We start from the raw sequence: 135,598 nt of genomic DNA on the forward strand, positions 1-135,598 counted from the left end.
TCCCCTTTTAAAGGCATCCAGGCCTGATGCCATCACCACATCTTGTGCCAAGGAGTTCCACAGACTAACAGCACACTGGGCAAATAAATATTTTCTTTTGTCTGTTCTCACTCTCCCAACACTCAATTTGAGTCTTCTAATTATCTTCTTGCCTGCTTCTTCCTGCATGTTGGTCAAATGATGCATCTGAACATCCATGCAAGCACACGATAGATCTAGGATCTGAGCAGTCCTGTGTTCCGTCCTGATTCCTCTAGAAGTATGACAGGTCTCATCATCTAGCACAGCTGGGAGTGAGGGAGGTTGTTGTAGTCCAAGCCATCTGGAAAGTGCCATGTTGGGGGGTCAGGATTAGAGGCACTGCTTCCAAGTCACTAAATATAGCCTGTGTGCATGCTTGAGCCACTCCGCATCATATCTGTTACCAAGTAATCAGTGGTTCAATTCTAGATCAGTAGGAGCAAAGAGCAACTCTTCCTTGGAAGGACAGCCATCAGCCTATAACTAGGTGCAAAAACAAGGTCAGGCAGTTAGGACTGTTACACATTCCTTTTGTCAGAAAGTGGTCTCGATGGCAACTATGGTCCTCATGAGAGGGTACCTCATGTAACTGCGCTGTTACAAAAGTTGTTCTTCCTACAGACTAGATAGGTGTCTAGTTCCTACTGATAATGGTGAGTGTAATCTGTATGAATCGTTCAGGTAGGGATGCAATTCTGTGGATATGAGTGTGGATTTAAGCTTGTGAATTAGGTAATTAGATTCTTGATTTAGCTCTCTTGTGCTACAGTGGGACCTTTGAGTTTCTCAGAGTCACGTTTTGTTACTGAATCCATGCAAAGGCAAATATACAATGTACGCATCCTGTGTCATCACCACCTGCAAAACTGTAAACAGGGACCACTGAAGTGTGTTTCTTCCCAGGGCGAGATGTTTTGATTGCCAGGTCTCTGTATTTTGTTAGTTTTTCCAATTCTTTATTTTCAACTCTGGCATCCTCTGGAATTGCAATGTCAACGTTCTAGATATTTCTTCATTCTATCACTACTATGTCCGTTGTGTTATGTTCAAGGTATCAGTTTAGATCCGGAAATCCCACAAGATCTTGACTTCCTCATTTTCTGACACCTTCTCTACCTGATGTTCCCATGGGTTTAGGGACCAGTGTGCTAACTTTGCCACTCTATCATGTCTGACTTAGTCATCTGTTTGTGCAATCTTTGGACATTCGCAGATAAGGTGGGACAGAGTTTCATCTTTTTCTTGGCAGAGTCGACATTTGCTTTTTGCACTGATTCCTTGGATCTTAGCTTTCATCACATTGTTCTTGTACAGCAAAAATCAAGCTTTCGGTCTCTTTCTTAAAGGCCCCCAATGGTTAGGGAAAGGGAGGCTCAGCCTTTCAGGCGTCCAGTGCCACTGGCATCGCCACCTTTGGAGGCATCCCGGGGGTCCCCGCCGCCGCTGATCACCACCTACAGGCTTTCCCGGGGGAAAGACCAGGCCTACCAGGAGAAACCCTTCCCTGGTAGGCATGGTCTACCAGGCTTTCCCCCTGGGAAAGCCTGATTGGTGGCAGCAGGGGACCCCTGAGAGGTCTCCCATGGCGGCGGGGAAGCCCCAGGAGGCCTCTGAAGGTGGCGATTGGCGGTGGCCCCCTGGGAGGCTTCAGACTGGTAAGGTGCTGCTTTTTTTAATAAAAAAAGTTGTTCTGGGTGGGTTTTGAAGGGTAGGTTTGGGCTGGGGGGGTATGTTTCTGTGCTTTGTTGTTTGGTGATTTATTTATTTTTTTGCAGTCCCAGCATGGGACTTGCTCCAATGTTTATTTTTGGATTTGTTGGTTTTTTTTGCAGTCCCATTTGCAGTGTTTTATTTTTATTTTATTTTATTGGTATTTTTTTCTTCTGCCAGAATGGATGAATCAGTTTTCAATGCATTCCTATGGGAAATGGTGCCTTGACTTACGAATGTTTTGACTTATGGCCACTGTTCCAATACGGATTAAGTTCGTAAGTCAAGGCACCACTGTAGTGCTGACATGGAAATGATGGGACTGCTGCTCTCCAGCACTGGAAAAGTAGCAGGCAGGCTGCAGGTTGAACAAGGACTGGATGGGGCTAAGGTTTTGGAAGCCAGAGCTGTGTGTGCCACATGGCCTGCCTGTCCCCTCCAAAATGAGCCTGTCATTCTCCCTCTATGAGCCTGCCCGGGCATTAAGATCATCAGGGGAGGCCTTTCTCTCAGTTCCACCACCCTCACAGGTGCGTTTGGTGGGAACATGGGAGAGGGCCTTCTCTATCGCTGCTCCTAGACTCTGGAACTCCCTCCCACAGGAGGCCAGGCTGGCCCCATCATTGTTGTCCTTCCGCAAGCAGGCAAAGACCTTTCTGCTCAGGCAGACTTTACCTTAATAACTGGTGGTCTGAGAGAGGTTTTTAAATGGATTGTTCTGCTCTATTGTTTTTACATTATTTTAATATTGATCTTAGTTACCATTTTTATATAATACTTCTTTAATTCTTTTAAAATATTTGTATACTTACTGTTTGTAGTCTTTAAATACTGTTTTAAATATGTAAGTCACCTTGGGTCCTTTTGGGGAGAAAGGTGGGATAAAAATATTTTAAATACATAATAATAAATAATAAATTAGCATTGCCACTGTCCTGTTTTCAGGGTATGGGGGACAGGGCAGAGGGGGAGGAACATCTTGCCCTTCGCTTTAGGCAGCAAAATATATTGGGCCAGCTTCGCTGAAATGGCTGATTCTGTAATTATTTGCCAGGTAAGGCAGTTGCCTAAGCCAGGGCGAAATGCATCCCTTTCCATTGCTTGAGGGTAACTCCCAACCTTTCTTACCACTGGGACACACTCCTCTCCATGTATTATTCATCTTAAATCTGGAAGTTTGTTTTTTTTAAATATAACGTACCATTTTAAAAGCTGTCCAAGAGGCTCACTCCATCCTGCCAAAGGCTTCAGAAAAACAAAAAGAGAAAAAGAACTCCCCAGGGAAAAACTAAGAAGGGACCCTGGTGTTACTGGACTCCTTGCAAATTCACTTTTGGTATCAAAACCCAGTTCTGTTGTCTCAGAGGGACTCATTTCCCTCTTAAACATGTATGGCAGGGATTTGCTTCAAAATAAACAGAGGACTGTGGGGCCACTTAATGGCACACTTTTTACAACACTGTTTTGGGCAGAGATATAGTAGAGGTCTTGTGAAAAACAAAGCTGATTCTGCAAGCCCGCAGTCTGCCTTTCCTTGCTTCAGCATTTCCATTCTGGGGCCAAATTTTTATCAGTGACATTTCCACAAGTGGAGATCAGTGTCACTTAAAGCTTGCCAACTTCCCTCCTGGCTGTGCTTTTAATAGGTGACAGTCAGGAAAAGGTTTCACAAGACCAGTTATGCAGAGCATTTTCTGGTGCTCCAAAAGGCTGACAATTAGTCCTATGGGTATTACTTAGAACAAATCCCATAACACTCAGTATGAATTACTGAAGGATGCACAGGAGATATGCACAAGAATGCACTCTGAAAACAAAAAATTCAGGAAATTGGAGCATCTTACAATAGAACCTTTCAGGCATAGATGGCACATGATCTGAGCAGTGGGTTACTTTGCTCCTTTTCAGACCTATACCTTTGTGTTCTTCTCCCACTGTTCTTGCTGTGAGGAGGTACTGGATAAACTGGAAGCAACCAGAGGAAGTGGAGCATGGGCAGAATGTTGTAAGCAGAACAACCATGAACTTGTTAGCTGAACATAACATGCAAAGAGGGTGAAAGAGAAGGAAGAAAGCAACAGAAACCTGCATCCTAATATCCATTCTCTGGTTGGATCCTGAAGAACTCAGGCTGAAGATAAATTTAATTTACATTTTTAAACAAATACAAGATTAAACATCCTTTTTACAGTTAGGTGGCTTACATTCTGCTGAAATCAATGGGACTTAAGCAGGGAAAGAATGCTACAATTTGTGCACAGTTTTATTTCAGGGGGAGGCAGGTATTTTAAACGCTACAATAAATGTGTAGTTAAATGGACACACATTTGACATCAGAAATAGTAATCTACAAACCCTGAGGCAGGGAGAATTCTATTCCCAGGACATTCCATTACTGACTTTAAGATAATGGAACTTCAAAGAACAGCTTTTTGTCTCTGGTGGTTTGAATAGAGACAAAGGCTTTTAATCACACTACAGTACTTCTATTAATTACCTCATTAATGCAGCTACTGCAGTAGCACCCACTACTGTTTTGTTAACAATCACTGTTAAAATTCTCTGAACTTTCCAGGCAGGTATCTGTTGCTTAGGTCTTCACTGATTACAATTCCTGCACTAAATCTGACAGCTTGAGTTAACACTTCAGGCATCTCATAAAGTGGACTAAGTCCAAAAAAGCCCATGTCATAATAAATGTGTTATGTCTTTTACATGCCACAAGAGTCTATTTTTATGCTGCAACAGATCAACACAGGCTACCCCTCTCAAAAGTAATTAACCAAAAACAAATAAACTAATGGAAATAAATAAACATTTAAAAAGTCAGACCTATACAGTACATTAACTGTGCTAAACTGAATGTTAGTGCCAACAACACTAGGATGGAAACAAAATGGGACTTGTTAATTATACAGTGGGGTCTCTACTTAAGAACTTAATCCGTATTGGAAGGTGCTTCTCAAGTTGAAAAGTTCTTATGTTGAATCTGCATTTCCCATAGGAATGCATTGAAAACCATTTAATCCGTACCTGCTCTTTTCCGTCCATAGAAACTACAGTGGAACCTCTACTTAAGAACTTAATCGGTTTTGGAATGGTGTTCTTAAATTGAAACGTTCTTAAGTTGAAGCAAAATTTCCCATAGGAATGGACTGAAAACCAATTAATCCGTTCTGGCTGTTTTTTTGTTATGTAGAGGTGCGTTCGTACATTGAAGCATTAGTTCCCATAGGAACTAATGCAAAGCTGGTTAATATGTACTCTACCACTAGGGGGAGAATTTTTTTTAACCTAAGATGACCTAAGGTAAAAAAAAAGAGCAGGAAAGGTTTTTTTTTTCCTGTTCTTATCTTGGATTTCTGTTCTCAAGTAGAAGCAAAATTTAGCAAATGGAGCTGTTCTTAAGTTGGATTGTTCTTAAGTAGGGACGTTCTTAAGTAGAGACCCCACTGTAAGTACAAAAGCTCAAGTTTAGACATTAAGAATAAGTTTAGTCCACTTTCTCTTACAATTTAAACTCTGAATGGACAATCTCAGCAGAGCCAAGCACTCCCCCCACCCCAATTTGCCAGCAGCCTGTGGAGTGGGTTCCCAAGGGTCAGAGCCAAATATGTTAATTTGAATTTTCCCCAATGTTTTTTAAAAAAATTTAAGGTGTGTGGGGGCCCCTAGGGTGATGGAGTTCTGCAAAAACAGCTGGGGGTCACATCTCTCTGCGGGTTGTCTGTTGCCCGCCTTTATTTAAATCTATACTGTATATGATTTTGCTGTAATGTGCAGTCAAGTCAGAACTTATTGGTAGCAATCCCATAGTGCTGAGGGTGGGCCCCCCCACAGTCGGGGATTTGGGTAACTCCCTCTCTTTTGGGGGGGTGACTCTCCCTGCTAGGGATGGGGTACGCAGCTTGGGGATCCATCTGGACCCGGTGCTCTCCATGGAGTCACAGGTGGCATCGGTGGTCCGCACCGCCTTTTTTCACCTTAGGCGGATAGCCCAGCTGCGGCCCTACCTGGAAGTGGGGGCGCTCACCACCTTAGTACATGCGCTCGTAATCTCAAGATTAGACCACTGTAATGCGCTCTACGTGGGGCTTCCTTTGAGGCTGCTGCGGAAATTACAGGTGGTGCAGAATGCGGCGGCCAGATTACTTAGTGGAGTGAAAAAATTCCAACATATTTCGCCCACTCTGGCCGCATTGCATTGGCTGCCCATCAGGTTCCGCATCGACTTCAAAGTGCTAATGCTTACGTATAAAGCCCTAAACGGTTTAGAGCCTCGATACTTGGCGGAACGCCTACTCCCACCAAGTTCTACCCGGGTCACACGGGCGAGCCAGGAGGTGAGGCTGAGGAGCCTAACCCCGAGGGAGGCCCGGAAAGAGAAAACAAGAAATAGGGCCTTCTCGGCGGTCGCTCCTCGCCTGTGGAATAACTTACCTCCTGACATTCGCGGAGCTCCCTCGCTGGGCACTTTCAAGAATCTATTAAAGACCTGGATGTTTCGGCAGGCCTTCTCATAAAACTATTTTTTGATTTTCTTATCTCTTTATTGTCTTTTTTCTCTTTTACCTGTTTTTGTATTGGTTGTTTATTTTTATTGTATTTTAACGTTGTTGTAAGCCGCCTAGAGTAGTCCTCGCGACTAGATAGGCGGGATATAAAATAAATAAATAAATAAATAAATAAATAAATAGTGTTCCCAAGGTAAGTGAAACATTTAAAGAGTGGTTTTACCAGTTCCACTTGCCCAGTGAGTTTCCGTGGAAGAGTCAAGGAATCGAACCATAGTCTCCTATTACTTTACATCCACTACACCAAACTGAGGTACCCATTCAGTTACTCTGATGTTAAACCCACTCAATTCATCGGGATCTAATTCACAAAAGCATGCATCCGGCTTGCAGTCTCCAAGATGTCCTCTTCCCTCACTTACAACTTTGTTTACAGACACAACCAGGTTCAGCCCAAAGCCTGTGAAAGTCGTAAACACATACTGTAGGTGTGTAACTGCTGCGAGTAAGATGCTTGAAATGCGATACTGGCTGAGAGAGTACAGTACAATACCTTGTCCAAAACCAGCAAGCCTGTCTGCTTATGTTCTAATCTCAGGAGGGAAGCAGCATAAACAAGCATGATGATGGCGAGGGGGGGGGCAGGAAGGCACAACAGGAGGGAAGGGCTATAACTAGGGTCTGACAACTGGAGCTTTGAAACCAGGCACCAACATTTAGAAGACAGAGGTGGTGGCCGATTTTTTGCGTCAGGTGCCCAAATGGCCAGTTAGGTAGGCGGCGCCAGGGGTGAAGAGGGTATTCAATTCATTCATGCATGCATGCGTGCATGCCTGCACAACACACATGCAGACATTCACACTTGCAAGAGAGGCACAGGAGGAAGTAAACTGAGGCGGGAAAGCGCCTCATCCTCCCTCACGGACCAACCTCCACGGGCTTGGAAGTCAAGACACGGGATTTACGTACGGCTTGTGCCGCTGCCAACCTCCCCATGCTTAAAACCTCCAACCCAAACACTCCCGCGGCTGCCGGCAGATTGCGCCGACCGCACACTGCCACCTGCCTTCACGTGACCGCACCTGGGGCGTGGCACGGCGCTGTCAATCAGGAACCACTTTTGTATTTCTTGTTTTTTTCCTCCTCACCTCCAGCCAATGAGACGGCGGTGTTGCGCCAGGCGGGCCGAGCTCGGAGTCTCACCGACGCTGGGCTGCGTCCAATCAGGCCGCCCCCCCCCGATTATCCGTATCGGAGCTCCTCCCTCTCGTGAGGGAGTAGCGCTGGGGCCCGGGGGGGGGGCTGACTCCGCCTGAGTAGCCGAGCGCAGCCCGAGCCGACGTGCGCCGAGTTGTGGTGCGGCTGAAGAGGAGCTGCGGGGCGGTCGCGCCCCCTCCCACCGATGCGGAAAGAGCGCCGTTGGCCAGTGGCTGAGGTAATAAGGGTGGCTGAAGGGAAGCGGGCGCTGGAAATTGGGCAGGAGTCGTCCTGAGTCTCCTCAGGAAGACGGTTGGGGCTGTTCGTTTGGCGGCCACGGCAGCCCCCGCTGCTGCTCGGTGGCTGACTGACCCTCCGTGACCGTTGGGGGGACGCTTTTCTGGAGGCGGAGTGTGGGGGGGCAGGTGGCCTCGGGCTAGTCCGCCTCTTAGAAGTCAAAACGCCGCTTTCCCCGGGTGGTGGGGTTTTTCCTTACTCTCGAGTAAAGCGCGCCCAGCATTGCACCCTGAGCTGGAACCCCAGCCCTGCACTCCTTCCGCACCCGTGCCTGGACTAGACCTGCTTCTTCGAGTATTTGGTTGTGAGAATGAGTTACGAGAAGGTTTGCTGCCTTCCTCCCTTGGGGTTGAAGGCTCTATAGACTCTTCTGAATTAGTTGAAGGAAAAAGGTGGCGGGGGGGGGAGAAAGGACTTTGGGTGTGGAACTGCTCTCTCCTTGCACCCTGTTTTTCTCCCTTTCTGCTGAAGGTAGGGGTGACCCACCTTATCTCCGCGATCCTGCAATGATTATATAAAGAAAGAGACTCTGAAATGAAGAAAGCTGTATCAGACATGCGAGTTTTTTCATTTTCCCCCTTTCTTTCTCCCTCCATCCCTCTGCCACTTGGAATTTTGTGAAGAGTCAAGGTGGTGTAGATTTACTGTACTTGGATTTAGTTGTAAGAGATACTTCTACCTCTGTGTACCATGAACCCACTGAAGACTTCCTGTAAAAAGGGAGATGTCGGAATTCAGATCTGTTTGAATGGCATGTTATCTGATTCTAGAAGTAGAGAGAGAGAGAGAGAGAGACTGCAGTTGCCTTGAAAAATGGGCAATAGAAGAAGCGCCAAGATGATAGCATGTGGTTGTGGCCTGTTTGCACAGTGAAACCCTTTGCCCCAGTGCCACCAACTCTTCAGAGCAGATTTTGTGGGCTTTTGGATGAGCTGGACCAGATCCAGAACATTTTTTGTTGCCGTTTTTCAGATCTAGGTTTTAATTAAGGAATGCTTAGGTACTACATTCTGAAAGTTATGTGTTTTTCATCTACTGCATGTTTTTTCCCAGTTTGACTTTACATTAAAAATGCTTCCTTAAATGATATCAAGCCTTATCCTATGATGTAAACATTGATCTTTGGTAATAGCATGCTACAACTTATCCTGTGCAAGTTGAAGTAAATCTGTTTGTAGGTTTGTAGCCTCATTTTGTTGTACATTCCTGGCAGAAATGTAAAGGATGCTTTAGGTAGATACCTGAAAAATGTTGCCGTAGGATGTATTCACTTAAAGGTATCTTAATCTGTGTTTAGTCTCTAACTGTTGAGTTGCATTCACTTAAATTTGCGCACTAGAAAATTCTGGTGGAATAAAGGTTTTACTTGCAGGTCATGTATCCAGGAATCACAGCATACACCCTATCAAAAGAGGCAGAGTCTCTGCAGGTGAAAAAGGCAAAGTCCCCTGCTTCTCCTGGATTGTACTTAGATAATTTTTTTGAATCCCAAATATGCTGTGGCCTAATTGTCTAAAATCTATTGAACAGTTAAAAAGACATCTTGTTTGATCAATGGAGTGCTAACATAAGATCATAGTGGTAACATAAGATCATAGTCATTTAATAAATTCTGTTCATGGAAAAGGATGAGTAATTCTCCCTTTTCTCTGCAGCTCTGGTGTCTGCTTAAGCATCTTTTCTTTTTTCTTCTTCTGGGAATTGTAGACCAAAGTCAAAATACAACTAAATTTACCTTAACTTACATGGAGCTTACACCATTACCACCATAACAATATCTTTGTTAGAAGGCAAGGCTATATTTCATTTAATGCATTCTCATTTTGTCATCAGTGAACATTTAATGTAAAATCCAATTGGAAATAGCACGTCACAGTGAAAAGACATAGGTAACTTTGAGTATATGGTGCATGAGTACTTACTTCTCTTTTGAAAATCTAGATCAAAACAGGAGGAAAAATTGCTTAGAGTATGGCAACTTCAGAAGCCATTTCTTCAATTAGGTTATATTAGCAGTAGTTAGAGTGTGTTTTAACTATGCGAAGCCTGCCTCTATGACTCGTAGAGCTCTGTGGATTGGGTTGGAGTCAGGGACCTGGAGTTTGAATACTGAGTGTTTCTCCTGGCCCAGCCAAGATACCTAGAGTGTGTGAGTGAAGGGTGTCACCCGTGCAGCCTTGGGGAATCTGTACCAACCCAGAATACCACCAGAATGAAAAATTGGCAAACCACTTTTGAGTATTTCATGTATCTACAAAACTTTGAGGAAATTACCATAAGTCAGCATCAGCTTAATGGCACACAATTATTATGATTGCTCCTGTGATTAAGCTGTTGTGTGACCTTAGCATGTTACATAGTTAAGCTCATGGGACCAATGGCTTGACTACTGGAAGCTATTTTCAGAGATTGTTTAAAATATGCTTGCTGTTAACTACTACATGGAACTATATTCCATTTCATTAAGATTTGTGCTAGCAGGTTATGGCAAAATACTCATCTGCCCAGTCACATACAAAGAACATGAGTTGTATAATTTATGGGGAAAGATGTAGCTGCTGTGACAGTTTCATACTAATTTCATTGTGATTTGTCTGCATAAATTATTTCATTCTAACTATGACCAGGTTATTCTTGAAAGAAAAATATTTTCTCTCCCTATATATGTTCATAGTACTGCAGCTTATTCAGCCTTAAGAGGTGTAATATGGTGTTACAAGGATTTTTTTAAAAAAAGGCTACGTTCATTTCATGATGCTGACTGTAAACACAGTAACTTCATTACATTTTCTCCCTTTTGAATAGAAGTTTTAGATAATGTGAATGTATGAAGTGACATTAAAGTTTTAATATTTATTTCTCTACCCAACATGTAAAGGTGAATTATATTGTTTCATATCATTATAGAAATATGAGTTGCTGTTATCTGCTCTCTGGTTGCTTCTTAACAGTGACCCTAATACAGTACTCTTTGTGAGGTATGTGAGGTTTTCAAGGAGTAGTTTACCATTGCCACCCCTTTAGTGACTTTTCACAGCTGCGTAGGTATTTGAAACCAGATCTCTGGAGTCCTGTTCTAGCACTCCGACCATTACATTACACTAACTCTGTGTATATTACCTATGTGTTATATGCTGTCACGTTGGAACTCAATAGTGAATGTAATAGAACTTTCAAGGTAAGTGAGTTGTTTAAGGAGCAGTTTTCAGTTTCACATACCCTGGGAATTTCCTTGGCTCAGCAGCAATTCTAACCTAGCTTTCCGGAATCCTAGTCCCTCCCTCTGTCCACAGCACCACACTAGATAAACCATACAACCTATACATATACAGTGGTGCCTCGCTTAGCGATCGCTCCATTGAGCAACGAAATCGCTTAGCGATGGAGTTTTTGCGATCGCAAAAGTGGTCGCTTTGCGATGGTCCCTAGGTGTTTTTTTTGCTTTGCGATGATCACGGGGAAGCAATCATGGCAAAGTGACCCTTTTTAACAGCTGATCGGCGGTTTCAAAATGGCCGTCGGGAAAACAAAATGGCTGCGCGCTGTGTTTCCTCGCTTAAGAAGCAGTGAAAATGGCCGCCCCTATGGAGGATCTTCGCTTAAAGGTTAGTTTTTAGCCCATAGGAACGCATTAATGGCATTTTAATGTGTTTCTATGGGCTTTTTAATATCGCTTAGCGATGAAATTGCTTAGCAACGTTTTTTCCGGAACGGATTAACGTCGCTAAGCGAGGCACCACTGTATAAAATTAACTTCTCAAGGTATTGTACACAAAGAAGTTAGATTAAATAAAAACCATAATGTGTTTAAAATTTAAATTGAAATAAATATAAGGACTAGAAATATTATAGTTCTGTGCTAAACCTTTGGTGTGAAAAATATTTCCCCTTCATTTGTTTCCAGATCAGGGGAGACAGTGGTATAAATGAAAGACCAGGGAATTCCATGGTTCAGGGTCCACTTATGAGAAAGATAATTATGCTTCTTGATGTCACTAGCACTCTGACTAGTGATTTTCCATCTGACAATTTAGTCACTTTCCTCAGTGGGTTGGGGAAGGAGGAAGCACAGGGTGGTGCTATCAGCTGGCACCTTGGGAATTGACTAAGTTTGAGATGGGGAATCAGATGGTTCCCAAAGTAGGCTGAACATGTTTCTCCCTGTGACATTCACCCTTGTGGCCCCTGCTTGTCTCCCCAAACACAGAGCTCACGAAGGTAAACCAAAACCTCTCTTCACATGCTGCAACAAGTTGATCTCTTTATCATCTTATTTTACTGAGCAAAGACGAAGGTCCATTCAGTACTGACTTATTAATAAAACAGGTGTATTGATTATAGATGGTTTCTAGGATAATTCATAAGCATATTCTTTCAGTTTCACCCAGCATCAATATTAATTTTCTATATTAAACATCACAGGTTGCTAATCCCTCCTCAGACCCCAAACTGTCCTTCTCTCAGATTCCCAACACAGACTTCTCCGACTTCTCCTCTCAGGTTCTGCCTTTTAACATCTCTTGAGGCCCCGCCTCTCAACCATATTAGCATATACGGTAACTTGTGAATATTACATATCTTGTTACCTAACCTAGGGTGAACACTACACTCTCTTTTTACCATCCCAGTGCTAAGAAGGCAAATGGGAAACAAAGATATCCAGAGAAATCCTGGTCTCACTTCTGAGGAAATGGAGTGATCAGGAAACCTCTGTGAGCTGCTGTTGGAACTCTGGTGGACCTAAGCAGATCCACCACATCTCTGGGGCTGGGGTTCTCCCTGCTTTAGTGGCTTGATTGTTGGCAGCTATTTGCTGTGGGGCTTGGCAAGTATCTGTACCTGGAAGGGTGCAAATTGTTGTTCTTCCTGTATAGGTAGCAGGAAGCATACTAAATCTGAATGTAGATCTTGAATGTAGCCAACAGAAGAAAAATAGGCTACAAATAAATTGCTAGGTATTATTTTTACACAGGTTTTGACAAAGACCTCACTAAAGATTACAGAACAAACTTAGCAGTCTTGAAGATGAGAAGACTCCTTAAGAATAGAAAATTGATTAAGTACAGTAACAGAAAGCAGATGAAGCGTACATTTTCAAAATGGAGATATGTATGCTGTGGCATCTCCCAGGTATCAATATTGGGGCTGATTTCAATTTATTTCACATTGTTTATAAATCACCTGGAGCTCTGGTGTATAGCCAAACAACCAAAATTTTTGATAGCCGAAAATTATTTAGCGCTTTGAGAACAAATGGATTGGGAAGAGTTCTGAAAAGAAACTGTGAGTTAAGACTTAACAATAGCAAATTAGATTCAAGCAGCCAAATATCTTGTTGAGCATTATTACAAAAGGGTGAACTGCCAGTATTATATTTTCTGGTGCGACCATATCTGCAATATTTCGAATTGTTCTGGTGACTGCCTTAAAAAGGGTATTGTAAAGCTGGAAATATGCAAGTGGGGCAACCAAAATGATCAAGGGATCGGAACAGCTTTCTTATGAGGAAATATTATAATTGATGAAATATGCATGCTGTCATAAAAGTAGATAGGGAGTAGCTTTTCTCCTTTCACAATAATACTAGAATATGGGACCATCTCCTGAAATGGAATGACGGGAGGGCTCAACTATATAAAAGAAAATGCTTCTTCCCACAGTGTGTAATTAAACTGTAGCATTCATGAAGCACTATAACTGTACTTTGTAAAAATAATACATGAGTACTTAGGAAAAAAAATGATCTCTTTATATTATCTGATAAGATGTATTATCGAGTTCAGACTAACTGATTACAAGTTCAGAACAGGTTATTGTCATACAGTTTTAAAATCCTGATCCATACCAGGTACACCATATTTTGCTTTGTGTAAAACATGTTTGTACAGTGAGATAACCATAAGGTTAATTTCCTGTTTGTCAGCATAACTATCTTGCATGTAACAGAGAAATGCTGAGTTGTAGCAATTTGTCTTCTAATTACTTGCAGTGTAATTACTTTCTCACTAAACTTTAAGCTATTGGACAGCAGTCTACAGTGCATTTCATTTGAAAGAACTAGTGCTGAATCTGAGTGCTTTTCAATTCAGACGTTAAACTTTACCATATCTAGTGAGAACCGTAAGTTTGAATCCTGACTGAAGTCATGTAATAATTTCCATAGTAGTAGCCCTATTAAAAAACATTGTGGTATCTAAAGTATGTAACACATTTGTAATTATTATTTATTGTAATTTAGTAATAATTAATAATTACTATTTTTCAGAGGGGTCTCCAAACTTTTGACCATGAGGGCCGCACTGGACATTCTCAACATTTTTGAGGGTCAAAGGAACAGTAACATGCAGCCGCACACATGCACCCACCCACGCACACACACATGCCCCACACATGCATGAATGCCCCCCCACACGTCCCCATGCACGCCCCCCACCAAAGGATGCCCAAGTTGAAAATAAAGAATTGTAAAAACTAACAAAGTACAGAGACCTGGCAATTGAAATATTTCACCTCTGGAAGAAACACACTTCAGTGATTCCCATAGTCATTGGGGCTTTGGGAACAATATCAAGAAATTTCACACAGTATTATAAACAGTTGCAGATCTCAGAAATCACACCAGCAGTGATACAAAAAAGGCAATATTAGGAACAGCATATGTACTGTACCAATATTTAACAGATACTTAGGTTTTTGGTTAAAACTTGTATCAGTTATATAAGGCGTCTCAAACTCAATTTACCCGGGCCCGCTGGAGGCAGAGGCTGGGTGAGGCTGGGCCGCCTCAGATTTTCCGCCAAGCGAAGCAAGAGCCCAAGGAAGCTGCCCAGGAGTTTCCTTAGCCCAGCTGGGGCTCCGAGGAGGAGGAGGGGCGTGTGAGCCCTCGTCGCCGGCCAGCTCCTTCTTCACTACTACCACCAGACGAAGGACGAAGAAGCAGAGAAGGGATGGAGCACTGGCGACCGCCTAGCCAGGGGAAGGAAGGCACAATATAAAATTAAAAAAAAAACCTTATAGAATTTGCCTTGCCGAAGGAGAAAAGCCCCCACTGGTACCCGTGAAATTAAACAGAACGGGGCAGGCCCCTCCACAGGTGCGCATGCATGCACGCACACAAACACACACACAGAGGTCTGGCAACCTTCCTCTGAGGGCCCCCCTCAAAAAAAGGCACACTCAGCAGCAGCAGCTACCCCCACCAAGACAGAGGAGCAGAGGCGAGCCCAGGCAGCCTCCAGAGCCGAGGCGGCTGAAGCAGGATGAAGAGGAGGAGGAGGAAGCACCTCTGGGTGCTGAGGCAGCCGCTGGCTGGCTCTGCTCTTGGGCATCACTCAGTGGTGGCTCAGACACTCAGGGAAAACGGCCGGCAGCGCGCCTTGCTCATTGGCTCTCCCCCACGACAGTGCCTCTTGCACTCTCCATCCGGAACTGCTTCCTGTCAGGCAGCAGAGAGGTGGGCTGGCAGGCAGGCTGCAGTTCTGGATGGACTGTGCAAGAGGCCCTGTCTTGGGAGAGAGCCGGCAAGCGAGGCAAGACTTTTTTTGACTTTTGGCAGCAGGGGACGCGTGGGCACTTCAGGGGGGCAGGCAAGGCGGGGGCTGCAAACTGTCATCTGGCAGGCCGCAAATGGCCCCCGGGCCGCATGTTTGACACTCCTGAGTTATATACAGTGGTTCCTCGCTTAGTGATTGCCTCATTTAACGATGTATTCGCTTAGCGATGAGGTTTTTGGAGCGATTTTGCTCTCCGTTTAGGGATGTTCCCTATGGGGAAATTTGGCATAGCATTAATTTTTTGTGAACTTTTTTCTTCCCCATTGGAAAGCTTTGAAGTGTCGGTTTGACAGCTGTCAAACCTGCAGTTCAGTGCTTTCCAGTGGGGGGGGGGGAATTCACCAAAAATTAACGAAGACTCAGAACAAAGCCAAATTAAGTTTGCAAAGGTTTTAGAAGGTGCATTAATGATCCCAAGCATTTAAAACCATTTCTGAACCTTTTAAGACACACTTAAAATTGCAAAAACAGACATCGCAAAACCATTGGAATGCATTGAATAGGCTTCAATGCATTCCAGTGGGGGAAACATTGTATCGCTTAGCGATGTTTCCTATGGGGATTTTCGCTTAAGGACGGTAATCCATTCCAATTGGAATGGATTAACCGGTTTTCAATGCATTCCTATGGGAAATGGTGTTTCGCTTAGCGATGTTTTCCCATAGCGATGTTTTTTTTGGGAACCAATTAACATTGTTAAGCAAGGCACCACTGTAATACCAGTCAATGTTTTCATAATTTTGGCTGTGCCTGGTGTTTTTGAATAATAATAATAATAATCTTCCATGGGCACAGGCCTTTGAGGTAGAGGGGCTTGTACAGTTTAGTGAGGTTGAGAGCTACGCTGAAGGGTCTTCCAAGCCAGGCAGGTCTCAGCTGAAAAAACAGTCCACCAACCATCAATTATGATGAGAGGAAATAAAGGTAAATCCATACTGGATTGGTCGTCGCTTAGGTCAAAAAGGACCGCATCAGATGCTATAGCCTTATGGCATCTGGTGACAAATGGGTTACAAGGTTCAGCAGACCCTGTTGAGGAACCAGGACAGGCTGCTACAAAGCTACTGGAACAATGTAAACTTGGACTCTTGCCGAAAACTGAGAAATTATAAAATTTTATTAGGCAAATCGAACAGCCCATGGTTTTCAAAAAAGAATGATGGAAATTTGGAAAAGGAAACACCCAAACAGTGACATACCTGAACAACGATTAATGGACCAGACAAGATTCATCATCTGGAATAAAGTGTTTTTCAGAACTGAAATTGCAAGAAATAGAAAACGTGGAACAACCCAGAAATTATGAGTTGACAGAACGGCAAATATCACTGACAGAAAAAATAGTAACCCATATTAGCCAGAATACAAAGGCTCCGCAATTTGCGCCAGTTACAAAGTAAACCAGTACGATCTACTGAGTGATGCAAATATAGTCATCAGAACAATCTCAACCAACACGCTAAAGGAAACAAACCAGTAACCAAGCCTACATTATAAAAAATATAGGAATATTTTTATAATGAGTTGAATATTGTGAATAGAATATGACAGAAGAATAAAGCTGGGCATGAATACAAATACATGTATTATCCCTATTTTATTATTTATTTATTTATTTTATATCCCGCCTATCTAGTCGGTTAAGACCACTCTAGGCGGCTTACAACATAAAAATACACAATGAAAAAAAATATAATAACAATATATAATAACAATATATAATAACAATGGAACTTGGTTACAAGCTGCAAACAGCCTAGAGAACTCGTGACACTCCAAAATGGAAAATTCAGCTGGAAAGAAAAATAAACAAATTAAGTGCAGACATTAGCAACTGGAAAGATTCTGAACTTAAAAATGAAAAAGTAAAAGCCAGACTATGCAAAATATATGACCTAGAAAGGAAAATAATTGTTGAAACTATGGAAAAATTAGAACAGCATGTGACAGCTACAGCAAAGGAAATTAAAATATATGATCAATGCTTGAAACAATATAGAGAAAAGACCTCATTTTGAAATAACCAATGATTATTCTATACATCACTAGGAGAAAATGCAAAGCAAAAGTAATTTTTGTTGTTTATTCATTGTGTCCGACTCTTCGTGACCCCATGGACCAGAGCATGCCAGGCCCTCCTGACTTCCACTGCCTCCCGGAGGCACTGTTAGAGGCAGTGGACAAAGATGATATGTCACTGCATTTTGTAGGCTGTATTTTTCAGTGCTGGGAGCCAGGCTTTATTGAGTTTTAAACTTTCTTCTTTTTTGTTTTTTGTTAAAGCTCTCCTGGTATTTGTGGATTTCAATGGCTTCCCTAACATAATGATCGCTGGTGTTGTCCAGTACGTCTGTGCAAAAGGTCAACAAACTCTATCCCTGTGTGCAGTTTTTTACTGCGCACAAAATACGAGCTTTTGTGTGCAGTCTTTTTGCTGCACACAAAAGCTCAACTAACAACACCCATCAATCACAGTGACAGATCATCTCCCCCCCTTATCACAACAATACACCCACAACATAAAACACGCTGATCACCATAATCACCCAATCCCCTGAAAAAGACAAAAGTTGATCCCACAGCTATAAATGCACAACTGTCCAAACAAACTGCACCAGAGCACAGACAGAGTTCTGACTCCTGTCCTCTGAAGATGCCGGCCGCAGAGACTGGCGAAACATTAAGAACACAGCCAAACAGCCTGGGAAACCCAGAACAACCAAAGTCATAAACACATGGGCAGTTCCAGTAATTAGACACCCAGCTGGAAAAATAGATTTGAATCAAAACGAATTAAAAGACTTGGATCGGAAAACACAGAAACTAATGAACATGCATCACACACTACATCCAAAAAGTGATGGGAGAAAATTATATTTACCATGAAAAATTGGAGCCCTAGTAGGTTGTAGAAGAGGATAAAGAAGCCTAAATGATTATATCAGTACAAGTAGAGAAAAATTATTTAAAATTGATAAAATTTTGAAAACAACAAAGGCTCAATATAAGAAACAACAACTTGCAAATAAATTAAACAGCTGGAAAAATGAATCATTACATGGACAAAACCAAAGAAATATTGATGGAAAGCATGATCATAATTCAAAATGGACATGGCTAAAACTGGGGACGTTTAAGAAAGAAACCAAAAGCTTGATTTTTGCTGCACAAGAATAAGCACTCTAAACCAACATGATGAAAGCTAAGATCCAAGAAATCAGTGCTAATAGCAAATGTTGACTCTGCCAAGAAAAAGATGAAACTGTGTCCCACCTTATCTGCGAATGTCCAGAGATTGCACAAACAGATAACCAAATTAGACATGATTGGCAAAGTTAGTGCACTGGTCATTATGCATAAAATATAACGTGCCAGCCTCCCAAAACCCATGGGAACATCAGGTAGAGAAGGTGTCAGTAAATGAGGAAGTCAAGATCTTGTGGGATTTCCGGATCCAAACTGATAGACTCCTTGAACATAACACAACAGACATAGTAGTGATAGAATGAAGAAACATCTAGATCATTGACATTGCAATTCCGGGGGCTGCCAGAATTAAAAATAAAGAATTGGAAAAACTGTACAGAGAGCTGGTAATAGAAACATCTCAGCTCTGGATGAAGTACACTTCAGTGGTCCCTGTAGTCATCGGAGCTTTGGGAACAATATCAAGAAATTTCACACAGTACTATAAGCAGTTGCAGATCTGAGAAATCACAGCATCAGAGGTACAAAAATGGCAGTATTGGGAACAGCATACATACTGTGTTGATACTAAAGAGATGCTTAGGTTTTTGGTTAAAACTGATGATGATGAGAATGATAATGATGATGATGATAAAGTCATTTATAGTTATATTCCATCGCGTTGTGCACTCACATTTAGTTTTAGTAAACAAATTGCAAAACCCCAGTTATAACTTACGCCTATGGTGAATTGATTTTGGGGAATGATACCTGCACTGACATTCTGTACTGGGTCTCAAGTATTAAACCAAAATACAAATAGAAGAACTATTATTCTGATAATTTTTTTCTAGACTTGGCTATTTACAAAAGAATAGGTACAGTCTTTTTCTTTTTTGCAGCGCATTTTATGTTAAGTCAGCCATTACGGTTTGAGAGTTTGCAGAAAAGGTGTCCATGTCCCCTAGGGTTTTTTTTTTGTGTGTTTTGTGGTTGGTTTTTTTTTTTTTTTTTTTTTTTTTTTTTTTTGCAGACAGTTGTTATGTTAGTTGTCCTAGGAAGAAATCTACAAAATGTCAGACGCTTAGATTCAGGGACTAAAGAGTTCTGATGAATGAAAGTGGGAGCGGATCTGGCATGAATGTCCTAGAAAATGCATTTTTTGTGTGTTTTCTTTTCTTTTTGGGTGTTGTTGTTGTTGTTGTTGTTGTTGTTTGCAAGCACCCGGAATTTTATTTCTACAGACCCCAGCAAAGCACTTTAAACCTTCCTGCTCTGGAGAGAAAGAAATCATTTAGATACCATACTGCAACAAACATGTGAATACAGCATATATCAACATCCCTCCGCCAGCATATTGGGATTGGAAACCCTTACAACAGGGGTTTTAAACTCAATTTACCTGGGGGCCGCTAGAGGTAGAGTCTGGGTGAGGCTGGGCCGCATCAGATTTTCTGCCAAGCGGAGCAAGAGCCCAAGGAAGCCGCCCAGGAGTTTCTTTAGCTGACAGACAGGTGGGCTGGCTGGCAGGCCGCAGTTCTGGATGGAGGGTGCAAGAGGTGCTCTCTTGGGAGAGAGCCGGTGAGCGAGGCATGACTTTTTTTACTCTTGACAGCAGAGGATGTGTGGGTGCTTTGGGGGGGCAGGTAAGGCGAGGGCCACAAACTATCACCTGGGGGGCCGCAAATGGCCCCCGGGCCGCATGTTTGAGACCCCTGCTTTACAAACTCCACTGGTTACATTTAGAGCTTAGAGTTGTCACTTCCTCTCTGCCTACCTGTTGTCTTTATGTTGAGAGTAGGGGGAGAAATGGGTCATTTCTGGACATTCTATTGGCTGAGCTCTTCCCTTTCTGACTGGACTCTCAGTAGTACTTTGATTCTGATTCAGTCCACTTCAGAGGAATCCTACTTTGGGTTAGACATTTTCTGAATCTGTCTGCATCAGCTTTGTTCAGTTTTGCACTGAGAACTCATCCGAATTCAAACCATATCCTAATGTTTAGTTACTGTATTTTATTTAGAAATATTGCAATTTTAGTTTTCAAGTTAACTATATTATGTTGTATTTAACACTGATTTTGAAACATTATGTTGTGCAACTTGCTATATTATAATAATCTTCCCAGCAATCACACATTCTCATCTGTCTGCATAAGGCTTAGACTGTGTACTCCTGATATTATGAGTTGGATTGTAGGTTATTTGGCCACACATGCTGTCTGAACATCTGCTTCAGTTTCTGAAGATTATTATGCCCCAAGATTGGCATGGATAATTGAGGAATTTTCAAACTGGCTCTTGCAGGAAGTGTTCAACTCACATGTTTGCTATTCCATTTTAATGCTAGTGTGCATGTGTTTCTGTAGGAAGAGCTTGACCCTGATAATTGAGAAAGATTGTTCACATTGAGAAATTTCGGTTGCAGAAATAGGTTTGCATCGTCTTGAATAAGGTAGTGGCTAAAACATTACTAACGTGTTTCCTCATAGAGATATGTCATTTCTCATTCCTGTGAGACATCAGTCAGTTGTGAGACATCATTTTACCTACATATACCTGACATGGGTGGCAGTGAAAGGGCTATGTAGGTAAAACACACATGCAGATGGGGGCAGAGCTACTTCATACTTTTTCTAGGAAAATATCCACTTCAGTCTTATTCCTTTATTAAGTTTAGTATTTGGAAAATGGCGAATTGGTCTAAAGCAAAGAGATGAGTCATAAAGAAAAAGGAGTGATTAAAATCAGTTTTTGTGCTGATATATGCCTTCATGTCAGGGTGGATAAAATCAATTAATATTTAAAATCAAATTGATTTAAATCACAATTTAAGTAAAAATGATTTTTTGATTTAAATTGTCAAAATCTGATTTTTAAACATTTAAATCAATTTGAATATTATCAATTTGACTTAAATCCACCCTGCTTCATTTTTTTTAATCTCTAGAGCAAATCTTAGGGATGTGGTGGTGCTGCAGGTTAAACTAGAGAAGCCTCTGTCCTGCAAGGTCGAAAGACTAACAGTCGTAAGATCAAATCCACACGGCGGAGTGAGCTCCCGTCGCTTGTCCCAGCTCTTGCCAACCTAGCAGTTCGAAAGCATGTAAAAATACGACTAAATAGGTACCACCTCAGTGGGAAGGTAACTGCGTTCTGTGTCTAGTCGTGCTGGTGACTTGACCACAGAAAATGTCTTCAGACAAACGCTGGCTCTGTGGCTTGGAAACGGGGATGAGCACTGCCCCCTAGAGTCGGACACAACTGGACTAAATGTCAAGGGGAACCTTTACCTAGAGCAAATGTATTTAAACAATTATACAACTTTTATTATTTGTTAAAAATATCACTGAGAGAAAAGGCTGTAAGCTTAAAGCAAAGTAGTATTAGAAATATATCCCCCCCCAATATATTTCAGTTAATAAATCAACCCTGCCATCCTCCTTCAAAACATGGGTATATTGTTATGTTTGTGCTTTTGCCCAAAATATATGCTATAGCATAATCCCAATAACCACTCCACTTCATATATATTACATCACTATTTATGTGAAAAAGCTGAAGTAAAACACAGGTGTTGGTAGTATCAGCATATACAGAAAAGAGATTTACAGCATGACAGTTAAATAATCTTTGCCAGTCCAGGGCCAGATCCCTCTGGAGGTTACAATTGCTTGTTCTATTTATTCAGTCCTCACTATTATTTTAGGACAGTGTGTGGAGTGCACAGTTATAGAGCAACATACGTTCTATTCTCGGTTATATTAACAGTGTACAGTAATTGCAAGTCATTCTCTTCCCTTGCAGCACAAACAGGCACACCCCTGTGAGACAACAGGAAAAACCAGCTTCTAAATAGGACTTTAAAATATTGCTTACTCTTTCTTGCTGTAAAAATAAAAATAATATGGTTATTCAAAAATTTTGAAAATAATTTTTTTAAAGTATAGTTATAAGTTTCAAGCTGCATCCCTTAAGACAACCAGCTCTAGAGAGCTGAGAAAATCCTCTAGAACAGTGTTGGTGAACCTTTTTGATCCCGAGTGCCCAGACTACAACACAAAACCAGCGTACTTATTTCAAAGTCCCAAGACTGCAATAAAACCTGAATTAGATGAGATTAGGCATCCTTCAGTCTCAAGAGACTATGGTAACGTGCTCTGAATAGAGCACTCAGAACAGCGTCATGTGGCTGAGAAGGCCAATTCAAGAGTGACAATCCCTTCCACACTGAAGACAAATCCAATCTGTCCCCTGTCCAGCTCCCTAATTTTGCTGGTTTTGGGACTACCTCTTTGCCTCAGTCTGCTGAACGTGTCTTCAAAAATGGGAGAGGCCATGATGCACCACCTGCCTCCAGGCTGAACGCTGAGATGTCAAGGTTTCCCATTTGTTGAGGTCCATTCCTAAGGCCTTCAGACCCCGCTTGCAGATATCCTTGTATGGTCTCCCTCTGGGGCGCTTTCCCTGCACTAATTCTCCGTACAAGAGATCTTTTGTAATCTGACCATCAGCCATTCTCAAAACCTGAATACTGAGGCACTATCACTATCTCTGAGGCAAAAATGATGAAACTGAGGTTGTCCTACTTGGGCATATCTTAAAAAGACAGGATTCTCTGGAAAAGACATTAATGCTGGGAAAGGTGGAAGGCAAAAGGAAAAGAGAACAGTCAAACACAAGATGGACAGACTCCATAAAGAAAGCTACAGGTTTGAGTTTACAAGAGCTGAGCAGGGCACTTGAGGACAGGTCATTTTGGAGATAGTTTATTCATAGGGTCACCATTAGAGATGGGGATATTTGTATATGAATGTCCCCCACAGGCGGAAATAATGAGGGTCCGGCCCCATGGGGCTGGACTGTCCACTCACCACTCCGCCGGAGACGCGTGCTTGACAGAGCCTCCCTATTTGCGCCGTTGTCGGCAATAGATTAGCCACTCCTGACAGGAGGTGGGATGACAAGCCTCTGCCAGATCACAGAGTGGCTAATCCATTGCAGACTATGGTGCGACAGGAAGGCTCCATTGAGCGTGTGTTCGCAGTGGAATGGTGAGTGGACAGTCAGACCCTCATTTCCACCTGTGGGGGGTATTTGTATATGAATATGAATACTCACATCTCTAGTCACCATATGTCAGAGGCAACCTGGGGTCGAAGAGGGTGGGCTTCAGAATTGCACCCCACCACCCCACCTCTCCTTCCTTTATTTCTCTGTAATAGGGTACCCCCTTCTGTTCAGACAGAGGGATTGATTCCAGAGGAGGGGGAAGCACTGGTGACCCCTCCCTATTCTCTCTGCCTCTTACCCCTTCCAAAGGAGAAGGATGGTTATGAGTGCTTGGTCTCCGGAGAGGTTAGAACTCTCCTCAGAACTGGAGATGCAATGTCTCAAGCTATTCTGGAGCAGCTCCATCTCATGTCCACCATGGAGGAACACGGGAAGGGGGATCGTAGAGCGAAGAAATGGCTCCCCAAATCAGAGCGAGGCTAGAAGTTGTTAGATATCCCTGTTGCTGCTTTCTTCCTCCCAGGCTCTGCCCACCCAGCTCAGTCCTTCTTGGAGGCTCCCTCCCCTTAGTTTCTTACACACAAACAGAATTACGGATGCTGCTGCTTCACTCTCCGGATTCCACAGAGGGAAGTAAGTAGTCATGGCTGGAAATAAGCCAAGAGAAAAAGGGGCTTGGCTGAAATGGAAAGACACACACAATGGAATGCAGAGGGCCTAGTGGTGGGGGAGAAACTGAGGTGGCATTGTTGCTGTTACGAGACTAGGTTAGCCACTAACCTCATGGCTCATGTACCCACAGAGAGGGCTCTGCGTACCAGCTGTGGCACGTGTGCCATAGGTTCACCATCACAGTTTTAGAGCCTACTTTGCATCACTTACAAGGGCTGCAGAGGATTGGAGTGGAGAAGGAACCTTCATGATAGCATGACACTATACTGTATTTTTCTCTCCATAAGACACACTTCCCCCCCAAAGTGAGGGGGGAAGTGTGTGTTATGGAGTGAATACTGTAAAAATAGTGCAATTTGTGGACATTAATAGACCCCCCCCCGAGCCCATGCCGCTGTCATACACAGCTGGGTTCTGTACTCCCCCCCACTGCCAGTCTTTAGTTGGCCGCCTTGTCTTTGTGACTGCTTCCGCGACTGCTGGGCCACCGCTGCCTGACTTCCCCCTGCCCCTCCATGTGCACACCCATTCACCCCCAATGGCGCCTCAAATGAAAGCTTTTCTGCGCGGGCGACAAGGCAGATATTTGCTGTGTCAATCCTATCCCCCCTCCCCCCCACCTGGTGGGAGAGCTGCCAGGCACGAGCTGCCTGAGTCATGTGGCGCAAACCCACTCACTCACTCACCTCCACAAAGAGCAGCATCTTTCTCCAGCCTCCTCCTCCCTCCCCCACCAGTCTTTTTTTTCCCTCTCGACCCCAACCCAAGCCTGACAGGAGGCTCCAGGAGTCTTCTTTAGCTTCCGACCGCTGGCAACAAAAGCACAACTCTGCAGGGAAAGAGGTGAGCTCCACCTCCGGCTTCCCCCTCTCTTGCCTGCTGCCGATATTGCTTCATTCAGCACCAGGGCCAAGCCCCCATTGCCACTACACCGCCTGTCTCTTCCCCTTCTGGGGAAGCGCCTAGGAGCACTTCTGGACCGCGAGCAGTCAACTGACGAGTCCCATAGAGATAATGAGTTGGCTGGGGTGGTGAGGCAGCTGGCGGCTCCTTACCCCTGATGCCTTAGCAGTTGTGGGCGTGCACATGAAGACAGAGCATACCATTCTCTGAGAGGGGCCGATTTTTACTTCCGGTGCTCTTCATGGGAACTGTTCCTTGTACTCTAATTGTTCAGAATAATTTTTTCCTGTTTTCCTCCTCTAAAAATTAGGTGCATCTTATGGTCGGGTGCATCTTATGGAGCGAAAAATACGGTATTTATGTTCTATTGTCAACACATACTGCTGTCTGATGGGCTGCATTGGCTTGATCAAGTTAATATGGTAAAGGACACCTACATGTTGGATATATTTCTTCCAGTGAAATGGAGATACAGAGTTTACAGATAAGGTGACAGAACTCCTGTCCTGACATAAAACCATAGACTACATTTAGCACTTTTTGTTTAATATATAGGGCAGTAGTACACAGCACACACCATAGCACAGCTACCCTAAGTTAAAATATTGGAAATAGACAGTCTTCATTTCTAGCTTTAAAACATGTTTAAATCTTTTTGATTCATTATGTGGAAAGTTAGTGAAAATTAATAGTTTTATTGGATTTTAAAGGTTACAAATCAGATGTTGAAGCCCTCTGTAAGAATATTTTAAAGAAAATGGCTGCCTCAGCTTGAGAAGTTGGTGCAGGCATTTCCTGTTGCACACCAGTCATGGGACTTGCTGTGTCTTATGTCAATTTATTAACTTGAGGCAATTCACCACTGAAAGTTATACCACTGCTGTTATCTGGATGGAAAGACATCATAGGATTATGGCAAATTCCTTTATGGGTAAAAAGAAAAAAGAAAAACACACAGTGTGGCATAAAGATTCAAGGCCTTATTTTAAGAATGGAACATTATAGTAGATGCAATATTTTGTTTAGATGCAAAGTACTGTATTTTTTGCTCCATAAGACACACCCCCCCCCAAATAGTGGGGGAGAAAGTATGTGCATCTTATGGAGTAAATACAGTAAAAAAAGGGTTCAACCACCACCACCTAGAAGCCTCCCACTGCCATGCTGGGAGGCCTCTGAACTGGCACCAGAGACTGCTTGTTGTTTAGACCTCACCATTCTGCACTGCTGGCTTTCCAGGATCTGCTTCCTGCAGCCTACCTGGAAAACCAGCAAGGCTAATAGCAGTAGGCAATGAAAATAGGCAAGGACCAAAGGGAAAAAAGAGTGATTCTAGAAAAACCAGGAGAAACCACAAACACAGCTCCCCACTTAGGCAGTTGATTTTCCCACATTTGGGGAAATCATAGGGGTCAGCACATCCAAAGTGCAATAGATGAGCCTTACCCTGGGAAAACCACTTTTAATGGTATCTCCCCTGCCAGGTATGAGTTGGAATGGCCCTGAAATTCTTCCCCTTTCTGTGCCCTATCCCCCAAAGGCATGGTGACCTCCCGGCTGCACCTCCTGATCAGAACAGGGCTGCACAGCCCCAGTCCTGAAAGGGTCCAAGAGACCTACTCAGTGTTTTGGGGTGCCCCACAGGACCCCCATCAGGGGCTGGAATGTTCCTCCCACAATCCTCCAGTGCACAGATATTAGCATACCTAATATACGGGGAAGGCAGGGGAAGCGGGGAAATTTAAACTTTCAGTTAGTGAAGAGGCTGCTTGTCTGCTTCCTTCCTAGTCCAAGCAGTTAGATTGCTGGGAGAGAGACCTGGGACTGCCTGGTATTGCCATTTTAAAATATAAAATGTAGTTTGAAAGCTGCTTGTTTTGGGTTAAACCATGCTTGGGTGAAAAGGTGCTCCGTTTGAGTTGCAACCTGCTTGTGTAGAAACGTGCATGCTTGCCTTAAAAATCTGCTTGTTTTTCTTTAAAAGCTGCTTGTTTTGGGTTAAACCCTGTTTGGGTGAAAAGGTGCTCCTTTGAGTTGAAACCTGCTTGCCTGGGAAGCGTTTCAGACCGGCGCCGATCAGCTGTTAGGTGGGGAGAGGGGAGGGGCAGGAGCAGAGAAGAGCACAAAATGGCTGCCTGCTGGCTTTTAGTTGTTTGGGGCTCTTTTTTACTGTTCTGGGGTCTACCAAGGCACTGTGAAGAGCAAGGCTCAGTCTACAGTATGTGCTACTGCTGGTGAATGGGTTAAGCTTTGTGTTGCTGTTCTTTTACATAACCTTAAGTAAATAAGGAAAACCAGCTGTTAAATAGTTTAATTCCACTATTCATCCTTCACACAACTAGAAGGGACCTTTCAATGCAGTGCCAAATCGGACAAACCATTTCTAACTTAATATAGTCTTGAGCTGTAGATGGGCAGAGTTGCACAACAATCTCATCTGTCATTGAGACATTTTTATAAGCATGGGGAGGAGGTGGATGAAAGGAAATGTAAAATATAGATAACATGGTATAGGTCTTATCACTGGCTGATAATGGTCTATATGTACTTGAATTAAATTTATGGTACACAAATTTATGGTATATAAACTAGAGTACACAAAGCTTTAAGTCTCTCCATTTATTAATGACAGTGGTAATGGTTCTTAATGCCACTGTTGACTGCTGTTCACTTTACATGGTTCAAATGTTATTCTGTTACAGTTTATTAAATATTTTATTACACTATTTGGTTCAGAATATATTTTCCCTGTTTTCCTCCTCTAAAAATTATGTGCGTCTTAAGGTCCGGTGCATCTTATGGAGCAAAAAATACGGTATTATATATGCACCAGTGGGAAGGTTGTTTTAAATTATTGATTTAGATCAGCTTTTTGCTAATTTAAAGAAATAGCTTTATTTAAATCATTTTGAATTGAGTCAGTCCACCTTGAGAAGTGATGAGCAATCCAAAGGATGTTGCTAAACCATGATGGGCCTTTTACCTTTGGGATTGAGAATATGGTGAATACAAATGTTTAAAAAGCATCTTAAGCTCAGAGAAATGTGTTAAAGGAATTATGTTTATAATTCTTGCAAATTAGGTATATAATTTGTGCAAAGCAATTTTCTGTTTAGCTTAAGTTGTAAAATTTGATAGTAAGCTACAGGAGACAGTTCCAGGGAACAGAATATTGATATATACCTGAAGCTTTCTTCTTTCTTAACAGAATTTAGACATGAACTATGTAGGACTTTTCAAGTCTCATCCAGGTCTTAACACATTAACATTCGTACACAATAAATATGATTTATTTATTAAATTAAAAGTTTTGACAGAACAGTCTTGCAGAAGTCTGACAGGGCTTTATTCTGTTCGTGGGTGATGGGCATTTTATGATTATTCTTGTCTAGCTGAAATTTACAATGTAGTGTAAAGAATGATTGAGCTCATTGATATTTCTCCCTTTGTTGATAGCTGCCAAATGGCAGTGGTTAGAAGGACCATGAGAACTGATCTGTTGTGTACAACATGTATATGAATTACAAGTTCAGAGCAATTTATACAGCTTTTATTTTAGTTCCATCTAACTGGAAATCATTTATCTGCTCCCCCCTTAAATATTTGTTTTATAAAGAAACAGTTCCAACAGGTGAACAATACTATGGCATACCTCTACAGCTTTACCTGGAAATATGAAATACAGAGGCCTAAAAACAGTAGTCTTATGCTCATAATCTCTGTTACTTTGTGTGATATCATATCCTTGTTTAGACAAATATTCTGAAGATTAATTTACATGTTTTCTAAATTAGATCTAGTAATTTAGCTTAGCAGTTTTAAGCTAATATGAAGTTATAGTCTCTGTTGGTTCTAATGCCTTTACAAGCTATAGACTTGAAATTCAAGGCACAGTGGGGTCTTGACTTACGAACTTAATCCGTAGTGGAAGGCAGTTCTCAGGTCGAAAAGTTCTTAAGTCGAATCTGCATTTCCCATAGGAATACATTGAAAACCATTTAATCCGTATCTGCTCTTTTCGTCCATAGAAACTAATGGGAAGCTGCTATTCTGCCTTCTGCCACTAGAGGGGGATGTTTTTTCTTTTTTCCTTTTAACCTAAGATGACTTAGCTTTTAAAAAAGAAAAAAAAGAGTTCGTAACTTGAATCTAAGTTCGTAAGTCGAGTCCATATATTCCTATGAGAGCGGTTCGTAAGTTGAAACGTTCGTATGTCGAGCCGTTCGTAAGTTGAGACCCCACTGTACTGATCTCTAAAAAGTTTTTGAGGAGTTGCTGCTTTCATTTTGTACTTGAGTTTTGAGATAAATGCATAATTTACAAGACAGTAGTAGGTGCTCTGCTTGTTCCTATGATTGTCTTAATTTTAATCTCTGTGGCAGAAAGCAGTTAAGTAATAGCACTGTGGTCCCAATTTGGAGAAGGGCAGTCTGTTAGCAACTAGTAATTTGGATCTTGATAACTGAACAGAAAGGGACTCATAGAAAGAGAGCCCCTTTATTTCTCCATGAGAATTTACCCACTATGAAAAGCTATCCTTATACAAATTTGTTGTGTGACCATATGTAGAGCATTTTGTACTGTTTTGATCAACATACCTGAAGAAGGTATATCGTATAGTTGAAAAAAGATGTCTAAAATGTACAAGGGACAGCTGTACCTCTAAGCAGTGTTGAAGTGACTGCAACTAAGCTTAGAAATAGTGAAGTAAAGGATTATAAGAATGTATAAATTTATACATTGTGTGAATAAAAGAAATAAGGAGAATACTAATGGAATATGGAAGAAATTGAGAATGCAGAAAAAGCTGAGTTTTTGAAAAATCTTATTGCCAAATGTTCCCTGGATTCTAGAGAACTGAATAAAATAATAATATACACTACAGAACATAACATGGGAAATAAGTAAGGAAATGAGGTCAGAAAAAGTCCCTTTTGTGAGCCATTGAATAATGAGACCAATTAGCAGCTTAAGACTTTAAAACACATGCATATGCACAAACAACTGGATATGCTTAAATTTTTTTGCCTCCAGACAATCCAGACTTGTGAAGAAAAGTTGAATCCTGTGACCTGTAAATTATGCAGATGTAAGGATGAATAATTGATTTCCCATCATTATGCATCTTGAACAACTAGCATAATTACAGTTTTTGCTTACTATACTGTTGGAGTGATTGTGGAACCCAAAGTCACATTCCTCTGAAAATTGTATTCAAATACTGTTTTTTTTTTAAAGTTTTTTTTAGAAACACATATTTGCAACTGTAAGGTCTAGAAGTGCCTGCATATGTAAAAGGTTTTTCAGGAGCTTTAGTATACCTCAAATCACAGTATATAATCCGACATATCTGAACCCTTACCTTATGTGCTTGGGCCTTATCAGTTTAGTTAGCTCCTATCCACAACTGGGAAATATCTTTTTTAGGACCATCCAAAGGCTGAAGAGGTTTGGAATTAGCTAATAGATTAGATTTATTTATTTATTTATTTATATTTATTAAATTTATACCCCGCCCATCTAGACACATGTCTACTCTGGGTGGCTAACAATAAATATAGAATAAAAGCAGTATAATAAAATAAAAAGCAACAATAATAATATAGTTCAAGATTGGGAAAAATAAATAATAATCAAGTGATGACAGGAGGGAAAGCCTGCCTAAAGAGCCAAGTCTTAGATGATGAAACAGGCATTTTTCTACAGAGATATTAGCTTTTCTCTTTTATCAATAAACATCAATCAGTTCTACCCTGTTGCAATTAACAGTAAAGATTAAAGGTCTCATCATTGTCTAATTCTCTCATACTATCAATTCTGTAGCAAATAACTTTGTTAAACCTGTCCTACACCTGTTCAGTGCTATTCTTATATAAAACATATAAAGTACATTCGAGTATTTTCTTTCAGTTCTGAATAAGACTTTGTGCTTTTGATGAAGTGGGCAATATTCCACAAAAGCTCATAGCACAATAACTTCGTTGATCTTTAGGGGACCATAGGAATCTTTGTTGTTTTTACATAAAATGGTTCCAGAGAGTAAAATGTGTACTTTTCCCTCTGAATGATCCTATCTGATCAGATCAAACAGAGACAAACTAGCAGCACCATACATTTTGATTAGAACACTTTGATTGGAACACTCCACAAAGTCTGAGCTATATCTGTATGTTCCACAACTTGTTTTACTTTTCCCACAGTATTTCATAGTTCTATCCCTTCCCATATTCCTGCAGTCATTTGATATCTTGAAAGGACTTACAACAGTTAGCCTCTTACTTTGCAATAGATTGGGAAGAACGTGAACCTGGCAAATATTGCTGTACATGGTGAGGTGTCCAGTCTTTTCCTATCATTAAACTGGACTTGCTGCTTCTTTGAGTTTCCCAGTCTGATGCAACTTGAGAAATTGATTCCTTTGTTTTCCTTCAGTGCACAGAAGATGAGGAATAAATATGCAAGTCGTACATATTCACTGAATGCGTTCATTCAAATTTATTAAATAGGGTGAAATTTGCAGGCATAGGGAGAAAACCTAACAAATTCAAAATTATACATTTTTTGTTTTGTTTTCTGCCAGTCTTTTTGGGTTGGCTTGATTTAGTTTGTTTGTCATGGGAACAGCAGACCTTTTAATTTCAGTGTGTCTAAAACAGGGATTAGCTTCTCTTTACAGTTTGCTTTTTAAAAACCGTTTTTTCTTTGTGGTCTCTGTGAATACACACTAATGGGTTAATCTGCGCCTACGCAGAGCAGCCTCAGAATTTTCTAGAGCTCAGGCACATGGTGCCGGGACCTCCCTCACACTCCCTATAACTACATTTACTCATTGTTGTGCAGCATGAACATATCTATGTTCATGTGTATTTTATAGAGAAATGCTGCTTGTACATGTCATAGAATGTGGGCACCCTCTTCTGGCCAAAATGGATACTGAAACATGATGGAGAGTTAGAAGTATTTGCAAGCTGCTGTAGTAAAAGTATTCCTAAAATATAATGAGATGTTACTGTCATATTATTTTATTCCATTTAGTTAATGCTTCTAGCAGAAGGTTCATATTTTTCATATTTTCTTGAAATGTACTAATCTGTGGATGTGAGCAAAAGGCATAATAAAAATAACTGAGAAAGGTGCACTGAAAATAACCTCTTAAGCAATGTATGAATATTTGTTCAATAAGTTCTTCATTTTATTGCATTTCTGTGCACTCTTCTTTGTCCCTCCCCCCTCTGTATAAGCTTGATGCTAGTAATATGACTAAAGGCTAAGTAATAAAGATACTAAAATGATTACAGAATAAATTAAGTAATAAAATAGTTGAAATCAATAAGCATTAAACATTAATGCTTCAAAAGGCCAGTTGGCCTTAATTCTTTTTCTAAAAGTAGCAAGAGTGGGAACTGATTGCAGCCTATGACCAGAGCACATTCTGCATTCTGGGAGCAAAAAAAGAGAGAACATTTTCTATGTTAAACAGAGCTCCACTGGTGGTTTTCTCAAGAAGACCTCTCCTTAACTTTCAGTCGGATAACAAACGAGACAGATAATTGCTTAGATAGCCCCGTCCCAAGTTGTTTACTAAGATTAATGTCAACACCTTAAATTGTGTCTAGGAAGCAGTTGGCAACCAGCACTTGTTGCGTGTAAATGCCACTCAAATACTACTTAGAACATGGGAAGATCTTGGAAGATGATCTATGGAAATCTGGGTTCAATTTACTTTTTGCTCGATAAAAAGACTGCTTGTTTTGACAATGTATTTATAGACAGCTTCAGGTTCTCCAAACATGTTTGTAGGCTCATTATAACCAAGATTAGCAGCAATAGTCACATGTAACATTAAACACAGGGGAGGGAGGAGTTCATGAGATTATTAAAATGTCTTTGTCATTACATCCACACTGGTTCTTATAACTAATTCCATTAACTAATAAATACTTCTGCTAGTTGTGATGGGTAGAAATATTGTCATGTCAATGAGCTGATTCCTTCTTCAGTCACAAGTTTAAAATCCCATTTTCTACACTGATATAGATCCACCACAATATTCTGTTCTGTTTGTCCACAAATGTGGAGTGACTTACTTACTGCCTATGGTAATATTCGTAATTAAGACCACTTGTCATGTTAAGGAAGTGTATGTTCTGTTCTTATACACTAAATTCTTAGTATCGGTTAAGCAAAATCGCAAATCTGTTAGATGGTGCCTGAATATAAAACCTTTCTTGAACCGAGAATAGTGAAAATAACAAGAAAAATATTAAATTAAGTGGAAGAAAAATAATGTAAAATTGTAGGAATTTCTGGATTGCTCAGTAATTTAGATATCTGGCTCTAGAGCCAGAGGTTGGGAGTTCGATTCCCCACTGTGCCTTCTTGACATGGGCTGAACTGCATGATCTATAAGGTCCCTTCCAGCTCTGCAGTCCTAAAGCTGTTATCATTATCATCATCATTATCATATCCTTGAGGTAATCTGGCTACTGTTTATCACTAGCGCTAGTAATTGCAATTGCAACTTGCATTATTTGAGCACGAATCCCAAAATAAAAGTATCTATTGAGAATTTATAAGCTGGAGTTTAAGGAAGTGTAATTCATTTGTGGAGGTGGGTGGGTAACTTAAATAGTTTCCCTCCCTTTTTGTTTTCATCATAATAACACTTTATGTTATAAAATCTGTGCTGGGTGAGCATTACAGGATATGCAGGGGCTCCAAGTTAATATTTGGATTTCCTGGCTTCTTGTTGTTTCAACAGAATGAACAATGCTGTATTGAAGCCGTTCAGTGTTCAGTGAAATGATTGTTCTGCATTAGATTTTTCTATTTTAATAGAAGATTATATTACACAATTTTATGCTTTCAAATAGAAAATTAGCAAAATCAAACATAAATGGAATTCTTTGCCTTGTGTGAGTATTTAAACTTTGAGAACTGAACTGGATCATTAGCTCTGCAATCATGCTTAATACCTTTGGCTCTGAATTTGGAGACTTAAGAAAATATTCAGTTTTTGCATGAACAGGATGCTATTCATGACTACTCTTGTTGAATTAATTCATGCAAATAGCTTCAGCTTCAAATGAGCATTCATGCTAAATCTCCACTTCTTTTATAATTTGGCTGTAGTGTAGGTTTAAAACATTTAATTCTTCTCTATGAAGTATAAACGTACTTTTTTATACATGTAGAATAACTAAAATACTTTTATGACTTTTGCATTTACTGTAATTTCATCATAAAAAACTTTTTAGTAAAGTGGAATTGAGTTTACCAAAATAAATTACAGTACTTATCCAGAATTTCATAGGGGAAACATTGTATTCCAAAATCAGATTTAGTTGAGATGTTAGCAATATACATAAAGTGCATTGTGAAATGCATATCAAGCTAAGCTGCCCTTTGAAATAAATTGGCATTTTGGTGAAACAGATTTGAAGATGGCATTTGGGAACTTTGTTTTAAATTTGCTTTAGTTTTCAACAGTTCAGCAAACTGTTAACAGTTTTGACAGATGTTTGCTTTAGGCTTTTAATTTTAATTTGGAATGTTATGCTAACACAATGGAAGAAAGATCATTAGTGTCTGTTGCAAGAGCTTTATTAAATACTTTGTTGTTGGCAACTTAAAGTTTTATATCGTACTTGGATGATGAATCCAGGGAGGTGAAATCTCTGATATTCTTTATCAGTCTCCTTTGAAATGGAAACTATATCTCTCATTGTAGTTTTGCAAGATTCTGTCCCAAGAAATGACTTCAAAGCTTCATTTTTCACAAGCAGTTTCAGCACGGGTTCACACAATATTGAAATGGGGATGAGTATGAACAAGAAGGTGGGACACGTAGGTGTTTCCTATGCTAAAATCTCATCACTTCAAATGATGCATGAAATTGTGTTACATTTGAGAATACCATTTGTCCCCCACATTTCTCCGTATGATGAACCCCACTGGGTTCAAGGAGTCCTGCTCTAATTACAGAGCTACACTACCCTTTTGGTCCTAAAATGGGAGAGCCCAGGAGAATTAAATGTGGCGATGGCTTAGGGAACCTGACTGGTCCTGATACCTCCCAACTCTCTAGTCTGACCCAGCTAAGCAGTTTTTTCAGGGAGTTCCAAAACATCTAAAAGATTAAATGTTTAAAACTCTTACGCAAACGCTGTAAAGTAGAACTGCCACCACATCCACAAAAACACAGAACCTTAGTAGCTAGTTAAAGCAAGACCTGGGTTTAAGTACCACAGACCTTAGCTAAAAATCCAAACAACTTGAATGGATACATTTTTATATTTAACTAAAGTTTCAAGAGATTTCAGAAAACATCAAAAGTATTTGGAGCAAACAGTAAGCATGTAAGACAGGAGCAAACATAATATGAAAATAAGAAATCTGTCTAGACCACCTAGTACTTATACATTAGCATAGTTGCAGCATGCACAGAATGCATCCCTTCCAGCATGGCATAACAGGACAGCAACTGAGCATAGTGTCTGCTAAGAGATAACTAAGCCAGCTACAGTAACTTCTGAATTTCTTTTTATACCTAATATATCAACTTCTGGACCTTTTGAGACGGTCTGCCAATCAGGCTTTAAGTTCCCTTGAGGGTACATGAAAACAAGAGCATTTCTGCCCCCTCTTCTCACATGACTGATGTCATTTTCCAATTAGCATAGTACTGTACCAGGGAACAAGCTGACCTGGCCTTCTAGTCTTTGCCCAAAAGATAAACTATAGGTGATTCCCATCCTTTTGCTGGCCAAATCTGCCCTCACCTTTCTCATAGCCAGCCATTCCCAGGCACCGAGAAGAGTCTGAATTTTCAAGAAAGGTCCACAACCCATTTCCCCCAAATTTCTCAGTTTAGAACAAAAGAAAAAATTAGTTCCTATTTACAAACAAGTCTGTGTTAACTTGCCGATTCCATTCAAATTGATATATTTTGAGGAAGTTAATTCCAAAACATGCAGTAGCCTAGTACAGTGGTTCTGAACCTTGGGACCCTGATGTTCTTGGACTCCCATAAGCCTTCATCACTAGCTCTGCTGGAGAAGATATCTGGAAGTTGTAGTCCAAGAACATCAGGAGAAACAAGATTGGGAGCCATTGGCCTAGCAGAATTATAAAATAAAATATGGTGTTTTATTTTGAGGCTACACAGTTAACTTGTGTGTTTGTGTGTGTTTCCTAGTTAACTGTGCAGCCTTATAATAAAACTCCCTACTTTATATATGCACATCCTGGGACCAACAGTATTATGAATCAGTTAATCATAGACGAGCCATTAGTTAAAATGCTTTAGGTATGAAAGACAGATAAGGTTTACCAGCTGAAGGCAAAATGAGCACAGCAGCTCATACCTCTCTATGATAAAATAGAAAAAGATTTAGCCAAGATGTCTTAATTTTTTTTCTTCTTCTTTATCAGAAACTGGGTTTTATTCCAGCCATTTTGATTTTGGATGCGGTAGCTCTGAACAATAATGTTGTATTACATCCAAGGAGGTCTCCAAAGCTGTTCAGCCAAGAAGTTATTATCCTTCCTGCAGTTCTTTTTGCTGTTTATTTTGTCTTGAGTGATTCGGTATAATAAATCTTGTTGTTTCTGTATCTCATTATGTGATGAAAGTATGCTAGCTTTCTGCATTGTATATGTTTTATAAGTTTTGGGTCTTTATTCATTCAAGTCCTTCTGTTGCCTAGGCCAGCCTTGGATTGTTTTAATACTCCCACTTCTGTGTCTGTTTTTCCACTCCTTTGCACACCCCATTTTGAAAAATCGTATTTTAGTATTCACCCTCTCAATCTGAGAATTTTTTTGTATTTTACAATAAATTCACATTTCAAATACTGTATCTCATAGTTGCCTGTATTGAAGTCCATAATTCCATACTATAAAGTGCAATCCAGAATGTGTAGCAATGTATTTAGCCAATTTTAAGGGCCGTTTAAAATATATTCTTCATCATAAGGAAGCTGTTCAAGGCCATATCTGTTGTGACCTCTGTCACATAGCTATGATCCCACTCTTCATTCGACCCAATTCCTATGTACTTTGCCAATTTGTCAGTATGTTCCAACATATTCATTTTGGCTCTTTAACTGCATTTCTTAGTTTACTTACATTTTACTGATTGCCATGAAGTTTATTTTCGTAGACATTTGTAGACTCTGTTCGTTATTTCATCGATTTTAAGGCTTTGCAAACCATTTGCAACCATATAGTTCAGGAGACTAAATCACAGTCTTGGGTAATCCAGTAGTTCTTAGACTGCAACTCCCAGAAACCCCAGAAACCCCAGCCAGCACAGCTGGTGTTGAAGGCTTCTTGGAACTGCAGTTCAAGAACTACCCAGGGTTGGAAACCAATGATCTAATTCATAGTATTGTTATCAACTGAATCTTTGGAATTGATACCTTTTCCATTGACAATGATACTATTTGTTGAATCAGAGGTGACTCTTTAAACATGTTCTCACAGTACATATTGCAGTGCCATGGTGAATGTATGCAACCTTATTTTTCTTTATTTATCTATGTTCTTAGTCATTTGATCATCAGCTTTCTCCTTAGTTGCTTCCCCCCCTTTTATTCTTGTTTTGGCAACACATGTTGCTAATCATACCAACAACTCTATCAGTCTGCCTGTTGGACATGGTCAAAAGCTGTCTTGAGGCAGCAGTACTTAGGCTCTTGAATTTGAAGCCTGGAAAAGCAACAATTTAAACTTTTAAAAGAAATAAATACATGCTGCCCAGAGAGGCTATAGACATTTTAGCAGGAGACTAAATCCTTCCTTTTTCATCACCATGGTACCAATATTTACAAACATGTAGTTTCGCAGTTAAAAGTGTTAGGTATTACATATATGATTGGGAAAGAGGCTATAACAGAACAGCTAACTAGAAAGCTTTGTTTTTAAAAATTCCTCCTTTAATATGCTGCTTAACCTTTTTAAAAAGATGGTGTTACTGGTAAGTACATTATATTACTTCATGTAATACGCTATATAAAGCCAGCCTTGTTAAACTTTACTATTAAAGAATTGCATTTTTGACTGCATTTTCTTTGATAGCTAGCACTGACATGATTAAATGGGATTCATTCAATTAACAGATTAATGGTGCACAATGGGCAGATGTTTATCATATATGGTAGTTTTATTGCTAATTTTCTCCAAAATATTGGCAACATATTCTGGCTATTCCTTCATAGATTGTTAGATTATGTTTGTGCTTACTTTCTTTGTAATTTCTTAATGTTACTAATGTTGGTGTTTCATACATTGAAAAAATGCTATGAGCATATTAATTACTGTCCAACAACCTTATGGGGTTACTTAAATGTTTGAATATAATAGAAATGAACAGATTGGTAAAAAGTAAAAACAGAAGATTTGGAACTTTGCATGTAATGAATAGTACTAACAAATTGCATAGCTTTATTGTTGGAATAGTAGTTATAGCCACAGTTTTGGCAGAATGTTGTTTTCCTTAATTTTATTTTTAAAAGTGTATTGTGTTAGTAATAATAATAACAACGCAACAAAAATGTGGAAGATGAAAACCAGGAACTTGCAAGAGTTCTCTGAGAACGCTCAAGTAGTTAAGATTTGCTGAAGTGAAAAGTGAAGCAATAGAACCTTCACAAAGATCTGTAGTTTTCATCTTGGTGTGAAACTGTATTTTTGAATATCTCCCAGTAGTTGACTTTTCTCTTATCCTACTGCTTAGTATATTGGATTTTTTTTCAGATGGGAAACATACGTAAATGAACTCTTTCCTCTGCTACATAGCAGTAATCTTGCTTTTCCTCGCCTGTGCCTTCCTCAAAAATAAAAAGGCAATGGTAGGAAGCAAATAAAGCTCTTTATGAATTAAGTGGCTAGCTGAAAGATTTAATTTGTGACTGTGGAGAAGTCCCCATTAATGTCATAGTGATGTTAAAATCTGTGTTGATTCTGGCACATTAATAGTATGTGGTTGTAGTTGTTTCTGCTCTTTTAAAAGAAACTGCATGGTTGATCTGAAAAAATATTTTAATAATGAAATTTTAGTATATTGAAAAGACTTTTCACTTCAAGTAATTCCAGTAGCTAGTACACCACAATGGTTAAGGATATCAGCTTTAGACTGCAAAGTCCCTTATTAAAATTTCAACTCATACAGGTTTCTCTCCATGTGTACGTGCATGTGTGTTTGCTTATTAACAATTATACCTCTTTCCTCTAAAATAATGCCTGAGGCAGCTTATAAACTTTCAAAAGTATAAAAACAGATAAAATTACCTTTAAGAAAAAAGAAAGAAAATCTTATAAACCAGGCCTACTATAAAAAATTAAAATTAAACAAATAACATTAAAATGAATTTAAACCAGCAAAAGATGCAATTTAAAAACAACATAACAGAGCAAGTTAGATATCATTCACCAACTTTAAAATATGTATTTTATTCCTTTCTTATAATCAGTCAAAGTGGAGCCAGATCATAACTCAGAAGAGATTATATTCCATGGTCTAGGAGCCACACAGGAGAAGGTGTACTTGTCAGATTGGCTTCTAAACCTTTTGGAATTTTTAAGAGGGCCTCTCCTGATGATCTTAATGTTCAAATAGGTGCATAACGAGATAAATGCCCCCTTAGATAGCCAAGCCAGTAATGTAAAGATGGTGGTGGTGATGGTGATGATGATGATGATGATAATGATAATCTTAAGACTGCAGAGCTGGAAGGGACCCTATGGATCATTGAGTCCAGCTCAGGGAGGCTCAGGGAGGAATCAAATTTGCAACCTCTGGTTCCTCAGCCAGATAGCTAAACCTCTGAGCTATCCAGCAATCCTGGCCTGTTAGTAGAATCAGGGTATGAACTTGTGAGAAGGCATGGGAGATACTTTGATAATGCCCAGCATTTATATAGCAATTTGTTAAGTATTTGTATTATACAAAGACCTGATGTTTTATATATTACTAGGAAAAACGGCAGTAGGTAGTTCCAGGAAAGTTCCCTTTAAAGTGTATTGTCTGCCTCTTTCAGATATAATGTATGTTGTCTAAAGAGAGATGTAGGATGGTATAGGTTATGCAACACAGGGTATATCATTTTGAATCAAAAGTAACCTTGAGCCAGTTATTATCTTTCAGCCGGACCTCCCAGACAGTTGTTGTCAGGATAAAATAAAGAGAGGAGTAGTAATGTATACTGCTTCCCCCCCCCCCAGTGGGATACAACTGTAGTGTATTTGGGAAAGTGGAGTACAAGTGTAGTATGTAAATAAAGGTGTCCAGAGGAGAAGAAGTTGCACCACTCCACATAACCACTAGATGTCACAAGTATTACAGGAGCCTGAGAGGTTACTAAGGGCCTGGTGGAAATTCAAGGTATCATCAGACTTAACATATTTCAGTGTTTCCACATGGTAGATGCCAGAAGAACCTGATACAGTGTGATATAGAAGCAAGGTACAACTGGAATAATGAAATTTCAAAAAATAAGCCTTTTTAAAGGGCTAGTTCTAACAGTCCTATTGGGCATTGTAAATGCCTCAGGTGCACTTGATACTCCTTTTACGTTCCTGGCTTTTGGTTGTGTTTTTATGGAAAGATGGATTGAACTTCAATTTAAGAATATTCGGTAATCCCTCTCAGGACATACTGTAACAGCTGGTATTTCTGTGTTGCAGCAAATCGATTCCATGCAGCAGTCAGTAGGACTTATAGCTAGATTCTAACACAAAATTACAAACCATTTTGAAACAAATTTAGCCAAAGCAAACATCACTGAAAAAATATAACCTAATTTACAAGTTTTGGGAAGAATTATCTTGTATCATTCCAACAAAATGTTAAGGCATTTAGTGGTGAAGATTTCGCCAGGTCCGTTATTTTTTTACTAATATACATAGAAATTCTAGAGGGAATAATTTCATACCATATTGCTCTTTAAAATTAGAAGTTCTGAAAGTTAACTTTGAGGAGTTTAACCACAATAAAGCAGAACAAGCAATAGCATCTACACTTGTGAATACTAAGTATTTTCAAGATTAATAGAACTTTGGTGTTTTAGCTTAAATACATGCAATTACTAATTTTGCAACCCATAGATTCATACCTATGGATAATATACTTTTGTTATAAAATTGCTGTCCTGTGGCACACACACACACACAAACTGACAATGCCATGAGAAATAAAAAAAAGTGGTTGGTTGGGATGACTAATTTGGTTCTGCAATAACTGTGACTATCTGTCCAAGTTCTAGAATTTATTTCTTGGCTTTGATATGGGCATGTTACACCAAGACAGCCGATGTTTTGTAAAACTTGTACAATGTGTCCTTGGCCTGAAAAGTCTTTTTAAAACATGTGATCTGTTAACTTGCATGTAGATACTTTGCCTTCCTTTGTTTCAAAGAATAATTGTGTATAATAGCCACATAATAATGTATTATAGCCACAGTCCACTGCAGAGTAAGGCACATATAGGTCAAGCTACCAGACTGCCTGAAGCCATATGCCTATTGCTTCTTGAACAATCTGATATTCAGACTTTCACAGAAGTTCTCAATGGAACATTTTAACTTCTGATTTCTTTCATATAACCATGTCATTTATATAGTCTCGTCTACCAATTTTAGAAACTTGGAAAAGACAGTTCAGGTGCAGAAATGAACTATTTTGGAAGGTTGATAATCTTGTGCTGGAATATATTTGAAAACAAGCTTCAGGCCATAATGGCTGAAATTAGAGATGAGGGTATTCATATTTGTATACAAATATCTCCACAAAGGTGTCATTAATAAGAGTCCAGCCCCATGGGGCCGGACAGTCCACTCACTGATCTGCCATGAACCGTGTGATTCTACCAATGGCTACGCAGCACGCAATCTGCTCACCACTCCTGGCAGGAGGTGGGAGGACAAGCCTCGCTGGAAGGTCAAAGAGTGGTGAGTGAATTGCGCGCTGCGGAGCCATTGGTAGAATCACGCTGTCCACATTGGATCGGTGAGTGGACCGTCTGGGCCCATGGGGCTGAACCCTTGTTAATGCCACCTGTGCAGGGATATTCATATAAGAATACGAATACAGTGGTGCCTCGCATTGCGATGTTAATTCGTTTTGCAAAAATCGCTGTTGAACAAAAACGTCTTAATGCGAAATAAAAAAAGCCCATAGAAATGCATTAAAACCTGATTAATGCATTTCTATGGGCTTAAAACTCACAGTTCAGTGAAGATCCTCCATAGCGTGGCCATTTTCGGTGACTGTAGAGCGAGGAATCCGTCCCAGAAAACAGCAGGCGGCCATTTTGAAACTGCTGATCAGCTGTTTTAAAATCATCGCTTTGCGATGCTTGGTTCCCAAAGCGGGGAACCGATCATCGCGAAGCGAAATTCCCCCATAGGGAACATCGCAAAGCGATCGCTTTTGCAGTCGCAAAAAATGTGGCGCAAATTGATTTCATCGCTAAACGGAGCGCTCGCTAAGCAAGGCACCACTGTACTCCCATCTCTAGCTGAAATCTTGTTGCTTTCATAGCAAGTCATGCTAGAGTATGCCATTAGAACAGTGGGAGTTTATTGAATCATTTTCTCTGCTAAAGTAAGTCATAAGTAGAGTAGCCCTATTTGAATAATTGGGACATATGGGGAAATTTACTCACCAAATCCCCACTTATTTAGTGGACCTACTCTATTGTGACTTACTGCATTAAGCAACAGGATTTCAGCCAATGTGTATGAATTACTATCTGATAGCATGAAAATGTGTGGAAATATGTCCTCTTATCAGGATTATTGGAGATGACACATCATGGTAGTGTCTAGATAAGGAACTTTATATATTTGTCAGAACTTCAAATAATTATTATAACATAAAAATATATTAGAATTAGAGATAGGGTTATTCGTATGTGTATAATGAGCGTCCAACCCCCTGGGGCCAGACTGTCCACTCACCTTCCGCTGTTTCTGCGAGCTCTGCACTCCTTTCCTATCACTCCAGAGCTTGCAGTCTGCAAGCCATTCTTTGACCTTGCAGCGAGGCTCGTCCTCCTGCCAGGAGTGGCTTGCAGACCACAATCTCCAGAGTGATAGGAAGGGAGCACGGAGCTTGCAGCAACAGCAGAAGGTGAGTGGACGGGTCTGGCCCCAGGGGGCTGGACCCTCAGTATGTCCACCTGTGCGAGGGTATTCGTATATGAATACCGCCATCTCTAATTAGAATATAACAAAGGGGGAAAAACGACTGTCACACTAATTTTATTACGTTTCTCAGAGTTAAATGAAGGCTCATTCTTTTAATGTGTGTTGGAAACTCTTGCTTTTGGTTAATATTTGATGTTAACTGTTTATAGGAGGCTGACAGCATGAGCTGTTTAGCCTGCAGTTTAGAGCTCTGCAGGGATGGACTGGTGCTTTCTTAAACATGTCAGATGACATATTTGCTGGAATCCACCAGCCCAGGGGTCCCCAAACTTTTTCACCCCGTGGACCAGCTGGGGAAGGCAGGGCGCCCCGCTGTGCTCATGCGCATGCATGAACAAGCACACAATCTCTCACACACAAATGAGCATGCACTCGTGCGCATGTGCAAACAGTGGCACTTGTGGACATGCGTGTGCTCATGCGCATGTGCAAGCGGTAGCACGGTGCTTGTCTGGGTGCACTGGTGCACATGTGCAAATGGCAGTGCGGCGCTTGCATGGACATGCTGGAATGTGCGCGCATGTGCAAATCAGCTGTGCGGGGCTGAGTGCGTGCGGGTGGTGGGAGGTCTGACTCCATGGCCCGGTCTGGCTCAGGCCACGGACTGGCACCGGGCTGCGGGCCGGGGATTGGGGACCTCTGTACCAGCCCACTCTCTGAGGATTCCTACCTGAGCCTGGCCCCTATCAAGAGGCTTCTGCTTTTATAGTGGGGGCAGGATTGCTCTGGTTTGGATCAGTTCCAATTGATGTGATTGCTGGAACTAATCCAAAACAAGCCTTCCCTTTTCAGTTTGCCAATATCATGAAGTGGCTTAATAAGTGAGCCACTTTAGGATATTGGCAAATTAATCAGTTCCCCTGCTGCCTTTAATTTTATTTGCTTATTATTCATATATTTGAAGGAGCATTATGCTCCACAGTGTATTGAAAATGTCACACTGGCTGAACCCTGTTGTTTTATTATCCAGGTGGAAGGCAAATGGTGTAACATTCTTGCTTCCAGCTGACAGTTAAATGCCAGAGTCTTATTGGTACAAATTATGCAGCAGAATTCTGGTGACATCATCAGCTATAGTCATAGCCATTTCAGGAAATTAGACATTTCCCATCCCGTGTGCCTGGCTCCAGGGATCCTTAGAAATCCCCTTCAATCTAGGAAGTCTTTGGAAGTCACAGAACAGGATAGGGGATGATTAAAGCCTGAAAATGGTTACTGTTGGCTCCTGATGTCTTCCTAGGTCAAATGGGATCCCTAGTGCTGGTAATTTGGTTGGAAACCTTTTAATTTCCCAAAACAGCTGTGGCATGACTATGACTGGTGATGTTGCTAAAGCACAACCGAGGCTGATGATGTTACCACAGCAGAATTGAGGTGAACAAGAGTTGCTGCTGCAGTTCTCAGGGTGCATGCACCCACTAGCTTAGCACATGTACTCAAGAATCCCAGTGAGGACTCTTAAAATTACTGCTAGAAGTGAGTGACTATGACACTGCTTGCCTTCTGCCTACATAAGAAGGCAACAAGATGTCAGACCTACGAACCTGTGCGGCTGTGAGTGAATGCTCAGTTTGTAAAAAAATAAACCTGCAAACTTCTGTAATAGAGATGGGCACTTACTGTGGTTCGGCCATCTGCACGGCTTAGAGGATCTGGCCCAGAGTGTTGTATGGGCACTCTGAATTCTGTGCCCCACCTCCTCCCACAGGCATCCACTCAGAGAAGGTGGGTGGGGGAGGGAAGCCTATGGTGCTGTTTTCTCTTAGGTTGCTTCTTGATGGACATTAATGTGCCAGTGGTAGTGTGTAGCAGTTCCATCTTTTCCTTCATAATATATTTTCTGCAGTAAAAAGAGGAAAAGTTGGGAAAAGGGCAACGGAGACAAATCCAAGGCAGTATCATTTGGGCACTCTGGAGAATTCTATAAATAAGTCAATTCTATAATAAAAATCTCATTTAAAAGCACCCTTATGTGCATGCATGAACAAGCACATGCTCAGGCATTCTGTGTGAATTCCAGTCTTATTTTCCTTCAGTCCTCCTCTGTCATAAATGGTAAGCAGCTTTTGAAACTGTATGGAGTTTCAAAAGCAATACAGTTCTGGATTTGGATGTTGCCTACCTAATCAAAATTTAGCTACTTTAAGCAGGATAGAATGTCAGACTACAACCTGAGACCTGGGTTCAAATCCCTGGTTAGTCATGGAAACTTATTGGGGGATGGCAATGGTAAACCATTCTTTAAACATCTCATATACCTCATATATATTCAGTATATAGAAGCAGCAAATAATTGAGGAATTGTAGGTTTTAAAATGTTTTATGATAAGTTACAGTAACTTACAATTTTAATATTTTTTAATTTGTATGAACATCTCATATACCTTGCAAACATCTTGAACATCTCATATACCTTGGAAACCATGTTAGTATAATAACAGCAAATAATAACAGCATATAATAAGAGCAAATAATTGAGGAATGGTATGTTTTAAAATGATTTATGATAAGTTACAGTAACTTTCAATTTTAATGATTTTTTAAAATTTGTATTTTTTTTCTTTCCAGGGTAGCTTTGAAATTTGCTAAATCTTTGCAGAGAACGTGGCTGCAAGTAGTTGAACTGAAACTCTACCATCTTCTGACTGAAGTGCTGTTCTAGTGTGTATCCTTGTTGTAGTCAGCAGACTAAACCATGCCAGCTTTATCAACTGGATCTGGAGGAGACACAGGTAGACAAGCCTGGCACTCCTAATTTTCTTCATTTTGGCTTTTATTGACTGTGTGTAGTTATCTACATGCTATCCCAACCCTTCTCTAGCTGCACAAAAAAAACTTGTACAGTGGTGCCTCACTTAGCGATTGCTCCGTTTAGCGACGAAATTGCTTAGCGACGCTGTTTTTGGGATCGTAAAAGCGATCGATTTGCGATGTTCTCTATGGGGTATTTTCGCTTTGCGATGATCGCAGGGAACCGATCATCGCAAAGCCCCCATTTTCACACAGCTGATCGGCGGTTTCAAAATGGCCGCCGGGAAAAAAACATGGCTGCCCGCTGTGTTTAGGAATGGATTCCTCGCTTTAGAGGCACTGAAAATGGCGGCGCTATGGAGGATCTTCGCTCAACTGTGAGTTTTAAGCCCATAGGAACACATTGAAGGGGTTTCAGTGCGTTTCTATGGGCTTTTTAATATTGCATAGCGATGTTTTCGTTCTGCAGCGATTTTTGTGGAATGAATTAACGTCGCTAAGCGAGGCACCAATGTATGTGACTCATTCTGGTGTTATAGATATGGATACTGAATGAGGATAGGAGGCACATTCACAATATTGAAAGCAACTATGTGCTGGTAGATATTATCAGTACCTTCACATTAATTTGGATCTATACCCAAATTAAACCTGCCTTTCCTAATCCAGTACTTCCTGTACAAGGGTGAAAGTGAGATTTTATGTAGATATCTCTGCTGTATTGCGTTATGTATGCTTTTAACTTACTGAAGAGAATACACCAAGCTTTCTGCTACAAATAAAAGTAAAATATGTGCAATTACCTAGCTTAAATTTAAAGAAAAGAGACATATATGTTAGATGCTGTTACCTGCAGTAGCTAATACACAGAATTGTAGTACAGTAATGCAAATGAGTTTAAAGCCAGGGAATTCCACCTTTATATTTTCTGCAGGAATGTTGTGAAGGGTGTGCTCAGTCATGGTATGCTCAGCCTTAAAAATATGGTAGCAAATGTGTCTACATAGTAACTTTATATCTGATTCTGCTGGTGCAGGGGAGTGTTACATTTTTGAAACTGTAGTTATAGAAAATAAACATGCTTTTTAATCTTCTGGATAGAAGCTGAAAAATGTGTTCAGTTTCCTGTTGTGTTACAGTACTGTGGCAATTCATGCAGTTTTTGGATTTCCTTCCAAATAATGCTTGTTCACGTTCAGAGTTCTTAGGATCAAAAAACATAGGTAGCATCCTAAGATCTTGAGAAGTGAATATTCAGTCTGGTTTAGCACTGGTTATTGGACTCATTATCTGAGAGTTACCCACATTTTCTCAACATATGGCAAAAAAGAATGTTTCTTTGGCACGTTTGATCAGTAATGCACAATGCACTAACTAGTTATAACTTCTTTCCTTGCTAAGTTTTAGACAACAAGCTTGAAGAGCTTTAAGCCAGGTCTATGAATCTGAGTGAATTCGCCCCCCCTTTTCTTGGAATGTCTTACAAAGTTTAGCTTAGTATTCCAAAGCTTCTGTTGACTTGACAGATCATGCCAGGATACTAACACACTTTTAAAAATTGTGATTTTTCCTGTATATACCTATAACATATTATATTCATGTATGTCTAAAGCAAGGTTCACTTTACAGGATTGTATCAGTGCAATATCTGCTGAATCTGTTATTGTTAAAGGTGGGGCATTGTGTAGTCACATTCAGTGTGCAAAGTGATTTACCATGCTATCAACTAACCTAGACAGGACACAAGAACATACAGGTAGCAGATGTCATATCAATAATTGCCAAGTTGGGAGAACCTTCATCACTGACTGGTAGTGTTTATTGTATTGCAAAGTGGTAGACATTTGAATGTAGATGTTATTGTTGCTGGATATTTAATTTTGTACAACAAGTGTTGTCTGATCCTTCAAAGAACTATAAGATATATTATTTATTTATTTATTTATTTATATTCACTTGTGAAAAATAAAAGCCCATTAGAACTACTAACGAACAGTACTGATAGTTCTGTCTTTTTCAAAGTGCGAAACTTAAAAGGCTGGTGTGTTTTGTTTTATTAATGCAGTAAAATTTTACAGTGTTTTTCTGGGCTTAGGTATATGTTCTTTAGTGTTTATTATCCTTTAGTTAATGTAAAACTTGAAGTCTTAGCATGGTATAATGGTTCAAAATGTAAGGAAATAAATTATTTAAGAAATGGAGGTATATGACATCCATTTGTCATAATATTCATTGGAAACCCTTTGTGACATGATTAGTATTTTCTTATAATATGTAAAAGTCATGGAACGCAGTGTCCATATTTTTTTATCATTTAGCTACACTTTATTGCTTCTACAGACTTGTTCTAATAATGAAGCTATGAAGGATATGACAAGAATGGTGATATTAAATTTCTCTAGACTAATAGTAAATTTTTCCACTCTGATGTCAAGAATGTTGAGCATCTGGATTCTGAGTGCTTTACCACGTGAGCAGTTTCTCCAAGTTCTTAGCTATTTATTCTTCTAGGAACTACCTATCTTGTGTAGAAAATGATAGTAACGGAAACTGTTCTCTGGAATTGGAAAAAGTTTTTGGTGGTTCATTTTCCAGTACTTGTAAGAATTACTTTATTATACTTTTGCAGGTCTTTTAAAAATAAAATTACTGTTAAGTCTGTATATTCAAGATTTAAGAAAATTCAGGAAAGCAGTACCATGGATGTACTGTAGACATTGTTTGCAAATCTGTAGTTTAGTAATTGGTACTAGCTTTTTTTTATCCTTAGGGGTCTTGTGAAACCACTTCCATGAGCAACATACCGGTCTGTCATCTTGGAGCAATGCATTCCTCCTTTTCAGAAGTCTTCCAAAGGCAGTTAGATCAAGCATTGTTAGGAATGTTGGAATGATCTAAAACTAAATCTTGGTTCTAAACGAGGAACAGAGAAATTCTGTAATATGACACTAGTTCTGTCACTTAGATTTTGATTGATGATTGAAGCAAGGTACAGTATAGAAAATATTTAACAATCTTGATATCATCAAGTTTTATGTTCTCTGATTCTCTGATGCCCTTTTAATGTTTAGCTGAATCCTGCTTCTGTGATTTTTTTTCTTTAACTTCATCAGCCTTTTTAACTTTCTTTAATAATTTCAAGTTATTTATATGTTGTCGTTTTTTTGGCCATTTTTGGAATGTAAACTTTATTATGTTGATGGTGTTTCCATGCAGTCCGATACTGTTTTCTCAGATTTTGCATTATATTTGCTAACTGCTTGTGCTACATCTCGCCTTGCTACTAGAGGCACCGTTTAATCTCAGTTTGTCATTTCTATAATAAACACTTAATAATTATTTGTTTGAATTCTTTCTATTCTGTCTGGTCTACTGTAGTTAGCCAGCAATCCTGAATGATAGGTGCTATCTCATTGAGAATGTTGCAGCTGCTATGTGACATAACTTTGTGTTGATGTATACTCTGGTGGGTTGAAGATTCCAAAGGTACTGTTGCCTGCATGCCTAAAATGAAAGTAGGTGCTTGCATCTGTGAAATATCCTTTCAGATTCTGAGTATATATAATGGCACCTGGTCTTTTAAACTACCAGTGAAAATGCAGTGGATTAGAATTTTGGGACATCCTGAGATTAACAGAAATCAAGTATTGTTTTTGGTTTGAATATTGCTCCCAGAGTAAAAGAGATCCTTAGAACCAGGAGTGGGGATAGGAAATTTTAAGTTACTTAAAAGAAAACTTAATGGTGATGATGTCATCAGCATTTGCAGAGTGGGGTTGCACCAACTGGATTACAGGCAGTGGATTGTAATCCATAAAATTACACTGAAATAAAAGTACAAGACCAAATAAAAGAAGTAGTCATGTGATCTGTTTATAGAATTTACAGCAATTTGCTTCTAGAAGTTATGCCATTTGTTTAAGTGCACAACAGGGTGCCAGCCAATGTTTGTTAGGCTTGTGCTGCAATTCTTTGGGGGAGGGTTTGTTGTTATTGTTTTATTTTGTTGGTGGTGATACAGACTAACATGACTACCTGTCTGAAAATTGAGTAAGAAGCTTCTCTGATTGCATTTAGCATGTTGAATCATCAGAAGCTTCTTCTCTAGGTTACGTTCACCATTCATGTGTTAGAGTAATGAAGTCCAACAGGCCTCATGTCTGCTGTATATTAATTATTGGTGCACTCTAGAACATTCCCCAACATCTTCTGTACACAGTGTTTCTGGAGGAGATATCAGTGTGAAAAAGGTACTCCTGTGACACAAACTTTGAAAACCATTTGTTGGATATGTACTGAACTATTTCAGTTTGCTTCTAGGCAGAGTGGATAAAAATGTTTTTAAAAATTGATTTAAATTTAACAGATGAGATTTTTTTATTATTTAAATTAAAAAATTAAAATTTTATATTTTGTTTTAAATAACTATTTAAATCAATTTCAATTATTTTTTTAAAAAATTGATTTTTACCCACCCTCCTTCTAAGTGAGGGCAATGCATGTATAAAACTGAAAAAAAAATTCCCATCTTATCTCCACAAAGTTGGTCAAGTTCAGTGTTAGCCAAGCGAAAACTAAAGATCTTGTCTATGTCAGGTTTATTCTTTTTGTTGTGTGTTTTTTCCACTGGTTGGGAGTAAAGGCATCAGCCCAAAACTTCTTACACATTTATGCAAGTGGAACACAAATGGCATAACTGTTAGAGGCAGTTTGCCTGAAGTTAAAAAATTTCCATAGGTATTGCCAGTTGCATATTGAATTGAATTCAGATGCAAATGATAAGGTCTATAATGATTTCTTGACACTATTTCCTCAAAAGGTTGCACCATAAACAAGAGGATTTTGACCACTAGATCAAAATGAAAGTGTCTGAGAGATCAGTTAAGAAATAGAAATGTGTAAATTCATTGCTGTGAGGAAATTATTGTAACCAGTGGTATTCATACTAGAAGTCCTCAACGGATGGTAGTTTTAAAAGTACTGCAGCTAATTTATTTTTAATTTTATGTTCCAGTTTTTGAGAGCATAAATCCTTGTTTTCATGAAGGGAATATGCAATTATTGCAAAAAATTGAGTGAAGTATTTATTTATTTATTTACATTTTCTGAGTACGCAGTTATTGCAAAAAGTTGAGCGAAGGGATTAATTTTTACATTTTTAAAAAACAAATTGAAAAGAGATTGTTGTTCTTTTGACCTCTTAGTTTTTCCTAGTACTGTCTTCTGTTGAGTACTTATTATTTCATACAGAAAAGTGGATGGCACAGCCATTTGACATGCTGGTACTTTGTATGATTTAATTGCTTTTTATAACTATGGAATATTGCAATGATTTGAATGTTGTCCTGTTTTTATATTCATTAAATACTATAAAAAAAAGAGTACCTTTAAAATAAAATAAGATTCGTAATATGAACATTGCTTCCCTAAAACCTGTCAGAAATGATGTCTGGAAGGAGTGGCCTTCACCCTAGCATACTTCAATAAGCAATGCCAGGAAAAAAAGGGAAAACATTAAATCAGTTCCCTAAGGTGCTTTGTTTTATTTTAGAACAGGCATTTGATGCCTTGAAAGATTGTGTAACAATGTTGAATTAAATATGGAAGCTATATTTTTAAGGAGATAATCATTGCATTGACAGATTAGCAAGGAACTGAGCATAATATGCTTTAATAAGAAATTATGATGAAAAGTTGTTCTTACAATGAGTAATACTTTTTCATATCATGAACATTTTTATTCAGAAAAATTCACACTGATTATTAAAAGAATTTATCTTTTACAAAGTGTGCTGCAGGTTCCTTCAATAGAATAGAAACAATGGAAGAGTTACATACAGTGGATTATGGTTTATCAATTTTTGCTGCTGTGAGCCATAAAAAGGAAAAGTTTTTGTTCTCTTAATTCCTCAAAATCTCAGTGGAAAGATTAAACACGTGCTACAAATTGATATGTGCTCATGCCAGGTTACCTTCTCAGGGGAGGCTGCTCTAAGTCATGTTATTATGTTTCTTGAATAGCAGAGTGATGGATAGCAGTGATGGATAGCTTTATAGTGCACGCTACTGTAACAGCAGTGTGCTTCTGTCTGCCCCCCAGGAAACTGCTGTGATATGTGCCACAAGTAACTGGGCTCAGTCATTGCTTTAATCCTGCGGAGAAGCTTGGATAAATCTTATGTGTGTACCCTCTAACCAAATGTAACTTAAACACTTGAGGATTGCCTGTTGAGTAGTTAGCAATGAAGTTTTATTCTTCTGCGCATCTGTTACACCCACAATATTTTACAAAAGCAATGTATTGGTGAGAAGTATGTAGAGAAACCGCAAACTCTTTTTAATGGACCACCCTATCCATTTTCTGTTCTTTTAAGGATGTTTTTCCTATTCATGACTCATTTCATTCTAACATCAAGGGAAATGGAATAACGATTAAGCAAAAGAATGTATGTGTTTCTGGGTTTTGTCCCATTCCTGAAAGTGTTATGAATTCTTGGTACCATGTTAAGTAAATAGATTGCTATAGAAGCTTTAGCAACTGTTAATAATGTAAAAAATGTCATGCTAATAACTTTAAAAAAAATACATTTCTTCCTGACTCTTTAACGTTCTGTTGACTACTTCAAGTGCACTACTGGTTTAATATAAAAATGGTGCAGCAGCAGGTTACATAGGAGGGTTAAATGAAATTAATGAGATCACCCTTAGCTTTCATTTTGTGTTTTATTTTCATTTTATAGGTTTGTATGAGCTGCTGGCTTCATTGCCAGCCCAGCTGCAGCCACATGTGGATAGTCAGGAAGACCTGACCTTCCTCTGGGATATGTTTGGTGAAAAAAGCCTTCATTCGCTGGTAAAGGTAAACCACACTTAAATGCTCTTTTTTTAAAAAAAGGACTTATGGAAAAACATTTTCCCAGCTTCTAGTAAACCAGGAATCAGACAGTTACTCAGTGAAAACAAAACTGCCTTGTTTAAACTCTGTGCTTCTGTGAGGGATGGAAGTTGTTAAAAGGATTCTACCAAAAATACAGAGATGATTTCATTTAATAGTGATGTTTTGGCAGTATACACTAATGTAACAAACACATGATGTTTGCCCTTGTTTAGAATGAGGTAGCACGAAATAGTAGCAGGAAATCTTAGACTCCTTCATGGTCAACATTCAAGACCTGGAATTTAGCTTAAATAAACAAATGTTCACAGCAAAAATTAGACAGGATATATTTTTGAGGTAAAATATGGCAACAGTTCAGTACCCACATTAATTTAAAATAATTTCCTTTAACAAAGTCAACTGAAATTCTAGTAAGACTCTTTAATTGGCTTGCCTCCATTGAAAATTGTGTTGAGCATATAAATATATTGCAGTTGATCATGAATAAAATAAACTAGGGAAAGTAATTCATGGATGTGTCCAACAAGAAATAGTAAATATTTATGAATTTAGTACTCTCCAAATTGCAAATTGCTGTACAATTTTTGTGTCTGTCACTGTATTCATACCACAATTGTGCCATGATTTTATTGTTGGAGAGAACGAAAGAGAGGCTTTGCACTTCGAAGACAGAAGTGTTCTTTCCCCAGAGGAAGGGAGAGGAGGAGCAAAATGATTCTTATTGGGCCTTGCGGAAATCCCTCCTACCAGGAATAGGCAACAGAGACCCTCCAGATGTTTTTGAGCTGCAGCTGTCATGAGACATACCTGCCATAGCCGGAGATGAGGAATTATGGGACTTGCAATTCGAAGACATTGCCATATACCAAAGTGACTATGTTCCTGCCAGGACTGTGCTCATAGTCATTTGAAAAATCATGCAAAAACAATGTTGTTTTAGAATGTATATGGCTTATAAATCATTATTCAAATTTGCATCCTTGGACTACATCTGGACATGTAGCTGCTTGAGGCAGTCTTCAGTTATGGAATGTCTAGAAGAATCTTTCTCTAAGTCTGCCTGGTTACATGCCTCAAACTGTTCTATTTGATGAGATGTGCCAGGTAGTGAGAGTTCTCGTTACTCAAGCTGTGCAATGTTTGTGATGTGAGCTGGCACAGAAGCTAGTTGGAAATTTCAGCATGTACAGAAGTTGTGACCAAAGCATCATGCTGTGAGTATGTTACATTGATACAGAACAGAATGAATGAAGCAAGGGCCAAAAACCCAAGGCTCATTTCACACAAGATGGAGATATTTGTATGGGATGAATTATTTGATCTAGTGTAGAACACAGGCTAAATGGAATTTCAAATAACTGTGAGATTCAGACCTTGAGTTATTTCATCTGTCCCCTCTCTTTAGCTGGCCAAGTGACTTCAGCAGGACAGATTGCTTGCATGCATTATCCTGTTCAACAGAGACAGTTCATCACCATTTAGCCAATTCTGCATGTGTTGAATGTGGGTCTACCTTCGAAATCTATATGGAAATTTCTGTTTGTCCAGAATACACCTGATATTTTGGGATCAAATGAATAGGAAACAGCACTTTGGTTGTTCGCCGTTGTTATTTAGTCATGTCCGACTCTTCGTGACCCCATGGACCAGAGCACGCCAGGCCCTCCTATCTTCCACTGCCTCCCATAGTTGTGTCAAATTCATGTTGGTTGCTTCGATGACACTGTCCAACCATCTTATCGTCTGTCGTCCCCGTCTCCTCTTGCCTTCACACTTTCCTAATATCAGGGTCTTTTCCAGGGAGTCTTCTCTTCTCATGAGATGGCCAAAGTATTGGAGCCTCAGCTTCAGGATCTGTCCTTCCAGTGAGCACTCAAGTTTGATTTCCTTTAGAATGGATAGGTTTGTTCTCCTTGCAGTCCAGGGGACTCTCAAGAACCTCCTCCAGCACCACAATTCATAGGCATCAATTCTTCAGCAGTCAGCTTTCTTTATGGTCCAGCTCTCACTTCCATACATCACTACAGAAAAAACCATAGCTTTGACTATTCATACTTTTGTTGGCAAGGTGATGTCTCTGCTTTGGTTGTTAAACAGCCCTATTTACTACCTTTCACTTTTGAGCACAAATTTAAACAAAGTTGTGAAGTTGTATCTTGCTTAGGAGGAGGGATAGACACTGTCTTGGGGCAGATGTGTAAAACTGGACTGAATTGGGGTGATGGTGTGATTCTGGGGCAACTATAGAGGAGAACAAAGAGCTTGTCACCCTGGGACAGAGCAGTACATTTGTTTGTTTTTATCCTGCCTTTTTCTCTCTAAAAGGACACAAAGTGGCTTACATTATTAAAAGGGCAGCATTTAACAGCTGAAAACAATAGCTATGTAAATATTAAAAAAGAATTAGAACAATTATACTAAGAACAGTACATAAAATAAATAAAAACACATTTAAAAGTAACAGAGCACAACAATACAATTTCCACCTACAAAAGCATCATTTTCTGTTTCATTTCTGAGGTTAAGAAATTTTAAAACCTTAGTTATTCAAACAGGAAAGGGGAGGGTGAAACTATACAGAATATCAATAGAGTAAGCTGCTTGGCACCAAAGGGCAAGGTGAAATCACCAATAAATGTCAATATCTTCTCTGGACACTCCAGACACTAAGGAGCGTTTAAACCAAAGTCATTGTGAAGTGTTTATGACCCCACAGCCACATCACAAGCTATCTCATGGAGCTGCAGAAACAAAATGCTGGAGTTCTGTCATTGTGTAGATTAGTCTTTGTGTTGTGGAATATTCTTTTCCTGCCTTTGTTCACAATTTAGTTTCCTAAACTCTATGTTATTTGGTTTGAGTGTGTATGTGACTGTGGAAGGATGCTTGTCATATGAGCTTTGAGTTGGATAGGTCACAATAGTTAAGGTACTAGGAATGATCTTTCCCCGCTCCTAGCCACTTTTTCCTTCTGTTCTTGTTGTGGTGGTGCAAATACTACTCTGGCTTGCCTTTGTGCTACAAGATGCCTATAAAGTCGGCCTTCCTCTGTACAACAGCCTTTTTTGGAGGTGAGTGCACCCTGAGTAAGTACACATCCCAATAATGCAGTCAGTATTTAAAGTCTAAGGTGTCCCCAGACATGATATTGTTGTGTAACCATTATCCCAACCATGATGTATAGCTATTTAGTTTTTCCCATTTATGATCAGAGACACACCAATTATGTTACAAACTCAGACAAGGGGTGGAGAATGTCTCCTAAAGGGTACAGAGAAGATCAGCTGTGATCTGTGTGCCTTTGTTCAGCCACAGTTTGGGCCCAATGGCTTTGGAACATACTTGCATGGGATACAGTTACAGTATATCACAGAAGTGAGTACACTCCCTCACATTTCATAAATATTTCAGTATATCTTGTATAATGTGCTATCCCTTCAAAATAACACAACACAGCCATTAATGTCTAAACATTAATGTCAACAAAAGTGAGTACAACCCTAAGTGACAAGGTCCAAATTGGGCCCAAGTAGCTGTTTTCCTTCCCTGGTGTCATGAGACCCGTTAGTGTCACAAGTCTCAGGTGTGAAGGGGGAGCAGGTGTTATTGCTCTCTCTGTCTCAGACTGGTCACTGGAAGTTCCACATGGCACCTCATGGTAACCAACTATCTGAGGATTTGAAAAAACAAATTGTTGCTCTACATAAAAATGGCCTACGCTATAAGAAGATTGCCAAAACCCTGAAACTGAGCTGTAGCACAGTGGCCAAGACCATACAGGAGTTTAGCAGGGCAGGTTCCACTCAGAACAGGCCTCGCCATGGTCGACCAAAGAAGTTGAGTGCCTGTGCTCAGCTTCATATCCAGAAGTTGGCTTTAGGAAAGGTGATGGACTGGCGAAACATGTCTCCAGACCTAAACCTTATTGAGCATCTGTGGGGCATCCTGAAATGGAAGGTGGAGGTGCACAAGGTCTGTAACGTCCACCAGCTCTGTGATGTCATCATGGAGGAGTGGAAGAGGACTCCAGTGACAGCCTATGAAACTCTGGTGAACTCTATGCCCAGGAGGGTTAAGGCAGTCCTGGAAAATACTGTGTTTCCCGAAAATAAGACAGGGTCTTATATTACTTTTTGCTCCAAATATGCATTAGGGCTTATTTTCAGGGGATGTCTTATTTTTTCAAGTACAACAATCTACATTTATTCAAATACAGTCCTATCATCTTCTTGTGGTTGCTGCACAATGCTGGAGGGTGAGGTTTCATTTAACTAGGGCTTATTTTGGGGGTAGGGCTTATATTACAAGCATCCTGAAAAATCATACTAGGGCTTATTTTCAGGTTAGGGCTTATTTTCGGGAAAACAAGATAATGGTGGCCACACAAAATATTGGCATTGTTTGGACATTGTTACTTAAGGGTGTACTCACTTTTGTTACCAGCGGTTTAGACATTAATGGCTGTGTGTTGCATTATTTTGAGGGGACAGCACATTTACATTGTTATACAAGCTGTATACTCACTGCTTTACATTGTAGCCAAGTGTCATTTGTTCAGTGTTGTCGCATGAAAAGATATACTAAAATATTTATGAAATGTGAGGGGGTATACTCATTTCTGTGATATACTGTGCATCATTTACAAATCTACTTAAAACCATCTTCAGATGCCCTTCCATGAGTGTGGTGCTGTATGGAATGAGATAACAAGATATGTTATTTCTCTATAGCAGTTCTGTGTTTGGAGTCCTCAACTTAGAAAAGCACACTTGGCACTAAATATTCTGCAACACTCAGGTCTTTTCATTTTTATATCTCTGTACTTGGTGATATTTAGTCACTCCTCTCTCTTGCTCTTTTTCAGCAGCTGCTGCCTTATTTGTAGTTCAGTGTTCTTCTATTCTTATTTTTAAGACTCCCTGAGATGTCTAGTTAAACTAAAAAGCAGGACATCAAATAATTATAAATCCATAAATCCACACAGACTGTTTGTCATTTGTACCACAAACTGTGATTCTAAATCCCCAAATGTTTCAGACCTAAATATATCTTTGACTGTCTCTATTGTGTATCCTTTGTGATCTGAGTGATGTGCATCCTTTTAATGATTATTGTATTAGTGCCAAGTCAAGGGTATAGTCAGGCTGTTGACATATGAGTTGGTCCTCTTTTTTGGTATTTTTAGTGAGAAAAGCTTTCACTGTTCTGGTTCACATATGGATTGTACTTTGTATTCTCTGTAGAATAGAGAACTGGCAATTGGAAGGTCTGAAATTTTTTCTTTGTGGTCTCTGCGAATTCACACAAATGGGTTGTTCTGCGCCTGTGCTGAACATCTTGGAAGATTCTAGAGCTTAAAGATACAGTGGTGCCTCGCTTAGCGATTGCTTCGTTTAACGATGTATTCGCTTTGCGATGGGTTTCTTTGAGGAATTTTCAGCATCGTTTAACGATGTTCTCTATGGGGGAATTTCACTTAATGATGTCTGTGTTTGCTCATTTTTAAGTGTCTTACAATGTTTGGAACATGTTTTAAATGGCTGGAATAGTTAGTCCACATTGTGAAACCTATGCACACTTAGTTTGGCTTTCCTCTGAGTCTTCGTTAATTTTTGGTGATTTTTTGTTTTTTCCCTCATTGAAATCATTGGACAGTCCAATGGATGCAAATGGAGCTGTTCATAAATCGAAATGTTCGTATGTAGGGCTGTTCGTAAGTAGAGGCACTACTGTATTGGACCACAAATATAGCAATATATATAGAAAGAAGTATATATATAAAGATAAAAATGTTATGGCACCTTAGAGACTAACTTATATTTTAATGTAACTTTTTGTGGCTCTTCTCCACATACTTCTTCAGACATATAGATGGAGTATAGAAATCACACAGTAAAACGTTCATGCCATGGTCTAAGAGACAGTAGTTTATGGTTGCATTTCACATGTGCAATGATTTATGACCTCTGTTGGTTTTCCATTCTTTTGAAGTCTGGTTTTATAAACATTCCAGCAAGACACACGCAACCAGGCAGAAACAGAGAGAGAGAGAGGGAGTATACTTGCTAACACAACCTTTCATTGGTTGTGTAAGATAGGGCAATCCATTGCCTTGTTCCCTTCATCCCTAAGACATTTTAAAATCATATTTGTAATATCACAACAGATTTTTATGGACAAATAATGTTGGTTTCATTTCCTAAAACAATTCAAGAAGTACAGTGGTGCCTCGCATAGTGATTGCTTCGTATAGCGATGAAATCGCTTTGCGATGAAGATTTTGCGATTGCTTTTGCGAGCGCTTTGCGATGTTCCCTATGGGGGAATTTCGCTTTGCGATGATCGGTTCCAATGCTTTTTAAACAGCTGATTGGTGCCGCACGCCACCTCCCTCCAGAGCTCGTGCATAAATAGGGGACGGCAGGAGGGGGGAGCGGGGGCACTCCGGATTGGCGCCTCGAGAGGAGGGAGGGAAGGAGGGGCAAAGGGCCAGGCCCCAATCTCTGTGTGCACCCCTGGGGTGCCAAGCCAGAGATCCGTCACAGCGGGACGCACTGCAAAGGAGGAGGCGCCCGCCCAGGACCGGGTTCAGGGCGACAGTGGCTGGACGGGAGGGGGTGGTGCGCCAGAGACCCCCTCCTTGCCCTGTCTGCGCCCCAGGAGAGCCCCACCAAGGAGACTGGGCATCCGGGGTTGCCTGGGTGGCGGTGGGTGGCGCGCCCCTTCCTGCCCCAGGCGGCTGCCTGCCTCCGAGTCCTCCTCCCACCGCTCGCCGTCCAAGGCGTCCAAGGCCGGGCATCATCCCTGGCTGGCTGGCTGGCGGTCGGTGGGTGGGTGGGCGGCTGCCTGCCTCCGAGTCCTCCTCCCACCGCTCGCCGTCCAAGGCGTCCAAGGCCAGGCATCATCCCTGGCTGGCTGGCTGGCAGTCGGTGGGTGGGTGGCGTGCCCCTTCCCGCCCCGGGCAGCTGCCTGCCTCCGAGCCCTCCTCCCGCCGCTCGCTGTCCAAGGCGTCCAAAGCCGGGCGTTGTCCCGGGCTGGCTGGCTGGCTGGCAGTCGATGGGTGGGTGGTGTGCCCCTTCCTGCCCCGGGTGGCTGCCTGCCTCCGAGCCCTCCTCCCGCCGCTCACCGTCCAAGACGTCCAAGGCCAGGCGTTGTCCCGGGCTGGCTGGCTGGCGGTTGGTGGGTGGGTGGTGCACCCTTCCCGCCCCGGGCGGCTGCCTGCCTCCGAGCCCTCCTCCCACCGCTCGCTGTCCAAGGCCGGGCGTCGTCACGGTCTGGCGGTCTGGCTGGATGGCGTGCCCCTTCCCGCTCTGGGCAGCTGCCTGCCTCAGGGCCCTCCCGCCGCTCAGCATCCAAGGCTGGGCGTCGTCCTGGGCTGGCTGGCTGGCTGGTGGTCGGTGGGTGGGTGGCGCACACCTTCCCGCCCCGGGCGGCTGCCTCCGAGCCCTCACTTGCCGGAGAAAGTAGCGCTCCCTTCCCCTCTCTCTTGGAACCAACCCCGGAGGCCTTCCTTGCTGCGCCCGGGGAGCGCGGCCGCGTGCATGTCAACCGGCCGGGCGCCTTGGGCAGCCAATGCCCTGTCTGTGGGGCCGGCCCTGGAAAGGCTCACTGGGTTTGCCCGCCGGCTGCCCAGGCGGTGGCCCGGACGCGTCCCGCCCCTCCGGCCCGCCCGTCTGCGCCCCGGGACAGCCCCACCAAGGAGGCCGGGTGTCATCCCGGGCTGGCTGGCTGGCGGTGGAATTTCAATTTGCCATGATCCGTTCCCTGCTTGGGGAACCAATCATCGCAAAGCAATGCTTTTTTAGCAGCTGATCGGCAGTTTCAAAATGGCCACCCGCTGTTTTCTGGGATGGATTCCTCGCTTAACAGGCAGCGAAAATGGCCGCGCTATGGAGGATCTTCGCTGAACGGTGAGTTTGAAGCCCCTAGGAACACATTAATCGCGTTTTAATGCATTTCTATGGGTTTTTATTTTTGCATTGCGACGTTTTCGTTTAGCAGCAATTTCGCTGGAACGAATTAACGTCGCAGTGCGAGGCACCACTGTATTTGTAAGAGCATGGAAGAGACTGAAGTACTCAAAGCCGCTGGACCTTATTTAGATATTAGCAAGTGCTGAGGTTGTAAATACTGCCATTCATAATGAACTGTCATACTAAAGAATGGCAAAAATTCTTCCTCACATCCAGTTAAGTGGTCCAATGTGAATTGCTCTATCTGTCCAACTACCCATAAAAGGACTTCTTCCCAATTTTAAAACCTGGGTTACTCTGTAGTGTTACTTTAGTGTGTGAAAATCAGTCAAATCAAATCTGTCTTGAAATTTTGTATCCTAGTACCCTTGCTTCTGAGATTGCCAACAGTTTATTAAATTACTAGTGGACAGAGTGTTGATTAGGATTCAGGAAACATGCATTTGAATCCGTGCTAGGTCATGGAAATTCATGGAGATGAGCAGCGTGACAGTACTGGTTAAGTCACCTCCTCTGTAAGTTCCATTGATGCAATAAACAAATCCTTAGATATCTTACATATTGAAACCCATATTAGAGTCACCAAAAGTTGGATGTGACCTGATGGCGCATAACAACAATCCAAGGAACATTCCTGTATACCCTGCTCCGGACTCCTGGACTTTATTCTAGAATCAGTTTTCTTAAAGAAGTTTCAGGACTCATGATGCTTTTTCACCTGGTTAGCTCATTAGCTGTTGGTGAATAAACTTTATATTGCTGCTTTCTATGGATGCATTACTCTTTCTTATATTCTTATTTAATTTCTATTTTGTATTTTTATTTTTGCATCCATTTATACATAGGAAATACACAACACTCTGTTTAAGTCTCAAGCATCTTCATCTGGAATGTGTATCTTACAAGCATATGGTTCTCATGTTTATGTTCTCTTAATTTATAGCTGACATTCTTGTTAACAAAATTTTTCTTAACCACAGGGTTTTAATATAACTATCTCAACAGCTTTGTAAAATGTGTTTGCTATGCAGATGGCATGATGGCATGGAGATTATCTTCAGACAGAAATTTTGTGCAGATGCCAACTGTGGCACGAGACGCTTAGCATATTTGTACTAGACATGTGGTGCCCATTCACTGTTTAATATCTGACAAGGCATCAGAAAACTGAAAATTGAACATGTGTTGCATTTTGTATTGTGTGTACACCCAACAGAGTCTACATGGGATTGAGTTTGAAGTATGAACATTAATTTTTCTGAATCTTCATTACAGTGTGATAGTAGTTGGTGATGTACGTGTACATATCAATGTAATGTCTGCCTCTTTTAAATTTCCTTTATACACTTGTAATACAAGAGGCGCACCTTCTTTTCTCTGACTTCACACTTTGCTTTGAGCAGTTAGAGCTTCCTAACTCTTTTGCTCTTGATATGGGCTAATTCATATTAATCTGTTAAATTTTTGTAGTGAGCAACTGAGCAGCAATTTAAGGGAGGTTGTGGCAAAAGTGAGGCTTAAAACTCAGCTTCATGTGATTAAGCTAAGTATTGTAGTTCATTCACTAGTGATGGTAAAAATCTTGCTAAATTCCTTATTGTTCTCAATATAAGCTGTTTGCCAAATAATTTTAAAGCCCTGTGAAATTCCTCACCACTAGCCAAGAAAAAGACAGAGCTTTCCTGATCTCTGTTGTTTATATAAAGTGGCTCTAGCATCTTTTCCCTTTGAGAAGCAAGAGACATACACAGACAGCAAGTACTAAAAAGTTGTTGGATTATTAGGAAAGATGCAAATAGCATGTTTAGTGTTTCAGATTCTTAAATAAACTAGCAATCATCCAAGTTTGGGATTTAATCTATTTGTGCAATTGGATTAATTGTGTAAAACTCCACAAAAAAGGAAAGTTTACATTTCAAAGAGCAATTTTTGCACAAATCATTGCTCTTGAGAATGCAGGAACTTTCTTGAGCGCACTAGGGAATTCTTTATTGGCAAAGAGAAGAATGCTGCAATAAAGAGGAATTACATCCCCATTGTTTGCTTCTGCTTTGTTCCCCCCCCCTCTCTTGAGTGGATGAGCAAACTAGCTGCAGATTATGTCTGAACTCAGGATTATGATGTACTTAGTTCAGGAGTCATAGTGGTAAACTAGATTTAAACAGGATGTTTTGTTTTATGGAGCTCAGACTAATTGGGTGCAATAACTGTCTTTGGACCCTATAATACTGAATAATATCCCATTCTTAGGAAAAGTGCTAGAGGGGGTTGTGGCCTCTTCGCTCCAGAGGTTTCTGAATGAGACATTATCCAGATCCATTTCAATCTGGCTTCAGGCCTGGTTATGGGACAGAGACAGGTTTGGTCCCCTTGGTAGATTACCTACACCAGGAACTGAATAGAGGATCTGTGTTCATGTTGGTTTTGTTGGACCTCTCAGTGGCTTTCAATACTGTCCACCACAGTATCCTCCTGACCCGTCTCTCTGGAATGGGATTTGGGGGCACTGTTTTACGGTGGCTCCAATCCTTCCTAGAGGAGAGAAGAGAAGGTGGTGCTGGGGTTTCATATTTGACACCCTAGTGGCTGACTTGTGGGGTCCCTCAGGGTTCTATTTTGTCTTCTGTGGCATTCTGCATGAAACCGCTGGGAAAGATTATCTGGTGTTTTGGGGTTCATTGTCACCAGTATGCAGATGGCACCCAACTCTACCTCCCCTTGTCACCTAAATCTGAGGAAGCTGCTTCAGCTCTAGATTAGTGTTTGGTATCAGTAATGGACTGGATGAGTGTGAATAAATTGAAACTTAATCCTGACAAGACAGGGTGTTTCTGGTCAATCAAAGGGCAGATCAAGCAATAGGGATGCAGCTGGTACTGGATGGGATTACACTCCCATTGGAAAAAAAGGTGTGCAACTTGGGGATGTTCCTAGATTATTATGAGACAGCTCAGATGTTAAGATCATCAGGGGAGGCCTTTATCTCTTCATAAGTGCATATGATGAGCTCAAGAGAGTTTTCTCTGTTGCTTCTCCCAGACTTTGGAACTCCCTTCCACAGGAGGCCAGACTGGCCCCATCTTTGCTGTCCTTCCGCAAGCAGGCAAAACCTTTCTCTTCAGGCAGACCTCAGTAACTAGCTACTTGTGTGTGATGTTTAGATGGATGTTTATTCATTATTGCTTTGACTGGATTTTCAGTACTACTTGTGTTTTCTATTTTTGTGTTTTCCCTTTCTCACAGTAGCATTTTAAAAAAATATTTGTATACTTACTGTTGTGAGCTTTAATATTGTCTTTTAATGATATAAGATACCTCTTTATACTCATTGTTTTTAGCTTTAAATATTGTCCTTTAATGATGTTAACCTCCATTGTATACTCATTGTTTTAAACTTTAAATATTTGTTTCAGTGTTGTAATCTGCCTTGGATCCTTTTCAAGGAGAAAGGCAGGGTAAAATATTTTAAATAAATAAATAATATGAACATAATCTCATATTGAGAGCTATTTCTCAGCATTATTAGTTCAAAATATCATTCAGAAAACATGCATAAGCTGCTGTTCAAAGATTCTTTAAAAACATGTTCTGGTGCTAAAAGCGTTGCGTAGAGTTCATTTGGAGTTTAAATGTAATAATGCATCGTGTATATGAAGGAAATACATGTATCTTGAGCAACTGATTTCTAAATAGAGAAAACTTGTCTGTTGAGGGATCACAGGTTTCAAGGAAGATAACATTTGGTGGTATGTATTGTGATATGCATATATAAAAATAGGATTGTTGCCTGAGCGTCTTATTCTCAAAAAGAAGAAAACAATTCAACTTTCATAATGTCCTAAAAGTGTTAAAGTTCTAAGAAACTTCAGCTCAGAGGTCACAACAAAACCTTGTCCGGTTTTGGAAATTCTTTCCGCAGTAGCAGGGCAGGGAGTTTGGCTCCAAAGGGGTAGAGAAATTTATTTTGGAGAAAAGGTGACTTGTTTGGCTGTAATCTGAATTTCCTCTATCCACCGGGGGGGGGGGGGGGGGGCTTCTTCCTAGCAAAGTCATCAAAACTTTTCCCTTCTCACAAAAAAAGTTCACTTGAATGAAGTATCTGAAATCTGAAATAATAGCTGCTTTGTTTTGTTCTGTGAGGAATAAAGAAATAGAAAAGCTTCCTTCAGAAAGATCAACACTTGAAATGAAACTATACAAAGAGTAAAGGAGTTTAAGACCAATATTTAAATTGTTCATTTTAAGCTTACAAGAATATATCTTGTTGCTTTGTGTTATTTTTAATTTGGAGATTGAAATACGTTTTGTGCCTGCCTATATTGTACAGTTTGTTAGAAATGGAATGAGAAAGTAAGATTTCTTGAATAGCAAACAAATTAAACTTGGTGTTGATTTGGAAGACAAGAATCATTGGTAGTAAAAAAAGAGAAATACTGTATTGAACCCTGCATGTAGAAACATAGTGCTCAAATTAGTGTTAATTTATATAGACTTTGAAGAGTTTGTACAGTTATTTTCTTGTTCAGAAAAAAAGCCCTTGTCTTTTTAAACTGTGCTCAACCAAAATTTTGGAATTAGTTCCAAACCTCAGATTAGAATCTCAAATTGATAATGGAAGATAATTAGTAATGTATATGGTTTGGACTGAGTGAAGTTATAAGTGATTGAGGTAGCAGTATATTTGCAGGAAACTGTGGAGAAGAGGAATGTGCAGTTCCTACCTCCTATTTCATTTAAATCGGTCCTCAAAACCCTCCTTTTTTCCATTAAGCTTTTAGCCCAGTTTCCTCACTCCCAATAGTTGTTACTGGAAAGGAAAGTGACAAATGTGATTCAACACAAGCATGTGGGAAGCCATGCCCTCAAGTGTGTGGAATATACTGTATACTGATACAGTACGTCAATAATCATCCATGTATTTGTAGGAAAGAAATCATAGCAGCATTATGGAGTGCTCTCTAGAAATGCTAACTCGGAGTTCTGCAAAACTGAAAAGCTAAAATGCAGTATTCTTATCACTAAATCAGTATGAAGCTATTAGAAGTGCCTATGTAACTTACCTCTTTTTAGAAATAAAAATATGTTTTGTATTCAGCACAGTTACAAAATATACCTGATAATAAGGAAGTATGTGAAAATGTAGGCCCAAAATATCAAAGCAGGGAAAAGAAATAGCAAATGTTTAGTTTTCCTGTGGGTTGGTCTACATACTCAACATTTTTTCCATCTGACTTCATACAGAACTTCTCCAGAAGCTGATGATGAATTGTATCTACATATTTACTACTAAATGCTTCTGCAAGGTTGTTTCTTTGCTGTTACTTAACTGGCCAGCTTATGTTGTCAGACTGTACTTCTGCTAAGTAAAATATTTTGTTGCATTATCTTCCAGATTCATGAGAAATTGAATTACTATGAAAAACAGAGTCCTGTGCCTATGTTGCATGGTGCATCAGCCTTGGCAGATGACGTAAGTGTCCCTGATGAAGCTGTTGGCACCATATTTCCTAAACTGTCTGAAAGCAGAGCATAGAATAAGTGTATGAATAGAGCGATGTAAGCTGGATATGCAAAAGTTTCCAAAGAGTTGTCATCACATGATTGCAAATGTTGTTTTGATTTTTTATTAGACATGTTACTGTTATAATAACATGGCATCTAGAGTTGGTTCTCCTTTTGCATGGGTACCATGTAAGAAAATTTTATGTATAGAAATCTGCAGTGTAGGTGAAGCTGTTAGCTACTTATGTGTTAGAAGAGTCCTAGACATGAGAATATTTTCCAGAACTAAAGATAAATGAGATAGCTAACATGCTGACAGAATAAGAAAAATGACTGATAATACTAAACGAAATGAGGCTTATGAAAGTTGTAGGAAGAGTTGGCAAAAATAACTGTTCAAAAAGAAGCAGAGATTTATAGATATTAAAGCTTTCCAAATTACTTTCATAACTAAAAAATAAAATTAGATTGGTTGGCATTGATAGAGCATTTAATTTCCTGTTACTATAATTTTTATTAATAAAAATCAACCCTGCCTTTTCTACATTATGTGGTGAATTCTACAACCTTGATGAATTGTATGCACACCTGTATAAACTATGACAGAACTTGAGGTAGGCAGAATAAAAAAGTAAATTAGACTGTTTTAAGTGAAACCTTAGGTATGCTTGGCACAGTGGTGTACACTCAGGGTCAGTTTTTGGTACAATGCTGTGTTGTGGGGTTTTTTTTGTGGTTGCTGCCCTGTAATTTCTTGTAGATTAATAGCATAGAAAATATTTTATTTGACACATTTGTTCACAGAGAAATCTTCTGAGATTGTGGGGTAGAAATGGTCAAGGAGCATGCAACCCTAGTGAATGTGAATTTGCAGAAAGCTACTTTCTTGCTGAAATGTTGCAGTAACAAATTTGCCTTAAGAAAATAATTAATTTCTAAATGAATGATGAGAATCACAATCAGATTGTATTAGTGGTAGAGCTGCGTATAATGGAATTGACTGTTGAAAATCATGCTTCACTCTATAGAAAGCTGAAGCATTTAGTAACTTGTTGCTGTGATTAACTTAGGTGGCATCTAACAAGTTACTTGTATGTATGTAAACATAATGAAGTTTGAACTACTAGCACTATAGGGACACTCTGCTCCCCTATCCCAGCTTTAGACAGAATAGCTACTGTGGATTTCTGGAAGCAGTGTGGATTTCACCACTTCATTCAGAAGCTGTTTTTATAGACAGTGTCAAAGTTTGATCCAGTCATTTTTTACAAGCAGTCCTTTGTCTGCACGCAAAGGGCCATTCATTTAGATGAAGTGCTGGGATTTGCCCTCATTGCTATAAATCAGAATGTGATCTGGGTGTACTGTTGCCAGATATGATTACTTTAGTCAATCTCAGTTGAAAGACCCAGCCAGAATTCAGCCAGAGGGCCAGAAAATGAAGAGTAATGATTGATGGTCTGTTTTTCTTCATGCTGAACACATTGGAAAGTAATAACCTTGGAACAAGATTGATTTCTGGTTGTCACTGACACACTGAATAAAACAATGCTCTTGCTAATGTTCTTTGTGTCACTTAAATCACCTTCACAGCTGGCTGAGGAGCTGCAGAGCAAACCACTAAACAGTGAGATCAGAGAACTGTTGAAACTACTGTCAAAACCCAACCTTAAGGTGAGGATGTGTTACTTGCACCTGTTAAAATGGACACTTGCTCACCCATCTCAGTTTTCAAAGTTTCCTTGAGTACATGAATATGCAAAATGATTAGAAGCAGCTTGCTGAACTAGTTTAGGAAACGATCACGACAATGTGGTGGATTATTGAGACAGCCAATCATCCAAGGTGAAATAAATAGGAGAAAGTAGTACAGGAAGGAAAAGAATGTGTTGGCTGAAAAATGTTAGAGAATGGTTTGGATTTAATATAACATCGCTGTTCAAATCTGCCGTATCCAAAATTAGAATAGCCACGATACAGTCCAACTTCCAGTAGGAGAGGAACAAAAAGCAGCAGCAAGATAGTCCCAACTTACAAATGCATTTGTATGTTCCAAAGGAGAATGAGTAGGAGCTAATTTACATGTGATCCTTATTTGCAGAGTGGGGAATATGTCTTGCTTTGCCAGCAGGTAGCCATATTATGCACTTGAGCAGGGCTTTTGGGATGTGTGTGAACTCTGCTGAGTGAAAGCAAGTTCTTATTTATTGCACAGGAAATAAACAAATGAGAAATGGCATGAACCATTTTTTTCCTATGAAAATGGTGTTTGGTAGCATTGGTCTATCAGCAGCTGTTACCAGCAGATAAATTAATTTGTTATAGAGTATCTCAGCTTCTCATTGTTGAATTTTGAGTCAACATTTAACATACAGTAATTCAGTTGATTCAGTGAGTGTATGTTAGTTGAAATTACCATAATGGTTCATGCCATTTCTCATTTGTTACCATAATCTCAACAAATGTTTTTACATAAACAAGCAGGGAGGTACTCACTCTGTCCCGTTGCTGTTTCTTACCATTCAACTCTGGGAGTGGTGCCTTGAACATCACATTTTTCCTATAGCAGTGCACATTGCCACTCAAGACAATCACATAGATGTTCCAAGCAGGAGGTGTACCCAAAGGCACGAGTGGACTCTCAACCAGGCTGTTTTTCTCTGCCTGTGCAAATTCTGGGGACGACCTCGCATAAATATATTTGCCACATCCCAAAACAAAATGTGCTCTGTATTCGCAAAGGCTTTCACGGCTGGGATCTAATGGTTGTTGTGGGTTTTTCGGGCTCTTTGGCCATGTTCTGAAGGTTGTTCTTCCTAATGTTTCACCAGTCTCTGTGGCTGGCATCTTCAGAGGACAGCACTCTGTGCTCTGGTGTAGTTGGCTTGGGAATGTGTTCAATGCGTTCCAATGGGCTGAATACCTCAGCGTCCAGCGAAGATCCTCCATAAGGCGGCCATTTTCCGATGCCTGTAAAGCGAGGAATCCGTCCTAGAAAACAGCGGGGGGGGCATTTTCTTCAGCCGGTGGCCATTTTGAAACCCGCCAATCAGCTGTTTGCTGATCGTCGTAAAGCGAAAATTGGTTCCCGAAGCAGAGAACCGATCATCACAAAGCGGAAAAAAAACCATTTAAAACATAGTTTTGCGATCGCAAAAACGTCATTGTAAAGCGGATTCGTCATAGAGCGGGGCACGACTGTAGTTCATTTTAGTTGTAAATTGAGTGGTAAAATAGTTTAATTATTGTAATGTCCAAACTGCCACTTAAGGAATGACATACTGTCCCAAACCTGTTCCAGGAAAGTGCTAATCCTTTATCTTCAGTGCTGATAGTGACATCCGTTTTATGCTTTTGAACTGACAGTTGATTGTTAATCTGATTTTTTTCAGGCTTTGCTTTCTGTCCATGACACCGTAGCTCAAAAAAACTATGATCCAGTATTGCCTCCCATGCCTGATGATATTGATGATGAGGAAGACTCTGTGAAAATAATTAGACTTGTAAAAAATAGAGAACCATTGGTAAGTATAATCATCGTCATCTCAGAAAGAACACCCTCAGAGCTACAAAAAATGGCAGTATTAGGAACAGCATACATACTACGTTTATATTTGGTTAAAACTTGTTTCTATTATATAATACCAATCAATGTTTTTATAATTTTGATTGAATGTGCTTGGTGTTTTTTAAGAATAAGAATAATAAACTGTATCTAGCTGGTCCCTAGATACACCCTGTATCTCATTTCTCCCCCACTTCCATTTATATTTGTATCTAAAAGTATATTTGTAAGAGTGATATTAAAATAGCTGAGCTGAGGAGGTAACTGAGTATCTCTTGGGCAGGAAATACAGGTGAATGATGAAGTCTCAAAATAAAGGAGGGTCGCTGGTATGCAACTAACAGTTGACACCTGAATCAGCCAAGTAACTAAGGGGAATAGCTTGATTTGGGGGGGATTTGGAAACTGGGAATGAGGCAGAGGTGATAATTGTGCATTCTTCTGTGCAAATTTGTATATTTCATGAACATGAGGGTGAATTATGTGGTATGCACAGAGCGAATCAGGCATAGACCAGGAGATAGCTATTTCAAAACAAACAAATCAGGCGTAGACTGGGGGATAGCTATTTCAAAACAAGCAGAACAAAGAGAATCAGTTTGAGATTTAGTATTAAAATTAAATGATTATAGTTATACCACAGATATTTTATACGAAATAAGATATCAATTTCCTAATACAGGGGGCATTACACTAGTTCAGATATTACTAACAGAGAGAGTGACAGAGATGGGAAGAGGTCTTTGCCAAATTACTTATAAGGAAGGTAATATGAAAATGGGAAGCTATATGTGAGCAGTTTATACAGCGAGAAGGAAGGTAATGAGAAACTTGTTAAAGTGATAAGCAAATTAGGAACCTTGGATGCAGGGTATTTCTACTGCAGTGATGGTAATTTTTGGTATGAACTAAGAGCGTAACACTTTTTGTCAAGCCTCAACATCAGACATTTTCTACATGTGTCTTTAGTCATGTGGCACTTGTCTTGTATGTGTTTTACAACTGTAAAAACAGTTGTAGTAATGTAAGAAAGATCTCACTTTTAAAAACTTGACTTCTTCCCCATGTGTTTTTCCAAAACAGTGCTGCAAGGTGGAATGATCTTCAAGGTCACTTATTTTTACTTGGCAAACCAGTCCAAGATTCTTCAAGACTCCTTGGCACCAAAATAGCAGTTACTTTCTTTTTAAGAGTTATGTTTTCTTAAAAGTAGATAATGCAGGAGACGTGGAATACTTTTTGGTGTATATTCTTTTAAAAATACTTGGACTCTTTCATTCCTTTATGTGCAGTGTTTAAGGTTTTCATACTTTGCAATCGTGTTTTTAACATTCCGGGTATGTAAGACAGCCAGGCTGCTTTCACTGGTGAAAATTGGAGTTGGAATCTAGATTCTATTTCACTGAAAGGTTTCTGAAAAGTTGTTTATGGAAAACTGTTCACTATAGCACAACATTAATTTATTTTTAAAGGGAGCTACTATTAAAAGGGATGAACACACTGGAGCTGTTATTGTGGCTCGGATAATGCGTGGGGGAGCTGCTGACAGAAGTGGTAAGAATTTCTTAACTGTGTAGTTGTAGGTATTGATGACATAATGCATTTGAAATCATATGAGCATAAATAATTAATTGTATCCTGCTTTTTATTCATTCTTGTGGTTAAGACATCCCAGTTTTTATTGTGTATCACCAGATTATTGAACAGGAGCCCTCGTAATTACATTTTTGATACCATGGTGCATTTTTAAACTTCTTTCACTGGTGAATTATGATGGAAACTAAACTAGAGGTGGAAACAAAGTAAACTGAATACATGAACTAGATGATACAGTCACTGTGTCATGAGGACTGAAGCAGACTGAAGTGATGAAAGATGTCTGATGGTTAACAGAATGAAATTCAACAGGAATAAGTGTAAAATACTGCAGCTTGGAAAAAGAAACCAATTGCACAGTTACAAGATGGGGGATACCTGGCTCAGCAAAACAACGAGTGAGAAGAATCTTGGAATTGTTGTAGATCGCAAACTAAATATGACCCAACAGTGTGAAGTGGCTACAAAAAAGGCAAATGCCATTTTAGGCTGCATTTACAGAAGTATAGTTTCCAGATCCCGTGAAGTATTAGTTCCCCTCCACTGAGCACTCGTTAGGCCTCACCTTGAGTATTGTGTCCAGTTCTGGACACCACACTTCAAGAAGGATGCTAACAAACTGGAACAATTTCAGAAGACGGCGACAGATCAGGGGCTGGAAACCAAGCCTTATGACGAAAGGCTGAAAGAATTGGGTATGTTAGCCTTGGGAAAAGAAGACTGAGGGGTGATATGAGGCAGTTTTCAAATATTTGAAAGGCTGTCATACAGAGGAGGGGAAAGATCTGTTCTCGATCATCCCAGAGTGCAGGACACACAACAATGGGCTCAATATTATATTATACAGTGGTGCCTCGACTTACGAACTTAATTGCTTCTGGAACTCTGTCCAGAACTTGAAATGGTAATAAGTCAAAGCACCATTTCCCATAGGAATGCATTGAAATGAGATTAATCTGTTCCAGCCGAAGGGGAAAAAAACACACACACACCCCAAAAACAGTGCAAGACCCATCAGAAATGTAATTAGTCCGTTACAGCCGGGGGGGGGGGGGGGGAGAAGCAAACAAACCATGCAAGACCCATTGGAAATGCAAAAAAACCAAAGCAGCAAACAAATCCCGCAAGACCCATCAGAAATGGGAACAAAAAACCCCAAAAGCAAACAAACCCCGCAAGACCCATTGGAAATGGGGGGGAGACCAAAAAAAACAAACAAACCCTACAAGACCCATCACAGCATAGAAACATAATCTCACCACCCAGCCCAAAACCACACTGCAAAACCTACCCAGAGCAGTTTTTAAACAGCAGAAAGCAGCACTTGCCTTAACAGGCAGTCCAAAGCCTCCTCCGATTGCACTCACTCTAACTGCTGGGGCGAAAGAGCTACAAAGAAGCAGCCTCTTCACCTACCAACGGTTAGCAAATTGAATTCCCCTGCCTTTTCCCCCTGTCTCTTTTGTTTGCAACTCGAAGCTCTGGCCACAAGTCGAAGCAAAATTTTGCAGCCGGAGCTGGTTGTAACTCGAAGTGGTCGTATGTCGGGATGTTCATAAGTCGAGGCGCCACTGTAACTTGAAAATATATTGGATATGCACTGTTTTATGAAACATAAACATTGTTTGACTATTAAATAATTGTGTTCCATAGGTCTTATTCATGTTGGTGATGAACTTAAGGAAGTCAATGGAATTCCTGTAGATGACAAAAAACCAGAAGAAATTATACGAATTCTAGTATGTTACAAATGAAATGCTTTATTGAAAACAGTATGTAGAACAACGATTTTAAAAAAATGCTCAGCTTTTGGGGAACCATTTTTGTTTTCTTATGGTTTACTTTTACTGTTCCTATCAGATATTTGCTATTATTTATAAAGAAAAAGCCATTGCAGAAGATTGAGAGTTCAAACAACAAGAAGCTAATCAAAGATATGCTCTGGTTTTGCCTGCATACGTATCACTGTTAGAATCTTTCTTGTCATACTAAGCAGCAGTATGACAAGAAGGATCAAAACAAAACAAAAACAAAATAATAATAATAGTAATAAAGAAGAGAAAAACATTGTAGTACCTAAAAGACTTAACTGCTCTATTGTGAGCTTTCATATATCAAGGCCACTTCTTTAGACTTAAGAGTGAAACTACATGGCAAACATTTATACTTGGCCCCCATTGTCCCAAGATACAGTGTTTGGTTAGTAGACACAAGTTGCAAATTATGTGAGTCAGTGTAGCATTTCACACCTTTCTTCTCAATCTGACAGTAACATAAAGATTAATTTATTGTTGCTCTTAGGTTTATTTTAGATAATGGCAGTGCTCAGCAGAAGTTTGCAAACGAAGTCACCCCCATTCTCTTTGAGAAGCAGTTTCTTTAAAAATGTGTATTGTATAATTGTGGTCCAAATTTGAGATGCTATGTCATGGACAATAAACAGATAGTAAGAGCCAAATTTCAGTTAGAACTGAAAAAAAATTGAGCAGAATTTATTTGCTGTTAAAATAAAGGAAATAGGGTGCTGTGTATTATAAGCTTAATATACGGGTTTGCCTAGAAAAGGTTTATTCTTAACCATACAGGCTGCAACAACCTTGTCTTCTTTCTTGCTTTTGTTTAAATTCTACTGAGTGGTTCAGTCATTTATTTTTCATTTATTTTAGTCTCAATCTCAAGGAGCCATCACATTTAAAATTATACCCAGTGTCAAAGAACAAACCTCATCTAAAGAGGGCAAGGTAAGAACTCATTTGCTTTGAATAAGGACTCAAGATGGGATGGCTTAGCTGTGATGTACTCTGTCTCCATATGCAAATACATTTTGTAGTGGCATTTTAACGTATGTTATTTGTATGGCAGCATGCAATAAAAATAGAGACTGTTGTATTAATTATAAATAAAACATTCTTTTTTAGATCTTCATGAAAGCTCTATTTGATTATGACCCCAGTGAGGATAAAGCTATTCCCTGCAAAGAAGCTGGACTTCCTTTTAGAAAAGGTGAAATTCTTCAGATCATGAGCCAGGATGATGCAACCTGGTGGCAAGCCAAGCTTGAAGGTGATACCAATCCCAGAGCAGGCTTAATTCCTTCAAAGCATTTCCAGGAAAGGTCAGCTGTTACTGAGCTTATTTTTTTCTCTCTGATACATACAGTTACCAGTTTGCATTCAGTATAATTATTATGCCTTTACCTCATAGATTGTTTGACATTCCTTATTTGCCTGCTTACCAGCAGTAATGACAAAACCTGAAATAATACTGCTGATCAAGTTTGAAAGAAAAAGCATATGGAAAACAGTATGTTATGCGTATCTGTATTGACATAAGTACAGTATGTACATACTATAGAGCAGTTGTTTCCAATCTTGGCTCCACCAGATGCTTTACACTACAGCTCCCAAAAGCCCCAGCCAGCATTGCTAGTGGGAAAGGATTTGGAGAATTGAAGTTCAAGTGTAGGCTCAAAAGCTGAGAACAACTGTTGTTGATTAATAAAGAGCTACGGTTGTGTCTGGAGTACTTGTTAATTGCTTGTTTAAAAAATATTATTTAGGAATGTGTTTATATAAAAGCATGTTTTGGAAAAGGCTGATACTAAACGTTTATTACTCTCCTGTAGGAATAACAATTTAAAGTTTCTTTTTCTTTCTCCTTCCCTCCCTCCCCTAAACTGCTTTATAGAAGACTTGCCTTAAGAAGATCAGATGTGCAGGTTCAGCCCTTGAAAATTTCAAATAGGAAATCATGTGAGTCTGTTACAAAAATTAGATTTCACACTCCTTTCACATTTGCAAATGACATGCATCAGCACAATTAAGATGTAATTCTGATCATCATCTGTAGGTCCAAGCCTGACATCCTATAGAACAGCTGGTCCATCACTCTATCCACTATACCTCACTGGATGTCATGTAAGAATATACAGATAGGCAATTCTTTTTAAAGTTCCGGTCTACTTTGCTGAGTCAAACCAACATACTAGGATGCTCCTGTGCCATATTACAATAAAAAATACACCTCTTGGAATACGGACTGGTATTGCCAGATCCTCATGCATGAACTTCTGGAGTACTAATGTCTGAACAGGAATTACAGTTGCAGATTGGAGGGGAACGAGATTATCTTTAGAGTATGTGCATGCAAGTGTGCCATCATCACATGAAGGCTTTTGGGCGAAAAATATGTGTATCCTGGTGTTAAGAAGCTGATTAGATCATACTATAGATAATATCAAGCTAGTGGATGAGTTCTTACCACATCTGTTAAATGTTTAAACAATTGTTCATCTATCTTTTTGACTATACAGCTAGATAGGACTCTGAACCAAAAAAGTGAGTTTGTCCCAAGACATTAAAATGATTATTTTATGGTAGGAATAATAAGGCATGTTCATAAAAGAGTAGCAAGAATATCCTGGCATAGTGCTCTGCTGTGCATCTTCAGCTGAAATTGTATTGAAATAATGTCTTTTAAAGGAAGAATACCTCCATGCCTGCAGTCTCATGAACTGAAATGTTATTATGTTGAAAATAGTATCAGTTTTAATGACAAAATACAGGAGTAGCGCATAACAGCTAAAGTAACATTGGTTTGAATCAAATTATTTTATCACTGTACATCAGGTTGGACAGCATGGCAACATGAAAAGTGTCTGTAATGTTTTGGAAAACTTCTACTGGGAGTGTTTCCTTTAAATTTTAAGTAGACAGCATGAGAGCCTAGAAGGTCTTAGAAGACCTTTGAAAGAAGATGATAGGCAAAATGAAATAACATGAAATTGTGGAAGAAGGAGTTGTAATAGGAAATGGAAAGAAAAGGGAGACTCAGCGAAATTTAGAAGGGAGAGCCATATAATACGATTTACAAATGAATAAATAATTCATATATTACCTGTTACAAATTCTAAAGACAGGAGATGGCATATTAAAATGCTCATGATGCCAGCAAAATGGATTAAAATATAAAATTAACAGATTTCTATATTGTTTTTAACTCTTGACCATTGAAGAGTAATGGTACTAGATGAACTGAGAGGATCCTAGCTTTAAGAAGAAGGAATAATGACAATAATTACATGACATCAAGTCAATTCCAACTTATGTGTACCCTTTCCAAAGTTTTCTGTGTAGAGTATTCAGAAATCCCTTTCTCCTGTGGGCACTCTGGAACTATGCAGCTTGCCTACGGCTACACAGACTAGCTCTTTTTTGTGGGAGGCACAGTAGGGTATCAGATCCCTTACGTATCACTCTGCAGCCAGACTGTCATCTCACTGAGCTAGAGCAAATGGTTAATATTGTTTCAGAGATTTCTAGTAATTAAAGGAAAGGAGGTGAAGAGAAGACAGAATATTTAATGTTTTAAGGCTTACTCTTTATAGACTTAGTGCCTGGAAATGAGCTACAAATCTGAAACGTGTTCAGATTTCTCTTTTACCAACTTCTCATAAACCCTGTGTTTTTGCTGTAATCCCATCCAATATTACAGGGAGATTGGGGTATGGGGAACAATCTATTCTGCTGTTCTCAGAAGAGCTACAACAATTGCACAATATAGAAATGGATTGAACTGAAATAGTAGAGAGTCAGAATGGAACAAAAGATACTTCAAGAAGCCTCTGCAGGCATTATGGAGCCAATTTGCAGCTGTGTAGGCTGATATACAGTACCTCCTATATTAGCATATGGTATTCCTACATTTGTGCATGAAATTCTGTACATTTCAGCTGCATCTTATGATTTGGATGCTTTCTCTTGAGAGAGACGGTGAGCCTATAGTTCTGGTAACTATTCAGCTCAGTGATGTTTTCGTTTTGTCATTCTACATTTCATGTATGTTTAATTCGTGGAAGTAAAATCATTTCATGTTTTTGCCAAGCCATGATTTATCAGAATGGTGCAGATGTCAGAAGTAAGGTATCCACAGTTCACAGCCTACAAAATGTATATAAAAATTGGGTACTTGAAGGTAAATTGGATATAGAAAGTTTAAGCACCTGTTACACGAAACAGAAAAGGCATGAGAGCATTTGTTCCTATTGCTTTAAAAATTTATACTTCTAAATCCATGCTGTGTATGCTTTTCTAGAACTCTCAATGTCTCAAAGGAAAAGTTTACATAAAAGAAACTCTAGATAAAGAATCTAGAACATAGTGGTATGTGCCCACTGGTAATTTGCATCCCTGTGGCATCCCCCAAAGTGATATTTAAATGGAAAATACATGGTGTAATCTGGAATCATTGCATAGATCCATGAGGCAAAGGAGGAGCCACTTCTCTTATCAAATGAAAGGCCCTGTCTTTAACATATTGGATAGCATGAATGTATGCTTACATTGAATTGGTAGCAATTGCATGTTCGGGTGTCAAAATTATTGTGTTTGATAGCATTTGTCTTCAGAAAAGAACACACATTTTCAGTAATCAGGTCAGTTATGTTTATTTTTCTGTGTAATTATAGTAACATTGGAATAAATAGCTTGTTTTCAACATATCCAAGAAGAGTTCCACATCAGTTTTTTAAAAAATACTTATGACAAAAAAAAAATTTTTAAAGGCATCTAGGCTCTGCAAAATAATGTCTCATACATAAGTATTCTCTATAATCTGATTTATCTGAATTGACTGATTCTAATGTAATAATTTATGACAAGTCACGTGCAATAGATGGGAAGAAGATATTTATCTATTGCTTTACAAATTTACATCTAAAATGAAATATGAAAAATTGATATAAAATTTGATATGAAAATCCTGTCTTAATATCCTGAATTACATCCTGTTTCACCACATTAGGAAGAAGAAATACTTAACAGCAGTCAAATATATATAAAGTATATGTGGTCAGTTTATTATTTGTATCTTGTGACTTCATGTGGTGGTAATATAAAGAAAATGTAATCCATTTCACTAAATTGAGTTATTCTGACAATGAATTATGTACAGTCCAGTATTATGTACAGTGCCCATTGTGTATTGTGGTTAAACACTGAAATTAAAATATATAACAGTTTTATAATTTAATGCAATACTTCTGTTACATTCTACAGGCTATTCATTATTTCCATGTCATAAAAATAGGGCAACCTCCCCCCCTCCCAGATTTCTCACTTGTCAGGAAGCCAAACACACCCTCACCATTATTTCAAAACTACAATTTTTTTCCTGGCACTGAATCAGATTGCCTTAATCTCAACCATTTTTCTTGCAAAAACAGTAGACTTTATCTTTGTCATAGGCCTGCTTGCTTGTCATACATTACTTGAGGAATTGGTGGATGTTATTTGAGGCTTTTGCCACTATGAGGCCAGGACTGACCCATGCCAGTCTTTATGACTTGCTGTCTCACCTAGCAGAAGAGGCATCTGCTGAATATTTCTATTATTTGTGTAAATATTCCCTATAGTAAAAAAATTATACTAGCATTTTTGCTTTCATGTTACTTGCACAAATATTTTATGATGTAACTTTATTAAAAGTAATTTTACATATATTTTATGAACAGTTGCCAGCAAATTAAATGTTGCTGCTAAAACATTTTATACTTTCTCATTCAGATGTTAGTGTGTTGTTACATATTTCCTAGTATTCAAGTGCTGGTTTAGTAATAACTGGGGTGCCCAGATTCATTTTCTGTGAAAAATAGAATAGCCATCTAGTGTAGTAGGATGAGAATAGTGCTGTGCTCCAATGGGCTAGTGAATGTATAAATGAATGAATGAATGAATGAATAAGGTGTATCTGCTTCATGCAGTATATCCAGGGTAGAGTCATATATCTCCTATATTTACCAAACAACAGTGTTCAGAACTTCACAAGTTAGCTCAGAGCTCTTATATGTTAACTGAGATATGCTAACTGAGATAGTTTCAGTTAGCATAAAGTTTCTGTCTCATCCATCAGGGCCAGCCTGAATTTGAAGATACAAAAAATCTGTGAATGTTCAGTTTGTCCCAATTCATATTCACAACGTTGATGTATTTCTTCATTCCTTGTCTTGTATCATTTTTCTAGGATAATTTTCCTTGGGTATGCTATATATTTTATTTGTCTCTGTTCATTGTAACCAATTTGTAACACCAACCTTGTATACTATTATAGTACTGTACACAAATTAAAGTCAGATACAGGTAGACAACATGGAAAAGTGAAATTTAGAGAATTCTGTCCACTTCAGAGAAGTGGATACCGAGTTGGGTAGCTGTTACATGATCAAATTGATAAAAAAATAGGTGCAGAAAGCTGTTTGACTGAGTAGGTAATGTGAAAGATACAGTCTGTATGGAAAGCTGAGTTCCCAGAGATCCAGGCATGGCAATAGAAAGGCTGATGTGATGAGATTATGGCCAGACAGTTGGACAGAGTCATCCCACTTTGTTATCTTCTGGTTGGTCTGAGAGTTCTGGTTCAGAAAAGTAGTTCCTCTAACTCTGCACTTTATACCTGTAGCATCCTTAGTACCTCAGATGAGAGGGTCTCCCATCCCCTTGCGCAACAGAACTTCTGTCTATTTTCACTTTAAAAAACAGGGATCTCAATGAGTCATTTCTTTGCCATTTAGTTATATGTTTTAATTAATTACAGTTTCCTTATACTGTAGTATAAAGAGACATACTGTTAATAATATAAGTGTGTGCCTTTTGAACCTAATGTCCATGTGATTTACTGTATACTGTATAGTAATATCTGTACCAGAGGATGAAATTGTATCAGCCACTGCATTTGCCAGTAATACTTGATTAAGGAAGTAAGCTACTTGAGGTAAACTGGTAGTAGTAGGAAGTACTTTGACAAACAAAGCTGATGGAGATAACAGTCCAAAGAAAATGTGCACTGGTGTATGATATGGTAGTGAGTGGGGCAACAGAAGGAGGCTAGGGCCAGGCTCTCGAAGAAGGTAGATTGCTGAAGAGTTGGTATCAGTCTCAGAATTTAATAGCTTAAGAATTTCATTTGGAAATATATTAATTTTCATTTCCTCTTCTTGGTAACAGTTTGAGAATTTAAATATTTCTCCCCATGTAAGTGTGGCTTTACCCAAGATTCATACAAAACTGAAAGTTCCTTTTGCTTAGCATTGTTACAGGATCAAAGATACCTTATACTCCTCCTTTCATGTACCGTTCTTTCAACAGTGGAACTAACCATGCTTAATGTTGACTAGGGTAAATGGGTTTATGCTGGAGTTTAAAGCCCTAGGGCCTAGATTACAGATACCTATAGGTGACTGTGGTATAGTAACAGTGAATTGCAGTGAAGAGTTGTTGAAGGGGACATTCCATGCCCAGAGGGTGAAAGGGCTAGTAGAAGATACACATATTTATCTGGCTCATTCCTGGTCCCTTAATTGTAGTAGAGTATTATGTGTGGCATGGAGAAAAGAGCTGTCACATCTACATAATCTTAAGAAAATGTAATTTTGGATTACAAAACTGAACTTTCTTTTCCATTTAGATTACTGCTATGCATGCTCTTAATGTGTTGTCTTACTGTTGAATTTTATAATTTTCCCAGTTTAATTATCACTTGTTAATAATTATAATAAAAATATAAATTATAGTATGTCTGCTCTCTTTTTTTCCATTCTAAGCTGAAGAAGCAGTTGAGTGTGGTAGGTGTTTATTTTTTCTCCTGTGCTTTTAACTGTTCATATGTCTACCATATCCTCAGTTACTGTAATCTTTATTTGCCTCTCATTTTTCCCTTTTGTGCTTCTCAGAGGAAACTGAAGGTGCACATACAGATTCTGAACTGAACTGAACCTGCTGGCTTGCAGGTCAGGTTTGAAAATTAGAGGAACTATGTCATCTTTTCCTTGATGGCAGTTTGAACATTAACAACAGATATAGCAGTATGTTTAGTCACGATAGTGGATTAGTTGTTGCTATATATCAGCTCTGCAAATCCCACAAAAAGCTGTAGTAGTAGATGGCTTCTGTGCATAACAGTGGCATCTGTGCATGGGGATCCCTGTGGGGTAAGGCAGGGGGTCCCACTTGTGATATCCCTGTTTGCTTTTGAATTTCTTCCTAAAGCAAGATCATATCAGGATTATGGTTCCCCAAAGCAAGATAAAACGTGTTTATTGTAGATCTTGAAGGGTATAATTCTGAAGTGAAGTTGCTCTGTTAGTTTATTGATATATATCCTTCAGCAGAGTTGGGACAGAGTGGTATCCCCTTTCCACTAATGTCTTCTGTGTATCTCAAAAACCTGTTCTGAAAGGCTAGAAATCCTCTCGGGGCCAGTTTTCAAGCCCCGCCAAGGGCTGCAAGGAGGAGGGCAGAAAGAGAGTTCTGACATGTTGGGCCATGCAGCACCAGTGTGATATTCAATCCAGGCTGCCCCTTGTTTTTTGATTTTGTTTTGTTTTTCTTTTCTTGTTTTCCTGTGTATCCCACTCTGCTGTTACTTTTTACAACAATAACAGTTGCAGGTCACTGGTTTGTTTCAAATCATCGGTCTATATAATAACTTAATATTTTTAAATGCTGTATCTTGTTTTTTCAAAGGACTTCTGGCATATTAATAAGTACCAGTACTATTTTATATCATGCAAGAAGATTATGGTCACTAAAAAAAAACCTTTTTGTCTGATCCATTGAGCCAAAGGCAACAGCTCTTAATATTCTCTGAAGATGTCTTTATCTGTGTGTTCCAGTTCTCTGAATTTTAAATTTCAATACAGTCTGCCTTTTAAAAAGATACTTTTTTATTTTTTGTCATGAAAAAGACAATTGAAAAGGTGAAAACATAAGTGTGCATGTTGCTTTATTCCGGAGTCTCTTGCTCTGCTGTAGGACAATACACTGATTTATTTTTAAACAGTGGCACATTGAAGGCTTTTTATGCTATGCTTTGTACAGTTGTCATTTTGAGTAACTCTTCTTTTGCATTTATGGCTGGGCTTCTAACTATTCTGCTTTATTTCTTGGCTTTTGTTCGGTATGCTTTTACACTTCATCCAGAGGAAGCTGAATGTACTGGTCTCAACAGTGGAGCCCATATAGGTGAGCAGTTGCTTACAAAAGACTCTTTCTTTCTCAGCTTTTTCCTGGATGAGCTACAGAGTTTGCAGGTAACAAATCAGCATCACTGCATGTTATGCATTTGTTAGATTTCAAAAATGGCTCACTGGATTTGACACAAAGGATTTACATACTAACAGTAATATATTTTACCAACATCACTGTTGAAACATCATCACTTGCTTGACTAAAATATTTGTTGTAACAACATACATGCCCATTTGTTACTATAGACAACCGTAGGATAGCTACATTTAACCTGTTTTCCAGATAATCTTAAATTCTTCATCGTTATAGTGCCCCAAAAGTAGTCTTAGAACCTTTTAGAGCCTATGGAGAAGCATTTTCCCCTTCTCCAGTGCTGCTGTGCATATGATTGTAAGAAAAAGTTTGAGGAAGTGCACTTGTCCACAAAAGCTCACATTCAAATATAGCAGTTAGCATTTAATGTTTTCATCTTCTTTATTTTTGATTTTTGTTTTGTTTTTGCCTGATACATATGATCTGACACACTCTAATGCAGCAAGGATCACTACTCCCAGTAGCCAAACCTGAGGAGGTGGCTGCAGCTGCAGTGCTAGTGCCGCAACAGGTGGCAGGCCAGGATCTGGAGCAGCTGGCACTGGTGGCGGTAGGCTGGCTGGCCAAGCTATAGGTATTAGGCAGGGTTGGGCATGACTGGAGGCGGATCCAGAGTGGGGTCTGGAGGCACCTCCATGCCTGGGATTCCTACTTCCGCCAATGCGGCTTCTGCCACCTGCTGGGTTGGTTTTGTTTGTTTGCAGTTTGGGCAGTTCGGCTCAAAAAGGCTCACCATCAGTGCCCTAATAGCTAGCCCTTAGTTCTCTTCAGTTTGCTGCATTAGCAGCATTTTGAGAGAAGTCTGGAACTTGCATGTGATTTCATTCCTCTTCAAACTGCTTCAGAAGACGACACTCAGTGTCTACAAGCTTTCTCTCCTGTATTTTGTCAGTCTCCAGAATGAAGCAGGCATACTCAATCTGGTCTTGGCAAATTCTCCCCTCTCCAAGAAATTCCACCTCAGGAACAAGGGCACACTCCCCAGAGCAGATATTAGTCCTAACAATCATCCTTTACCTTTCCATTTGTGAAAGGTCCACCCATTGCAGGAATTTGCATAAGTCTCTCCATCAACATAAGGTCGAACAAGACCCAATGCATCTCACTCCATATTTCTACCGCTCTGTGCCCCATTACTATTTGAGACCTGACTGACATTTCCTTCTGTGAATATCACCACAGGATTGCTCCCTTTCTCTTGATCCACAGAACAAAAATCAAAATCAAACAAGAGCAAGTAAATGTGATTCTAATAACCTGGTGGTTAAGACTGATTGATTGATTGATTGATTGATTGATTGATTGATTGATTGATTGATTGATTGATTGATTGATTGATTGATTGATTGATACCCCGCCCATCTGGTCTAAAAGACCACTCTAGGCAGCTTCCAATATAGTAAAAACAGTGAAATAATGCAAAAATTACAAATTTTGATTTACAGATTTGATTCACTCCACTGTTGACAGTGTCTGTGAACTTCACCAGACTTGTTGACATACAACAGAGGGAAAGTGAGGCAACAAAATATTCCCAGACTGAATGTGACAGGATTTGTCCTAAATGACTCAGATTCTGGCCTCTGCCAAAGTCTTCCAATGAGAAAATCTATAAGTGGAGCATATTTCTTTAATATGCCAGGTCTGTCTGGGCACCTAGCATCCCAGCTTCTTGAGAGACAGTAATGAAGGTTTTACTGTCCTTAAAGCAGAGAGGCTTCACTCAGTCCTCCGTGTTTACCTAGCAGCCACTGTGTCATGACAACCTCGTGGCCACTCATTACCCCATCTCTTTGTAGATCCTGTACTTAAGAAATTATTGAAAGGTCTGCTTTATACTTAACCTAAAATTCATCATCCACCAGAGTCTTGGTCCCTCTCTCTCGTCCCTACTCAGTTAATGGGGCCTCCCTTTAAGCCTGTGGTGAGCACTGACATTAGACTGCTAACCTTTAAAATTGCTTTCCTTGTTGCTGTCACATTAGTGATGTGTTCTAGTGCACTGTGCACACTTCAAAGCTACCCACCATTCCTGCAGTTTCATAAAAATGCCTTATTTCCATATATTACTGTCTTACCTAAAGTTGTTCCTCAGTTTTATACATCACAATTGAATTACCTGTATTTGCCAATCACCAGATATCTCTTGACAGATCACTTCATACCTTGGCATTCTCTGACCTTTTAGGTGTCTCGTATGAGGGAGTTTTGAAAGTGTGCTCAACTTTTCCTTTGTTATCAAGGTCGTAGGAAAGGCAATCCAGTATTATCCCAGAGATTGGCTAAATGGGTTTTGGAAACCATCAAGTTGGCTTATGAGATGGCCACTCAACCAGTACCTCAGGGTATTAGCCACCCAATAAGGGGTTCTCATGACTTCCACTGCTGCCCAAAGAGGACTCAGTTTGCCTGACATCTGCAAGGCTACGACCTGGTTTCAGGCACTATAGACTGGATATTTGTTCACAGCCAGATGCTTCTTTCAGAAGGGCAGTGCTCTCATCTGTGAAGTTCTGACATTGGTTCTCTGGTAAATGAACTTCCCCATGTGTTTGATTCATGGAGACCATGACCAAAAAAGGGCAGGTTGCTTAACTGTAACTGTAGTTCTTCAAGTGGTCCTCCATGAATTCACACATCCCACCCTTCTCCTCTCCGTCATGCTGAGTTTATGTCTGGATGGTGGACAGTCTGGTCATATGCAGTAGTGCTGGCGGAAGGGGAAAGCACTTCTCCATACGCTATAGAAGGTTCTGAGGCTGCTTTTTGCACAGACACAGAAGCCCTGCATGTGAAATCACTGATAACAACTCAAAGAAAAACAGTTATAGGTAAGCAAATTAGTAGTGATGTGTCCATGTCTTGCTTGCCTATTAACCAAGCTGATAATACACTGGAGAAGCTCATATTTACTCACATACTTTTGGAATTAGATTTTATGGGTTTGCTGATGGGATTTTAATACATATTTTAATTCCTAAGTGAGAAGTATTAGAGTAGTTAAGCCTAAAATATATGATATGGTTATGAATTATGAAATTTGGTGCAGACATGTATTGAAAACATGCTAACAGTAAATGTGTTCTGTCTTTTACCCACAGAACTATCCTATTTGGTAAATAAAAAACAGATTGAGTTTTATTTCTGTGTTCCAAGAGAGAAGAAATAAATTGTAAGACATGCAGAAATCACATGGTTTTGTATGTAATCATAATTTTTATATATTGTGTGTTACACAGAATAACTCTTAATAATAATTATTATTATGTGCCGTCAAATCAGTTCTAACTTAAGTCTTAGGTCATCCCAAAATCATTTATTGACTGGAATCCTGTTGAGTAAGTAATGACCTTAGAACTGTGATGGCATCAACTGTGGCCATTTTGGGGGAATTAAAAACTTCATATTCCACTTGGCAACATTCTGAGGATTGCCAGGGATCCTCCTTGTCCTAGGAAAACCTTTGGGACCTGCAGAACAGAAAGGGAAACTCTTTAATGCCTGAAATCACCACTGCTGGAACTGCATTAAAGAGCAATTGTAAAATTGGTGATTTTAAAGAAGCCTTCAAAAGCCCCCAAATGGTAGTGGCACAGCTGAGTATTGGCCACAGCTGATAACATTATCATAGTTGTGTGATTGTAACTTGTACAACAGGGTTCTGTCATGTTTGGCAGTCCAGTGCAATACTCCCTATTTTTCCTCGGAAAAAAAATAAGGAATGGACTATGCATCTCAAAGTTTTCTATCAGGTGCCCTAAATCATATATTTGAACTATCAGGGAAGAATTCTCTGTGACTCAACACATGAGTCCATGCCCCCTGGATATAATAGGACTCCATAGCAATATTTTTGTGGGAAAAGAAAAATTGGCTTGGGACTCATGGAACATATTTTCATATGTTGCATCTGCCTTTCTGACTGGCAGATACCTCAGACATAAATCACTGACTATACTGCTTTTTGAAAGAATTGTATTATGGTTCTGTATTATAAGAACTAGTGATGTGTGCATAATCAAAAAGGCAAATCAGCATCTGTTTTCAAAAAGATCTAGGTTTCTGGAGAATATTCTACCTATATGAATATCTTTCAGATGATGCATACAGACTGTCTGGGATGATGTGTTTGGATAAGTGCTTCACAGAGATCTCAAGTCTTGTCAATTGGACTTGGGAAAGAAAAGATTTCAGTGATTATCAATGTAGACAACTCACGGGCATAGCCAGGACACATACTATGAGCAGATAGATGCACTGTAGCTGTGCACCTATGGATGTAGTGCACTGCAATACTTTTCTCTGACACTGTGGAGGAAATTGGTTTCAGAAATGATTTAATTTTAGTAAACACTACTACCACTGACGTGGATCCTACATTATATTTACGTAATTGGTGAGAGCTTTCCCACAACAGAGTTCTGAAGACCATTTTTGCTGATGGCCCCTTCCTTTCCATAACTCACTCTCTTAAAAAAACACACAGCCTGCAAATATGCTCCAGAGAGTTTTGGGGCACTACAACAATGGCAAGGGTGGGGGAATGCAAAAGAAAGAAGTAATTTAATATGGTGCCCTTCTCTCTTCCTACCAACAGAAGATTCTACTGAATCGACTGTCTTCTGCACATAGGAAGGCTGAACACCAAATATATTCTACATAACCTATTAACCTAAGCAGCAAGCATATTTAGCATTATAGTTTATGCAAAATGTCAGATATCATGTCCATGACCATAGTTCTGCTTCAGAAATCAGTTTATGCCCTATAACCAGAGTGAGCCCAGTACAGCCATTGAGCCACATAAGGTCCCCAAGAGTACCTAAGAGCCCCACATAAGAAAATTGCTTTACAAAAACTAGTACTTTCTGGTCCTTGAATTGTTCAAGAGCAACAATTTTCACTCTATGAGACGGTAAAGGGGGTAAAATAGATAAATAAATCATATGTAACAGTAGTAACACTGATGTGGATCCTAAACAATATTCCATTGGTGAGTGAGCTGTTCATGGTTTTTAACATCTCTTTTTGGGCTTTGCATGTCCAGCTGAAGGGGCGGGAGGCACCTTTTTTCCCCGCCCCACCATGGTAGCCCTCTTAGATTGTACATGTAGCTAAGATATATGTATGTTTATTTCTGGATTTTTAATTTTGTGTTAGTGTTAATACAAAATGATTTTCAGATATAATTGGATGTGTTCGCACTACCTGATAAAGCAATCCTCTGTGAATTCTTGGTTTTTCAGTAGAGATGGAGGTATACGAATACAAATATCCCCGCACAGCTGGGGCTGGACCATCCACTCACACACCTGCCTCCGGCAGCCCCTCTCTTCCTATCAGTCGCTCTGGAGTGCCACTCGGCTAGCCACTCAGCTGCCTTGCAGGGAGATTCGTGCTCTCTCCCTCTGCCAGCAGTGGCTAGATGACCGGGAAGAGAATGGCGCTTGGGAGTGATTGGAAGGATGGGCGGGGCCACCAGTGGCGGTGGACATGTGAGTGGACAGTCTGGCCCCAGGGGCCAGACCCTCGTTAACTCCAGCTGCGCAGGGATATTCATATTCGTATGCAAATGCCCCCATCTCTGTTCATCAGTCGTGTGATGTCCTCTGCCTGATTGATTTCATTTGTATTGTTTAGCAAGTAGTCCATCTGAGGGCACAGTTTGTTCTCTGGCTTGTTTTTCTTTAAACAAAAATAAGGTAAGGTAAAGGTTCCCCTTGACAATTTTGTCCAGTCGTGTCTGACTCTAGGGCGCGGTGCTCATCCCAGTTCCCAGGTCATAGAGCTAGCGTTTGTCCGAAGACAGTTTCCGTGGTCATGTGGCCAGTGCGACTTAGACACGGAACGCTGATACCTTCCCACCGAGGTGGTCCCTATTTATCTACTCGCATTTGCATGCTTTCGAACCGCTAGGCGGGAAAACAAAAATAAAGCAAACTATATGCCTTCACTGGTTTGTTGGGAGGGAAACAAACTAGAGAGGCAATTGTGCCTGCATTCAGATGGTATGGGAAACATGTTATTTAACTATTCACGTTTTAAGCCAGAGTGGTAGGGCTGTGTGCATTATCATGCTATTTGTAACTGGTAAGAGTTCATGCAGCCAAGGACATTATCTTGCATCACACATTGTTTAACAGTATTTGCACATGCATTTACTTAAAAAGAAGTTACACAATTTCACAGTACACTGTGAACACGCATACTCTTTTGTTGTCGTCTGCTGCTGTTTGTTTTCTGTTGGACCTTAAATCACTTGGAACTTTCTCTCTGTATAGCACGTTTTAATGTTCATGTGAAAATAATATAGAAAAATGTATCAGCAAAGATTCATTTATTTCCTAACACCAGGAGAGGATTCACATCAGGAGTTTTGCAATTATCACAGCATGACCATGGCAAGTTTAATGTTTTAAATCCAGAATGCACAATTTCTTCAAAAATCTTGACTTAATAACATACTCTATGAGAAGACAACGGAAATGCTTGGTGAATATACAAATTGTTCCATATTGGGAAATAAAAATGGAAAGATTAGAATCAGAGCTTGGTAGCAGAATGATATAGAGACTAATCTCAGTAAAAACAGTTGCTTTGAGAGCAACTGAGGGGAATTCATATCCATGTTACTTAATCATATATCAAAGGTAAAGTTAGTGTTTTGAACAGTGGACTTATTTTAATTGTGATACATGGAATAGCTATGTCTGACTCTTGCAAGGCAGAGGTAGCTATTTATTGAAAGACAATAGCAATATTGCTAGGGGCACTATTCAGATTAACAGTTGCAGTATTAGACCTTCATGCTGGCTGATCTCTGCCTAGAACTGCCTTGAATATTTGAAAAGAAGGGATTATAAACTGAGATACATGCTTTTAATCATTCAGAATGGAATGCACGTAACAGTAAATTGTTACATAATGGAAATTAGTGCTCTCAGGGAGAGAAAAAGCTATCCCAAACCTATTTAGATGTCAGTCAATGTTTCCTTTAAGGTGCGGGCTTGACTCTGCCCCCTCTATGCAGTCTTCCTTCTCCTCCATGCACCGACAGCATTTTCAGCCCCTTTGGTTCTGGTTGCAATGGAACATCACTGGGCCAGGTCAGAACTTTGTCACTTCTCTCCAGGATGTCATGGAACCACTGATGAGCACTCTTTGTCTATGATAGTTCAACCAGTTAGAAATTTAGTTCATAGCATAATCTGTCCAATGTTTTATCAGCTTGTTTATAAGAATGTTATGGGGGTCTTGTCAAAAGCCTTCCTCAGGTCAAAATACACTACTTCCACTGTATTCTCTTGCTTTGCCAAATTTGTAAACAAAAATGAGATTAGTCTGGCGTAACTTGTTTTCAAAAAACTCATGCCAATTTTTTTGTATTCATAACAGTCTTTTCTAAATGCTCACAGAGTGCTCTAGAATTTTTTTTTTCTAGTAATCATGTCAAACCGACTGGTTGCTAATGCCCAAATCCCTTTTTCTGTTTTCGAAAATAAATACAACTTTTGCCCCCCTGCAATCTTCCAGGACCATACCTATTCTCAAAGAATTCTCTGGGATCATAAATGGAAGCTCTGCTCCTTAGTGTTTCATCTGACCATGGAAACTTGAAATAAGTGTTCCTCTACCATCTTGTTATCTGTTTTGGACTTTAGCCCTTCCATTATGTTGTTAATTCTCTTTTTACCAATTTGAGCACAAATTCCCTTTTGGGAGAAGATGGAGACAAAGTAGATATTGAGTAGTTCTCTGTGTCACTCATTCATACTTTTTGGTATTTTCAACATAGGAGACTTAACTGTTTCCTTGTTTTTTCTCTAGTTCCAAACATAATTTAACCTTCCTCTGCTTTAATTATTTTAGCCTCTCTTGCAAGTCTGAAATAACTTTGAGATTTACTCTTCCTGACCTTTTCCCTACAAGTATTGGTTACTTGAATTCCTTAGAAATTTGGCTGTTCTTACATTTCTTATATGAGTCCCTTTCGAATCTCTTCAAAAATGAATTGCCACCATGGCTTCTTTAGATGCTCTTAGATTTTGTTTTGTTTTTGGTTCCTGGAATTACTTGCAATTATGCCTTAAATGTGCCACCTGTAAGATAAAACTGCTATCCATCCTGAACTCTCTCTTTCTAACCATGTAGTCTTACCCAGTCAGTTTTCTTAAGTGCAGCATTTGCATTATTCTACTCTCAGCTTTCCCTTTCTTTTGCAGAACAAATACCAAGAAATTATGATCTTTTCCACCTACAGCTACCACTGCTTTCAGCTTATTAACCAGCTGCTCCCTGTTAGTGAAGATCCAGTCCAAGACAGTGGATTTCCTGTCACTCTTTCCACCTTCTGGGAAATGAAAATGTCAGCAAGACAGTGAAGAGTTTCTTGGACTTTACATTCTTGGAAGACTTTGACTTCCAACAGATGTGAGAGTAGTTGAAGTCTTCCAATTACTACTATATATCTATTTTTTGAATGTTTGTCTGGTTTAGCAAGGCATCATCCAAGTCTTCACTCTGGCTCGACAGTCTATAGTTGAGGCTCATGAGTTAATACTTAGAAGAAGTACTTGTGTTATAGCAATGATTATCTGGGGCCAATATCTCCTGACAAACTCAGCCAGATCCATTTCTATTACATCTACAGTAGAATTTGCATATATGAGTATACACAGTGTAAAGGCCTACAGAAGAACTTTGAAGTGCATGCGGCTGAATGCACTTACAGAACTCCTGTGTTCACGTATCCACCTTACCCAGGACTCTTGATCAGAGGAACATTATAAGCACACTCAGCTCTGTAGATTTGCCTTATTTCCAATGGTGAGGGGGACACTACAGGTCAAGGTTACATGTGTTTCAGCTATCCATTTAGCTTTCAGTGTACTTTTAACACCTGAGTGGGGCTCAAGTGTTTACAACTTTGGGAAGCAACAATTTATTTAAACTAGCAACAGTGAAAAGCAGCAATAACATTACTTTTCATGTAATTTAATGGTAATTGCAATTATTTTATGACAAATAATTCTAATGTAAACTACTTTATTGTAAACTATTCTAGTTGAACTGGTTTCATACATTAAAAGAAGACAAATAGTTGAGTGGTTTACTACTTATGATTGCTTTAAAACTGTATAATCATCAGTTAAAGCAAAGACACCTAGAACATCCCCTAAGAATACAGGTGTGGCTGCAGTTAGCAGTGGACCTTGTACATTTAGTTCCTCAAAGTATGTAGCATTTCCAAGGTGACTAGGTGCATTTAGAAACTTCCAGCAGTTCAGCTGAACAAGAAAGGGAACTGTAGTGCAGGTGATGTGGAAAAGCCTCTGTAGGGTTTGATATTCCTAGGTCTGCTTTGATTATTTACTAATATAAATTAGATATCCTTCCAAAAGCATTTTGTTTCATTAATTATTCAACCAGACCAACTTGCACACGTTGAATACAATGGATATCTAAAAGTCACAAACTTCACAAAACCTCTTTTTGACAACCAAGAAATGCCTTGAGTTATAATGTTTAACTGTGGGAGGGGCATTTATTTATTTATTTATTTATTTATTTATTTATTTATTTATTTATTTATTTATTTATTTATTTATTTATGCTTTAAAATAGCTCAGTATGATAGTAATTCCAATATAATTCAGTATAGTTACTAAAGTGGTTTCAACTGCTTTTACGAAAATGTAGCTAATAATTCCTGGTTTAATTAAATTAAAGGCAGAATTAAATTAGTTTCATAGAGTAGGATTCCCCATATCTACAGGACTGGTACCTATAGTTTCAGTTATCCGTGGTTTACCACAGCCTTCTATATAACATAAAAGGGGGTAGGCCTTGTGGTCTTTCTCCCATCCCTTTTTATGTTGTATATAGGGCTTGCTACTGTTTTTTGGTTTCAAGCATTTGTGGTAGATTGTGGAACAGATCCCCTGTGGATATGGGAATCCTACTGTATTTTAGTCCTCTGTATGGCATTATGCTGTATTTAACCCTGTACGACTCACTTCCGAGTGAATGCTCTTGTCATTAAAATAGTGTCCATGACTGATGGATAAAGCTTATTTTTTTAATGAAATGAAAAATTGAGGTTCGGGGTTTTTAGAAAGTAATTATAAATACTGTATTCATAATGCTAGAACTGGATAGCCAACCAAATGCATACAGTGAAATGACATTAGTGAGCTGAATTGTTACTCTGCAGGCAGTGCTAAGTAGGAGTAAAGCCTGCTCCACAAACCTACCACTGGTTGGCTTATAATTGCCCTTTTCATGTACAGAAGCCTTCATTCTCCTACTGATGTTCAGCCATTGTAACGGTGAAAGTTTTGGTTCTCCATTGTTTGGTTGTCACCTGGAAGCCATACAACAGAAAATATCTGGATAGCTTCTAGTTAAGCCACATTTCACTGGAAATGCTATGAGTGGAAGCTACCGTGTCCTTGTACCAAAACTGTGTTTACTGTACCTCAGTTGTATTAATTTCTCAATTACAGGATATATGTTTGAATTGACCTGTTCCCTATGTGCATATAGCTGGGATCTAAAGTAAGGGTGTCATCATGAACAGACCTAATGAGGGGGAAATCATTAGGCACAGCAATTAAGATTCTGTACCACATCCCCAATTGTCTGCAGAAAATGATAAAAGTCTTGGGGGGGCGTAAGGACATAAACAGTCCTGGATTTCTCAGTTCTGCCATGAGCTCCTTTGGCTCAAAGTCTTTCCTATTGCCAACTCCCAACATGCAATGTAATTTCTCTTAAAAGTCACCTACATTGGATCCCGGCCATTTTCCAGAAGCAGAATTTTTCATTATTATATTTTTGTATGCCCTGTTTCACTGTACAAAGTTAGCTGAACAAGTAGCTACAAATTCCTAGTAGAATGCCATTTGAATATGGTTTCCATTCAAATAATTAGCTTCAAATGTTTATAATTATGCCTTCCTAAATGATTTTTAATAATATGGGTCTAAAAATGAACACAATATTATGTTGAATGTTGAAACCCAGGTATAGATGCACAGAGAGCCACAATACCCCTAGGTAGTCTTAAATGTCACTTTCTCTCTTGGCCTGACTTCTCCTGTACAGTATATGAAAAAATCACAAGGTGCAAATGTAGTATCTGATGAGGATTTGAAAATGGCAAACCTAGATAATTAGGTTAGGTTTGCCCCCTCTCTTTTAACCTTCCATGTCTCCAGACAGGCTTTTAAATAACTATGACTGAGTTCCTGGATTTCTTTCTTTTTAAAGTTTGCTTTTAAAGTTTTAAATGTTTTTAATTAATTAATGGCTTTTTTCTTAGTATTGTAGTGTAGTTGCTTTTTAATCTGTGATTTATGGTGTTTTTAGGATTACTTGTTTTAACATTGCAAGCTCCATGGGTCCCCTCACTGGGAGAAAGGCAGCCTACAAATGATACAAATTAATTTTTTATTTATTTTATTTATATTACTTATATGCTGCCTTTCATCCCACAGGGGAACCAAGGCTGCTCATGACTAAAATTATAAAACAAACAGCAGTTTTAAAAATACTGATACCCACAATTTCACAGTACTGTGTAAATATCATATCAAAAACAACTAAACATATATTTATTTAAATGTAAATATTAAACACACATATAAATGTACCGGTATATGGTACTGACTGCTGCTTTTTCATTTTTCCAAAGGAAGCTGTATTGCATTACACACTAATGGTTCCCTTAGTTATTTCTGCTTTTTATTAAATTTAATGCACTTCTCATGGTGTCTTCATTATCTCATTTAAATGTCTTTGTTATCTCAACTAAAATGTGCCTGTTGCAATTGCCAAACTGCAAGTTTTTAATATAGCTGAAGATATAAAATTATAAATATGTTTTAGATACACCCATCTCTAAATGGAATTAATTTTAGCCAGTTTGAATGTGACATAAATATTCTCAACTATAATTAAGAATTTATGTAGTACACGTGTCAAACTCAAGGCCCTTGGGCTGAATCCAGCCCGCTGGGCTGTTTCATGTGGCCCTCGCAGTGTTGCCTGCTACTGTGCAGCAGACAGTACACAGGTTCTTACTTGGTCACCCATAATGCTCTGCAAGGATGCTGGGAATCTGCCTGACGGCACTTCTAATCCCAGCACTCCAAGCAGTGAAGAAAGTGCAGCTGCTTGAGTGGCATACAGCACCTTGGGAAATGTAGTCCTTGCTATTGCCCACTCCTGTTCTTACACTTACATAGTCTTACAGATACAACCGGCCCTTTGAGGGCAACCATAATGCTGATGTGGCCCAAGATGAAATTGAGTTTGACACCTCTGATGTAGAATAGGCAGGTTGCATTCTATGAGAATCTCTTGTTGCTCCTGCAAGTACTTATACAAATTATGAAGTCTTGGGGTTTTTAAATAAATTTTTCAGTTTGACTGCATAAATAATTTTGACTATGTTGAAATTGGTGTGTTCTAATTACTTAACCCCTTCTATGTCTATGACACATTTTTTTTTAAAAAAAAGAATTATTGTGAAACTTCATGTTTTAATTTTCAACTGCAATACATATTTTTTGGGAATGGTACCTTGGAGTTAATTTATTTGGTAATGTATAGGCCACATACCCGTCTCAAAACAAAGGAGAATCTCAAAAGTAGTTTGTATTTTGCATATAGGGGTCTAAGAGGTAAAACTAAATAAAAATCCCTGTGTTGCATTCCTTGCATCGATACCAAAAAGATACATATATATGGCGGAATTTAAGCCTGTTCCATTTATATTTTTGATAAAACCATAACAATTAAAATCAGGGAATAGCCCCTTTCAGGGAGCATTTGTTCCAGATGATCTGCTTGCTTGACTGATGGCATTAACCCTTGATTGTTTTGTTTTTTTTAATCTTGTAACCACAGCTTCTTTTAGGAGGAGTTTTCGGCTAAGCAAGAAAGATAAAAAAACAAACAAAACTATGTATGAATGCAAGAAGAGTGATCAGTATGATACAGCAGATGTCCCAACCTATGAAGAGGTAGCAAAGTACAGACGACAACCTCATGAGAAGTACCGACTTATTGTCTTGGTTGGTAAGTTTTAATTCTTTAATTCTTTAGTTAGGAAGCTAGATAATGATGATGACAGAGCTTTAAGTGTATCGTTTCCATATTATGTTTCTTCTTTCTTTAAAAAATGGAATACATGGATTTTTATTAAAGTTTTGAGTACCTTTCCTCTGTGGCTTAAAGCTACTTCAGAACCCTCACTGATAATGATAACTGCTTCATTATTCACCTGCATGGAAGCAGTTCTTGAAGTCACCAACAGAAAGACTGTCTTCGTGTCCATGTGTGCTTTTAATTTTTCCCCCCTTGAACTCCCTTTTCAAATACAACACTTAACATTTTTAGTACTTGCTGCAGTACATTTTTGTTTCTTTTGCAGTGGTATATAGGGCAGTACTTCATTAGCAGAATTTCTTCCATTATGTTAAAAAAATGCAGACCAGAAGAAATATGACCCTCTATCAGGGACTGTTATGAACTGTGGAACTGCTGTTTTTATATAGCTCATATCCAAGGGAACACTTAAAATCAGTTTTTAATAAACAGCTTTGTCATTCTCTAACGCACAAGTTCAGGCACCTACTACTGTGAGCGAGAGATTGTGGGTTCTTCACAGCAAGTAATAACATGCTTGAGTTGATTTTACACCTATATCAACAGAGTTCTGTGAAATGTGTGATAAGTGGACTTTTTATAACAAATCACATATGCTGGCTCTAAGGAATATCTAGAAATTTCATTTTGTTTTGCTAGTAATAAATCATGCAAAGAAAGTGTGCTTTTACAGTAACAAAAGCAGCTCACAAATTTATTGCAGACTTCAGTAATTTTGATGTTTTTCTCTTGGTATTAGAAGCAGCTTAAGTCTGGCCAATATCATAAAAATGTCTTGGGTAAAATGTGGAAAAACTGGCACTGCTAATGTAGGCACAGTAGAAATGATTAGTTTTAAAAGCTTAATATATGCTAGTAGCAGCATCCAATATGATGTGTGAAATACAATTTTGATGTTAGTGCCAGGAAATACAAGGACAAATAATTAAATTTTCACATAATTAGTTGTGACAAAAACATTCAGATGTAGTAACCGAAAGCACAATTTACTGTTGGAGCCTATTTAAAAAAATAATTGCCTGCCAAGGAGAGATTTCACGTAACATTGTTTAAAATACATTTATTCAAATTCACAGAATGTAAACTCCTTGTACCAGAGAATGAAAGCTCCCTGTGGCTTTAGTCTGTTCTCTTTATTTGGTGGTAGTGTAAAAGAATTTGCTTTTACCTGTAGGTTGCTGAGCCATATTGTCAGGTTCAGTCTTTAGAGAGGTCACACCTGAGTTCCGAGTATATTCTGCAATAAACATGATTATTCTGTGCTATATCCTTGCCATGCATAGTTGTCTTTAAGCTCTGTTGCAGCCTTCTCTGGCCTGGGACCATACCGGCTGGGGATGGGAGTTATATACCGAACAATATCTGAAGGATGTCAAGTTTGGTAAAACTGTTCTTCATCACGATTTCTATGACTCACACAGATAGGTCAGAGTGCCTGCTTGGAAGCTTCTAGATTTGAAAGCACACACACACTCTCTGGCTCTGCCCTCTCTCTCTCCTTTATATCAGCATGCTTCACAGTCACCTCAGTTCATTCATTTTTGCCATGAGAGCACCACCTTAGAGCTTCTGGGCCAAAAGAAAGATCACCTTCTCTACCTTGTTTAAATAGTTTTCTCTTTCTTTTGCCATTTGTCGCTATTTTCTTCATTTAAAATGAAAGAAACCGTCCCATCGACAGCGAAGGACTTGGAAGAATTGATACTGAGAGATCCCACTCAAACACAGGACTGTACCACTTTTGCTCAACAAGCAATACCAAAGGACGTGGTCAAATACAAACAAAGACCAGTTGAGGAGTAAATGCAAGAATATGAACAAGCCCTCTCCAGCACCAGTGGAGCCCTTGGTAATGACCCAATTTTACCACTGACAGCTTCAGCTCTGACTGACTACCTGCCCAACTCAGCCCTCCATCACCACCCGTGGAGATGTTCCCTGACCACAAACGGGTGGTCTGCTTGGGTTCTGTATCAGAAGCTGAGCTTCACAGCACATATTGCCACAGTACCAAGCTTACATCAAACCAGTACCAACCCAACAGACTTTGAGTGGACATCTGTTTTCCCTTCATCACCTCTCTACATTTATCAGGCCTCTGATATTTCTGCACGACACCAAACTTGAGACTGGAGCTCTTCCATGCACTACAACTACATTGCGACATTCAGACCACCACGATACTGGCTAAAGTGATAGGTCTCCATCACCATCAGTGTCACCTCCATGATGCCAACATCACTCTAGATCGCTGTCATAGACCCAGGACTGTCATTTGCTGCTGCTGTAGACACCATTATCATTCTTCTTGGTACACTGGCAGACGTGACAGAGATGTCTACTGGCCTTACCGTTTTCCCAACATTGATTGGTATGACTATCTCCAGTACTGACATTATGCTTATGACAAGACAGTTTCCTCACAGTTATGGCTGTAATTAACTTCTGATCCTCCCATCAGGATCACTTGCCCAAACCATCTCACCATCCTCAACACCGATCACAACCAACTACCACAGTCTCTTGCTCTGCTGAGACGCAAACAGGTCCACTTAGGGTTCTCCCCATTGGTGAACAAGGTTGCCACACACATCTTATTGGAGCCTGCAATTGTGGTTCTGTATGTGTTGTCTGCTTAGACCATCTGTCAGAGTGTTTTGCTCCTCAGTAACATCTATAGCAATGTGGGAGAGGGGACTGCCTGTTGATGCACCGTTCCCAGATGGAACTGGCAACTCAGAGTAGTTTGTGGGAATGTGTGCCATCCTGTTTGTTCAGGCAAAAACATAGTGACTGTATTGTCCGTGACTACTTCATAATCTGGTGAAGAGATTGTCGACTGGTTACTCATTGTCCTCTCAAAGCATTGGCTTCAACGTGACATGTTCACCCTTTGTATCCTTTCTGATCAGGATCTCTGCATAAACTACAAAAAGCCTCACTTTCAACCTACTCAGCTTATCCAGTACATAGGCACCATGCTTTATCTGGTACCAAGGGCCAAGAAAAGGACAACCTTGTATCATCACAAAGACTGGCCAAATGGGTTGTGGCTAGCCTATCAACTCCAAGATCAGCCCCTATTTCAGACTTTGTCTAGCCATTCAACTAGCATTACAACTACTTCCACAACCTTCCTGCAGGGCATATCCCTCACAGAAATCTGTAAAGCTGCTATGTGGTCTAAGCCAGTAACTTTTAACACTCACTACAGAATTGATACTCAAGCTTCCAGAAACAAAGCCCTTGGCAGAACCGTAGTATCTGCAGACTTGGCATGATGGCATCCACTGGTAAGAACAGCTTGTCATTTACTAACGTGTGAATCACAGAGACCATGATGAAGAAGGATAATTGCTTACCTGTAACTGTAGTTCTTTGAGTGGTCATCTGTGAACTCACACAACCTGCCTGCTTCCCCAGTCACACTCATTTGGAACTGCCTTACACAGTGGTTATAACTGAGGAGATGAAGCATGCTGGTACAAGTGTGAGGGACTGAGCAGAACCAGAGAGAGTGCTTTCAATTCTAGAAGCTTCCAAACATGGCCTCATGCAGATTCTTTGACTCACATGTATGAGTTCACAGATAACCACTCAAAAAAACAAAGTTACAGATAAGCAACCTGGCTGTCTGTTGTTTCAATTAACTTATTCCCTTTGGTTCAGTTTCTAAAACAAGACTGTTTTAAATAAAATATGCATGTTGCTGTTTGCTCACCCTGATCCACCACACAATTCAACTATTGCCACCACTCTCCAATTTTTTGTTTTGTCACTATGGAATACACCTGGTCCAAGGTTTCAGCCAGTGTAGATACCAACAGCAATGGTTCTGACATTCCAGTATCTAAAAATAGCCTTTTTTCCAGGTAAGGTTGCCCTAAGGAATGTGAAATGTTGATTGGTATGTTAAAGCATTGGAGAAGGTTGTTTTAGGTTTCTCTGGCTGTTTGGCCGTGTTCTGGAGATTTTTCTTCCTAAACTTTCGCCAGTCGCTGTGGCCAGCATCTTCAGAGGACATTGGAGAAGGCCTTGCTCATAAGTGTAAGAGCATTTTATTGGAGTTCAGAAGGGCAAAATAAACTCAGAGTCAGTAACAAAGTAAGTTTTAACTAGAGTGTACTGTCTCCGAGAAATAAGTGGAGTATACAGATGTTACATATATCACCAGTTTTCAGCAACCTAACAGAAGTCTAGCATATCTGTAATTATGACAGTACCTACACTGTTTCCCTGAAAATAAGACCCAACCTGAAAATAAGCCCTAGTATGATTTTTCAGGATGCTCGTAATATAAGCCGTACCCCAAAAATAAGCCCTAGTTAAATGAAAGCCTGAAGAGATTAGGAAAGCCTGAAGAGATTAGACTGAAGAGATTAGGAAAAACCACTGGGCCACTCAGGTATAATCTAAACCAAATCCCTTATGAATACACGGTGGAAGTAAAGAACAGATTTAAGGAACTAGATTTGGTGGACAGAGTGCCTGAAGAACTTTGGATAGAGGCTCGTAACATTGTCCAGGAGGCAGCAACGAAAACCATCCCAAAGAAAAGGAAATGCAAGAAAGCAAAGTGGCTGTCCAACGAGGCCTTAGAAATAGCAGAGAGGAGAAGGGAAGCAAAATGCAAGGGAGATAGGGAAAGTTACAGAAACTTGAATTCAGACTTCCAAAGAATAGCAAGGAGAGACAAGAGGGCCTTCTTAAATGAACAATGCAAAGAAATAGAGGAAGATAACAGAAAAGGAAAGACCAGAGATCTGTTCAGGAAAATTGGACATATTAGAGGAACATTTTGCGCAAAGATGAACATGATAAAAGACAAAAATGGGAGGGATCTAACAGAAGCAGAAGACATCAAGAAGAGGTGGCAAGAATACACAGAGGAATTATATCAGAAAGATTTGGATATCCCGGACAACCCAGACAATGTAGTTGCTGACCTTGAGCCAGACATCCTGGAGAGCGAAGTCAAGTGGGCCTTAGAAAGCCTGGCTAACAACAAGGCCAGTGGAGGTGATGGCATTCCAGTTGAACTATTTAAAATCTTGAAAGATGATGCTGTTAAGGTGCTACATTCAATATGCCAGCAAGTTTGGAAAACTCAACAGTGGCCAGAGGATTGGAAAAGATCAGTCTACATCCCAATCCCAAAGAAAGGCAGTGCCAAAGAATGCTCCAACTACCGTACAATTGCACTCATTTCGCACGCTAGCAAGGTTATGCTCAAAATCCTCCAAGGTAGGCTTCAGCAGTATGTGGACCGAGAACTCCCAGAAGTACAAGCTGGATTCCGAAGAGGCAGAGGAACTCGAGACCAAATTGCTAACTTGCGCTGGATTATGGAGAAAGCCAGAGAGTTCCAGAAAAATATCTACTTCTGCTTCATTGACTATGCGAAAGCCTTTGACTGTGTGGACCACAGCAAACTATGGCAAGTTCTTAAAGAAATGGGAGTGCCTGACCACTTTATCTGTCTCCTGAGAAACCTATATGTGGGACAGGAAGCAACAGTTAGAACTGGTCATGGAACAACTGAGTGGTTCAAAATTGGGAAAGGAGTACGGCAAGGCTGTATATTGTCCCCCAGCTTATTTAACTTATATGCAGAATACATCATGCGGAAGGCTGGACTGGAAGAAACCCAAGCCGGAATTAAGATTGCCGGAAGAAATATCAACAACCTCCGATATGCAGATGATACCACTCTGATGGCAGAAAGTGAGGAGGAATTAAAGAACCTTGTAATGAGGGTGAAAGAGGAGAGTGCAAAAAACGGTCTGAAACTCAACATCAAAAAAACTAAGATCATGGCCACTGGTCCCATCACCTCCTGGGAAATAGAGGGGGAAGATATGGAGGCAGTGTCAAATTTTATCTTCCTTGGCTCCATGATCACTGCAGATGGAGACAGCAGCCCAGAAATTAAAAGGCGCCTTCTTCTTGGGAGGAAAGCGATGACAAATCTTGACAGCATCTTGAAAAGCAGAGACATCACCTTGCCAACAAAAGTCCGAATAGTCAAAGCTATGGTTTTTCCTGTCGTGATGTATGGAAGTGAGAGCTGGACCATAAAGAAAGCAGACCGCCGAAGAATTGATGCCTTTGAATTGTGGTGCTGGAGGAGGCTCTTGAGAATCCCCTGGACTGCAAGGAGAACAAACCTATCAGTTCTAAAGGAAATCAACCCTGAATGCTCACTTGAAGGACAGATCCTGAAGCTGAGGCTCCAGTACTTTGGCCATCTCATGAGAAGAAAAGAGTCCTTGGAAAAAACCTTGATGTTAGGAAGGTGTGATGGCAAGAGGAGAAGGGGACGACCGAGGATGAGATGGCTGGACAGTGTCTGCGAAGCAACCAACATGAACCTGACACAACTCCGGGAGGCAGTAGAAGACAGGAGGGCCTGGCGTGCTCTGGTCCATGGGGTCACGAAGAGTCGGACACGACTAAACGACTAAACACAAATGAAAGCCCACCTTCCACCATTGTACAGCAACCAGAAGATGACATGACTGTATTTGAATAAACATAGATTGCGGTACATGAAAAAACCCTGAAAATAAGCCCTACTTCTTTCTTTGGAGCAAAAATTAATATAAGACCCTATCTTATTTTCGGGGAAACACGGTAACATGAGTGCTCATATTTAATCATGGACACAAATGAAGGGATGACTATCTTGTCTGGAGTGTTGCAGTTTTTATATCAGTCTAGGACTGCCTTTTAGGAATATGCAATTCTTTTTTCCCCCTTTCCTTTTTATATTCTAGAATTCTCTATTCAGGGAGCTCACCTGCAAGACCCAAACCTCAGTTATAATCTGGAGAAAAGCTAGGATTGAAGTTTCATGGTTTGGGACAGACTGAGCTCTGTCCTACGAGTCTTTTAGAAAAGAAAGCTCAGCCTATCCTAGGCTGTGAAACCTTCCAGCCCAGCATTTTTTCCAGGTGAACATCATTGAGATTTGGGTCTGGCAGGTAGAATCCCCAAAATGGAAAATTCTGGCATTTGGAATCCAGAAAATTGAGTGATGTATGCCTGATACCTGTGTGCAAGTTTATCTGTGGTGCTAGAATGACGGAAATGTTCAAGAAACACTAAAGCAGCAATAAATCAAAAAGCTCATTTCTTATATGCCTTGTAAGGTGACTTATTATCTTTTCTCCATCCCCTTGTTCTTTGGCCTTTCAAATCCACACCGTAAGCCTCCACAAAGCTCATCTCCCTCTGTGTGAGTGCCTATTCTCTGTCTCCTTACAACTGCCATACATTAGTGCTATCTCTCTGTTTGACTCTTACCACATCTATGAAGCCTTTAGGTTATTTATAATTATTTGATGAAGTAATCAAATTAGTTTAAAAAGTATTTAATTAATTAATTAATTAATTAATTAATTAATTAATTAATTAATTTATATCCTGCCTATCTAGTCGTGGTGGACTACTCTAGGCGGCCAGTAGAAGTGTATATGATAATAAAACACAACGATGAATTCACTGGAAGCAAAAGCAACCCAGTTGCAATAGGGGCTTATGTGTGCTGTTCTCATAACTTACCCTTCTTATGAAGAATTTGTAGTGAGTGGTCCCTTGGATGATGACCAAGGTAGGGTGAAGAAAATGGCTTTAAATATGTTATAGTAAAGCATTAAAATGAATGAGAAGAAGTAGGAACATTCCATTGAGCCCCTCCTGTGCCTAGATCCTATAACACAACCCCTCTTCAAGTTCCCATGGCTATCCAAAATTAATTTGGTGGTGACAGAGAAACTGGAATTTTTCCATGTGACAGCACCTTCTCAGAGGACTGCTTTATTGTGGCAGTATTGCAAGGCCCATGTTGTTCAGAAGACAAAAAAGAAAAGGCTTTTTGTTTCTGACTTTTTGGGGGTGAACTGGCAGCCTATGTATTTTTAAAGCTGGTTTTAGTGCTGAGTCTTGGGTTTTAGGTTACTGTAATTGCTTTAATAATATTGGGGTTATTGGTATAGTTAGGTATTGGAAGGCACTTTTTGGGTCCACTTGCATACAGAATAATAATGTATAAATCAGATAGTACTAATGTTGTCTAGAATTGTGTGAATAGTGTTTTAATCATTTTTAAAAGTTAAAAAAAAGATGGTGGCTGAGGGGATTACTTAACGGTGGGAAGAATCTTAATCTGAGTGATTGAACCAACTAGCTGTTTAAATTGCATGAATTAGACCGTAAGTTTTTGTGTAGGGAAAGTTGTATTGAAAGAAGAGATGCTTCCATGAGTAGAAGTCCCCTTTCTATGTGTCCAGTTCACATTTCGTGAATGCCTCTTCTGTTTGCAAAGCAAAAAGCTAGGATCCAAGCCAACACATTTACTGAATTTTATTTCATATACAGGTGTTTAGAGGGAAAAAATACGCTGTAAACTGTTACAGATGCCTTGACATGATTGCTGGTCATCTGTTTACTCAAAGCACTGAAGTGTTGATTCAGTTACATATTTTAAACATTTCAGCAAGCAAATGGTTTGGGTTTCAGAGCAAAACAATATGTTCATGCCTTTTTCAAATACCCTTTGAAAGCCTCAAAATCTTGGGAAGAAAGTCAATGGATTAGTGGAAATCAAAGTGTTTGCATAACTGAACAGAATTTTAGTAGTATGCTTACATCAGACATTCTTCCTACTGTTACTGAACAATCAGTCATTTTTACACCTCTTTGTGACTATTAAATGTTCGGAATGAACCAAAAGATTGCTTTTACATTTTAAACATGATATGCAAGTAGTCATATTTCCTGAAACTTGACATGCAATTTCTTGTATGAGAACAATCTGTAAGTTTGCAACAGCTTGGTTTTTCTGGAAAAAATGTAATTTAGGAAGGGTGAAAGTACTGTACTTCATATAAAGACCTGGAGCTAACTGAAATGTTTCATACTTTCAATCTTGGTTAACATTCTGAAAGCTTGCTTTCTTATGTGCTCTAATTGACTCCCTCTAACTACAAAGTGTATGCATTATGTGATCTGGTATTAAGAAGACTAAGTATTATGTAGTCTCTCTTTGAGCATTCTGTTTAAAACAAATTATGAACTTTAGATGGGATGAACAAAATACACCTATACACAGAACAGGTTTTGTCTTGGTGAAGACTAACATTTTCCAGGAAATGGGGTGAATCTGTATGGAGGTGCAAACTTAAGATTCCTGTTTGGCTGGGGTGGAGGGGAAAGGCCACACAGAAACATAGCTATTTCCATCAAGAGATAACATTACAACCAAATGTTGTAATCCTCCAGGGGTGGTGGTGTTTCAATCCCCTGGTTTTGCTACAGGATATACTGTACTAGAATAAAAGTGAACAAAATAAACCCCTGATTTTGCTACAGGATATACTAGATAAAAGTGAACAAAATAACTTATCTGATGTTAACAAGGCAGTAGATAGAGTGGCAATATTCGCATTAGCTGCCGAGAAGTTAAGGAGGGAGTATCTGAAAACCTACACAATTAATTAAAATGACTTTATTTTTCTATTGAAATTACATCTTTTTATATTTTGTTTTTAACCCAGTATTTTGGTGAATGTGCATATTTGTACATTTGTACTTTTTAATGTGCAAGTATTGTGTTTATTATGACGGCATTATGCTTATGTATGTATGTGCATATATATATATATACACTCAATTTCCTGATCACCTAAGTTGTCTTTTTCTGCGTCTTTAGCTCAGCCCTTTATGAGATATGGCTGTTCTTCAAGATTCAGTTTAAGTTTGGTTCTTCTTTACTAAATAGGCAGAAGACTGATTGTTACAGTACTGAATTCAGAAAAGGCTACTGGTCACACAAATTCATATTCACCATAGTGAATTCTAATGGTGTTGGATTTTGCCAGTGCAAGTGCGTTTTTTGGTGTTGTTTCTCTGGAGCAGACTTTCAGATTTCTCATCATCAGATGCTGTAAGATATAAAGTTAGTAATCAAAGAAGCATAATTGATTAAAATATGTTTAAACTTTTAGGTCCTGTGGGTGTAGGAGTGAATGAACTAAAACGAAAATTGCTAATCAGTGATAGTCAGCATTATGGTGTTACAGTCCCACGTAAGTAAACATATGTTCCATCAATATTACTGTATGTATCAATTTAATTTTTTTTAAGTTCCCATAAAAATAAAAGTGTTTCAGCTTTGGTGTTGCACACCCATCTTCCTTTTAAGCAAAGACAGCCAACCTATAGCTGTCACTATACTGCAGTTTCCAACATTCATCCTCAGTCTTCTGCCACATTTTAGTTACTTTGATAGGATTTGCAGCACCACAACATCGGGAGAGCTGTACTTTGCCTATCTCTCATTTTATTGTTGCTTATGTCTCAAGAATATAAATCAACTGATTTGCTGATCACATCTTTCTTGAACTGAACGTATTATGTTGTTGCCTGATGCCAATATTTTGGACCAAGTTTCTCACTTATCTGTGAGAGGCAAAAAAAAAAAAAAAAAAAAAAAACAGGCATGTAGAATGGAACTCCCCCAAGGTGGTAGCAGGATCTGTGTCCCACATGGCAGAGATGATGGGATTTTGTGGCCTCCTGGATGGAGCTGTAATGGGCTACTGGGCTTACACTTCAACAGTCAGGCATACACTTCTGTCTGTGCCATTTTCATAATGTATTGTGCTAGTGTTTGCATGTCACTCCAACTCAGTAGACAATAGTCAAAACTATTTCAAGGCATGGGAGAGATAAAGAATAATCTAATTATTATATTAGCATATTGTCTGTAGCTCAGTCTGGACTTTCTTTAATATGGTTTTGTTTTTTTTAAAAAAAAAGAGAGAGAGAGAGATTATTTGATCTAACCACTATTTGCTGGATGTAATCACAGTTTGTAGATAACCAAGAATATTTTAAATAATCTTTTCTTTATGAAGGGGACGGAGGCAATATTATGATAAATTATTTTAGTATATACTTTAAAATAAAACCTTGACATCCATAGTGCTGAAAAGTACATAAGAGTATATTGAAAGGAGGATTAATGCAAAGCTTTAATAAAATTTCAGTTGATTTTACTGTCAGATCCTGTGAAATGGCATGAAAAACATGTTTTAGCTGTACATACAACAGTGTGTATATAACCTACCAGTTGTAATGTGAATGCTTTCCCTTGGACAAATTGTTGAGAGGTAACAATAAGTTGTTTTAGCAGAAAGTCTTAAAAGCATGTTGATTTTCAGAGACAAGTTATGCTCAAAACTATTTTCAGTAATTGAACAAAGTAAGGTCAACTTTGAGGACAAGTCAGATAAGAGAAGCATGCAGAATATTGAAATCATTAAAATAGTTTTGAAGAGCTTATCCATAGAGTGAGATCATGCATAAGCCTCAGTTCCACATACACTGCATTTCCCCTGATTTTTAAAACCACTAGTTTAGTAACCAAGCCTACATTATAAAAATATAGGATTATTTTTATAATGAATTGAATATTGTGAATGGAATATGACAGAAGAATAAAGCTGGGCATGAATACAAATACATGTATTATCCTTGTGTGTGCCGGTGGGAGGTAGGGAGGATAACAAGCCCATTCATGCATTCTGTATGTCTAGAAATGGGGGTGAGTTCTGATGTTTTGTTTCACCCTATTGAAGCTTCAATACCATCTATTCTCATTGCAACAGAGGCTAAAATCCTATGGCATTGTTAATGCCTGCAGAAGGTAGATGGAGTCATTTGCAGCAGCTTCTCACCACTAATCCACAAATCTATGGTAATGAGTTTCATGCACATGCCAGTCCAGTTTATTCTCAATGAGAATTTAGCGTTTTGCCATTTGCCTTCTGCATGTGTAGCTATGCACAGAATTTTGGCCAGTGTCTTGTGTAGTTAACACCAAATAGGATAGGATTTTTGTTTGTTTGTCTTTGTTTTTAAACTGTTTTAATTCTGTTTTAATTTTGTCTTAATAAAAACAGACACAACAAGACCAAGAAGAAGCCAAGAAAGTGATGGTGTTGAGTACATTTTTATTTCCAAGCACTTGTTTGAGACAGATGTGCAGAATAACAAGTATGTGGGGAAACAGGAACTTTTAAGTATATTTGTCATTTTGTCACTTGACATCATTTTGGTAATTTTAAAATCTGTTCTTATTTAAATACTCAATGTAATTAGAGCAAACTTAATTTGAATTATTGGAGAGCAGCAATACATTTTCAGTTTCCCCTAAATATGACTGACTTAGCAATGCCACTTACCCTGCACACAGGCTGGCAAGTCCTGATGAGTGATAAAAATGGTAATTCATATGGAATGAATTATACTCTCATTTTCAACAATAATTAAAGTCTGAAGATGCATGCGGTAGCAGTTTTAATTCTTGTTTTTGAAACTGCTACTTGCTATTCTGCAATTAATATTGCTTCTCAAATAAGGAGATGGCTTAAAGTGATATTATACATCATCGTATTAGTTTTATTACATTGCATTCATTCAGAGGAAGATGGTAGAAAGCAAATCATTAGATATCTTGGGGCTAAGAGGATCTCAACCTATTCTCAAACCTTTAAAAGTACTGCTAATCTCCTGCACTTCTAGACTGCCCATTTTAAAATAAACCAGCAAACCAAAAAAATTGTCACATAGCAAGTCACATGAACCATGCTTATGTAATTTAACATTTTGTTGCTCCTTAAACGAACTGGAATAATACACATTTTTAAATTACAGGTTTATTGAATATGGAGAATATAAAAACAATTACTATGGTACCAGCATAGACTCGGTGAGATCTGTTTTGGCTAAAAATAAAGTTTGCTTATTGGATGTACAACCTCATGTAAGTAAGCAATAAGGCTTTTATTTTATTTTTCTGTTAGTAATCTGCTATAGACTTGCAGTGCCTGCTATAAATTCTATGGGGAAAGCAACAAAACACTTCTGGGCTTATAGCCAAAGATTAGTGGCATGAAAATGTGGGTGTGAATTCTGAAAGACTTAACTGATTAGCACACTAACTACAAAAGAATTTTTTGTTAAATTACTATTATTCTTTATGTATGTGTCATTTATTTATATAGCACTATCCTTGTTCATGACTCTGTACAAAAAAGTCTACAGATAAGCACATTTAATCTTTCTTTCTTTCTTTCTTTCTTTCTTTCTTTCTTTCTTTCTTTCTTTCTGTGGAGACTTATTTACAGCCCTATGTTTATGGAATGAAAATAAATGACAAAAATGACAGATATTTCAGGAAATACTAAGGGGGCTATTTCTGAATGAAAGTTTGTAGATTGCTTTGCACAGTTAAAATGCTGTAAATTACAGTTAATAGCAGTACATTCATAGCTTGCCAGATTACTCCAAGACAGTTTAAAACAACACCACTCATAAGTTAACATTTTCTTTTCTCTAGACAGTGAAACATTTAAGGACACTAGAATTTAAACCATTTGTAATTTTTATAAAACCTCCATCAATACAGCGTTTGCGAGAAACAAGAAAAAATGCCAAGATAATTTCAAGCAAGGATGAAAAAAGTGCTGCCAAACCTTTTCAAGTAAGTCACTTGTACATTCCTGTTGGTAGGAAGAGACCAGGATTATGTCCATGGCTGAAGCTGATTGCATGTCCTTGGAACACAGTACAGATCATTTCAGCATAGCTTCGTAAAAAAATACAGGAAGCTGAATTAGAGAGGCTGATCACCCCAGGAGGCCTTGACTCTTCACTTCATGTTCTCCATGGCAGTGGCAACAACAGTATAACAGCTGCCATGACAGAAGTTGCTTGCACAGTGGTGTAACTGTGCTAGATGGGATTTTGACTCTTACTAGCATTGCATGGGATTTAGGCTGAAAATTTGGAATATTTGGGTGAGTGAGCCTTTTCAAGACCAGGCTGTTCGAATGCACAAATAGTTTTTTAACTTGGAAAAGTGTAATGCAATCTTGGGAGTATTCTCTTCTTAAGACTTTCTGTCTTAAGTTTATATAGTTAAATTCCATGTTTCCAAAAACATGAGCATTCACCTACTGAATGAGCCCTAGTAAGACCCAGGAATCCAAAAGGAATGATTCCTTGGATTATTACCAAACTTTCAAAAATACAGACTGTGTTCTAATAAATCCCTTGCTAATAGCAGCCTGAGTCTTAGGTAATGTACTTGGTTAGTACATCATTAATGTAAACAGCTTAAATTTTCTTTCCAGTGCTCTTTCTAGCGAACAGACATTCCTTTAATTATCAATTAATAGCTAAATATATTGTTATGTAGGAAAAAATCATTACAAAATAGTCTGAAATTAGGATTTATGTGAATTTTGTAACAAATAAAAATTTTGTTCATTTTTAATGAACAATTAGCTAAATATAGACTTTAAACTGGAGATTTTGCAGCAGACATGGGAAGTATGACCACTAATTCGTAGGAATGGAGGGAGAGCCCCCAAACGCACATTGTGCTTGCTGGAAAGGGGTAAGCAATGAAGTCTCTAGAACCAGTTGGGAATTGGGATATGGGATTCAGCCAGTTTCCTTTTGCGCATATAGAAATGCAGCAAGATCATTGAATCTAAGCCATAAGACTTAATTCCCTGTGCTCTTGGAAGTTGCATGGATTGCCTTGTTTGATTTTTTTACTTCTCCCTGCCTGCTTATCTCTGTGCTAGGAAGAAGACTTTCAAGAAATGATTAGATCTGCACAGATTATGGAAAGCCAGTACAGCCATCTTTTTGACAAAGTTATAGTAAATGACGATCTTACTACAGCCTACAACGAGTTGAAAACAACCTTTGACAAATTGGAGAGAGAAGCATTTTGGGTTCCAGTCAGTTGGGTGCATTCATAACTCTGAAGAAATAAATGTTTCATAATATTTTAATAAGGTACTTAGTTGGGTCTAAATGGACATTTTGTTGGTTTGGCAAACTGGTGCATTTACAGACTTGATGCAGTGGAATGTTGATTTTACTTTCCTGTGTATAAGCCTTCTTGTTTGGAAATAGAATATTGGAGATAAAATATTACATTGAAGCCTAATTTTACCACATCGAATTACTGGTGTTTCTCTTTTTAAAAAAAGTATCTTCCACTATTATGATACCACATTTTTAGCAATAATTTGTATCTCCTCTGGGAAACTTTCTATAAACCATGACATGATAAAGGGTGTTCAGCTCTGAGACCAATTTTTTTAAGTGGTCTCAGATTTTTGGTACCAGGCCTGGTTAAGAGTTAGCACTTCAAAAATTTAAACTGGACAAACCAAACATTTCCTTCACTAGAATAGATATTTTAAAATTGTACCGCTTCTCGGTCTCTTGACTAAAATCAAGTGTAGTAAAATCGTGTTGTGTTTCTTTGTGTCTGAGAAGATGCCTTCCACATTCAGATTGACGGTATAATAAAGGTCAATAACTTTGGTGAGAAAACGTTCTTGAGTAAGCAATAGTATTCTACATCTAAAATATTTATAGATCACGCTTTATTAGGAGTAAAAACAGTGTAAGGCTTAATTTAAACATCAAGGCTTGGATTGGCAAGAGTAATTCTTTTGTAAGTTATTGAGATACCAGAGTGTGGAGTACCTTTTGGAACAGAGGCAATTGTTTAACTGGATTTTATTTAACCAAGTGCTTCATTATTTTAATATATACGTTTCTAAAACAGCATTTGCAAAAGCAATGAAACTATTTTTAAATAAATGTAATTAAACACTAGGGGTTATTCTTGTTTTACACTGGTGACATGCAGGTGACACCTCATGTTTGTTCTCGCTAATGAAGAAAGCAATTTTTTGCTTTCTCTTAATTTCCTTTTGACAAAATATTTAACAAAGTGTGAGTAGATAAAAAGAAATACATGTTTTGTGTAGTCATTCTATCTTGTTGATAGCATGTGATGGTGGTGCATCACAGCTTTGGCATGCAAACAGGAAGCCCAGATATTTTATGTTAACATATAAAAATGTTAGCTGTCTTATTTGAAGGCAAAAGAATTTAGTGAGACTATATATATTTATGGAAAGAGGTGAAAAGGGATATTAATTTTCTTGAATTTCTTGTCAATGTGATCATTTATTAAACAGATCTGTAGATGTCTGTGACTTGAAACATAGTTTTTATAAACTCAACATTCCATGTAAATATTTTAGTTCAGATATAGATAAACCACAAGGTCTTTGCCAATGTAGTCTAAACAGATGGTTGCTTTTTTTTGGTTCACTGCATTTGTTTTTAACTTGTGTAAAACAAGGGAAGTGCCAACAACCAAAATGTCTCTTGGAAACATTTATATTTGTTTGTTGCTTCCTGTAGCCTGGCACTTGTACATGCACAATGTATATCTGAATGTCTCAGGTTGTACTAATTTTCAGAGAGTTATCCATCTATTAGTCTCTTGCAGCAAAAAAGACTTAAAATTTTAATTTTAGTATGAGAGCTTGTGGTTGATAGCCTACTTCAGTTGTCCAAAAAAATCTCACACTAAAATATTTAGTGTTTAAGCGCACAAGCTGGGACTTTTTCAGCTTTTACTAGTTTTGATGAATTAAACATGGCTACACTTCAGCATCATTTAATTCTGTTGGAGTCATGAAATGAGAAGGCTGATGAGCTTTATGATTACAATTAATTAGGATAGCAAATAGTCTCTTAGAGATAGAAGTTAAAGAAGTAAGCCACACACAGGGATGTCTGCCAGCAGTGCTCCTGATGGGTGACTCGTAGAAGATGCAGAATAACACCGAATGGGGTCCCAATGAATTCTGCCCTGCCCCTAGGAGGACTGTGCTTTTAATTAACCTTACAAGCTCACAGTTAGTGGACAGTATACAGATAGGTTACAGAGTTCAGATAGGACAATGGCTACATCAGGCCATTATAATTGGCCTAAGGAAAGGCTCTGTGCAAACTCTCTAGCACCTATGAGAAAGAAGAAGAATGGTGGGCAGTCATGCCCCTCAGAAGCAGCTGTGACGTCACCCAGGAGGGTTTGCCCTCTACTGTAGATTAAGCCAACAGCTTAGCAGCTTTGGGAATGGCACCCCCACAAATTCCATGAGAAAAACTGAAGTGGAATACTTTTCAATTAAAATGTTCCATTAAAAAAAAACCTTATGACTTTTAATAAAATCATTGTGGTCTTTTTAATTGTCAGGTGCTAAGCATCTTTGATTTTCAGTGGATACAGTGAGAGACATAGCCTAAGTATGGTTACTATCTCTTGAAGTCTAACTTTGCAAACAAGAGGCTCTTCTTTGTGGCCTGTGTAAATGCACACGAGTGGGTTATTCTGCACATGTGCAGGACATTTCGGAACTTTCTAGAGCCAAAAAAACATTTTACAATGAGACATCCCCCCTGGAGCACAAGCTCCTCCCTCCAATCGTCCCCTCAGTTCCCCCCCCCCCGCTGTGTTGGAAAGACGTACAGGAACACACTAGAGCGGATAGCGAGAATTCATTAATAATATCCGTTTGTCATTATCTGAACTCTTAGATTATATTACAATTATTAATATTTACGTCCCTTTGTGATTACCACCTATTTTTCTCCTGTAATACAACTTTTTTCGGCTTCCCGTGTTTCCCCCCCCATCAACGGTTTCCCTCTTTTTTCTATTTTATGGCCCCTCATGGACTGTTTAAAAGGTGCATGTATCAGTACAGTGGTGACTCGTTTAACGGTGATAATCCGTTCTGGGAAAATTGCCGTTAAGCGAAAAGATCGTAAAGTGAAAATAAAAAGCCCATTAAAATGCTTTGAAAACCTTTCAATTCGTTCCAATGGGCTTAAAACTCACTGTCCAGCGAAGATCCTCCATACGGCGGCCATTTTCACTTCCTGTATAGCGAGGAATCCGTCCCTAAACACAGCGGGGAGCCATTTTATTTACCCGGCGGCCATTTCGAAACCGCTGATCAGCTGTTGAAAAATCATCGTTTTGCGAAGAATCGGTTCCTGAAGGAGGGAACCGATCATCGCAAAGCGAAATTCCCCCATTTAGACCATCATTTTGTGATCACAATTGCGATCATAAAAAGATCATCGTAAAGCGGATTCGTCGTAATGCGGGGCAATCGTAAAGTGAGGCACCACTATACAAACAAGCAAGGAGAGTATGATGTGCCTCACCACTGAGACACTCGATGTCAAGGTCACCATCTCTGGCAACCCGACGTCACCAGTCACAACACTCAACCACAGCACAGACTCACATTTCCTCGATATCTGTACTTAAAATATCTACCTCAGTACCAGAAACACTGATACTGAGCAAGAGGTCAAAACAATCAAAACAACCAGCTCTACAAGTATCTACAACTTATTCAGGTCCTCCTTCTCATACTGACATTGAACCACAATCGAAATCGACCCAATCATCTCGACAATCATTATGAGTAACAAAAGCAATCCACAATTTTAGTCCCTTCATCATTCTCTAATAACAGCTTTTACTCACAATATTTCACTTCTCCCCATCCTTGATCTCAGGAAATTTAACAAGTATATTCAGCCACGGAAATTCTGTATGCTAACTCTTGATACCATTATTCCCCTTCTTTCACAGGGAGAATGGTTCATGGTTATCGACTTACAGGACTCCTACTTTCACATATTGATTCACCCACTTCATCAAAAATTCCTTCGATTTCGATTTGACAGCATATCATACCAGTTTTGTGCCCTCCCCTTTGCACTATCCACAGCACCAATGACATTTACAAAATGCATGGCATTGATTGTAGTGCCTTCATACCAAGATGTGGTACGAGCCACAGATATAACCCTAACTACCCTACACAGATTAGGACTCAAAATAAATTACACCAAATCTTACCTCGAACCATCACAGACGATCAACTACATCAGAGCCTGCCCAGATTCCCTAAGGCAAGAGCATACTTATCTCCAAAATGGATCATCAAACTAAACCAAGCCATCAACTTATTTCAACCTATGACATTGATATCAGCACACAGAGCCCAACATCTACTGGGGCTCATGGCATCTACCATGACCATTGTGCAACATGCAAGGTTCAAGATGAGGTCGTTGCAAGCATGGTTTCTTACACTATTCTACCCCATGACAGATCAACAATTGAAATGCCTCATTGTAACACCAGAACTTGCAAATCAACTTACCTGGTGGACATTCCTTCCACACCTAGCAATAGGCAGATCTTTCAAGCCCCTGCAGTTGTCGATACAGGTCACAACCAACGAAATACATGGCCTATGGACAAGGAGAGAAAAATCACTACATATAAATCATCTCGAACTACTAGCAATAATAAAAGCTTTTCGAGCATTCTTATCACACATCAAGGGACAAGCAGTACAGCTAGCCATGGACAACACCACAGCGATGTACTGTACTACGTAAATTAACAAGGAGGCACACATTCCCTCTCACTGCTATACCTTACCATAGAGCTCTGGGAATAGAATTACCACCATCACATTTTCCCAGTATCCATTCACATCTCTACAGAAGAAAATTATTTAGCAGATCACTTAAGTTGACTCCCTACTCAGATATATGAATCGACTTTAGACAATGAAATTTTCTAGGACATTTGCTATCGATGGGGATACCCATCCATAGGCCTATTTGCAACAAATCAAAACACCAAGTGTCGAAGATACTGCTCTTGAGCCAGCATCAACCCCAAGTCACTGGGAGATGCCTTCAGGATAGACTGGAAGGGAGAACTGTAATACATGTTCCCCCCAATTCCTCTGATTCAGAAAACAGTCATCTGGATCAGACAGTGTCAAGCAAATACCATAATCATAGCTCCATGGTGGCCACGACAGCCATGGTTCCCACACATAAGATTGATGGCGACAGACATATTTCACCTACCGTTGATACCGAACCTGTTATCTCAGAACAATGGACCAGTCCTTCATCCCGACATTCGATCCCTGAATCTGACAGCGTGGAGGATATTCCCACCTTCAAAAACATCTTAGATCAGGCACGAAAGCCATCCACACAAAAGCTCTACGGAAATAAATGGAAATCTTTCATAAAATTTACTAAATTAAATTACTTAACTGCAATGCCAGTTTCCCTTAAAACAATACTCACCTTCATTCTCCATCTCTTCAATTTGGGACTATCATATTCAACCATAAAAGTTTATATATTGGTCATCGTAGCTCATCAACCTTCTCATTCGAAATCAACAAAACTTTTTTCACACTCTACTCTGAAAAGATTCCTAAGAGGTCTTCAAAATATTCAACCCTCAAAACAACAAATTGTACCTCAATGATCATTACAATTAGTTCTAAACTCCCTCACTAAACCACCTTTCGAACCAACGAAATGAAAAACTGTTATCCCTGAAGACAGCTTTCTTGGTGGCAGTAACATCTGCTAAGCGAGCCAGCAAATTAGCAGCTCTCCATTCAGACCCACCATACTTATAGTTTCATCCAGATGATTTCTTCCAAAAAATTATCTCTGACTTTCACATGAATCAGCCATTAATCTTACCAACATTATTTCCATCCCTTTCTTCACCTATTGAGCGCATACTCCATATGCTGGACATCCGAAGAGCTTTGGCCTTCTACACCAACAGAACAAAAGCATTTAGGAATTCATCAAGATTATTTGTCTGTTTCCAAGGTTCTCACAAGGGTGCTGCAGCATCATCGCAAACCATCTCTAGATGGATAGTACAGACCATATCACTGGCGTATGAATTCTCAGGAAAAACACCTCTTGATAAATTAAAAGCTCATTTCACTAGAGCATTGTCAACATCAACTGCTCTGCATCGTGGAATAGGAATACCGAGCATTTGCTGAGCAGCAACCTGGTCCAACCCATCGACCTTCGTGAGGCATTATCGCCTTGATGTCAGAGCTATAAAAAAAAAGCTGCATTGGGTAGGGCAATTCTGACATATCTGCTACCGTGACATCCCACCATCCGGTAAGTGAGCTTGTCAGTCACCCACTTGTGTGCATTCACAAAGGCCACGAAGAAAGAGAGGTTACTTACCTGTAACCATTGTTCTTCTAGTGGACCGCTGTGAATTCACACAATCCCACCCTTCCTCCCCTCTGTTCATCACGTTGCCTTTCAATACATAATACTTTGACAGCGGCAGATTATGGAAGGAACTGGGGGGACGATTGGAAGGCGGAGCTTGCACTCCAAGGGGGGGGGGATGTCTCATTGTAAAAAGAATTTAGGCTCTAGAGAGTTCCGAAGCATCCTGCCCAAGCGCAGAACAACCAATGTGTGAATTCACAGAGAGAGGTTCACTAGAAGAACCATGGTTACAGGTAAGTAATCTCTTTATCAAAGTGTTCCTTAAGAAATGAATTTGCTTGAAATCTATGGTGTGACAATCTGTTCTGATAACGTGCTCCCTGAAAACAAGTAAACATCAGGCATTTAGTGCTGAATGTTATAAAGCTTCAGATAAATCTCTGATACCAGTGTTCTCTCATTAGCATTGAGTACCACCTTGAAAATAGCATCACGGTGTTGTGGTCTTTCCAGGTAGAGTGGAATTTTTGTATATTTTGACAACAGCACTCAAACCTTTGCCCCAGCAGTTTCCTGAGAGGCATTTTGGGCATTTCCAGCAGAATTGTGTTGTAGTTCAGAAAACATGAAAATCCCATCTCTATTACCAGCAATAATTGTAATGAGAATATTCTGTCCTTGTCCAAAAGTTTGGGTATGCATGAAGATTTGGATAAATAGGAACTGTCTGTTCGCTCCAGTGCAGGGGAATGCTGTATGCATGCACATAGGAAGTATGTGATACTTTGGATCATATACATAGCATGGGGTATTTTTGTAAAAAAAAAAATCTGAAGGGAGTTTGATATGGTTTGGTTTCTGAGTTTTGTTTTGTTTTTTGTTTAGTTTGCTTTTGTTTTTTTGTCTTTTTTGGCAAGAGGTGAAACTGCCTTATGGTTTGTTTCAGCTTCTTCAAATTGTTCTGCATGTTTTTTGAAATGTGTTTTCATGTTTAAAGTACAGATACTCTTACTGTATTTTTGCTGTTTTGTCATTGTGAAACAAATGTTAAACTTTTATACTCTTGGATACAGACCAATACTTGAAGTTATCATCAATTCACTTACTGGTAATGTGCCTGAAATACAACTTTATCATCTTAAATCAATAAATTATTGAAACAACATGGAACAATTGTTTTTTTAAAGATGCATGAGCTTTTTCATAGGATGCAAATTTTTCATTCTAGTTAAAATGATGTTGTTTTTGTTTCAGCTTATATACTGCCCCATAGTGTTAGAGCACTGTCTGGATGGTTTACAATGCAATTATGCAAGAAACAATCCCCGTGCACCACCACCATGCTCTAGGTACTGATTTATTGACCTTAGAAGGATGGGAGACTGAGTTGAATTTGAGCTGGCTACCCCAACAAACTCAGGTCATGACAGAGCCTTGACTGCAGTTTAACTTGTGCACAATGTGGAAATGTGAAAAAAATGTCTTGCACTTTTCTTAGTTGCTACTATTGTCACATTCAAATTAAGAACCATTAATTAATGATTTACACCATCGTTTTGATTTAGGGGGAAAGGGATCACATGTTAATGCAGCACTCTGTCAAACACTTATGTCAGTGTTCCAACAAAACCACAAAGTTCTAAAGAAGTGTGTGCTTTTTTGATTAGGAGATAAAACTTGTAAATAGTCCAATCCTATAATATTTTTTTCTGTCTCCTGTTATTACTCATTACATGAAGAGGAAGAACATAGCAGCAAGATATATGGACCCTAATTCAAAGGTGAGTGTGTGAGTATGCTGCACATTTTAATTGACTTTATGAATGAAATGCACCCAGCACATACTCATGACAGAGGACATGACTAGGACTTTCTCTGCTAGTTTTCAAAGTTTTTGTCTGTGGGGAGTGCTAAAATTTGATCCCTCGGCTGGGAGGGTTACGACCTTTCTACCATCTTAGTTCTACCTCACTGTCCTGCATACAGTGGGGTCTCTACTTAAGAACTTAATCCGTATTGAAAAGTTCTTATGTTGAATCTGCATTTCCCATAGGAATGCATTGAAAACCATTTAATCCGTATCTGCTGTTTTCCATCCATAGAAATTACAGTGGAACCTCTACTTAAGAACTTAATCCATTTTGGAATGGTGTTCTTAAGTTGAAACGTTCTTAAGTTGAAGCAAAATTTCCCATAGGAATGGACTGAAAACCAATTAATCCGTTCTGGCTGTTTTTTTGTTATGTAGAGGTGCGTTCGTACATTGAAGCATTAGTTCCCATAGGAACTAATGCAAAGCTGGTTAATACGTACTCTACCACTAGGGGGAGAATTTTTTTTTTTAACCTAAGATGACCTAAGGTTAAAAAAAGAGCAGGAAAGGTTTTTTTTTCCTGTTCTTATCTTGGATTTCTGTTCTCAAGTAGAAGCAAAATTTAGCAAATGGAGCTGTTCTTAAGTTGGATTGTTCTTAAGTAGGGACGTTCTTAAGTAGAGACCCCACTGTATTGGAACCAGACCTAAGTTGACTTGCTTGTAGTGTACTCTCTTAACTACTGTGCCTTTTCATTTATTTATGTTACATGCTTATGTCATTTTTCCTACAGCATACTAATATAAATAATATTAGTGTGCCATCAAGTCAACTCTGACATATAGCGATCCTTTTCAGTACTTTACAGGTAAAAAATACTCAGAAGTGGTTTACCATGCTTAGAGTAGTGTATATATTTTCCCCTATTTAAAGTCTGTGATGAAAATAACCCTGTGATGAAAATTAGAGATAGCAAATAGCCCTAGGTCATCCAGTGTACTTTATGGCTTTGAAGACAGCTGTTACCAGTCCTAGTCCAACAACCCAACCATCCAACTACTGTGGCTGTCTAGGGAAAAGGTATTTCTCGTGTATTTGTTTCTGTCAAGTGGGACCCAAAAGTAAAGTAGATGAGCTCATTCAGACCAATAGGATTAAGTGGCTGTAAGTAGAAATTCATGGAAGGTTTGTAGCTAATTTAGCTAGGGTCCGGTCCACTCTCGTGGAACCACACATAAAATCACACTCAAAAAGAAACTGGGGACTTTTCAGTGATCAAAAATAGTGTCACCCCTACAGCCAGGATATATTTTATGCCACTTTCTAGGCTCATTTTGGGATGTTGGCAAGAGGGGAAGCTGGAACATTGCTTTATAGTTTTCTAAAACTGAATATTTTACTAAATGGTTTTGCTTGTGTTCTTTGTTATGTTGCTAAGTTAAGTCATCGGATATTTGCTTCTGGGAGTGCTTTTATTGGTTGCTTCACATTCATATTAAATGTGTTACTTGAAAAAAAAATTACTGTAGTATGATGGCTCTGAGTTAAAGTGCATGTTACCTAACTAAATAACCTTTCTACTGTCCATTCAAATGCATGTGTTTGCACTCACACAAAACTTTTTCCAGTTGCAGTTTTCAGGAATGCTCATATTTTTGTTTCCTTGAAAGAAGCATGCTTACAAGAGTACCTTTCTTGCTTAATTAAAGGATCATAGCAGTTTTGTACACAGCACAGCAGTGGAAGTTATAGGCTGGCAAAGATATATGCCCCACACAAGTAGAGCATTCACGCATCTCAGGAAACTTAGAATTTTATATTTCCAAACACAGTGCCTTTCCTTATATTCCTGGAAGTGGCGGAATTTGAACCAAGGCTGCAAAACATCTCTACAACCTCAGGTTAAGGTGATGTTTTGCAGAGATTCATGTAATTGTTCTCCAGGTTTAAAAGTGTGGGGAGAGGACTTGATATCTTCCACTGGGCTAATGTGGGAGAGGGTGGGCCATTCTGGAGGTGGAGAAATGTTGAATATGAATAATGAGCAAAGCAATTTCAATGCAGTTTTCGGTTGTTGAAAAGGGGATCATCTAAAGAAATTTTGGAAGCAATACATTATCATTTTCTTGTTCAAAGAGAGCATTTTGGCATACATAAGGAACAATCAGTTCACATTTAGAAGTGAAGCTGCCTTATGTGGTCAAAGTCTATTTGTCCTCGCACACTGTTCTTCTTATTTCCTTTATCGTATAAACTACTTTGTGTTGTTTTGTTATTGATCATTGGCAGAGTTTTAAGATTGCTCAGGCCAGCAGCTCCAAAAAATTCTATCACTGTAAGCTGAACATCTCATCTTTAGTGCTACCCATATGTGCATCAGAACTTGGGCATACTGTGTAGTGATTGGGATACTGGGTTAGATCTCTGCTCAGTCATGAAGCTAACTGGTTCACATTTAGCCAGAGTAATCTCTCATTCTTACAAAAGGGGGGGGGGCATGTGGTTCTTGTACATAATCAAAGAAAAAGCAGATAAAACTTTTATGTCTTTTTTTTTTTGCGCCATCTAGAGAACTGTGGTACCCAGCCTGATGATGATCTGTATGGCTTGAAAGCTAGTTTCTGTTGGTAATTTTTCTTATGGTCTATTGAAGGTATCACGCACCCTCGCCTCTCATCCTGACTTTCTCTACAGGAATGTTGTGACACTAGGATTAAACAAGCCACACTGATAGCACAACAGAAATGTAACAAATACTAAACTCTTCTGACATCTGACCCAATGCTGGAGGATTGGACACCAGATAAAAAACACTCCACAAGTAGAGGAGAATGTGCCTATTTTATAGTTTGAGCATCTTCCTGTTTAACACCTTTGTGTGTCTCATAGACACGTGATAGGCAGAGAAAATCAAATCCTTCAGTTGGAGGTAAGGCTGCTCCAAAGAAATGAGAGGGGTAATGTTAAGATAATCTCCCACTCTTTGAGATTACAGCTGATCTTTAGCCTTAGCAGTTATCCTAGTAGCGTAACACAGCAACCACACCTATCTAGATGATTTTAATAAGGGATCATGCTTGCCTTTATTGACCTAGTACTGGAGTAAGCAGACTCCATGTGTGGTGTGACTGGAGCAAATTCATTCCTCCCTTTAGCTAGAGATGAATAATGTTGTTGAAGCACTGTCTAAGGTCACCAGAAAACAGGAGGGAATCAAAACTGCTAATAGGAGGCCTAACAATCCTGCTATAAAAGTCTGAGATGAGCTCTCATGTGATTTGAGTGGCGGCATTGCAAACCCTGCAATAAGCAAAGAAGATCTTGTCAGATAACACAATGCCAAGAGATGCTTCCAGATTTCAGTATCAACATCCGCTCCCATTAGTTCTACGGGCTTCCTCCTCAGCCAGTTAAAAGAGTCAGCAGAGAGGATAAAAACTGGACCTCTTATTTTTTTTTTCAAACTCAAGCACAGAACTCTTAAATTTTAAATCACATTCCAACCCTCATGAAATAGCAAATGATTTTTAGAAATTGCAGGTGGCTAGCTTTGTGTCAGGTGCGAAAAGGGGATGCCTTCCAGGTGTTTTCGGACTGCAATTCCACAAATTCCTTACCATTGGCTATACTGACTAGCAGCAATAGAATTGGCAGTCCAACAACATCAGCAGGGCTGCATTTTGCTTATCCCTGTGCAATGTCTTGATGGGTGATGAGACCAGTGGATGAGTATAGAACGGACCCATCTCAGCTGATCTTGTGCTTCTCTTGCCTCACAATAAATCGCAGAATTCTTCCCATTTTCTTTATGTTTTAAAGATTCCCCTACCGGTCTTTTCCATTTGTTTGCTTATACTTTTATATTTTTCTCTAAATCCTGCACTTTATTATACTCTGAGTTTAAAAGCCACCTGGCGATTCTTTCTCTTTTCGTTAAAGTATCCTTGATCCCTTTTTATATGTTTGTCTGTAGTAGATGAGACAGACTGTTACAGCAGGAGCACTTCACAACTTCTGTTGCGCAGCTGGTAAATTTGGGTTTTTGCTTTTTTTAAAAAATTATTTTGCAACTGTTTTTACTATGAGCATACAGAAATGTTAGTGGTCTGTTTTTTGGAAGGTGGTATGAACACTTTTAGTGGTGCACTTACACCTGCAGGCTTGTTATATTACATCTTATATTGAGGAGAAGTCAAGCACAGCAGACATATGTATGAATGTGAAGAAATGCCAAGGTGGCATCATAAATCTCTGATACTATTTTTAATAGCTTCAAAGAACAACAGATGAAAATATAATCAGGTGTTCTTTTGATATTTTGATCAGATTATTTATATTGGGTTTTTAAAAATGTAACAAAACTAAAAACACATAATGAAGTTTACTGAAAATTCTGGATAGGAAAATGTTCTGTAACAAATCAAACATTGACCGAAGCAGACATTTTCTTTTTTGGTTGTTACTAGCTTTTTCTCTCATGGACTTTACTCTCTTTTGGAGAAGGGAATGCCATGAAGGTTTTAATACAAAAAAAACCTAAATCTTTGCAAAGCTTTCTTCAGCCAGCTTCAAGTGTAATGGCTATTCCAAAGATGGTTTGTCAAGAGCAGCTACACAGCTAAGTGAGTGTCTGTGCCAATTAAGAGAGGCAGGCTTGGATGCCAAGCTGGCTAAAGAATCTGCTGAAGTTCACCCAGCTGTTCATTTTTCAGCATTGGTCATATTCTTTACGGCTGATGGTTGGAGTTTGACAATGGGGGACTACAGGCTTCCTATCCCTGATTTAAATGTTCTTTGTCATTAAAAGAAGGAGCATTTACACAAAGTTAAGGGCAGCTTCTGAATCCAAAGTGGTGCAACTCATTCCAGACCTCTGGTTTAGTATTGCACAATTGGCCTAAAGGTGTGGGGAGAAAGAGAATCTTTGGCGCTCCAGATGTTTTAGACAAAGCCTTTATCATTGCCCATGCTAGTTGGGAGTTTCTAGGCCTTGAAGTTCAAAACATTTGGAAGGGCCAAAAGGAAAAAAAAAGGGGGGGGGGAGAGAATCATTACCATTTTTTTCCTGAAAAAAAATAAACCATTGTCAAGGAAGCTGCTGAAAAGACAAGAAGTGGGTTTCACAAATTCTCCTGTCCTTTAGGGAAACAAAAGTGTGATGTCTCAATATTTAATAACTCTGCTGTTCATCTTAGGTCTTCTAAGGAAGGGGAAGAATATTAGGTCCATTAATTAACAAATCCCTTGAGAGATTCTGTGAATTGAGACCCAAAGGTAACCTTTCTAAGTGTCACACTACATATACAGACCTGCAACATCACCTAGACAGACTTTTAAAAAATCAGAAATCTGGTTCTAAAGGCTTTCTCGAAGTGGAAAAATAGAGGGAGAAGAAGGAGTTGCTTGAAGTTTTCTCTGCTTGCCATTCACCTGCTCTCTCTTATTTGTACTACCAACTTTTCCATCTGTCTGGTTCTAAATGCAGATGCTGGCAATCACAGGAAAAAGTGCAAGGTCGGAGGAGTGGGATGTAAGCAGGGAAACAAGAAAGGGGATGGGATTTTATTTTGGGATAATAGTCTCCTAAAGTGGCCCGCATCATTAAAAGGAAAAGGGGATAGGCCCTGTCCTCAAGATTATAAACTAAAGGCAAGGTACACAAGAAAAAGGAAATACTGTAACTGGAAAAGGGTGAGGAAGGAGTTTGACACTGCCGGAATGAAGTGGTCCCTTGTCAACAGGCACTGATGCACTATTGAACCCAGGCTGTTCTTGGTGTTCTTGCCTGGACAGAAGCAGTGCAACATAGGAGAGTGTGCTTTCTTCTTGCTTTTGCAGATCTCGGACAACAGGCAGTTAGACCACAGCTCTTTTTGGATGCGTTGTGGGAAGGATATTCCCTGCAGCCGTTCTTTTCGGGATCGTTGGCATTCTGGTCTTAGTCTAGGGTTGCCAGCTCTAAGGGCACCAGTTGAAGTCTTAGGAATTGTTATGGTTCTTCCAGTCTCTACGTAGAGAAACATGTTGGGGTGAATAATGCTGAAAAGGAGATAAAATCATTGTTGGTTGGTTGGAAGTATCTTTAAAGCCTGAGTACCCTTTTCTATCCATTCCCAAATAACACCAAGGCTCCCCAGCTCAACAAGTCTGTTTTTGTAAAACTACCCCTTCCCCGCAGCTGTTGCTGGACACACTTTTGAGACACCACAAGAACCCATGCCTGTGACGTCAGAAGGGCCTGCCTCTTGCTCTGAGGTTTTGGTTCTAATATATTAAGGAATGGGATGTTGCTCAACTGGCAACCCTAAATTTCCCTTCCCATGGTTTGTTCTTGAGAGGAAGAAGGTACAGTCTCCTAGGGACTTTGTTCTTCTAGGCAGTTCCTGGAGCTGGAGCACAAATGGTCCCTAAGGTGGTTCTTCCCTCCCATGAGCTGAGACAACTGCTAGCTAAATGCAGATTTAATTCATTGCGGTTGAAAAGAGATTCAGGGACATTACATGGACCAACGGGGTGCGGGTAGATATTGCCTAGCAGATTGCCCTAAGATGGAGGACATGGTACATTTTCTAACAGAATGCCCTCTGTATGAAGATTTGAGGGATCAATATCTTAATCCCTTAACCACTGGGATCAAGAACAACTCCCCTTTATGCACAGTTTTATTCCTGCTGGCTGGCACAGACTACTGTATATCCTATGGGACCGCTAAATTTGTTAAATGAGCCATTGAAAAATGGAATGTATTGTCTGTTTCACAGTATCTCCAAGTTGATCTTGAAACTTGTCTGAGAATGCTTATTTTATTATTTATTATCTGATCATTTATATGCATTAATGTTAGATACCAAATGCTATTTTTAAGAGTGGTTTAATTTCTATTTATGCATACAGTCTGACTGGCTGTCAAGCCACAAAATATTTGTATCTAACTTGATCCGAAGAAAAGGTTTTTTAAAAAGCATCTGCTGAAAGATGAAATCAGCTGTGTGATGGTTGTCTTCAATGTCCCTAAAGACAGTAGCAGTAACCACTTAGGTACTCTAGTCATGTTTCTAATTGAAAATGGCAGCTCTGGTCCAGCGATTCTGTCAGGCTTCCTTCTGCACATACATGTAAGCATCCCACATCTTCTGAATCTAATTGAATATAATAAAGTCAGTTGACAGTTCTCCTGAAATAACACAGTGCACACCCACTCTGAATACACTGAGAAAAGCAGACATAATTTTGGCCCACATCATGTTCTGCTGGTATAACAGTTTAAAAATAAGATCTGTTGTCATACATGGTGTTGGTGGCCAGGCTATGTCATGATTTATGTTCCCCGAAAGAACACTTTGAACTTGAAAAACTGACAGTAGAATCCTCCAAACTGCTCAGATTTACATGATCCTTAAGAAGCCGTGTCTTTATTGGTGTCTTGCTATAAATTCCAAAAACTGCTTTGTGGATGACAGACAACATTTTGGCAGGACAGAAAGGTACACATCATCCAGAGTAAGATGACAAATCTCTAGACTTTTTTCCTTTGGCTGTTAAGGTAGCACGGTAGTACCTTTTCTCCTTTGAAGATAAAGTTCGTATTACTTTATAGCAAAGGTAGAGAGCTTGTCAGCCCATCTTGTAAACTCCATTTTGATTCTCATTTCAGCTACTTTGGTCTCCAGCCTTACCTGCTTTTAGTTCTGGCTCCATTCATAAGAAGAATGTGGCCTCACAAAGTATTTGATTGATAACGAAGACCTTGAGAGGAAAATGGCTACCTGTCCTTGATCGTGGCTTCTACCTTATTCCATCTCTGATCTGAAACTATCCTTGACACATGGGCAAACCTTTAACTTCATGCCCTATCCAAAGCAAACATATAACTGACAGGAACTATCCTCTTTCTCTGAGTGAGCTTTCCCAGACTCATCTACCTAAGCAACAGAATAAGGTACATAGGATCCAGTCCCACTTCAAATTCCCTTGTGTCACTCTTAATTAGTTATTTAGCAATTTGAAAATAAAAGCTGTGAGTTGAAGATTTACATTTTGGAATGCCTTCCCCCATTATCAATGATTTTTAGAAACTCACAGAAATTTCTCCAAACTTTTCTGTCTTTTCTCCGTGTCAGGAAATCAAAATGCCATCCCTCAAATGTCCAAGGCAATATTGCCCATTTCCCCACCTCATTCTGATGTCTTTGTAAACCAGCCTCTCACTTCCATAACTATGACTATAAAGTGAGTGTGTAGTCCGGGTTGCTGTGACAGATGGGGGGCATTGAGGTGAGGGATGTACAAGCAGAAGGAAGAGATGTGGGAAGCAAAAGAAGTAGAATCCTAGCTGGGGAGTAAGCAGAGAATGAAAGAACCCTGTGACTTCAGAGTTTCGGAGTCTGTTTTCAAGTTTATCTTGGTCTGTCATACGCTATTGCTATTGGTGAAGTTAAAGGACAAGATGATCCCACTTGTGACTGAATATGAGAAAGAGAAAGAATAGATTCAGAAGTGTAGTACTTATTTGGAAAGGTTTACCAAAGATGACTGCATCAATACCAGTTCCACAGGTGATGCTCTGGAGGAAACCGAATAACTTCAAAAGGAAACAGAAGATGGAAGAACAAATATTTGAATAACATTGGGTTAGCCATATCTGTTGACTTTGCTGTGTTTTACAGAACTAAGCAAACAACTCCCTGCACCTCCTTACCAAACCTGGGAGTTGTTTTTTTTTTAATGCAGGGCTCAAGAATTCATGGCATGAGTTGTAGTATTGGGCTCCCCCCCTTTTTAAAAAAAATCAATCTTTGCTTTTCTGGTTTTAAAAAAAGCATTCAAGGTCCAAGCTCTTGAAACTAACACTAATGATAATTTTACAGCCCCTTGGAATGTTTGCAGAATCAGTTACAGATGAAGGAAAAACAGATGAAGTGTGACACATTTCTGGGGATGTCCAACTCAGCTTTCATTCTCCCCATAGCCAGGGAGAGAGGTGTGCATGCACAAGTGCAGGAAAGGAAGAGAGAGAGAGAGAGAGAGAGAATTCACCACTGTTATATAGATGTACTTTTTAGTTGCTGGTAATGAGAGTCAAATACTGTAATGTATGATTAAGCCCAAAACAGCCTGGAACCAAGGATCCAACTGCATTATACTTGAAATGTGCCACTTGAAGCATTCAGAACCAACAACAGTATATCATTATGTGCCCAAGGAAAAGGAAATTCTCTCCCCATCCCGGTTTATGGTAAGAGCATTAATGGAACAATCCCAAAGGCTTCAGTGACTTCCTGGCTTCCTTTTAACTAGGATGGGCAATATGCTTCGTTACTTTCTACTTTTGCCACTATATTCTCCATAGCCTTTCCTTTTCATCCTGTTATTTTTTTTCTGTTCATGTCTTAGTCCATTCATTTGTAGTTTTAAAATGTGGGCCAGTCAATAGACCTTATCTGAGAATATTTGTGGTTACAGTAACAAGCATAGATAGGGACATACAGTATTAGTAAAAGGGCTGCCTAGAACCATAGAATTATGGAAGGTGCCTGTAAGGCCATTGAGTCCAACCCCCTGCTCAGTGCAAGAATCCAAGGCAAAGTTCTGTATATCTGACAGATGGATTTCTAACTTCCTTTTGAATGCCTCCAGTGTTGGAGCACTCACCACTTCCCAAAGTAATTATTTCCTCTGTCGTACTATCCTATATGTGTACATTCCCATGTGTATATTCAGTAGTTCTCAGTTTAATTTTCTGAGACACTTGAAATCACAGCTCCCACTGTCTCCTACTGACACTCATTGATCTAGAAATCCTCTCTTTAAAGAGCTGTGAAAAATAAAAATTTTTGACTATATACCGTGGTGCCTCGCTTAACGATTACCTCTTTAAACAATGAATCCGCTTGACAATGAGGTTTTTGCGATCGCTTTTGCGATCACAAAATGATGTTTTAATGGGCAAAATTCGCTTCCCGATGATCGGTTTCCTGCTTTGGGAACCGATTATTCGCATTAGACAATCAAAACAGCTGATCATTGGGTTTCAAAATGGACACCCACTATGTAAAATAGCTCCCCGCTGTGCTTTAGGACAGATTTTTCGCTGCACAGGCATTGAAAAATGGCCGCCCTATGGAGGATCTTCACTGGACGCTGAGGTATTTAGCCCATTGGAACACATTGAGCGGTTTTCAATGCGTTTCAATGGGCTTTTTTATTTTACTTGACAGCAATTTCACTGGAACGGATTATCCTCATCAAGCGAGGCACCACCGTGTTCCAGAATCTTCATGTTATCAAGAACAGTAACTCTGCAGACTGGGGATCCCTGTGAGCTGGAGCTGAAAAACTAATTGTTCCAAACTCTGAATCTTGAGGGGTGTGCTGGTTCATGTTCAAGTCATTGTTCAACATGCCAGATGTGACCATCAAGTCATAAATGTTCATTAACATGCTAAAAATGACAATTGAGTAAACTCTCCACCTTAATGCACATTATAATGGGCAAGAAGGCCACAGTAACATTTTGTTTCCTATGCATTGCATAAAGTATTTGCATTTTTTCCAGTTGTCTTCTACCTAGATCTGATGTTATGCCTGTAAAAAGGATACTATTCCTATCTGGCAATGACATATGCAAACAGGCTCTACTGTTCAGTCTCCAGTGCCAACATTTAAAACAAATTAGAATAAATAACTTTCTGGAACTGATCATGTGACTTTTTGGAACACCAGTACTCAACATTAAAAAATTCTAAAATAAATTCATCTCTGAGTCTTCAATACATTACTGAGCATCCAGTGAAAGAGTCTGGGAGTAAACCTCTTGTGCTACATAAACTCCTAATTGAAGAAAAAGGAAACCATTAGATTTGGTTCTTCCAACAATAAAACATGTAATTGCCAAACCTGGAAGGCGTCAGCTCTATAAGCATGGCTAGAGTGGCTCCAGTTGTTCAGCTAAAAAGCTTGATTTAGAAAAGTTATTACCAGAAAAGGAAATGGAAAAAAAGAAGAGTAAATGTACCCATATGGATGATTGGAATATCCATGGCAGAGACTTTGAGAAAAATACCAGAAAATTGGCTGGATGAATAGTATCAGAATGTACACTATGCAGGAAGACACGTATTTTAACACATAGTTCTGCTCTGGTTAAACAATAAAAATAATGTCGATAAAAGGTCGTCTTTTGTTCTGTAATTTGGCCACCTAATTGACAGGGCTGTAGAATCAGACCTGTAACTTCCTTCTTCAACAGCATCCATGTGTCATCCAAGATGAGGGTGTTAGTATTGAAGCCAGGGATGGGAAGTAGGCTTTGGCTCGAAAAGGAATATTTCTTTATATTTTTCTTGACTGCTGACATAATGTGATCAGTATGGTGACGGAAACCAGATACAGCTGCAGTTAGACTTCTTGGTAGCTGAGCTTGTGTTTAGCTGAGCCGAATGCAGTCCAGTTTATTTTAAACCCTATTTTCTTAATGGAAATAAAGGTTGATGCTGTCATCCTTGAACTCTTGTGGTTGCGGTTGTGCCATTTTATAGTCTCCTCTAATAATTCAAATGTCATTGTGTCTGTCGATTCCATGTTGCTCAAGTACTAACCTTAAAGATGAGAGGGTGGCAAAGACAGAGCATTCCTGCCATCTTTAGTGATTAGAGTTACTAAGAAGAAATAGCTTGAAAACATGATCATTCTTTTGAAAGACACCAAGGTAACATAAACGTTTTGACTGAGCTTTTTACAAATCGATTAACATACAGCACAGTTTTATAATTGGTCATGGTCTAAGTGAGCCTTCCCCATCCTGGCTGAATTAGAGTATAATTCATATTAGCCCCTGCCTGAATTCCTCTTGGATGATGGGCGCTGTAGTCCAACACAACAGAAAGCACAAGGCAGATGTGAAAGGTTGGTATGAGCAATGATCTTCCTTTTTTTCTCTCTCTCTCCTAGCTTCTCCTAGCACTTATTGATGATAGCAAACAGTGAGTTGACTCAAACCTAGTGATGCTTAGAGCAGGCACATTAGAATTAGTAGGACAAAGTCATAGCTCAGTGTAGTTACATTGATTTTTGTGAGTTTACTTCAAGCATGACTAAGTACAGATCAAACCCACTTTTTTAAGAACGCCTGGCTTACTCATTCATTCATTGGATTTATAGTTCATCTTTCGTCCAAACCTGGGATTGAAGGTAGCTCAAAATATGATTTGGAAAATGGTTTAAATTTGTATAGCTAGTTTTTATACCATTTATGTTTTATATAAATTTTGTTTTTCATTTCTGTTGTACATCGGCCAGAGTAGCAATTTGCTAAATGGGTGGTATATAAATAAAATAAAATACATTTAATTAACAACATAGCAATACTGCAAGAGTATGGTACAGAGGGCCAAGTGTCAGACTAAGACTTGGAAGGCCTGGGTTCAAGACCCTGCTCAACCATGGAAACTCCTAGGAAGGGTGTGTGACACTGGTAAACCACTCCCTAAAGACCCAAAACATTTTGAAAAACTTATTAGGGCAGAAAAAAATCAGAAAAAGGTTGTGTGTTCTTACACACACACGCATGCACATGCGCGTGCACACACACGCGCGCGCGCGCACACACACACACACACACTACAAATGCAGGAGCAGTTGATACCTTTATTGGACCACTAAAGAAATAAAATAGATGGTTAGCTTTCAAGGATAATTGGTCATCTCCATCACTTTGTGCACTAAGATAAAGTCCCAAGGTTTCATGGCATGGTTGTTCTTCATACCAGGCAAATTTTCTTAAGGTGAGTTGAGCAGAAACAAGGAGCATATTGGATATTATTGCCCATCTCTTCAAATAAAGAACCACCAAACCAGCTGCATCCACTCTCCCCCTATAATAGCCTGTTTCTATTTGGCCGTTGGGGGCAGAAGAAGGACAGTGCAACACAACCACATGGCAGGCTTGCATGAAAGAACTGGGACTACAAATTTAGTTAAACCACCAGGGAAGGCCAATTTTGGTCAAATCACAGTCGGATTACTTGGTAGATGTTTGAAGAGATGGGTGATAAATTCCAAAATGCTGAACTATAATGGAACTGAAACAGGCCAAAGCCTAAACTCTGTTGCAAATGTAACACTAAATGAAGTGCCTACTTCTGGAGCATTGTGATGATGGAAGAGAGAGGATGCCTGAAGTTTTACCACTTTGTAAGTATTTGGTTTGGTCTATGGGCAAGATACCCAAAGAGATCCAGTGTAGAATGGATTGCACGTATTGAGTTTGCTTATTTGGCTCATCTACTTAGCAAACGTCTCCATGAGCCGTTGGTTTTCTACTAGTTTCATCTCTTCTGTTTCATCCTCCTCCAAGAGAAGCAATGTAACTCTTAGGAACAGCCACAAACCAGAATGTTGAAAGGAGAGATTCACAGATTGTTTATGTTGAGGTGATCACACAGATTTCAGTAAGACCATAAAAGGGCACCATTTCTGCTAATCACCCCATTAGGAATGGAAGCTAATCCTCTTTAGCCATTTTATTTTTCACCAGATCTCTCCAGAGCACTTGGGTCTGTGAAATACAAACTGAAGAAACAATCTGTCCAGGGCCAAAACAAATAAAGCCACAGAAGTGAGAAGGTAAAACAAGAGCATGATATTTTACTGATCTTGAATTGTGCATTGTCCCTTTACTTGTATTGGTTAAGTTCTGCCTAAATCATATTAAGTCTTGGATAGTGTGCCCTGCATTCCCATCTGGAACCCATTTCTACAAGTGTCCTGCAAAATCTCCTTCCCTGTCACAGTAAAGAAAAGCAATTGTCTGGCTATTATTATGCCTCCATTTATTATCCCAAATATTTTGTCTCACTCATGGTCTTCTTGAAGATTGTTGAAAGCATCACCTCTTGGCCAGACAGCCTACTCTGAAAATTGCATATTTTCCACTGTCCTGTGGAATCCCCTCCGAAAATACTTTCCTTTCACCCTGCATCCCTGCCCCACCCTTCTTAATTCACAGTTGAGACCTTTAGGTGTTTCATGCTCAGTGTTTAAAGCATGTTCTAGCCCACATCAGCTGGCTTGATTAGGGGGTGTTTACTCAATTCTCCCCCCCCCCCCAAATATGCAGGATGGCTTTGTTTCCATTTTTCTGAAATGCTGTAATAGTGACGGCTGTCATATCTGCTTGGATGTTTCTGAAAGACACTGGCTTTGGAAATAATCTTGACTGTTCCTAATAAATAACTTACAAAGCGTTTTTTTTTTAAAAAAATGGAATTAAGTCCATTTTCATAGAACAGAAAAATACTGTCTTTTGCTGGAAAATGTCAGCTGAACCTTGTAAACACATCCTTTCCCAGTCTGAAACATACACATTTTTCTTGTACATTCCATGCTCATTTTTATTTAAAAAAATAAAAACCATTTTTTATTTCATTGGTTTTTCAAAACTACAAGACTTTGTTCCTTTGACCATGGAAATCACACTAGGGTTTGACTGAAACAGGATCCTCTCCATTTTGATGCCCTGAATACTGGGGCTCTTAGGTTTAAGATGAACAATGTATACCTGATAAAACCATTTCATATTCCAGAGTGATACCATTTGGGCTGCTGTGTTGTAGCCCATTAGATGCATGCCATTTTGTCTTGCCCTCATGGATTGTACAGTATGTACAATAAATTTAAATGAGGTCAGCATTTATCTGTGATACTAACGGCACTTGTAACAAGACGCTGAAGTAAAGAGTGTTCCTGTTCAGAATTTTAGTCTGCTGGTAGTGTCTTTTTCTATTCCCTGCATCTATTTTCTTGCCCATTAACACCATCTGAAGGGTCACTGGTTTTCTAAACATCCTTTTTTTATTTCGAGGCAGAAGACTCAGAAAGCACTAAAAACTCTAGATCTAATTGCTTTTTTAATTGAGAAAAAGAAGGCTCAAAGGGAACATGGTATAAATGTTACATCAATTTATGGCCAGATCAAAACCGTTTTGCATTATGTGGTATACCATCAATAAAGGACGTACACATACCCATATACATAGTCTGAAGTTACCTCACATCACAGTCAGACAAGCATTTCCAGTTCTCTGACAGTGAAAACGTAACAATCCCAAATCAATTAATCAGCAATTTGCTGTCTTTTTGCGATACTCAAAATCAATTGCCAGAAGCAGCTGCCTCTCTTTGCCTAAATGACAGGGCCAGCCTTACATATTGTGAAGAAAAAGTGAGGACAGTTTATCTTTTATTATACTGGAACTCAGGTTATGAAGAGTAACTACAGTATATAGCAGTAAATTCAGAACAGATAAAACAACATTATGTTTCTTCACACATTGATGGATGGACTTCACCACCACAAGATGTATGAAGGGTGCTGAACAAGGGGGCTTTAAATTAGTTAAATTCACAGAAAACAGGTCTATCAGTCATCATTACAAAGAGCTTGAGTAAAGTGTATTTTCCAAAGTTTTGAACTGCTGGAACATTCACAAACTATTCCATCACTAATAAGCTTGAAAGAAAGGGCAGTTGGATAAGCAGCAATCTAGAGCTAGGGAGGTTCTAACAATGCATTCTGTATTTATTGCCAAATTTTTGTTTTCTTCAAGTTTATCTGATTTGGGGGCAATCTGGCAGACAAATGCTTCTGGCAAGTTATCAGGTTCTTTAATTTGATATCCGGGTTCTTTCTGCATAGTCTTTCCCTAGACAATTAAAGAAAGCTGACGTTGATTTTAAAAAATAGATTTAAATTTCACTGTTTGAATGGTGTGTGTGTATGTGCACACGCCCACGCACACACCCCATTATATTCAAGAACCATACAAGGTATGCCATATTTCTTTTTACAAAAATATTGTTAGAAACAACATGTTTTTACTAGAGCAACTAAGGAAGCAAAGCACCAAATCAGATTGCTACAATACTTCTGCTTTTTACTCACTCTCTTAAGTGTGTGTGAGTGTGTCTTTATCTACAGATTTTTCAGTACATGTAATATCCACATTAAAAAAATTGTGTCTGTGCAGAGATAGGCTGATGGTTGTTTGGCAGACAGTAATTTGCCAGTGATTCACCTAATGTAACAGTTTGGCTTCAACATGAGCCCTTGGTGAAGGGAGTAATCAGGTTGTTAATTGACAACGACTGGTTTAGTACACGTGAGATGAGATGGCTGCTCTCTTTGTAGAAAAAGCCCATGTGAGTTTTGGAGGAATAGATGCAACAGAACCTTAAGCAAAGAATCTTGGAGTCCAAATATATCAACTGTTGAACGACGGGTTCACATTTATGGATCCAGTTGAAGCCATGCTTACATGTTTAAGGGTTTCTGCAATAGACTAAATTAACAGTCACAAATTTATTGTTTATTTTATTGGAGAGATCTCTCTCTCTCTCTCTCTCTCTCTCTCTCTCTCTCTCTCTCTCTCTCTCTCTCTATATATATATATATATATATATATATATATATATATATATATATATATATATTTAATTTATACCCCGCCTATCATGTAATGCATAAACACATGTATTGAATGCAGTTTGAAAAATAAAAACATGCAGGTGTATATAGATAGATTTTAAATACTTCAGTTCCCATTTAAATGGAGACCTTTAAAATTGAAAAAGCTCATGCCATTCAGGTTATGTAATGGTTGCAGAGATTACACACATTCATCTACAGTAATGTGTTGGAGCCAGGGACTTCCTGGTTAGCAAAGATGATGATATCATCTGTCTCCACTTCCAAGGTTCCATGTTCACTTTGAGCTCATCTGCACTTAAGAAAGAGACTTCCCCCCCCCAAGAGCAGTATATTGTTCCCATATTATTCTTGTTGTAATGAAAAGTCTTTGGGTGTGGTTTGGTCTTGAATGAACAATTAAGAGTTTTTAGATTGACAAAAGAACTGTTCTTTATTTGTTGTTAT

At 39.3% G+C, this 135,598-nt stretch overlaps 1 protein-coding gene, 1 long non-coding RNA gene and 1 pseudogene across 6 annotated transcripts; 1 reads left to right on the forward strand and 2 right to left on the reverse strand.

Moving 5' to 3' along the window:
- Positions 1-338: 338 nt before the first annotated feature.
- Positions 339-2,595, reverse strand: LOC144583805 (uncharacterized). Its single transcript, XR_013537763.1, has 2 exons — positions 2,544-2,595; positions 339-504 (listed from the first exon to the last, which is right to left on the reverse strand). It is a non-coding gene; the product is annotated as an uncharacterized LOC144583805 (long non-coding RNA).
- Positions 2,596-7,548: 4,953 nt separating this feature from the next.
- MPP7 (MAGUK p55 scaffold protein 7) lies at positions 7,549-112,973 on the forward strand. Of its 5 annotated transcripts, XM_078378613.1 has the most exons (20): positions 7,549-7,680; positions 45,843-46,006; positions 48,796-49,014; positions 52,766-52,884; positions 66,289-66,366; positions 67,992-68,072; positions 69,791-69,922; positions 71,436-71,517; positions 73,213-73,298; positions 74,226-74,300; positions 74,478-74,674; positions 75,247-75,311; positions 81,155-81,175; positions 82,533-82,574; positions 95,586-95,756; positions 105,854-105,934; positions 107,813-107,906; positions 108,567-108,675; positions 109,252-109,395; positions 110,507-112,973. In XM_078378613.1, the coding sequence occupies exons 4-20, from the start codon at positions 52,849-52,851 to the stop codon at positions 110,684-110,686; spliced, it is 1,674 nt and encodes a 557-aa protein (XP_078234739.1). In that variant the 5' UTR covers positions 7,549-7,680; positions 45,843-46,006; positions 48,796-49,014; positions 52,766-52,848; the 3' UTR covers positions 110,687-112,973. The 5 variants fall into 5 exon arrangements, with proteins under 5 accessions (XP_078234739.1, XP_072859117.1, XP_072859119.1 ...); XM_073003016.2 differs by lacking the exon at positions 48,796-49,014; XM_073003018.2 differs by lacking the exon at positions 48,796-49,014 and having other exon boundaries at positions 109,321-109,395; positions 110,507-111,557.
- On the reverse strand, positions 26,408-26,557 carry LOC140701514 (U1 spliceosomal RNA; annotated as a pseudogene).
- Positions 112,974-135,598: the final 22,625 nt, after the last annotated feature.

Source organism: Pogona vitticeps, chromosome 6, assembly GCF_051106095.1.
Source record: "Pogona vitticeps strain Pit_001003342236 chromosome 6, PviZW2.1, whole genome shotgun sequence".
NCBI lineage: Eukaryota > Metazoa > Chordata > Lepidosauria > Squamata > Agamidae > Pogona > Pogona vitticeps.

What these genes read in the sequence shown, in the direction of transcription:
- MPP7 (XM_073003016.2), top strand. Translation starts at nt 45,970, where the DNA reads ATGCCAGCTTTATCAACTGGATCTGGAGGAGACACAG. An exon ending in GCCTTCATTCGCTGGTAAAG is followed by an intron (nt 52,885 to 66,288) that starts GTAAACCACACT and finishes ATTATCTTCCAG; the next exon opens with ATTCATGAGAAATTGAATTA. An exon ending in ACAGATGTGCAGAATAACAA is followed by an intron (nt 107,907 to 108,566) that starts GTATGTGGGGAA and finishes TTTAAATTACAG; the next exon opens with GTTTATTGAATATGGAGAAT.